Source organism: Pan paniscus, chromosome 3 (assembly GCF_029289425.2).
Source record: "Pan paniscus chromosome 3, NHGRI_mPanPan1-v2.0_pri, whole genome shotgun sequence".
NCBI classification, from domain to species: domain Eukaryota; kingdom Metazoa; phylum Chordata; class Mammalia; order Primates; family Hominidae; genus Pan; species Pan paniscus.
The window spans coordinates 81730107-81874285 of record NC_073252.2 but is presented as its reverse complement, the minus strand read 5'-3'; the positions used below and the strand labels follow the sequence as shown (position 1 = coordinate 81874285).

The following is a 144179-nucleotide window of genomic DNA, read 5'->3' as shown; positions in this document are numbered from 1 at the left end:
TAACTGTCTACAATAGAGAACTAAACAAAACTAATCTGCTATTTTAACATCAATAGCCTTTTTTAGAACAACCTGGCAGTTAGTCAGAAAACAATTTTTTCACAAATCATTAACAGCAAAATTCACATCTTATTGTGTGTTTAGAGAATAATATCACAAAACATTGTAGGAAATCTTAAAAAGAGACTCCATCAAAATTCAGTGTTACTCGATCCCACCGCAAAAATGCATATGTGAGGAATTTCTGATTGTAAAATAAATAATTTTTCTGCTTTGTGAAAAAGAAGAGGAAAATGAAAGTTGCCCTGCTAGAATCTAAATGTCTACTATCTTGTGATAGCTTTAATTCTGGTATGTATAAGCATGCCTGGTACTTAGTAAGTATTAAATTATTATTTGTTAAGTTAATGAACAGATATCAAACACAGAGATATTCACCCTCCTTCACTGGTGAATTTTCTTTGCATAATTAAGAGCTCATCCTTTCCTAAGGATCCAATGTCATTACTTTATCAATAAGAAAATAATCATAATACTTGATGGTCTGTGTTTCTTATGCCTGTGCTAAGTTTCCCAATTCCTGAAGCCTGACAGATGCAGATCCTTTCTGTCTGCAGGTCAATAAAAATGATCCTGTTGGCATATTAAATGCCTTTTGATGCAATGAATGGAGTCAGTATTTAGGATTTTTGTTTGTTTTAAACCTATTATCTGAGATGGATAAATGGAGGCCCCAGGCCTGAATTGAGCTTCTCTCTATTTCCTCTTGTCTACCAAGTGTGCAAAGACAGTGTGATAAGATTTCTGCTATACCATTTTGAATATGTCCTCATTTTTTCCTGAAGTTGTTGAAAGCTGCAACAACTTGTTAATCCCTCATCAGCCTCTTCTCCATGGTTGGGAGGACCTTACTATGACCTTAGTGGGACTCAGTCTCACCATTCCTCTATTTGTAGTTAACGACTTCTATGGCGGTTGCACTTTGCAGATCAATGGCTTTAGGCATTTATTTCGTGGCTGTAAATCAGATCAAAGCTCCTTTATTTCACATCTGTGAATGCAGTGTTCTGGATCCTTGACCAGCTGGTTCCTCAAACTATGATTGCATCAATTTCCAGTTAACAATCTCATTATCTCCTTTTACTCTTTCTATGCAATTATTGAAAACCTTTAAAAATGCTTTTGAAATTTCTTCATTGCATATATCTGACTTAGTAATTAAATTTGTTCACTTGTTGTATGGTAAATTTAATATGCACTCACTAATAATTATGTAATATTGATGAAAATAAATATATTGCAATCAATTTTTATATTGAAATACTGAGCCTTGGGATCACTGGAAACTGTTGTGGACATATCTTAATTCTCTCCTAAAGGACAGTAGCACCACCTAGTACTAAGGATAGCTGTGAGAATAAAACTTGGCACATGCTAATGTGAAGCTGATTGACTGTGCAGAGTCCACAGTGAACTTACTTCACATTGCCAACTTGTCTGAGTCCAGTGAGACGTAATACCCATGCACAATAAGCTACATGAAGTGGATTTATTATTTGCAGATATGCAGCAAGAAACAACAGATACCTAGGGTTTATTGTGATTCTGTTCCCCAACCCTCAGGAAAGCAGCCCAGGGTGGATGGAATTTCATCTGTGTGTCTCCCACTTGCACTGAAGCTCAGGGACAGCAAAAAGCAGCCCACTCTGAGTTCTATAGCCCTAGACAATATGGGTTTTCTGGGTTAAAGTATTGAAGGACATTGTGTTTTTAGGGGGAAAAGGAACAGAGTCAGGCTGTTAAGGTCAATTTCTCCTTATCTCAGGATGGAGCATTTCCAAAACATTCTAATGATCAGCAAGGAAGGGAAGGGAACTGGGTGGGTCCAAGGCCACCTGGAGAAATGTCCTGCAGTTAAGTGCTCAATATATGTTATATATAATTATGGTCAATATAATTATTAACACATACTAAGGTACATGTGATATAGAAAGGAAAATACTGAGCTTTACAATAAAATACAAGGTCAAAAAGTTTAATGTGATAAAAACTATATTCATTAGAGATTACATTATTAGTAAGAGTGTAGAAGAATGGAGCCTCCTGTAGGTTTTCCTTGAAGCTGGGCAATCTAACTGTTCACTCTACCTGTGAAAGCAATAATCAGGGCTTTGGGGTTAACATTTCAGAACAGTCTCCTTCTGGCGTCTTCTGTAGTAGACATGACCACTGCTTACAAAACCTAAAACCTGTCACATTATACTACAGAGAAAAGTAAATGGCACATGGTTTTCCCTGTTGATTTTTTAATATATCTGCTCTTTTATACAAAAGTAAGGTCAGGATTTTCATTAATTAGGGTTTATTTTCCTTTTATTTTCTTTTCAATTGGAAATCTCTAGTATCTTTTAAACCAACATTAGTTACAGATCCTTAGTCCCATGTACAAAAAATTCCGGTTGGAAGGCTTATTTTATGCATTCACTTGTTTATTTAATGTGCATTGTAAATCATCCTGCTACTATATTTTCTAAGAAATCATATTGTTTGATGTTTACATACTAGTTGATATCTCAAGGTTGCAAATCATTTTTCAGACAACTCATAGGAAGTCGAAGATTCCCTTTGAAATAATAAACCAAATATTTATGAATAATGGCATTAAAAAAACACAGTTGACTTTTTTGAATTCAATTATTGAGAGAATTAAAATAAAATAAAATTTCAACAAATCAAAATCAAGTTTCACATTACCTAAGCCAGATCTATATATCAAATTTGAGTTCACAGTGAATTGAGAAGAGATTGTTTTGTTCATATTCCCAACATCTGATGAAAGATTCTTGCTTTCTTACAGTCAACTAAAATATGTCAGACATCTGAAATCCTAAAAATTGATAGTATATGGCATCCAAGATCAAGAGGGAATGATCAGAATTGTAACGTAAATATATGTGTGTGTGTGTGTGTGTGTTGGTTCGAAGTCTTTGCTATTGTGAACAGTGCTGCAATAAACATACGTGTGCATGTGTCTTTATAGTAGAATGATTTATAATCCTTTGGGTCTATACCCAGTAATGGGATTGCTAGGTCAAATGGTATTTATGGTTTTAGATCCTTGAGGAATTGTCACACTGTCTTCCACAATGGTTAAACTAATTTACACTCCCACCAAAAGTGTAAAAGCATTTCTAGTTCTCCACATCCTTCCCAGCACCTGTTTTATTCATGACTTTTTAATGATCACCATTCTAACTGGCGTGAGATGGTATCTCATTGTGGTTTTTATTTGCATTTCTCTAATAACCAGTGATGATGAGCTTTTATTCATCTGTTTGTTGGCTGCATAAATGTCTTCTTTTGTGAAGTGTCTGTTCATATCCTTTGGCCACTTTTTGAAGGGGTTGTTTGTTTTTTTCTTGTAAACTTGTTTAAGTTATTTGTAGATTCTGGATATTAGCCCTTTGTCAGATGGATAGACTGCAAAAATTTTCTCCCATTCTGTAGGTTGCCTGTTGACTCTGATGATCATTTCTTTTGCTGTGCAGAAGCTCTTTAGTTTAATTAGATACCATTTGTCAATTTTGGCTTTTGTTGCCATTGTTTTTGGTGTTTTAGTCATGAAGTCTTTGCCCATGACTATATCCTGAATGGAAATGGCAAGGTTTTCTTCTAGGATTTTTATAGTTTTAGGTCTTATGTTTAAGTCTTTAATCCATCCTGAGTTAATTTTTGCATAAGGTGTAAGGAAAGGGTCCATTTTCAGTTTTCTGCATATGGCTAGCCAGTTTTCCCAACACCATTTTTTAAGTAGGGAATCCTTTCCGCATTGCTTATTTTTGTCAGGTTTGTCAAAGATCAGATGGTTGTAGATGTGTGGTGTCATTTCTGAGGCCTCTGTTCTGTTCCGTTGGTCAATATACCTGTTTTAGTGTCAGTACATGCTGTTTTGGTTACTGTAGGCTTGTAGTGTAGTTTGAAGCCAGGTAGCGTGATGCCTCCAGCTTTGTTCTTTTTGCTTAAGATTGTCTTGGCTATATGGGCTCTTTTTTGGTTCCATATGAAATTTAAAGTAGTTTTTTTCTAATTCTGTGAAGAAAGTCAATGGTAGCTTGATCAGGATAACATTGAATCTTTAAATTACTTTGGGCAGTATGGCTATTTTCACGATACTGATTCTTCCTATCCATGAGCATGCAATGTTTTTCCATTTGTTTGTGTCCTCTCTTATTTCCTTGAGCAGTGGTTTGTAGTTCTCCTTGAATAAGTCCTTCATATCTCTCGTAAGATGTATTCCTAGGTATTTTATTCTCTTTGTAGGAATTGTGAATGGGAGTTCACTCAGGATTTAGTCTTCTGTTTGTCTATTATTGGTGTATAGGAATGCTTGTGATTTTTGCACACCTATTTTTTTATCCTAAGACTTTACTGAAGTTGCTTATCAGCTTAAGGAGATTTTGGGCTGAGATGATGGGAGTCTCTAAATATACAATCATGTCGTCTGAAAACAGAGACAGTTTTACTTCCTCTCTTCTTATTTTGAATACCCTTTATTTCTTTCTCTTGACTTATTACCCTGGCCAGAACTTTCAAAACTATGTTGAATTGGAGTGGTGAGAGGGGGCATCCTTGTCTTGTGCTGACTTTCAAAAAGAATGCTTTCAGTTTTTGCCCATTCAATATGATATTGGCTGTGGGTTTGTCATAAATAGCTCTTATTATCTTGAGATACATTCCATCAATACCTAGTTTATTGAGAGTTTTTAGCATGACGGGGTGTTGAATTTTACTGAAGGCCTTTTCTGCATCTATTGAGATAATCATGTTGTTTTTGTCATTGGTTCTGTTTATGTGAGGGATTATATCTATTTATTTGTATTATGCTGAACCAGCCTTGCATCCCAGGGATGAAGCTAACTTGATCATGTTGGATAAGCTTTTTGATGTGCTGCTGGATTCAGTTCACCAGTATTTTTTTTAGGGTTTTCAAATCGATGTTCATCAGGGATATTGGCCTGAAATTTTCTTTTTTTGTTGTGTCTCTGCCAGGTTTTGGTATCAGGATGATGCTGGCCTCTTAAAATGAGTTAGGGAGGAGTCCCTCTTGTTCAATTGTTTGGAATAGTTTCAGAAGGAATGGTACCAACTGCTCTTTGTACCTCTGGTGTAATTTGCCTGTGAATCTGTCTGGTCCTGGGCTTTATTTTGTTGGTAGGCTATTAATTACTGCCTCAATTTCAAAACTTTTTATTGGTCTATTCAGGGATTTGACCTCTTCCTGGTTTAGTCTTAAGAGGGTATATGTGTTTAGGAATTCATAAATTTCTTCTAGATTTTTTAGTTTATTTGGGTAGAAGTGTTTATAGTATTCTCTGATGGCACTTTGTATTTCTGTGGGATCGTTGGTGATATCCCCTTTATCATTTTTTATTGTGTCTATTTTATTCTTCTCTCTTTTCATCTGTATTAGTCTGGCTAGCGAGCTATCTATTTTGTTAATCTTTTCAAAAAACCAGCTCCTGGATTCATTGATTTTTTGAAGGATTTTTCGTGTCTCTATCTCCTTCAGTTCTGCTCTGATCTTAGTTATTTCTTGAATTCTGCTAGCTTTTGAATTTGTTTGCTCTTGCTTCTCTTTTAATTGTGATGTTAGGGTGTTGATTTTCAATCTTTCCTGCTTTCTTCTGTGGGGATTTAGTGCTATAAATTTCTCTCTAAACATTGCTTTAACTGTGTCACAGAGATTCTGGTACATTGTGTCTTTGTTTTCAGCAGTTTCATAGAACTTATTTATCTCTGCCTTAATTTCGTTATTTACCTAGCAGTCATTCAGGAGCAGGTTGTTCAGTTTCCATGTAGTTGTGTGGTTTTGAGTGAGTTTCTTAATCCTGAATTCTAATTTGATTGCACTGTGGTCTAAGAGACTGTTATGATTTCCATTCTTTTGCATTTGCTGGGGAGTGTTTTGTCCACTTATGTGGTCAGTTTAGAATAAATGCGATGTGGTGCTGAGAAGAATGTATATTCTGTTTATTTGGGGTGGAGAGTTCTGTAGATGTCTATTAGGTTCACTTGGTCCAGAGCTGAGTTAAAGAAGTCCTGAATATCCTTGTTAATTTTCTGTCCCGTTGATCTGTCTAATATTGACAGGTCTCTAAGGACTTGCTTTATGAATCTGGGTGCTCTTGTATTGGGTGCATTTATATTTAAGATAGTTAGCTCTTCTTATTGCATTGATCACTTTACCATTATGTAATGCCCTTCTTTGTCTTTTTTGATCTTTGTTCGTTTAAAGTCTGTTTTATCAGAGACTAGGATTGCAACCCCTGATTTTTTTTTTTTTTTTTTGCTTTCCATTTGCTTGGTACCATCCCTTTATTCTGAGCCTATGTGTGTCTTCGCATGTGAGATGGGTCTTGTGACTATAGCACACTAATGGGTCTTAACTTTTTATCCAATTTGCCAGTCTATATCTTTTAATTGGGGCATTTAGCCCATTTACGTTTAAGGTTAATATTGTTATGTGTGAATTTGATCCTGTCATTATGATGCTGGCTGGTTATTTTGCCCATTAGTTTAGGCAGTTTCTTCATAATGTCAATGGTCTTTACAATTTGGTATGTTTTTGCAGTGGCTAGTATGGGTTTTTCCTTTCCCTATTTAGTGCTTCCTTCAGGAGCTCTTGTAAGGCAGGCCTGGTGGTGACAAAATCTCTCAGCATTTGCTTGCCTGTAAAGGACTTTGTTTCTCCTTCACTTATAAAGCTTTGTTTAGCTGGATTAGAAATTTTGGGTTGAAAATTCTTTTCTTTAAGAATGTTGAATAGTGGCCCCCTCTCTCTTCTGGCTTGTAGGGTTCCTGAAGAGATATCTGCTGTTAGTCTGATGCGCTTCCCTTTGTGGGTAACCTGACCTTTCTCTCTGGCTGCCCTTAACATTTTTTCCTTCATTTCAGCCTTAGTGAATCTGATGATTATGTGTCTTGGGGTTGCTATTCTCATGGACTTCTTTGTGGTGTTCTCTGTTTTTCTTGAATTTGAATGTTGGCCTGTCTTGCTAGGTTGGGGAAATGCTCCTGGATAATATCCTGAAGCGTATTTTCCAATTTGGTTCTATTCTCTCCGTCACTTTCAGGTACAATCAAACATAGGTTTGGTCTTTTCACATAGTCCCATATTTCTTGGAGGCTTTGTTTGTATCTTTTCATTCCTTTTTCTCTAATCTTGTCTTCACACTTTATTTCATTAAGTTGATCTTCAATCTCTGATATCCTTTATTCAACTTAATCATTCGGCTATTGATACTTGTGTATGCTTCGGGAAGTTCTCATGCTATGTTTTTCAGCTCCATCAGGTCATTTATGATCTTCTCTAAACTGGTTTTTCTAGTTAGCAATTTGTCTAACCTTTTTTCAAGGTTCTTAGCTTCCTTGCATTGGGTTAGAGCATGCTCCTTTAGCTTGGAGGAGTTTGTTATCACCCACCTTCTGAAGCCTACTTCTGTCAATTTGTCAAACTCATTCTCTGTCCAGTTTTGTTCCCTTGATGGTGAGGAGTTGTGTTCCTTTGGAGAGAAGAGGTGTTCTGGTTTTTGGAATTTTCTTTTTATGCTGGTATTTCCTCATCTTCCTGGATTTATCTGCCTTTGGTCTTTGATGTTGGTGACCTTCGGATGGGTTTTTTGTGTGGACATCCTTTTTGTTGATGATGATGCTACTCCTTTCTGTTTGTTAGTTTTCCTTCTAACAGTCAGGCCCCCCTGCTGAAGGTCTGCTGGAGTTTGCTGGAGGTCCACTCCAGACCCTGTTTGTTTGGGTTTCACCAGCAGAGGCTGCAGAACAGCTAAGATTGCTGCTGGTTTCTTCCTCTGGAAGGTTCATCCCAGAGGCACATCCGCCAGATGCCAGCCGGAGTTCTCCTGTATGATGTGTCTGTATGAAGTGTCTCCCAGTCAGGAAGCACAGGGGTCAGGGACCCACTTGAGGAGACAGTCTGTCCCATTTCAGAGCTCCAGCACTGTGCTGGGAGATCTGCTGCTCTCTTCAGAGCTAGCAGGCAGGAACATTTAAGTCTGCTGAAGCTTCACCCACAGCCGCCCCTTCCCCCAGGTTGTCTGTCCCAGGGAGATGGGAGTTTTATTTATAAGCCCCTGGCTGGGGCTGCTGCCTTTCTTTCAGAGATGCCCTTCCCAGAGAGGAGGAATCTAGAGAGGCAGTCTGGCTACAGTGGCTTTGCTGAGCTGCGATGGGCTCTGCCCAGTTCAAACTTCCCTGTGGCCTTGTTTATACTGTGAGGGGAAAATCGCCTACTCAAACCTCAGTAATCGTGGACCCCCCTCCCCCCACCAAGCTCAAGCATCCCATGTCGACTTCAAACTGCTGTGCTTGCCATGAGAATTTCAAGCCAGTGGATCCTAGCTTGCTGCGCTCCATGGGGGTGGGATCTGCTGAGCTAGACCACTTGGCTCCCTGGTTTCATCCCTCTTTCCAGGGGAGTGAATGGTTGTTTATCACTGGCATTCCAGGTGCCAGGCTTAGCTCAGTGTCTACCCAAATGGCTGCCCAGTTTTGTGCTTGATACCCAGGGCCTGGTGGTGCAGGCACCTGAGGGAATCTCCTGGTCTACAGATTGCAAAAACTATGGGAAAAGCATAGTATCTGGGGTGGAGTGCACCACTCCTCGTGGCACAGTCCTTCAGGGCTTCCCTTGGCTAGGGGGAGGCAGTTTCCTGATTCCTTGTGCTTCCCAGGTCGATGTGATTCCTCATCCTGCTTTGCCTCGCCCTCCACGGGCTGCACCCACTATCTAACAAGTCCCAGTGACATGAGCCGGGTACCTCAGTTGGAAATGCAGAAATCACCTGCCTTCTGCATTGATCTCACTGGGAGCTGCAGACCAGAGCTGTTCCTATTCAGCCATCTTGCCAGCCATCTGCATTCCGCCCTGTTTATATTTATTGGTGTTACGATTATATAGATATAGAGATGATATGGATAGATATAGAGATATATATGAATCATAAACTTCAAAGGTCCTTTAAGAATTGAATAATCCAACAACCTCATTTTACTACTAAAGCCACTCTGCTGGAAGTCTATGGTATTCTTTAAATCCTGTCCTTGAACTAGAACTAAAAATGCATGAAAGAAGTGTTATGTACCAATACTCACGATATTGAGTGAGGTTCCTTCCAGGACTTCTGTCCCCCATTACCGTGGAGGGACATCTTTTTTGCCAACATTCTGAAGCTCATATATGGAAATTCAATATTTTCATGTTTAAAATTTTCTAATTTACGTATTAGTGTTTTCCTAAATTTTAGAATATACTCTGCACCTATCTTCATAGAATTTTAGCCTATATGGTTTAATATGAAATTGTTAATGAAAATTCAGAAAATCATAAGTTTTTGCAAATATTATAGATGACACTAATCTCTATATTCCTACAATAATTTATTCTTCTTCCTCTTGTGGCTGCTGTAACATTTCATTACATGCCCAATTTCCTTTTATACTATAAGCAATCTTGATGACCAGGCCCATGTATCTGGTATTCTAAACATCTAACATATATTGTATATAGCAAATAGTAAGGGCTGAGTATTTTCAGAGTGAATACGCACTTTGAAAACAAAAACTGAAAATGCAGTGCCATCTGTATTAAATAAATGCAGTACCAGATATAATACAAAGGTACATATATTTGAGAATTGTGTTAAGTTTTTGTGCTTATTGAGTGCTGAGAGAAATTTGAGATAATGGTTTATGCAGCTTTTAATGTGGTTCAAATGTATTTATTTAAAACCAGGAGACAAACAAAACCGTAAAACAGATTAAATCACTTAAATTGTGTATCTTCTCATTTATTAAAAATATTATATAGTTTTAAGAAACATTGGCTTGGACTTACCTTTCCTATTTCACAAAATAAATAATATGTCTATCTAAAATATACAAAGGGTTTCTGTGAATTTTAATTTGTATAACACAATAGTGAGCATGGCCTTTAACAATAATTATATTATGGCCATGCACTGCATAAGGACATTTTCGCCAAGGACGACTACTTGTCCATGTTCTCATAAGATTATATTGAAGCTATATAGTGGAGTAGCCTATATCATTGAGGTTTGTGTAAGTACACTCTACAATGTTCACACAAGGATGAAATTGCATAATGATGCATTTCTCAGAAGGTGTTCCCTTGGTTAAGTGACATATGACTACTAACTTTAATTTCTACCTCTGAAACAACTCTTGATTGATGTAAGCATGAAGCAATTTTTTCAGCAGCAGAGGTGTATGTATGGTGAATGCAGCTCTAGGCATATAGTAATGCTTGTCACACTGTAAGTCCAAGTCTTCATATACTGAAATCATTGCTGTTACATAATGAAAGACAAATGCTTCAGGACTAAGGAGGAAACAATTTATTTGACCCTACGTTTGGTTTTAAAATGAGAGGCTCTATTGAAATGATTACTAAACCAGACACTAGGATTGCCTAATGTATATGAGACCATCATGTACATGCTATAAGCTCAAGACAGTGAAGAGCATCATTAACATATCTTGACTCAAATCTCCTTTGGATCATTCCAGAAAAACTCATCCTTGGATGCCTTTTCATTCAAGGCAGCATGAAAATTTGTGTACAGTTTGCATGTATGAAAAGTGTATGTTCCCTTTAGCTTTGCCCCTTCTGCTTAAGGGCCACATTGACAAATGTGAAAACATATCTCTACAGAAATAAGCTAGAAGAGCATTTCTCAGAATGTATTCTGTGTCATACCAGTTTGATTGGACTTCCTCTTTGCAAAAGGAGAAAAGTATTCTGTGTTAAAAATAGTTTGGGAAAATTGGTTAGACACGTTCCTTTATTGTCAGACTTTTTAGCTTTCAAATGCTGTTGTGCATTTTATCTGCCTCCAGATGGGAGAAAGAGGATGCAGTATTTTCTAATGACTACAAAATCTGTTGTTCAAAATGTTATGAAAATAAAGTTATTAAAAATACTTAGAAAAATTTCATTTTTTTCAATGGAAGTGAAAGCAATAATCTATTAATTGAGAAAACTGAGATGAGTTCAAAAGTTAAAGTCTTTACAGAAAAAAAATTTCAAATGAGAAAAATAATTTTAGGCTGATATATTTAATGCCAGTTCAATACAATACGTTATTTTTCTGTATTCTGTATTTATCTTTTCTCCCAAAATTGGAACCCCGACTCCCAATATCACTGTATTTACTCATTTGCTCAGTCTTACAATACACACACACAGTATAATTTCTACTTCTGCACCGTGAAAGGATATGGAAACAAAGAAACTCCAGTGACAATAAGCACACCTTGCCACTATAACTTGGTTTCTAAATGCTGTTCCCCATTAAAAGTAAAACCTAAGTATTTGGATAAATGATGTATTCCAGGACAAGTATAAAATAATTCTGGAATATCTTATTGTGCCAGAAACTATTACAATCAATCAAAAAGGAAGATTAAAGTTCAAATACACAAGAACAAGTTTGACAAATCTCCCACTGAGAAAACCTGGGAAGGTAAGTCTTCATAATAAATAAAGTTATGAATTATAACACACGAAACATAAACACATTTATATTTCACTTGTTGTGATGGCTAACTTTATTGGTAAACTTTACTGGCCACAGGGTGCCCAGACATTTATTTGGTCAAACCCTATTTATTATTATTATTTTTTTATTATACTCTAAGTTCTGGGGTACATGAAAACAACGTTCAGATTTGTTACATAGGTATACATGTCGGTTTGCTGCACCCATTGACTCGTCATTTACATTAGGTATTTCTTCTAATGCTATCCCTCCCCCAGTCTTCCATCCCCCAACAGGCCCCGGTGTGTGGTGTTCCCCTCCCTGTGTCCATGGGTTTTCATTGTTCAACTCCCACTTATGAGTGAGAACATGCGATTTTCTGTCCTATTTTTGTATGTGTGTGAGAACGTTTCTGGACGAGATGAACATTTAAATCAGTATACTAAATAAAGTAGCTTGTCCTCCGTAATATGAGCGGATTTCATGCAATCAATTGCAAACCCCAAGAGGACAAAAAGGTTGCCCCCTCCCCCAAGGAGTAAGAGGGAACTCCTGCCTGACTGCTTGAGCTGAATTTTTATTTATTTATTCATTTTTTTCCTGTCTTCAGCCTCAAACTGAAACATCAGTTCTTGAGTCTTGAGCCTGCCAGCTTTCAGACTGGAACACACTGCATTGGCTTTTCTGTTTCTCAGGCCTTAGAATTCTGGAAAATACACGTTAGTAGTAAAAACCAAGCATACAAATTCAGAAATAAAGAAAAGCTTTTCCATACAGTAGAATATCAATTAATAAATGTAAAAATTACAATTTCTACAATTGTAGAAAAATTACCATTCTACATATTTCATAATAAGAATAAATTCAGGCAAGAATGATCTTTTATAGAGCATTTTTTCTACATTACTTATAACTTAATTCTTTGTAAGTAAAATTATGAACGATAATTTATTATGCAGCCCACTCAAATATAAAATAATATGTTTTTGTAGAAAAGTTTTATTACAGTCTGGATGCAATGCTGGTGGTTTTATTCCCCCTCTCCAAATATTCTAAATGTAAGAATGTGACTTCAAATTTCTAGTAACATTTTGCCCAGTTATTTAAATTGTGTAGCTTATTCTCCACTGCTATCTCTAATCTTTGGAGTCATTAACTATTGTCTTAATGAAATCTGAGTGCCATATGTTCTATTCCAATTTTCTTTTTTTTGGTATCATTTTAGCAAACTGCAGAGAATATCCAAGTATAAAATTGACTATTTTGCCTATACCCCATGTTTTTTTCTTTGTTATAGTTGTTTAGTTTAAACATTTTATTGTTAATGATCTGATGAACCATACTTTTATATTCATTTTAATTATTTAAAAACAGTTGGCGATATTTGATAAGTTGTTGAAAAGCAATTAGGAAACCTATAAGAAGTAATAGGAATCTTATAAGAAAAGTTTCTAATAGCAGTTTTATGAATTCATTGATTTTTTCCACATTGACTATGTCTCTATAAGATTGACTAGAAGGATAATGTAACTTTTACATTCTAAGATATTTTATAAAATTTAGCTGACTGTGTCCTCATAACCCCTAATAACATTGTAAGTTTCAACAATTAAGGGCCCTTTTTTCATTTTTTTGTATCTCTTTTTTCTCTTAGCCTCTATGAAGGTAGTGTAAGACCACTAGATAATTTTGACTTGAGACTTAAAACTAAACATTAGTTATAGAAATATAAATTTATTTGGTAATTTTTGGAATATGATATATACAGAATGATATGATTTGAAACTTAATTGAGTCAGTTTCCTGTCATAATGAACATGTGTCTTATCACTACTTAAAAACCTAATTTAAGATAACTTTTGATGCTGCTGACATCAGGTGACAAGTTCAAAAAACTAAAGAAAGAAACTGGACTACTTTCAGAATAGATGAATCTGATCACATGTTTTATTAAAATGGTTAGCTAATCCCTTGATTTACCAAATTCCTTTGCTTCTCTGAAATAGGAAAGTCAGATATCAAGCCATTTGAAAATGAATTCTCTAGAACCAGAACATATGTTATTAAAAACATCTACCTAGACAACTTCATTTTCTCATAAATAATAAGGTATAATTGTCCGAACTCATTATTGCTTTAAAGAAACCCTACATGGAAGAAGAATAGAAGAAACTGATTAGTAAAGAAAGTATAAACATTTTCTGGTATCAGACTGTGTATATTTGAAGACAACGGGATAGAAATATAGTCTTTCTTTAAAAATAGTGTAAATAATTCTGTTCCTCATGATTTAATAATCATAACAAATGTTGTATGAGTTTATGTCCTTGTAATATGAATATTTCCATCTAACAAAAGAGATGGAAGAAAATTATGCCAGTTAGCTTGATAAGATATTGCAAGAACAAATTTGCTTTATTCTAAAAAGGCCCAAAGAAGTCTTTTACAAGGAAGAAATATAAATGATAATATCAAACCTCACTAAGGTGGAATTAGAATATGTTATCTGAATTGCTGAAAAATCAGAATCACTGGAAAATCACTTAAAGATAATCAGCTGTTGACCAGGTGCTGTTGCTCTTGCCTGTAATCCCAGCACTTTGGGAGGCTGAGGTGGGAGGATCACTTGAGGTCAGAAGTTCGAGTCCAGGCTAGCCAACGTGGTGAAATCCTATCTGTACTAAAAATGTCAAAAATTATCTGGACAAGGTGGCACATGACTGTAAGTGGCACATGCCTCTCAAGGCTGAGGCACGAGAATCACTTCAACCCAAGAGGCAGAGGTTGCGGTGAGCCAAAATCACGCCACCGCACTTCAGCCTGGGTGACAGAGAAAGACCCTGTCTCAAAAAAAAAAAAAAAAAAAAAAAAAAAAAAAAGATCAAGATAAAGATAATCAGCTGTTATTACAAAACATAAAGTATGAAGTAATTTTAAATAGTGCTGCCATATAGGTATATGTTAGCATGTCCAAATAAACATCTGGCCTACTTAATTGACTAAATAACAATTATGATTAAATTAGGCAAATCAAGTTCCTGAAAAAGGTAAATAATTAAATTTCCTTAAATTTAATTTTGCATATGGAATGGCTAACCTAGAATTTGACACAGAAAAGAAACAAAATGAACATTTTCTATAAATGTAAGTGTCTGAATGAATAAGAGTATTTGAGGAGCTTGTTCCTCTTGAATGCAGTATTTCACAAATCAGTTTTTATCCTTATGATAATTTTAGTTTTATATAAAGGTAAACTTTTGTTTCATATATTGACTTGGTAAGAAAATTACTGAGAAGTTTATCTTAGTGAAAATAAAAACTGGAAAAACGTACATTCAAAATAATTTAACACCACTCCTTATATTTTACACTATAGCTTTACATATTAAAATTTTATATAAAAACATTTGCAGTAACACTGTAACAGAAAATGTAGAAAAAGAATCTGTGGCCACTCATTTGGTTCATTCAAAATTGTCACCAAAAACCCCAGAGAAAATCTATGAAGGTAGCAACTATCAACTGGAGTGGAAAGGGAGGAAAGAGGTTGCTATTTTATTCAGGAGACTTTATTTGTAAGAGTTCCTTGATAAAGTGATATTTGAACAGAGACCTGAAGACATTGGGGAGGCTAGTCATAAAGATATCATAAGGAAGCATTTTTAAGGCAGAGAGAACAGCAAGTACTAAGCCTGGCCTGGAGTGGTGTGGCGCATTTGAGCAAATTGCAAGGAAGCTAGTGGCACCAGAGTAAGATGAGTAAGGAGAAAAGTGAAAATAGATTAAGTCTAGAGGGTAGTAAGAGTTTATTTCAAGTAAATTTGCAGGCCATTTTAAGCATTTTGGATTTGTACCTAAAAGGGATAGGAAGCCAATATAGTAGTCCCCTCCTATCCACAGAGGACACATTCCAAGATCCCCAGTCAACGCCTGAAACCACAGGTAGTAATGAACTTTTATTTATGTATATACTCTACATATTTTTTTTCTTCTACACAGTTTTATGGATAGATTCGTTTTTACCATATATCTTAGCACCCACAGCATGCAATTTTTTTTCTTTTCTTATTGAGATCTTTCCTCTTTTTACTTACAGGAAGTGCTTTGGCATATCCAAATTACCAGCATCACTAATGTTGTGCTTTGGGGCCATTATTGAGTAAAACAGTAAATTAAAGATTATTTGAACACAGTACTGCTATACCGTGAGAGTGGCTCTGGCAGCTCATATGGTTACTAAGTGACCAACAGATGGGTAGCATATACAATGTGGATACTTGGGACAAAGGGTTGATTCCTGTCCTGGGTGGAACGGACTGGGATGGTACAACATTTCATCATACTACTCAGAAAGGCACATGATTTAAAGTTTAGGAGTGATTTATTTCTGAAATATTCCATTTAATACTTTGAGACCATGGTTGACAGTGGGTAACTGAAACAACTGAGGGCAAAACCTTGAATAAGGGGAGTGGGGACGCTACTGTAAAATGTTTCAAGGAGACGATTAAAATTAGCTGATTTGCATGCGTTTCAAAAGGCCACTCTTGTGGTAGTATGGAGAATAGAGGAGGCAAATTAAAGTATATCAATCCAGATGTGTTGCCATCAAGTTTGGATGTGCTAAAAAGTTGCCATAATCTTCATATTTTTAGGTAGAGTCAACAAGATTTGCTGAATTATTGAATGAGAAGTTTGAATTAAAAGTAGGAGTCGGGGACAACTCCAGGTTGTGTAACATGAGCAACTAAATTGAAGGATGAAGTTATTTTTCATTAAGATGAGGAAGACTAAAGGAGGCGCATGTCTGAGGAGATGGAAATCTAGAGTTTGAGGAAGGCTTATGATGCCTATTACACAACTAAGTAAGTATGTTAAGTTGGCAGCTGGATGTAGAGCTCACGGAAAATATATGAATTTGGGAGTCTTTACCATTTAGATACCATTTACTAGATAAAACTACCAAGAAAGAGAGTGAATTATAGAGAAACAAGTCCAAGGACTGAGATCTAAGTATAAATTCCTATACTCTAAAAATGTAATACAGGATTAAATTCCTTCATCAGATCTATCAAGTCCCATATTTGCAATGCTTGAAAGTAAAACTATATTTTTGAAAGGTGAGTAAAAGAATAGTTGCTTGCTTGTATTTCCTATGAACTGCTATTCATTTTATTTTTTAGAATTAGACAGAAATGGAATACATTTTGGCTCCACAGAAAAAGAATAGCATGTATGAGGAGTCTGGATACTGCTTAAAAAGCTATACGCTATTTCTCAGGCCTGGCCATACACAATTACAAAGACTACCCGGCAGGACTCACAGGGGAAAGCTGTCCACCCCACGCCAGACTTGGGGCACAGCCAGTGCCTTGCAGCCTCTGAGGGAAGGGGAGTTGATGTCAAGGACTCAGTCCCCTTTGGCTGGTCATACTCTTTCTCATATTTGTGGTCCTAGTCTCAGAGCCTTTAATCTCAGGCTTCCCTATCTGAGGCCTTCTCAGAGGTCTTCTTCAAGTGCCTCTGCATAGGCCTCATTTTGGGGAGGAGGGGGAACACAAATGAAGGCACATTTTCTCACCCTTATTCAGACCCTGGACTTGTCCATTCCTATCCCTCAACTCCCATACTTCTTCCTCAGCCCCAGAGTCCATACAACTTTTAGAGCTTTGTATTCTTGGCTCCCTCAAAAGCCAGATGACCCCCACATCTTGGCTGATTCCCTAGTGTGCCATTTCATGGTGGTGGGTAGGAAATGGAATGAGCAGGGAGGGAGAGTTGATGTGTTTTTCTTGTTTAAGATGCTTGCATATACCATTGCAATAAGTGATTAAAGGCTTAACTCTCATTTTTGGCTTGTTGCTTTAATTAGCTACTCCAACACCTGGCAGCTCAGCTGTTTCTCCCGGCTAAGCTCCTGATAGTGTAAATTATCATTTTACATATTTTATCAGAACAAATTCAATATTTTTCTTTTTTACCAACCCTGTGTAACTTTAATTTATATTGCGGTCTTGTCCTGCATTTGATCTGGATTATGAATTTCTTAACATTTTTCTAGCTCAGGTAGTTATTCTAAAAATTCTATAAGCACTTCTTGTAGACAAGTGCTCTTCTGCCCATTTGTTAATGCAGTCATATTCCCACTAACGCTGTGGTCAGTAAATTAATGAAATAATAAATAATCAAATCTTATTTTATTTATTATTTTTTCTACTGTTAATTCTTCTGGCAAGATTACTAAATAGTTATAGCCCAAATGAATGAATGATAAGCCTCAAACTAGGTGCTGTTGTTTGAATGTGTCGCCAAAAAGGCATGTGTTGGAGACTGAATTCCCAAACTCATGTTGAATTTTAATTGCTATTTTAACAGTGTTAAGAGGTGGGACATTTAAGAGGTGATTAGGCCATGAGGGATCTGTCCTCATGAATGCTCTTATTGCATAATGCTCTTATTGCAGTGATAGATTCCTTATAAAAGGTGAAGTTTGAAGTTTGGTCCCCTTTTCTTTCTCTCTCTCTCCCCTCTCTTTGTTTTTATGGGTGATACAGGAAGAAGGACCTTGCCAGATGCTGCCCACTCAGTCTTGAACTTCAGAGTCTCCAGAACTGTGAGCCAATAAATTTCTAGTCATTATAATTACCCAGCCTGGGTATTTATCCCAGTGGTATTTTGTTACAGCAGCATGAAACAAACTAAGACACCTAGTGTTTGTGTTATGCCATTCTTGCATTGCTATAAAGAACTATCCAAGAGTGCACCATTCATAAAGAAAAGAGGTTTAATTGCTGCATAGTTTGGAAGGCTGTATAGGAAACATAATGCCAGCATCTGCTTGACTTCTGGGGCACCCTCAGGAATCTTACAAGCATGGTGGAAGGTGAAGCAGGAGCAAGCATGTCACATGACAAAAGCAAGAACAAGAGCAGGGGAAGGTGCCACACTTTACAACAACTAGATTTTGTGATAATTCACTCACTATTGCAAGGGCAGAATCAAGGGGATATTGCTAAACCATTCATGAGAAATCCACCCCCATGATCCAATCACCACCCACCAGGCCCCACCTCTAATACCTGAGATTACAATTCAGCATGAAAATTGGGCAGGGACAAGTATCCAAACTATATCAGTGTTATAACTACAAATTACTCAAATATAACAGCAATTAATCTTTTTTTTCAAACATTTTTACTGCTTCTTCAGTACTAAAATTGGTAAACAAAAGTTAATCTACATTAAAATCTATCTATTAATATATAGTATGTTCTAAGCTTTTCTTAAGACAAAATACTGAAATTTACTCAAGGACAATTTTGATTTGAATCTAAATACATAGAAAAATATTATTTATACACTGTTACTACAAATAAAGTGTGTCTATTAAGATTAGCTTTTATATAGCAGCTTATATTGCATAAGAATTTTAAGATTATTCAAATATTATTCTGTTATTTATTATTATTATTGTTTTGGACAGAATCTTATTCTGGTATCCAGGCTGGAATGCACTGGCAAGATCCCAGCTCACTGCAACCTCTGCTTCGTGGATTCAAGTGATTCTCTTGCCTCAGCCTCCTAAGTAGCTGGGATTACAGGTACATGCCACCATGTCTGGCTAATTTTTGTGTTTTTAGCAGAGACAGGGTTTTACCATGTTGGCCACACTGGTTTTGAACTCCTGACCTCAGGTGATCCACCCATCTCGGACTCCCATCAAATATTATTCTTAATTATATTTTTAATATTATCATTAGGAGTCAAAGGACCAAAATATCTTAAACATAACAATTAAAGTTCACTGAAATTTATGTAAAGGAAATTAAATGGGAATAGTTTTCAAAATCTGGTTCTATTTTCTACTCTGCAACTTGCAAGCTGGTTATTTTTATTAATGTCACTAAACCACTGAGTCCCAAATCCTTCATCTCTAAAGTTAACTTAATTGCCACATTATTAGGGGAATCAATTAGCATGTATAGTTTTAAATGACTTACATATGGTGCTGTGTGACTAAATCTTGCAATATTAGTTTTACTACAGTGTTACATTTGTTAAGTTATTGGTGGAATATATTGGGTTTACCGTGTGCCTAGAGGCAGACTATGGTTAGGGAAGTTTGACGCCTCTCCTCCCATCTTTCAGTGTTTTCAGTGTCTTTGCCCCTTTATTTCCTGGCTATCTACAAGACTCATTGGCCTCAGATATTTCTTTATTCAAAGGTCTTTTTTTTCTTGTGGACCCAGGCACTTCTCTTATACCAGAAATCTTCTCTCTCTCTTCACATACTACAGGGCTAGATATCTGAGCTGGCCAAAGGGAGAGTTCACTAATCAAACAGGAATGGTGTGGCAGAGTGAACTCTGGAATTAGATTTTAAAAGGTCAAATCTTTGGCCCTACTTTACTATTTCTTTGAATTTCAAACAATAATTAGTTCTTATTTCATTACCTGTGCAATGGGGCTAGTGATACCTTTGGCCTATCTCTTAACATTGTGAAGATTATAATAAAATAAGATCCCTAATATACCTGGTAAACGGTAAGACACACACAAAGTAAGTAGTTATTGTTCAGATGAACTTATTTATTTTAGCAGAAGGAAGGCATGAAGCTGCCCTAGAAAGCTCCCATCATTATAAAGAGGTATATGAGTGCTTAACAGAGGCCTTCCAAAGACAAGATCTCTCATCTGTTACTAAATCTAAGGAATAACATAGAAAACAGCCTGCTGAAAAAGATAAATTTAGTTGGAGAAAGGATATATTCATAGCATTTATTGAAAAACTTGATATAGTCTGGGTTCGGTGTCTCATGCCTGTAATCCCAGCATGTTTGGAAGTCCAGGTGGGGGAATATTTTTGCATGTAAAAGATAATCTTGAAAATCTTAAACCCAGGAGTTTGAGACTAACCTGGACAACACAGTGACACTTCACCACTTAAAAAATAGAGAGAGAGAGAGAGAGAGAGAGAGAGAGAGAGAGAGAAACTGGTTATCTCCAACTTTTATTTTAAAAGCTATGCAAAGTATCGATGGCAATAGTGGTCATTAATTTAGTTTACAACATATTTCCAGTTCTTGAGAGTTCATTTTTCCACAGCTGGTATAGTGACAAGCAACATTTGACTGGTTGCTACTCTGCCAGCGTATCCTAAATAGCGACAATGAACAGGGTTCATAGGCAATGGAAGTGAGAAATAAACAGCTCTTCCCCAAATTTTGGGGTTGTTTGTTGGCACTGCATAGCCTGGTCTATCCTTAATAGCACAATGTCATTTTACAAATGAAAATAATGAGTATCAGATCAAGTATATTACTCATTAAAGTCTATGCAGCTTTTATGTAATAGATGTTGGCTGCAAACCTAGATACATTTAATTCTAAAGACTAATCTTTATTTGCTGTGATGCTAGTCTCACAGTGTGATTGAAGCTTGGAGGCCAACCTCAATTGATCTCTGATGGCTGATTTGATGCCCCTCCTCAGAAGAGATCTTAGAGAGAATGCTGGACAAGGGTAAGAACATTTCCGAGAAAAGCCTTAGGAGGGACAAGCTAGGATAAGAAAAAGGAAAAACAGACTTGAAGATAAAGTAGCTATTTATTCTGTGAAATGAAACTAATAAACAGTAGCCAGTTGACTTCCATTTTTGTAAGATCCAAATTCATTAATTTATGCAGTAGTAAGGACTACCATGTTCCAGAAACTCTTCTGTGGAAAACAATGGTAAGTAACTTACATAATGACAGGTAACTCACACGAATGAACAAAAGTTCTTGCCCTTGGGAAACCTGTTTTGATAGGATTCAGAATTGATTCAATGTATATGGGAATGCCTTATATATTTTAAAATAGAATTATTGCATAGCATAGGTAATACTTTAAAGATAAAGGGATTGTTTTCCATGAAATATTTCTAAGAAAAGATGTTCATAACACGAATATTTGGGGAACAAAGAAAACAATAAGAAAACACATTAGATAACACTAATTGAATGTGTACCATAAATTCTTAAAGTCTTGCTATGAGATAAGTACTAGTATTTGACAGATTTCTAGCTGGAAAATGTATTTTAACAGGAAAAAAAAACCACTCTGTATGGTAACATTTTAAGGCAGAAACTTGGGGGGGTGCCTCTGTCCAAGGTGCTGAAATGTATTTGGTTTTGACTAATTTGAACAATTCATATCATTAATTTTTCTCACTATGCAATTTAAATATTTTCTGTGATGCATTATTTAGGAGAGTAAGACTTTATGAATGATTTTTCTGATGATAGCATTGTTTATCAAGAGCATTTAATGAATGATATGCCACAATAGGTTTTTTCTTGCTGTGAATGTCTAGAAACACCATTTATTATAAAATGAATAATGTTTTTACCTTTTAGCCCCCCATAGTTTACACCTGAATATATTAAGTAATATTTAAAATGCAAAAGTTTTATTTTTAAGATATTTACTAACAATTGTTTCATGTGATGTATATTTCTGTTGTAGAATCTTATTTAATATGATTACTACTTTGGCAGGTGCTTCTTCAGCTCTGATTCCTCTTCCGCATTTTCTATTGCATTTGGGAAACCTCTATATAGATATATCAGGACTCCAAAAATTAAAATAAACTCAACAAATCTCATCATGTTATCTCCAAAATTTGCCCCCGTTGGTCTCAAACTCCTGGGTTTAAGATTTGCAAGATCATCTCTTACATGCAAAAACAGTCTCTCACTTCAACCTCAAAAACTGCTGGGATTACAGGCATAGGCCACTGAACCCATCTTATGTCACAGGTTTTCAATAAATGGTAACTATATCCTTTCTCCAACTAAAGTTATCTTCTTCCGCAGCCTGTTTTCTATGCTGTAAACATTTTCCAGGTAAATCAAAGACCAGACAGAATAATAAAAGAAGGAGGAATTGGTTTCAGCCATGAGCAATTAAGGGCTTAATCTTGCCATAATCTTCTGATAAGTGTATAGGATACCTCCCATAATTTTCCACTTGAGGGATACCACAGAAAGAACCATTGATTCATCACTTCCCTTTCCTCATTGATTGAGAGTTTACTCAGACATTTTTAACTACCACCACTTCCAGGTAGCAACTTTATGCATGATAATCAGGCTGCCATCTGACTGTTTCTCTCACCATTATACCAGAGCAGAAAGCAAATGATGGAAGTTACAGAATTGAGTTTAGGAACTGTCATCTTGAAGGGATTCCAAATCTGCACATAAGTATTTCTTGACTCTAGGACTAGACTGAGTGGCCTCAAGTATATGAAGTTAGCCTCAAGAGACATTGACCCACCAGATAAACTGTTAAAGAAGCAGAATATTTAAAGTTCCAGACTTGGAAAGAACTGGGAACATTTAAAGGAGTTAAAGAAAGCCAGTGGACCTGGAGACCAGCAGAGGGAGAGAAAGGTGGAATATCAGGAGAAACGTAAAGGATAATTATGTGACATAGTTTTGTATTCTGTTATCAATCAAACCAGATTTAAGTCTTTGAAATGTGCTACACAGGGGATGGGTTTTTTCCTGAACCATGATCTTGTATTTTCAGTACCCATTGCCGAATGTATAATTTTCTGTGTGTTTCCCAATTTAGAGTCTTGAAAGTGAGGATTAGACTGCCAAGATTATTTTTTACATCCAAAAATATCATTTTGGATTATAGGATATTCAGAAGAATAGCTGGCCTTCGATCAGGAAGTCATTTCTGATTTGCAATCAGCTGTATTTAAAGAATTTCAAGGGACAGCAGGTGCCATGATTGACATCTCTAATGTACATGGTGTAGGCAGTTTCTGAATTATATTAACCCAGTAGATAATAGGGAAATATGTTCTAAGAGATTCTTATTCAGTCTGCTTTGAAATGCAGAGAAGCATTTGCTTTTACTGATAAACTATCAGTGGCATCTACATGATCTATAGACAAAAAAGCGACTTGAGTGTTCTATCATTGAATGTGAGGAAACAGAAAAAAACCAAAGCACTGGAAGTTAAAAACTAAGTAATAAGATATATTATTTGCTAAATCTTTAGTTCAGAAATCGTGCTGAATTTTATATGTGAAAGCCATACTAATGTACAACTCACATCTCCTGCCATGGAAAGCATAGTTGACCTGTAACCCACACTGCTTCCCCTCTGAATCTACTACAGTGCTTGTACTGAGGATACTTTTCTTTCAAGTTGTACCCAGTCAGTGAATGAGCATGATGAGCATCACAATTCTGAGACACTTCTAGGAGACCCAGTATTTCTCTCACAGGTGAATTGGCTTGAGGACTCCTAATTGGCCTGACCAAACGTTTCTTGGAGCTGTGCTGCAGTCACAGAATCCTCCTACCCAATTCTTTCTTCATTTCCATCACAGGTGTTAGACATGCATCACAGTCTGAGGCTCTTCCTGTCTTCTCTGGCTGTTTCTTTCATCCTTCTCTGGCATTCCTCCTAATGAATCTCTCACATATCTCTTTGCATGTTGGATTCATCTTCTTGAAGAAACCAACTATCACAAGATACATATTTCCCTGTACTTCACTGCTACATATGCACCAAGAAAGGAAGTAATTCTTTTATAGGATGAGCTTCTAGTATTTACTTCAAAGAGGACACATAAGAAGGATAAATAAAACATATATATTGTTTGGAACCCAGTAATATAAATAAAAAATATATTGATTCTCTGGTGAGATGAGATCATCTAGCTATTCTCAATAACATCAACTGTATTTTAAATGCTTTGGTAGTTCTTAGTTTTGAAAGTTGAATCTTAAGAGTACAAGTGTTTCTACTCTTATTCTTAGGGCTGGAAGATGTCACACTGTGTCTGAAAAAAGTTACTGAAAAAGTAATGAATAGCAGATGGTATTGGAAGGACTTTTGATTCAGATTTTCAAAACGAGATTCAAAATACTTGGACTGTATCCAAATGTGAGGGAACTGGGAAATGAGAACTGTAATCATAGATTTAATGTGATTGAATAGAGTAGATGGAAGGTGTTCTGTTTGGCTCTAACTAAACATTTTTTCGTGGTTTTTATAAAAATACTAAGTGTAATATATATAAAATGAATACTATTAGAAGCACAGTTCAGAGTTTCATAAACCAAAGAAACAAAACAAAAAGCATTTTATAACTTGAAACTAGTTAAGCTACCCTTGTGTAAATGTCCATTGAAATTCAATGTTGAACATTCAGTGTAGATGTTTTATAGGTATTTGTAAGCACTGAAAGTTAGAAGTATAATAGAATAATCCAGGGAGGCAAAGGAAAGAAGCCAAGTCCAAAGTTTTCACATGTTTCTTTGATTTTGGTGGCTTCTGACCACTAAAATCACTGTCAAAGAAATCATCATTAGATTTCAATGAATTTGAATAGGAACAAAAACAGTAACCAGAATCCTCAGGTACTTTGTGATTATCACAAACATGTTAATTATTTCAATTGTTCAATTTATTAGAAAATTTGAAGCTTGTTAAAATTGCTCTTGATTTTTATGACTGTTTAAAGCATTAGTTCATTAATAGCTGTTCTCATTAATGCTGAAGGAAATTTGGCTTCAATATATTACTTTGTTAATGTATTTTGAGATAATAGGATGTTTATGGTATTTCACTAATTTGGAAATAAAATATTATTCTAAAACAATTTCACTTAGAAAACTCTTCCATTATTTTTATTACATCTCAAGTACACAGCCACAGTTCCTAATGTTTCTGTAAATTGCTTCTTGTTGTTTTTGTTTTGTTTTGTTTTTATGGAAGTAACCACACATTTCTCTTATTGTTCTCCATATCAAAGCATAAAAGAAGGATGTTTACACACATGCAATAACTCACACATGTGCATACATACACACTATTTAATTTGAGGTGAATATAAAATTAAATAATATGTGATTTGGAGCAAAGACCATGGATATTGGTTTTGCCACCAGCCTCATCTAAATTCAAATCTCACTCTACCATTTACCAGCAATATGACCTGAAACACACAACTCTAGTATTAAGACCTTCAGTAGTACTGGAATTAAATGAAATTGTGTATCGAGCATTGCCATTATTTAATCCCCTGTTGACAACAAATTTTCTCTTTGACCTGGTTATATTTCTTACCTTCGCCCTCATCTCCAGCCAGGAATTTTTCAAATAATAGAATTCAGTAAAAACAGTTCAAATGCTTTTCCAGCTGGCTGTGAAAAACGTATACTGCATGAAGCTTTCCTGTGGGAAAGAAAATTAGAGAGAAAGATGTATACACTTAGATATTCAACTTGGAATTAAGTTTTATAAATTGCAAAAAATAATATTTATTGAAAACCTTTAGTATATGTTTCCTCAATATATTACTTGATTTAAAATGTCTTCAATAATGGTAAATTTGCCAGAAAGAAATAATTAATAAATTGCTCTTTTTGAACTCTTTTCCATGAAATGTTAGAAATATATTCGTATATGAGCACATTTATTACCATAATATTTTTTCTAAGTCTTGAACTAACAATATTATTTTAAATTGCCACTGTACAAGATGTCATACTAAATATTCAACCTGCAGAAATTAATATCTAGCATCAGGAAAATGCTCTCTGTAGCTACATCTTCGTGATCTCTGTGAGGAATTGCTGATCACACTCTTGGACTGCCATTTCAGAAGATCATGGTAATATGTACCCCGTAATATTCTCTGTCAGCCATGGAAGTATGTTTGCTGAATTTTATTTGTTTGCTGAATTTCATTATTCTTTCTGTAAGAATGTATTGCTTCTACACAGTAATGCAGCAGAGTTACAGTTTTCTTAGTTCTATTTATTTTCATAATTTAAAATAAATTTTCTGTGAAAGACGAATAGTTTTAAACTATATTTCAGTTGTGTCCATTGAAATATTGAAATTATTCACTGTTCTATTTCTCCAGCTTCAGTGCCTTTTTCCGTTAATTCATATTGCTCTTGTTTTGTAGCTGATACTTTCATGTCAATCTCAGATATTCCACACTGCCTCATTACCGTTGTGTAATTATACAAATTGTGTACATTGTGTAATTGTACAAAGTATTCTCAGATGCTTCAAGTAGTTCTCTATCTGATGTTTTATCTTCCGTACATTTCCAACTTCGGTTACATGAATGTTGTTCTTTATTTTCACTTCATTTGCCAGTGTTTTTTGTTTTTGTTTTCTACTTTAATTTTAATATTGCTTATCTGTGAGCAGAGAGAAAAAAACAAAGTGTTTCTCCTACTCTCTAATATAGTCCTTCAGCACTACATTTCTGACACCAGATGCGCGGCAGTAGCTGGGTGTCTCTAATTTGATTCAATTCGAACACTAACTGCCTATAGATAGGGTAAGATCCCACAATTGAAGGGCTCAGTCCCACAAGACTGCCCCCAATGTCTGACACCAGTCACAAGAAGTAGTAGGTTGTCACCTATACTTCTGACCTACGAGCCATAATCTGAGATCCCATTACCCCTTTCTTGGATTTGATTAATTTGCTAGAGTGGCTCACAGAACTCAGTAACGTTTACTTACATTTACTGATTTATTAATAAAAGATACAGATGAACAATCAAATGAAGAGGTACATAGGGCAAGATCTGGTAATATCTGGAGTGCAGGAGTTTCTGTCCCTGTGGAGTTGGCAAACAACACCCTCTTAGCCCTTGCCGTGTTCACTAATCTGGAAGCTCCTGAACCTCACAGTCGGATGGATTCAGGGAGCTGATGAATGATGGATTATTAACTGAATTTCTAGTCCTTCTTCCATCTCTGGAAAATGAGGTTAGGGCTGAAAGCTCTAAGTTTATAATCATGGCTTGGTCTTTCTAGTGATGAGCACTCACCCAGGAGCACACCAAGAGTTAACCCATTAGACGAAAAGATCTCCTATCACTGAGGAAATTCCAAGTGATTTAAGAGCTTTGTATCAGATTTTTCTATCACTCAGGAAATTATAAAGGTCTTAGGAGCTCTGTGTCAAGAACCAGTTCAGATATCAAATATTAGAACAAAAGATTCTCCTGGGACCCCTAACTTTCAAGAAATCCAAGGGTCATAGAAGCTCTGTGCTAAGGATTCTGGGCAGAGATCCAATATTCATATTTATTATTTCTTACCTGTATTTATCAAATCGATTCATATTTTCTTTATCAATTTATAATGTTCTGTCTTCATCTGTATTATTTTTCTATTTTCCATTGTTTCTTTTGTTTGTTTTATTATTTTATTGAATTATTATTCAATTTATGTTCTTTCTAGTTGATAATGATAGCATTAAATTAAATACAGCTTTCATTCCATTACTTTTAAAAATAATTTTTCTAATATTTATTACATATATATGTGTGTGTGTGTATGTGTGTTTATATGTAATATTTAACCACTATAATTATGACTTTTAGTTTTCTCTGGAACCATTATTTCAATGATATTTTTACATAATAATTATTAATTACTTTTTATGTGGTAGCTATTTTGACCCCTGGTTTTATTTATGAAGTCAATATGGAGGACAGAAATGTATATACATATATATATATATATATATATGAGAAATATATAAATGTGCATTTATTTATAAAAGTTACTGCCTATAATAAGTGCTCTAATGTGAATAAATGGGGCTCAATGTGGGGGGATTCCCACATTTATAGGGTACACAAAGGATGTTTCCTTTGGAGTACAATCAATTAGGCTTAGATTGAAAAGATAAGAAGGGGCCTAGAAATCATAGGGGAAAGAACAGTCTAGGCTGAAATAACAGGTTCTTAGCTGTGAACCCCTTAGGGTCTTTAAAATGGCACTAGAGAAACTTGCAGATGTTGGCAAGGCCAGATATTGCAGAGCTTTCTAGGAAATAAGTACCTAATGTAATTTATATTAAAAGCAAAAACAGAAAATGGCTCAAGCTGCTGTGTGGAAAATTGATTGCAGTGAACAAGAGTGGAAGTGGAAAAACCAGGATATTGAGCCAATTTAGTAGTTCAGGAGAAATCATGAAAATGGTATTCCTTAGTTTGGAGCAGTACAGCTAGAGAAAAATGAATTATGGAGGTACAAACAACAGAAATACAGTATAAGTGTATGTGTTTTCCCAGAATCGTGAAATAAATTTTCATGTCAATGCCATTAGTTAGGATAAATGCCACTAGTTAGAAATGCATATTCTTTGCAGTTTGCTACCATATCTACCAGTCTACCAGTTTCAGCTAGGCTGCTTCAGAAATTATATATTTAGGTAATCTATTTGGCTTAGAAGACATTTAAGGAGATGAATATACATATTCATGCATTCATGAAGCTCACATTCATTCAGCATAATTGGAGGGATAATATGTATAAGTATATAGGTTACAGCATTCCTATTACTAAGGAATCCTGGCTCCATCACTCAGAGTTTCTTAACTTCTAAAGAAAAGAAGTTGTAGCAGTTACTATTACTGTTCAACAAAGTACACCATAACTTACTGCATGAAGCAATCACATTAACAGACTCAGTTTTTGTAGATCAAGAATTTAGATATAGCACAGTGGGGAAGGTGGGATGGTTTATCCTGATTATACCATGCCTGGGGCATCAGCAGGGAAGATTAGAAATCTAGAGGTGATTCAGTACCTGAGGGCAGGAGTTTTCTGGGGCCATCTTTACTCAAATGTGGAGTAGTTGATTCTGGTTGTCAATTGAAATCTTTGCTGGCCTAATGGCTAGAAAGCCTATGCATTACCTCTCTCATGTGATCTCTGAGTATGGACTATTTTGGGCTCCCTCACAGTACACTGGGTTGGTTGCTGGACCAGGTACCTCAAGAGAATCAAACAAATGTGTTATCTTTTATGATCTAACACTGCAATACTCTTAACATTACTTCTACCAGAGTGGCAAGTCTACCAGGATTATAAAGAAATAACATAGGTCTGACCTCTTAATGGAAGTTAGGTCAAAGTTGCATCGTAAGAACACATGCGTTGGGGAATATTGTTGGAACCATTTCTGGAAAATACAACTTATCATGCATGTAGTTTTAGTAAATAATGGAACTCTGGAAGTATGATAGACTATACCTACCTTTCAAAAAGGTAGAAACGTCTTTACTTCATCGAATATATCATTTTAGTTTGAATGTTACTTTAATTTTCATCTTGACAGTTTAAGGAATGCAGGTCATGGTTGAAAACTACATCATTTAAAGACCATTAAGAAATATACATTTTCCAGAATAGTAGAAAAAGCATTTCAGTTTCTTATTAGTTTTCCTATGATGAATCACAAAATGAATCAGCTTTACACTAGGAAGTCAGCATGGCTCAATAAACCAATCAATGAACTAAGGCTTGAGCATATGGTAAATATACCCTACTCTCCCCAAGATATTTTAAGCCTTATCAAAACAGTCCAAGCCAGATGCACATCTAATTTTTTTTTATTGCAACTGTAAAATCCATACCAGAAATGATTTTTAACCCTATGGAAGTTCTTAAAATATATTCACATCCATATTTGAATGTCTGCTTTCCTAACTTTTCAGCTTATCAATTAGAATATATTGGAACTAGCTCAAGAAAAACTGAGAAAACCTGTAGTACAACTGGCTTTTCAGGGTATTTACTGTCAAAGGTTAAGAGAATGATAAAAGTGTTGAATTATGACCCACATGTATATTGATACCAGGACATTCTTCTAACCTACACTCAGTGTAATAGAATATGGAAGAGAAAGATTATAAGAAGCACATTAAACTAGCCATGCCTGTCATTTAATAATACTTTGCTGCAGCAAGTCACCTCACTAAGTACTTATCTCCATTTACTTCCTTTAATGTTCGCAGTAGGCCTATACAGTATCTTAAATGAACAGTTTTTGTGTGTTTTTTTGTTCTATCCATCAAGACAATAAATTCTGGGATACACAGCCTGAAGCACATATGGAAATTTAGAAGTGGATAAATAACCTTTCCATATATTCACTTTTGCATCTCCAAGATTTGTTTCTGAATAACAGAGAAGAAGGGGAAGACCAAACCTGAAATTCTAAGGACTGATGTTACAAATTAGCCTAGTATATTCCTTAAGAAGAAAGAAAAAAAAGAAAGGTTAACAGAAAGACCACTCAGACACTTTCTAATATCTTGTTAATTAGACCTGGGTCACATGATCACCTTTAGACTGTATAAAAATGTTTGGTACAACAAATACTTTTTCTTCCTTTGCCTCTACAGTAGAGAAACGCTAGGGATTCTGTATATGTTAGCACCTAGCAGTGTCGGCTGCACACCCTCTATGATCAGGGCTGTTATTCTTATCCACATTTTACAGCTGAGAGGAGTGTGGCTTGGAGACCTTAAGTAGGTTTCCCAGAGTTATATTGTCACTTATTAATGGAGCTGGGCTAGAAACTGGGCTTGTGAATTTAGAGTCACATTTTCAGTGGGTACACCGCATTGCTTCTTATTACTGTCGTGGATCCAAAAGTCATTATTACAAGAAAAGTGTTGAAAAGGGCATTTCGTGCAAATGGATACCAAAAGGGAACAGGAGTAGGTATCCTTATTTCAGACAAAACAAACTTTAAGGCAACAACAGTTAAAAGAGACAAAGAGGGACATTATATAATGGTAAAATGTCTTGGCCAACAGGAAAATATCACAATTCTAAACATATATGCACCTAACACTGGCACTGCCAAATTTATAAAGCAATTACTAATAGACCTAAGAAATGAGATAGCAACACAATAATAGAGGGGGCCTTCAGTACTCCATTGGCAGCACAAGACAGGTCATCAAGACAGAAACTCAACGAAGAAACAATGGATTTATAGTATACCTTGGAACAAACAGATTTAACAGATATATACAGAACATTTCATCCAACAACCGCAGGGCACATATTCTATTCAACAGCGCATGGAACTTTCTCCAAGGTAGGCTATATGATAGGTCACAAAATGGGCCTCAAAAATTTTAAGAAAATTGAAATTATATCAAGTGCCTCTCAGACTACAGTGGAATAAAACTGGAAATCAACTCCAAAAGGAACCTTCAAAATCATGCAAAGACCTGGAAATTAAATAACTTGCTTCTGAATGGCATTGGGTGAAAAATGAAATTGAGATGGAAATTTAAAAGTTCTTCAAACTGAATGACAATAATGACACAACATACTAAAACTTCTGAGGCCAAGCACAGTGGCTCACACCTGTAATCCCAGCCCTTTGGAGGCTGAGGCAGGCGGATAACCTGAGGTCGAGAGTTTGAGGCCAGCCTGGCCAAAATGGTGAAACCCAGTCTCTACTAAAAATACAAAAAGTCATCTGGGCATGGTGGCAGACACCTGTAATCCCAGCTACTTGGGAGGCTGAGGCAGGAGAATCGTTTGAACCCGGGAGGTGGAAGTTGCAGTGAGCCAAGATCACACCACTGCACTCCAGCCTGGACACAACAGAGCAAGACTCCATCTCAAGAAAAAAAAAAATTCTGGGATAAAGCAAAGATAGTGTTAAGAGTTCTGGGATACAGCAAAGGTAGTGCTAAGAGGAAAGTCTTAGCTCTACACGCCTATATAACAAAGACTGAAAGAGCACAAACACATTCTAAGGTCACACCTCAAGGAACTAGAGGAACAAGAACAAACCAAACCCAAACAATGCAGAAGAAAGAAAATAATCAAGATCTGAGCAGAACTAAATGAAATTGAAACAAAAAAATTACAAAAGATAAATGAAACAAAAAGCTGGCTCTTTGAAAAGATAAATAAAATTGATAGACCATTAGCAAGATTACCCAAGAAAAGAGAGAAAATGCAAATAAACTCACTAAGAAATGAAACAGGAGGTATTACACTGACACCACTGAAATACAAAAGATCATTCAAGTTTGGTATGAACACCTTTATGCACATAAACTAGAAAACCTAGAAGAGATGGATAAATTCCTGGGAAAATACAACCCTCCTAGCTTAAATCAGGAAGAGTTAGATACCCTAAACAGACCAATAACAAGCAGCAATATTGAAATGGTAATTAAAAATTACCAACAAAAAAAAGCCCAGGACCAGACGGATTCACAGCAGAATTCTACCAGACTTTCAAAGAAGAATTGGTACCAATCCTTGTGACACTATTCTACAAGACAAAGAAAGAAGGAACCCTCCCTAATTTATTCTATGAAGCCAGCATCACTTTAATACCAAAACCAGGGAAGGACATAACAAAAAAAAAAAAAAAAAGAAAGAAAATTACAGACCGATATCCTTGATGAACATAGATGCTAACATCCTTAACAAAATACTAGTTAACCAACCAAATCCAACGACATGTCAAAAAGATAATCCACCATGATCAAGTGGGTTTCATACCAGGGATGCAGGGAGGGTTTAACACACACAAATTAATAAATGTGATACACCACATAAACAGAATTTAAAACAAAAATCACATGATCATCTCGACAGATTAAAAAATTAGAGAAAATCAAGCAACATTTATGATCAAAACTCTCAGCAAAATCAGCATACAAGGGACATGCCTTAATGTAATAAAACCATCTATGACAAAGCAACAGCCAACATAATACTGAATGGGGAAAAGTTGAAAGCATTCCCTCTGAAAACTGGAGCAAGACAAGGATGCCCATGCGCACCACTGCCCTTCAACATAGTATTGGAAGTCCTATTGAAAACCCTAAAGATTCCTCCAGAAAGCTTCTAGAACTGGTAAAAGAATTCAGCAAAATTTCCAGAGATTAATGTACACAAATCAGTAGCTCTCCTATACACCAACAGTGACCAAGTGGAGAATCAAATCAAGAACTCAACCCCTTTTATAATAGCTGCAAAAAAAAAAAATACTTAGGAATATACCTAACCAAGGAGTCAAAAGACCTCTACAAGAAAAACTACAAACACTGCTGAAAGACATCATAGATGACAGAAACAAATGGAAACACATCCCATGCTCATGGATGGGTAGAACTAATATTGTGAAAGTGATCATACTGCCAAAAGCAATCTACAAATTCAATGCAATCCCCATCAAAATACTACTAACAGTCTTCACAGAACAAACAATTCTAAAATTCATATGGAACCAAAAAAGAACCCACATATCTAAAGCAAGACTAAGCAAAGGAGGCATTACACTACCTGATTTCAAACTATACTATAAGGCCATAGTCACCAAAACAGCATGGTACTGGTATAAAATAGGCACATAGACCAATAGAACAGAATAGAGAACCTAGAAATAAGCCCAAATACTTAACAGCCAACTGATCTTCGACAAAGCAAGCAAGAACATAAAGTTCGGAAAGAAAAGGTGTTCCCTTTTCAACAAATGGTACTGGGATAATTGGCTAGCCACATGTAGGAGAATGAAACTGGATCCTCACCTCTCACCTTATACAAAAATTAACTCAAGATCAATGAAGGACTTAAATCTAAGACCTGAATCTATACAAATTCTAGAAGATAACATTGGAAAAACCCTTCTAGACACTGGCTTAGGCAAGGATTTCATGACCAAAAACACAAAAGCAAATGCAATAAAAACAAAGAAAAATAACTGGGAACTAATTACACTAAAGAACTTTTGCATGGTAAAAGGGACAGTCAGCAAAGTAAACAGACAATCCACGGAGTAGGTGAAAATCTTCACAATCTATACATCTGACAAAGGACTAATATCCAGAATTTACAATGAATTCAAACAAATCAGTAAGAAAAAAAGAAACAATTCCAAAAAAGTGGGCTAACGACATGAATATAGACAATTCTCAAAATAAGATAAACAAATGGCCAAAAAAATGAAAAAATATGCAACATCACTAATGATCAGGGAAATGCAAATCAAAACTACAATGCAATACCATTTGACTCCTACAAGAATGGCCATAATAAAAAAAATCATCAAACAGTAGATGTTGGCATGGATGTGGTGAACAGGGAACACTTCTACACTGCTGGTGGGAATGTAAACTAGTACAGCCACTATAGAAAACAGTGTGGAGATTCCTTGAATAACTAAAAGGAGAACTACCATTTGATCCAGCAATCCCATTACTGGTTATCTACCCAGAGGAAAAGAAGTAATTATTTGAAAATGATACTTGCACATGCACGTTTATAGCAGCACAATGCACAATTGCAAAATTGTGGAACCAACCCAAATGCCCATCAATCAGCAAGTGGTAAAAAGCCTGTGAGATTATATATATATATATATATATATATATAATGGACTACTACTCAGCCATAAAGAGGAATGAATTAACAGCATTTGCAGTGACTTGAATAAGACTGGAGACTATTATTCTATGTGAAGTATCTCAGGAATAGAAAACCAAACATCATATGTTCTCACTGATATGTGGGGGCTAAGCTATGAGGATGCAAAGGCATAAGAATGATACAATGGACTTTGGAGACTTGGGGGTAAGAGCAGGAGGCAGGCGAGGGATAAAAGACTACAAATATGGTGCAGTGTATACTGCTCGGATAATGGGTGCATCAAAATCTCACAACTCACCACTAAAGAACATACCCATGTAACCAAATACCACCTGTACCAAATAACTTATGGAAAAATAAATAAATAAATAAATAAATAAATTTGTAGACCCAGTTTAGTGATTGCCTGTTTGTCCCCAATTCATCTCTTCAATCTTGTGTCTGGACATTTAACATATGGCCTTGATTTTCCAGTTATATGGATTAAAGTAAACAATGTTGTTTCTCCAATTTTTCAGAACCTTAATTAAATATTCTGTTTTCAGTCTTATACTGGACATGTGTGTGCTGCTGACTCTGTACTCCAATGTTAGTGACCACAACAAAATACGTTCATAATAATGCTTTAGGGTTTAGTCTGGGTACGTGGGGCCTGGATTCATAGACAGGCAATCCGGTAGAGTGCTCATAAGAATAGGCTCAGTCTGGCATGCCTGGGTTTAAACCCAGTTGTATCACTGCAATCGCTATCTCTGTGTCCTTGGCAGGCATGCCAACCACTACATCGCTATCTCTGTGTCCTTGGGCAGGTGTAGTCAGCCACTCTGTGGCTCAGATTTCTCCTGTGAAAATAATAATAGTAGCTATTTCTTAGCGGTGTTGTAAGGATGAAACTGGTTATTATAAATATAGCTCTTAGGGCACTGCCACATATTTATTCAGCACTGGCTATGATTATGTTTTCTTATTGTCATATTAATTTTTATGTTCTCATTCTTTATTCCCAAAAGCCATTCCCTCACATAAGTCCTCATAGAAAAACGTGTCTAACATGACTCCTATTCCCATTTCAATTTCATGTATTACACTTATTTGTTAAAAGTGGTCAGATTAGATTTAAACTAAGATGTGCTTGTGTGGTAGGTAAAAGTTCAATTGCAGGGCCAATCGATATTATCAATACACTTTGGTACATGCCTAATTATATTTTTGTAAATAATTTTGTGCACATAGTAAAAATTCAATACATAATATTTTACTCTATAAAAATTAATGATTCTTCTCTCACTTTAGTGTCTGTGTGCACATGCCTCCGTAGGAAAAATTGAATAAATACGCACCAAAGTGAGAAATGAGTTGTATTAAATTTATACTGAAGTGTGTGGTCATCTTAGTAATTCTAGAACTTTCCATAAACTGTTTTATGAAATGCATCAACATTTCTATTTTAGTGTCAAGACACAAGAAAAAATTAAAAAGGATTCTACTGTATTTAGTCCTATGATAGATCATACGACTATTCATCAAAGTGAAAATACTGGTGCTAACAAAAGCCAGCCTTTCAAGAAATAATCTGCCTACAGTGTTCGATCCAGTATCTATACACATAAAACCAGCTGCAAGATAAGCAATACAATTTAAAACAGTTGTTACAATTTCAAGTGAAATTGTTTGCTTCCAATAAGACTTCCTTTTATATAGAGGGGAAACTCACAGTGTGGCAATAAATTCATATTCATTTAAATTAGTGCCTAAATATAATGTGGGTGGTCTCCCAAGCACTCCTTGGTGAAATATTGGCTAAGAGGTGTTCAGAAAGTCTGGGAGGGTGGGTAGTGATCATGGGTGATAGATACTGTCAAGAACTGAAGACAATAATGAACTCATATAGTTAGAGTTCTAGGGAGAATACATTTTTAAAGGAGTTTTTTGGATAAAATACTACAGAATGCCCAATTAGACATTCAAAAATAAGGAATACTGCCTTTGAGACTCTGAAGAAAGAGGATAAAGGAGCATTAAAATTAAAATGATCACTTTTTATACTCTAGAATATTATCTTGCTTCCTACCATACCATCACTTAAATGACTTACTCCTAATAATCTTTTACATCTCAGATTAGCTTCTGAACAGTTAAGCCTGGATTTTTTTCACCTATTTGGGCCTCAATTTAGTTCCTCTACATAGCTCATATCAGATTGTTCATAATTTTCCGGTTATTATTTGTTTTTTTCATTTGATTCTAAATTATTTAGCCAGTAACTATGCCATTTTTATTATTATACTCCTAGCAGGAAAGGAACAGCCAGGAAGACCACGACCTTGTGGTGGTCCAGGTTTTTTTTTTTCCCCCTCCTACAAATTGTCCAAGAAAGGTATGTAGCATAGACCAAAATATATATTTTTGGCTAACAGAACCTTTGGCAACACATGTAAATTTAAGAAATCTAGTAAATTAGATTTTGGCTCTTACAACAAACATATGTCTCAAAATTTACTACACCAATGTGCCAAAAATTTTATTTGCCAGTATCCGAAAATACAGAGCCAGAGGGAAAAAGAACAATCTTCTTAGATGCACTGGTCAAGCTTGCCAAGGCATCCTGGCTAAGCCATGGCTGTTGGACCCTGTAACATGAGGCTGAGAATTGAGATTTGCTAGGGGTGCCTCTAGCTCCTGTTTTTCATGTAGGAAGAAAGAATATATGTGACCATAAAGTGCACTAACTTTAATCTGTTCTGAATCCTAATAGTATCCTGACATACTCTAAGTATTTCCATTTTCCCTTCCAAATTTTCCCTCCACCCTTCTGCCCTCTGCACTGTGTCCCAGAAAAGAGATGTATGGCTTAGATCAATGCCCCCCTTGCCATCTGGCCTCTGCTTAGGGTGTTCCAGTTGGGAGGCCTAGCAGAAGAGCAGAGGGAGGAAGGGAAGTCATGCCACTGGAATATTTGTTCCACAGTTTCCCTCCAGCAGCGTTGTCACAGCTGCCTATATCCTTAACTGATGAAGGCCACACTTCATATCAGTTTCTTTGTTTGTTTGTTTGTTTGTTTTTTCCCCCTGAGACTTAACTCTCCCTGGCCCCGGCTACACGGCTAGAGTGTAGTGGTGCAGCGGCACGATCTAGGCTCACTGCAATCTCTGCCTCCTAGGCTCAAGCGATTCTCCTGAGTCAGCCTCCAGAGTAGCTGGGACCACAGGTGTGCACCACCACGCCCTCGGCTAATTTGTGTGCGTGTGTGTGTGTATTTTGTAGGAACGAATTTTCACCATGTTGGCCACACAGCGTTTTACAGCTTTTTACAACTACTCCCTCCCCTTGGTCCTTTATTTCCACCTCCTCCTTTTGTAATTTGTTTCAGGATTCTGGAAGAGCCTAGGGGGATATCCTAACTAACTCTTTCCCATACTTTTGTTAAGTGTCCTTTCATTAAACCCTCTGCAAATTACATGATTTGAACATCTGATTCTTCTTCTGAGATCATTACTAAAAAACACATAAAAAACATCTTGGGATGAAAACAAATTTTCATACCTTCCTTACTCATCCTTAAAGAGACAAAGTCAGGGAAGATGGGAGAGATTATGTATGTGGTATAAATCATTTGAATTCTTTTATAATATGCCTTAAAACCTGGGGTTTGCCTTGTAAACACAGAACATATAAGCAAAAGCCTTGAGCTTGCTATGCGTAGTATGGTATAGGTCAGACAAGCTCCCTGGCTGATTAGTTTCTTCTTTGTCAAGTGGAGGGCTTAATATTGGTCCCTCATATTCCACAGACTTTGATAGTGGCCAGCTGATATCACTAATATGAAAACGTGTGTACAGTAAAACAATATGCTAATATTAGTTATTAATGTTAATACAAACAGAGATCTTCAAAGTTTCAAATCTTTTTTATGATGATAGTAATTTTAAAAAATGATAGACTAGGTAATAGTTGAGATTTTAGCCAAAGTATGTGAAGGCAAAAAGTAAAGAGAATTAAATACTAAAAATCAAATTATCAGTATGAATGTAAGGAAATTTTAGTACTGACTTGAATCAATATTCAGATATTTTATTTAAGGTAAACATAGAGTATGCATGTCTAAACTTCCCTACTCTATGGTGTTAACTTGAAGAAGCTCTCCTATTTTATTCAGAGTATACAATTGTTTAACAAACTACTCTTTATGACTATTTTAAATATAAATTTTAATCATTGAAATGCACATACTGAAATGCAAAAGGAAAGACTATGAGTAATGTACAAAGTGAATTAAATATTTATTCTGATGAAATTATTAAATTATTCATAAAGGGCTGCTTGGGTTTTAGTGCTGCAAAAAAAAATTGTTAAAAGCAAGATTTCATATTGACACAAACAATCTTAATGGGAAAACATACCTTATGCTGCCTCAAGAGGAAAAACACTAAAATTGCTTTAATATTTGTATTTCTAACTTTTCTTTTACTTAAAGCATCTTGTGTCAATTTTAGTGGTGACAACAACCTTCTCTCTGGATTAACCTACTTTATCTACTTCAAATAATATTGAAATAATTATGAAGAAGCATGTATTTTCATTAATGAAACAGATTTATAATAATTTTTTACAGATCTTAAAAAAGAGGGTATAGTTTTAATTAATGTCTCTTTGAGAGAATTTAAGAGGATGAAGTATAGTGGAGAGCAATTAATTGCATTACTTCACATCTTCAACGAAGATCTTTTCCTTTTAAAGTTAAAAATTAAAAGAATTAAAAATGCACTTTAAATATCTGATGCTTTCTAATTAGTAGTAAAATTTTTCTAAAACAATAGTTGGCAAACTTTTTTCTGTAAAGTGACAATGAGTAAACATTTAGGCTTTATGGGCCATTTAATTTCTTTTGAAACTACTCAGCTCTGTTGCAATAGTGAAAAAGCAGCCATAGACAATAGCGAATGAACAAGGTGATTGTATCCTATTAGTCACTGCTATGGCCATAGTTTGCCAATATCTTTCTTAAAAAGTGAGTTCTCTATATTTTGAGTGAATATCAGAAGTAATTTTTAAGAACATACCTAGTATATGTTTAAAATGTTCCAGCTGAAATGAAATCCACTTTAGAAATAAAGGATGAAAAGAGCATGCTATTATGCTGTTACTAAATAATATAGTGTTTTCATGCTTTAGGCAAATGGAGTGGGCTGTTTTTCAGGTCTTTGCTTCTCTTTTGTGAAGGAAAGATGTTCTAGTGTTGGAATAAGTGCAGTCACTCTACCATCAGAGTCCTTCCATGTAAATGAAAGAGAAGGTCTTTACAGATACAGGTACCTAAATTTAATTTTAGGTTACAGGTATATGAACTTGGAGAATGTGTCTATTATACTGAGCTTTGGTCTTTTCACCTGTTAAATAGTGTTCTCTGCTTTGAAAACTGTTATTAATATATAATGCATTTGTAGTTCTAGACACATAGCAGGTACTCCAGAAACAGCAGTCATCCCCTGCCTTCTTCAGCTTTATGAAAATAGCATATCTGTTATTTGGACCTGAGAGAAGAATCACAAAGTTTTAAAAAATATTGTACTGTGGCAACAGGGAAGAGAGAACTAGGAGAATGAAGCAGATAATACCTTATATCTTGATATTCTGACTTTTAATTTTCCTTCAGTAACTGTTCCTTCAAGTGGAATAGAGTTTTTCATAACATGGGATAGTTGGAATGGTCTAGATATTCATCCTAATATATATTGCTCTCACCGGCACACCTACTGAAGAATACCTGGCCGTTCAAATCAGGGTAAAATCACAAATAGTTAGAATAATCCAGACATTCATAGAGCAGTGAAAATCATGCATAAGCTTCAATTATCTTTACCTAAGCTTTTCAAATTAAACTCATTTTCAAAAGTCTCAGTCAAGAAGAAACTTTTTAAGGCTCTTAATTGAAAAACTAATGTGAAATTACTAGGATCAGAAGTGAACTTCAATACTGAAGCTATGATCACATACTCTGAAACAGTGAAGGGATATATCTGTATGAAAACTATCAAGAAAGACACAATTTAAGAGAATGTGACTATTTATAACAAGTTACTGGTATTTTTTTTGTTCTAAGGATCATGAGAGTAAAGAACCCTGAAAAATTGAGACACCTTTGCCACAAAATTACAAACGTTCCTCAAAACAATGAGGCAGTAGCAGAATAACAGAAGCCATTATAATCACAAGCCATAAAACTTTATTATACAAAGTGACTACATGCACTTAATAGATGCAAATAATTGTTATTACAGTGAAGGATTGAAAACCAAACTATTTCCATTTAGGTAAATCATGTCTCGAAAGTCTACTAATTAGCCCTTTTTGCTTAGCTGCATTTCAGTTATCACAGCCTTTACTATTCACACACTCAAGGGGTCCAGGTATGTTTCATTGTCCAACAATAGCAATTCTTTTATTTATTCTGACATAAATATTTCAGAAATTGTTTGAGGAACAGAAATCAACTTTCTGGATTTGTCTACACACAGTAGACTATTTCTACCCGCAATTCTCTTATTCTCTTTGTCCAAATATATATATAATTTTATACATATATATATGTATGTATGTCTCAGTTAGAAAACTGGAAATGGTTATTTGAATAGAAAACGCTTTTAATGAGGAACATTTTTCAAAAAATAAGAATCTAGACAGATCACTTTAGGATTTACATTTCAGATTATGTTTTTCTTCATCTTTTATGTGTGAAAAAGATAAATCAACAGGAAAAATAAGCCTTTGTATTACATTCAGAATTTCCTTATGGTGTCTTTGTACCCATCTACATGCAAACAAGTATCTACTACAGGATCCCTTCCACCCAACACACCATGACTCTCAGTTATGTTGTCTGTTAGTCAAAGCTTAATGTCTGCCACTTTTCTTTCTATTTGGGGCTATAATCCCCCATCTCCGCTGAAGACTTGTGTCACAAGAGTACGGATTTCATCCTCATATTAGCCACTATAAGCCTATACTCCTAACTGGCTTGTTATATTCCAAACCATCACACACAAATAAGATGAAACTTCTGCAGAAATTTTAATAATGTGTCTTTTGTACTCAAGTATCTCTGTGAACTTTTTATGACTTCGTAATTTCCCCTAGCCTCCTGAAGTCCACATTCGTACTTCTCAGTTTATTGTTCTAACCTAACCTTTCATTGTCTCTATATGAATCTTAACTTCCAATTAATATGGAATTTTCATTTGTGCCCAGGCTTCTGTTTCTTTTTTCAAGCTGCTTACCCAGTTGGAAATTGTGACCTCTCTCCCTCTCACCTGTTGAATCCCCAACTCACATCTCTAAACACATATCCTCCACAAAACCTTCCCAAAGTTATCCTCCCTTCCTTAAATTGTATAACTAATCCTCTCATCTTTCTGACTACATTATATGTTCCTTGAAAGTCATCTTTATATTCCCTTTTGTATTTAGAACAGTACTTTGTACACAGAAAGTGCTGCATATATATTTGAATGAGGTTACCTCACTTCCGAAATGCAAACACAAAAAGTCAGAGCTGACCTTACATTAACTAGAGCAATGTGGTCAATAGTATTTGAAAACTCCATTTGGAAAGTCCTTGATAAAGATTTGGTAATGGTTTTTGTAACTGTATAGAAGCCTGGCAAGACCTCCCTAGTGGTAAAAAGCAATAAAGAATGACCAACAAAAATGGAAATACCAAGTATGTCTTGCCATCATATGGTATAGCACTGAGAAGCTGAATAAATTTGATGATGTGAAGAAAACTTGGTAGGTCAGAAATAAATGTTTCTAGTGAGACAAGCAGTAAAGGCTTAAGAGTCTACTGGGTACCTTCAATGCCAATTCTAAAACCAACGAAATAATTTCAAATGTAGTATTTTTTTACAGGAAATTTTGTAAGAGTAAAAATAGGCACTGGTATAGAACTTTGAAAATATTATGTATGTATTTATTCATTTGTTATACATTTACTTAAATACTGGTTATTTCAATCTACTAAAATCATCTTATTTAAAGCTCCTCTCTTGTAAAATCAAAGTGTTTTGTGTATTTTTCACAAATTTTGACCTGGAATATAATTTCACATTTGTAACTACGGGGCCCTTGGTGTGAGAGAACTGTAGCCTATTCTTTTTTATGCTGAATTGGCATGAATGCAGATTTCAATTTTATTCTTGTTCTTGAGACAAAAACATTATCTATTTTATGATGATATACTAATGCCAGAATATGGAAACACAAATGAAAAAATCCTTATGATTGCCTTCGTATTTATACACATTTACTGTGCTTAATTTAAAGTTGATCAATTTTAAAAACTTATTAAAGAAATCTGTCTTTAACTTAAAATAAAATGCCTCCAATGAGTTATCTAATTCCCACTTATATCAAGACTTCAGACTTACTGGGAAATTTTTCCCTGTCCCTGCTAAATTCTCAAGTATTCTATGTATTTTTTACTTTTTTATAGAACTTACTTGGGTTTACAAAAATTAATTTAAGTGAGCCTAATTTTGTCCATGGAATTCAAAGATAAATAAAATATTACCCTGTCATTGTAAATCCAAAATCACATTTTCCCCTCTCAGAATTTCTAGATCCTGGTCACATATTTAGAGGATAGGTCTACATAAACAAACATTTTTACAAATGATCCTATTCCTTGTGCTCCAGGTATCCTTCCCAATTCTTTATATCTAATTTTGGGGTCTATGTTAGCATTAAAAACATTGAAAGCATCCAGGAAAATCAAGTTCCAATAAATTCAATAAATTATTATATAACTCCCCAGAGAAAGGAAGATTTTTTAAAAAAATTATTTCTCAAGGTGGTGAAACTTATACTTGGAAGAGAGGAACAGGAAATGAACTGAATCAGCTTTGAAAAAAAGCTGTATTTGATTTCTTGAGAAAGAAGTCTAAATGTAGTTTTACCTTTTTATTCTTATTTTTAGAAATAATAAGATTTGTACACCATTCTTTCTGATCACACATTTAAATAAAACTGATCAAAGTACCACTTGCTTTGAAAACAAAGTGCTTGCTTGATGGTATATACAAGGAAAGGCATCTTTCATATATTTACAAATTTTATTTCCACTTGTAAATATTGTCAACATTTAAAACCAAGTTAATGAAACACCAGTGAGAAAATCAAAGCTATTTTTTTTCTTTTACATAGAACGTGGTTCAGAAGGAAAAGCTATTTATATCAAGCACTTTTAAGTATTTTAAAATACAGTCATGCTCAGATACACTTGAAAGAGTCCCAAAATCAAAACTGTCTCATGATAGTAAGCTATAGCTTCAAACATGAAAATAGCCATACAATATTTTAGTAAAGCATTTTATTCTTTATGACTACTTTATTTTTTATTTATCCTTAAATGAATGCTCACTTTCAAAACATCCATCAGTACTCAATGTTATTAAAATGAATGTATGAATAATCTGTAAATGAATATATAGATGGCCAAAGTTTAGTTTGGCTGTTCATTCAAGAAAAGCAGTGTCGGTGGATATTGGGCATTACCATTTGATTCATGCTTATTTTTTTCCAGAAGTTTATGAGCAAGTGAAAAAAAAATAGAGTTAGCTGGGAACACACAGTAAACTATAAATAAATTAATTAAAAATTTAAAAAACTAGATATTTCCAATACATGTGTATAATCATGCCAGACATTCACTAACCATGTGCGGAATTATAACATTAAAAACTAGAGTAACAATTGCAGAGGTGACAGGTTTCCTCTCAAACCTTAAGTAAGATAGGCTGTGATCATAAAACTCTTCATCATGGTCATTGGTCTTGGCAACAGAAACAATCTTTAAAGGTTATTTCCAAGCTAAACCTGGTGGTTCTCCAGAAATTTATGTGATGAATCTTATAAACAATTGATATGTCAAGCTACTTACAGGATTATAATGATTGAAGCCTAAATTTAACTGTATTCTTAACAAAAGAGACATTTTTAAAACTATTAACTGATAGATTTTACATCCAGTGAGATGCTAAGAATTTAGAGAGCACTCACATTCATGTTCATTAAAGATGCCTCTAACAAAACTCCCTCTTTAACATGATTTTGAGGCTGCCCCCAGTTTCTAGAAGAAAAAGAATATTATAATAATGTATAATGTAATTGCAAAACTGACAGGGTCCAAAACTTTGGAGCTGGAAGAGGCAATATGTAACGCAGGCCTAAAACTGTTTTCTGCATATTACTAGTCTAAAAACAATGCTAATAGCACATATTTAAGATTTTGTCCTCAATATGACCTGCAACTCAGTTTGCCAGGTAATAACTTTTTAACCACATGAGTAAATACAAGCAATGTTCCTCAATATTTTTATTTTAGGGACTGCAACACTTTCATAAAACATAAAGAAAAAAATAATCATTTCTCTCTGCATTTAATTTGCATTAATATGCATTTGCAGATTTTAATATTTCAGTGTTAACCTCATCATACATTATAAATGCTATGAAGCAGAGAATAAAATGGTTAGATTTTACCTGATTTTTTCATCTTGCATTCTTAAAAATGACTGGTGGCTTCATTCCAAGTTTGCAAATCACCAAAGTAAATGCAACTGGCGTTCTGTTTAATATTGTGTCAGAAAATGGACTGGATTAAAAGACAGGTAAAAATTGACCTTTTCATAAGTCTTCAGTAACTGATAGTTTAAAAATAAATCAATTTCTTCTTGGGAATACAATATCTTGGAAGAAAATCCAAGAAAACTATGGCTTTATGTTATCAGCTAACTGTATTTCAAGCAGGGCAATCAAATGAAAAGCAAGAAAAAACAAATTAACAGTCTTTTTTCTGGCACAAAAGTTGCTACATAAATATTAGTAATTAGTCTTACATTACAAAACAATTATAGATTATATTTAAACAAAATATGTATTAAAATTATTCCATCTTTAAAACATGAATCATAGAACTTAAAAATTCAAAATTATAATAACATATAAGTAAATTAAAGAAAATTTAAGTAAAAATATGTGAGTATTTTAACCTACTGGATTTTGCAACTAATCAGTTTCACGTAAATTAGCCTGAAAGCTGCTACTTTATTTACTTCTGAAGGCCTTAAAATAGTTACAATACTATTCACATTTTAACCACTGGTTTCTCTGCATTTTAAATTTAAACTTCAAGTTACTGAAGTACAAAAGATTCTATTGAATTTAGTCAGACTTCTTTTGATTTTTGCTTATGAAGTAGATTTTATAAGTAAAGATAGCCAACCCAATAAACCAAGTTGAACAGGGCAAAAGCGGTTGGGAAAAATATTCTAGAATAAGAGTCAATTTTGGCAATGCGTATGTGTATCCTTCCTTCCCTCCAAGATCCTGTTCTGCAGTCTTCAAAGCAACAGAAGAAGCTGGCACAATCTTTGCCCTCCAAACACTGATACCCATAATCATCTTCTTGCGGCACAGAAATATTATTCATTGGAATCAGAGTGGATCCAGGATGGAGACCAGGAGTCATCTGAGCACAATAATAAATGAATTTTTGACATCAAAAAAGTGGCATAAGGAAAGATCAATTTGCTCCTTTAACGCAAACTCTAGGAGACTGACAGGTAATGAAAATAATCTTGATTTCAAAAAATCCAGTATTTTCAATTATAACATGTTTTATATTATAATTTGCTTTGTAATAGAACATTTGTTACATTCTATTAAGCAGAAATGAAATACCCCTGAAAAATAAAATATATTTTTATACATTTAGAAAGTTGACCCACCAAAATATCATTTACCATGGATCTAATTCTAAAATAAAATGAACCGTATATTCTATTTTATATTAAAACATTAACAGTGCTATACACATCTTTTTTTGCTATTATATATTATTTATCGACTTTAATAAAAATGAGAATAAATAGCAAAGAAGACATTTTGATAATGCAAAAGGTTTGTGAAGATATGAATTGACAAAAAAAGTTATGGGGTTTGTGATGGGTAAGCACAAGGCACCATATTTGGGAAAGAGGGTGTGTAGGAATTAAAAGCTCAGACTTGGGAACAATTGGTGTTCAAATTCTGCTCATTCTACCAATGTAGCTGTCTTCATAGCTGGAATTATATTTGCACCTAATTTCTGTGATAGCTATGATAAGTAAATTTCAATGGCTTATGTAAAATGATCAATGCTCCATCATGCTCAGTAATAATAGCTACTATTATTAACAGCTTTATTTGGAACATGTTAAATTAAGTTTTTATAATACTTGATTTTGAATAATACTTAAATAATTAAAAAGTGAAAGTATTATTCTTTGGCTTCTATGTTTTCTTCTGTACAAAAATGGCAATAAAAACATTGTAGGTTTGCTTGATTATTAAATGGGATGATGGATATAAAACACTAAGCAAAATACTTGAAACATAGCAAGTAATCACCTGCCAGTAGATAACATCATTATTGTTGTAATTGTTACTGTTTATTCCTGATGAGGCCTATATCACAATTGATTATAAAATTCATGCTAAGATAAACATACAAACAATAATAATAGCAACAACAACAACGTCCTAGACCACATAAAAATGTTACTGGAAAAAAGTTAATGACTCCTTTAATAAGCTGGCAAGTAAAATATGAGTATTTCAACTTTAGCAATTCTTCGTTTTTCAGAATTCAACATATTTTGAGGGTTATCTTAAGATGTGAATCTTACAACTTATTGTATTCAGCAATTTCACTCTCTAAACACTAAATATAGCGCCAATTTTATAAAAATTGTTTTAACCAGCTCTTACATCTTTTCCCATGCAAATGTTTGTTAAATGTTTTCATCCTAAATTTTGAAATAGGTCAACAAAATTAAATATTTTATGAAAAACATTTTTACAAATGTATACAAAAGTTTAAAATTTCTTACAATTTGAACTATATTCATGTCCATTTTAGTTATAAAAAGAAACATAGATTCCAAGTCACCAAATATTAAAAATCCAGTAGATGCAAAAGGAAGCAAATATTCACATTTAGTGATATTTTTAAAAGATTAAAGCATCATGCAGGTCACAATATTCATATTAGAGACAAATGTGCACCTTGAGGATAAGGAGAAATGCCCCAAACACAAATAAGTTCATGATTAAACTTGCTTAGCTATATCACAAAAAGCAGAGGCAGTATCTTATTAAATGCTAATGACAGATCTTTTGAGGATGGAACTTGGGGATAGTTGATTACATTCCTAAATTTTAATGGAGCACTAAAATCATGTAAAAAAAAGGAGAGAGACAAATTGGTACCTATTTCCTTGTCACTTGATACTTGAATAGCATATGCTCTTATGCTAATCAGAATGAAAATTAATTTTAAAAAATTATTAGGAGGCAATTTTAAGATTATGTGGTAGAAAACACATTCCATATATGAAACGGCTTTATCATAAATGGAAATATGGTGTGTTTTTCAGAGGATATTAGTTGTTCATGAGAGAAATGATTAAATTTTTTAGTGCACTAAAATGAAGAAAAACTGCAAGGGGTTTATTTAAAAAATGAACTCTCCGGTGAGAGTATCATGGAGAGTTCTATGGGAAATACATTTTAAATTGGCAGTTGTCTAGATTTTTGCTCCCTCCACCCCTATCCCCTCAAAACTCAAGTTCATGAATTGAAAGAAACTACACATCAGTGAACAATGAAAGTAAACAGAAATGGACATATAAATGCTGAGAAAAATAGCCAAAAATCTAACACAATATCAATAAAATAAAATATTGATGAAACACAGATTTCTGACCTTTAAACCACTGAGAAATTAATCAGAAAAATGTATACATTCCAAGTCTTATTTATCTGAAGTGCAGCTATGCTACCCATCTTTTAATTTCTCAAGTATAGACCCTGCCTTCCCCAAAAAAGCAAACATTAAAAAACAAATCAGTTAAAGCAATTTAAAAAGTAGCAACATAATTGAATAGAATACTCTACCTTAAATAAAATCGTTTTTAAAATACACTTTTAAAAAATTTCAAAAATTACTAAGAATATAGCTGAGCTCACTATTTTGAGAAATTCATCAAATTTTCACTATTAAGGATATATCTCTGTCTAGTTATATACTAATAAAATATATTTTAAGCACCAAAATATACTAATATCAAATAAATAGGAAGTGATAAATAAATCAGTATTTACATATAGTTATTACTTATACCATCTGCTAATTATTATACCATCTGCTAAAATTATTAAATATTAGTAATATGAATGGTAAATATTATTTGATGATTATATTATTATGAAATACTGACTATATAATATTATTAATTTCCCATTTAAAATATTGCATGAGAAAATGCCAAACTAAGCACCGTTTACCACTCCTTCACAAAATCCTGTTTAAGTTGGGATGTTCAAAAATTGTAGATTATACCATCAACATTAAAAAATCAACAGGAGAAGGCTGGGCACGTTGGCTCACACCTGTAATCCCAGCATTTTGGGAGGCCAAGGTGGGCAGATTTCTTGAGCCCAGGAGTTTGAGATCAGCCTGGGCAACATGGCAAAACCCTGTATCTACAAAAAGAGGAAACAAAAGAAATTTAGCTGGGTGTAGTTGCATGTGTTTGCAATCCCAGCTATTTGGGAGGCTGAGGTGGGAGGACGGCTTGATCTCAGGAGGTTGAGGCTGCAGTGAGCTGTGATTGCACTACTGCATTCCAGCCTGGGTGATGGACTTAAACTTTGTCTTAAAAAACAGAAAAAAAATTCCAGGAGGTGAATCTTGGTGACGAGGAGCTGCCAATCTGCATTTAGAATTTCTGATCAATTTCTGAAGTACAAAAAACAGATGGAAATAGGCCAATGGATAAAGCAGACCAAAAGAAGACACATCTCAGAAAGGCTCAGTAAATGGAAACATGACTGTGGAATCTACTCTTCCACTCAATATAAGGAAGGAAGAATGGAAGTAATGAATAGGATGGAAAACATGGTGTTAGCTAAATGTCCACCTCCAGATCAGCTGCACTCCTTTGAACTATGGTTCACCTACTGTGCATGTAGAGAGTAAAGATGACGACGGTTGGCATTCACTCATCTCTAAACTCTATAACTTCTAAAAAATGAGAAGAAACTTTCACTATCCTAGGAGAAAGGTTAGGGCTCTTGATGTTGGAACTGGAATGTCCTAGTATTGTGCCATCATCCTATCATTTAGAATGTATATGTGTATATTTGGAAGGAATCAGATGTCATGACACACAAACACACGTATGAAAGTAAAATCCGATGGTTGCAAACTTGACAGTTACATACGAAACTTACCGGGCCTATTTGGGGAACAATCATGAAGAAGTTTTGAGGTAAGTGAACAATACAAAGGAGAAAAGTGAAAATGAACAGCTGGAATTACTGATTCTAATATTTTAGGAAATATGAGAACATAAATCTAGTTAGTCCACTCAGAAATACTTCAGGAAGTAATACATCCACTTAAGGAAAAATGAACAAAGAACAGTTAGAAAATAAGACCTCTCTGAAATTCATAAAGTTATTGTAAATTTTTAATAAGCTAAAAGTTTTAAAATGAAATCTCGAAAAAACTGCTCATAGTATGGAAAAATGGCTTAAAATATGATTAAAAAGAAAATCTGGAATATATGCTGAACCTAGGAAGTCAAAAATCTAACTATCAGTAGTTTCCAAGGAGAAAATAGAAATAAATTGGAACGAAGAGTTGACAACATTCTCAAAAATAAAACATAAGAATATTAAGTAATGAGGAAATGAAAGAGGTCAAAACACAGAAAATATACGAATCCTTAAGAATTTTTTTACACTGTGAAAAACATGATGATGGAAAGTTTCTTAAGAAAAGAAAAAAGTTTTATCTGCAAAGAATGATAATAAAATTGGCACTAGAATTAATCACAATAATGAATTCAGAAGTAGAGATTTAAATATATTATTTAAAGTTTTAAAATTAACCAAGTGCCTGACTAATTTTTTGTATTTTTGTAGAGATGGGTTTCATCATGTTGGCCAGGATGGACTCAATCTCCTGACCCCGTGATCTGCCCACCTTGGCCTCCCAAAGTGCTGGGATTACAGGAGTCAGCCAACACACCAGGTCAATAACTATTAATAGTAAGTTACAATACTGAGAAAGAGAATAAGAAAGACAGAACAGAAGAGCTATTTTTTCTTTTGTACCAAAGAGTTATAGATACCTTGAAATTTGGTACAGTAAGAATCAGAAATACAATGAAAATAATCACTACAAGAATGTAAAATCAGAAATGGTTACAATGTAGTTGATTCTGAGATTTTGGACAAAATGTTCTAGGTAGAGAATTTTCTTTACTTGTACATTTATGAATTGTTCTATTTGTTTATTAGTTTCAACCATGCTCCACTATTACTGTTAAAATTAATTTTTTTAAATGGGAATTTTACTAAATGATTAATCTGGTCACTTTCTGCTGTGATAGTCTATGATGTTTTAAATAGAAATATAAATATTAAGCAGTGTTCTTTGGAAGCCAAGGTAGAAAAAAGAGCTGTTGGTGGTGGTATCTATACACTTCAGCGAAGCATCATATGGCCATTGTCACAACTGGTACTAAATGGTTACTCTATTGAAAACATTCCACCATGCACCGACTCTTTACAATTGTTTAAGTAACCTTCTTGCTGTATTTCACATTTCACCAATATCACATAATCCTTCCTGGGAGCTTTGCCAAATACTATTATAAGAAAGAATCTATAAGTTGTGAAACTGTGGATTGATACAGCTTTTCATTATTTTAGTACACTGAGAGGTAGACAAATGTTTATTCAATAGGCATGCACTGACTGAAATGAAAATCTCTTTGCTGAAAAGGAGCTGTGGGTGAGGACTGTGTGGTGGGGCGGTGCCAGGGGGGACCCAAAAACTTGCTATGCATTATTTTCATCCTAATATCTTGGTTTCAGCTTTTAGTATTATATTACTTCTGGAACAATTGCAATAGTCTCCAAATTTATCTCCCTGACTCTTTTGCCATCCAAGTATCTACTGTATACTATTTCTAATTATCTTCTGAAAACATACATAGAAATATACCATCCTGCTTAAAAACGTGTATAACTTGCCAGCGCTAACAAGACAAAATGTAAATTCTTAGCGTGACTTTAAAGATTTTGCACAACCTGGCCATAAACCACTCTTCTATCCTCAACATAGGTTATTTTCTTTCCTAAGAGAAAATGTTTCTTTTCTACTTTCAAGATAAACATTACCCAATAGCACTTTCTGTGATGACAATGTTCTACATCTACACTCTTCAATATGATAGCCATAAGTCACATGTGGCTATTGAGCACTTGAAATGCGACTAGCGCTACTAAGATACTGAATATTATATTTTGTTTAGTTTTAATTAATTTAACCCAACCTATCTATATGTGCTTAGTGGCTATTATATTGGACAGCACAGCTTGGGACGTATACTAGTCTACTTTTTGTTCTCACATGTAAGGCTCAGCCCAGCTGACGTAGTTCCCTCTATCTTAAATTTTCTTTCTAATTTGTTATCTTGAAAACTGCAACTTTTTCTTCAAAAAATTACTTCAGTGAAGCCACACTTTCTCTGGAATTTTCCTTGCCAAACTTCCATCAGTTTACATGTTTTATGAATGAATTATTTACACATGAAATGAAAGGAATCCTCTCCTCTCCACAAGGTTCTCTTCAACACTGTGTGTCTGTTCAGTGTTTCACAGGCCATATAATATGATGTCTGAAGACTGCCTGGGATGCTAGGCATAGGCCACATAGGTCTGGCTTTGTGATACCTGTCTGTTTCCACAAGAACAGTTCCTTTAAAAATACATTTTATGTTTTTATAAAAAATAAAAATATTGTTATTTAAAAATAATAAAATATCTTATGTATATTTGTTATAAAAATACCCTACTTCTGAAAAAGCATGAGAAATTATTCATCTAATTGTTAATTCCCTCACAGACTCCTTGTTTAATTTTGATCTTTATCTTGGACTATTATTTATATTGTATCTTATTATGTTTGTATTTGCGATGCATTTTTTCACAACTGGATGTAATCATCCCTGAAAGCAAAGAACACATTCTATCTCTTTTTTGTCTCCATAATGTCTCATCCATAGCTGGATAAATAAATTTCTATAATTTCACATCTTAATAAAATCAGGAAACTAAAAATAAGTAAGTTCAATCCTCAAATGGCTATAGCAGGCCCCTGAAGTAGGTACAACATGGTTTTCTGAGATTTCTGCTAGCCTATGGGCCAAATATTCAAGTTTCAACATAAACTACTCTTCAATTGGCAAAGGCTAGTTTATTACTAGTGCCTTTTGGTTTATTATTAGTGGCTTTATCTGTTGCATAAAATGTCTTGATTCCATAGTTCAACATATTTAACTTAACTTCTTAGACTTTCTTGAAAATAAATGTTGGCACAAATACACCTGAATTATATACTTGCCGATTAGTAACAATATATATTGGATGGGCATATGAAACAATCCAAAATGTCATTCACATGTACAATAAAATGGAAGAAAAATTTGGTCGTAATGGAATAGAGAAGGAAGGAAGGAAGGAAGGAAGGAAGGAAGGAAGGAAGGAAGGAAGGAAGGAAGGTTCTTCCAAGGTAGAAAAAAGAGCTGTTGCTGGTGGTATCTATATACTTCAGGGAAGCATCATATGGCCATTGTCACAAGTGGTACTAAATGGTTACTCTATCTATTGAAAATATCCCACCATGCACCGACTCTTTACAATTGTTTAAGTAACCTTCTTACTGGAAAGAAGGAAGGAAGGAAGGAAGGAAGGAAGGAAGGAAGGAAGGAAGGAAGGAAGGAAGGAAGGAGAAGGGAAGGAAAGGGAAGGGAAGGAAAGGAAAGGGAGGAAAGGAAGGAAGGAAAGAAGGAAGGAAGGAAGGAAAGGGAAGGGAGAAAGGAAAAGCAAGGAAGGAAAAATAGAAAGCGAGCATAAAAGACAAATGAAAGAAAGAGAATGAGAGAAAGAGTGAGAGAGAGCAAGCAAGCTGGCCCATTTCATGTGGAGAGTAAGTCAAAAAGGGTGTTTATCAATTTATATTTTTAGGTGGTTCTTTGAAGCTAAAAATCTATTTTGTTCAAGTATTATCTCTTCCAAAAAAGATCTGAACATTCTGAGATTCTCAGTTAAGCAGTCAACAAGATGTCAGGAAAAGGATTTTAATTTTGCTTAATGACAGAACTGTTGACCTTTTAGCAACTCTCTAGCCAAAGTATTGCATCCTAGCCTGACTATAGCCCTAAACATTGTTTTTAAAGGGAAAATGCTGGATTTTAAACTACTCTGAATTTTAATAAAGAAATGGGGAGATTGAAGGAAAGACAAAGAGGAAAGGAGAGAGAAAGGCGGAAGGAGGGGGTGAAGTCACAAACATTTAATACAGGCTTAATGGCAAGATGCTACAACATCTGGCAACCAAAGAAAAATGTGGATTCCAGAAAGCCCTTAAATAGAGGATTTGAGGCAACAACAAACAGAGTTGCCTATTCCTCATAAAAGTACATTCTGATTTACCTGATTAGCAAGACCATATGGCTGTACACTGAACCATGCAAGGAGTCAGATTTGATTACTGATCCTGGTTTTTCACTCAAAATATCATTTAGAACTGAAAGAGCTCATAAAGCACATAAATGAACAAAGAAAAGAGACTATCAAACTTCATTATGAATGGCAGTAAAGAAAATATTTTTGGTACTCAAGTAGTCAATTATAATATGTCAATTTAACTGTTGCTATTTGCCATTTAGTACTTCAATACTATCATTTAATTTTTGTTCTTTACCTTTCCATAATTAGTAGTTTGCAACCTAGGCTTGATGCTAAATTTGAAAGACTTAACATATGGATTAAAAATAGTAACTATTCTAGAACAATGCCTAGATTATGGAAGTCCTTAATAAATAGTTGATGAATGATTGAATAACATGATAAGTTTAAAGTCTACACTAGAGCAATCCAGCTCTCTTGAGTAAGTGTGCCATTGGAACTGTGGCTGAGTGTACATGATCTGCAGTCAAACTGATTAGCTACCGTCCTAGAGTAGCCATGTTTTGGTTGTGTCCTTCGATAATATAATAGTGGTATCTAAATTATTTATTCTTAGAATGAAATTAGAGAATGGATGTGAGATTGTACACTGCCTGGCCTCTATATTACTTATTTTTATTCTAAACATCTCCACTCAAAATTTCCAGAAATAAAACTTTCAAGGCAATAATCCAACATAGATACAGATGAGTAAACAATAAAATGGAAAATCCAGAGAAGACGCATGGCTTTGATGAAAGGAAAATTGTAGAAAGCATTCATTTTTCTTTATCTAAAAATGTAACAATGGATATTATAGTTGACTTCTGATTTGTCCATTCAGGAGACAAAATATATCCTATAGATAAGCAAAAATGACGTGAAGTTGACGGAGTCACTGGCTAATTCTACAATGCAAGTTATCAAATTTGTACTGCTAGCAATGTGCTCTGCTTTCTTGGAATATTGTGGGTATCTGAAAGCAAAATACACCAGGTTTTTCTCTTGGAATATAACATGAAAAGTAAAGCATAACTTAAAAGTATAGCAGAGTTTTATAAAGAAACCAATGAAAAAAGATTAGGGAAAAATGCATTGACTCCTAGAACTTAAAAAGTTAGATAATATGGAAAACTCATTATATATACATTAAGGTAGGCTTACAAGCTTGCCACTAATGCCTGGCTATTTGATACATTTCTCATTTATTTGAGTATTTTGAAACAAATCTTTGAAAGCATTTACTAAATTAAATGTTTTCTTGTTAATTTTAGAAAAATAAATGTCTATTTTTTAAGCCCTGTGAGAACAGGATATTTAAAGGAAGGGTCACACGCTTGAGCTCTGGCACCAAAAAGGATCCAGGTCTGAGTCTTGGATCTTTCGCTTACTGAGGCTGTTCTTGTGTAAATCATTGAACCTCTACTTAGAGAGTTGCTCTAAGCATACATGAAATCATGCATGTAAAATGCTCTGCAGAGTGTCTGGAACATTCAACATGTGTTAGATATTACTTTCAGGTTGCTATAATTGATAATATAAAACATAATCATAGTCAATAACCCCATACATGAGTATATTAGATTCAGGAGAATCCATTTTAATATATTAGACTTGATGTGATGTAAGTTAAGGTAATTATATGATTGAGATGGGAGAGTAAAATAGTACAAATACACAAAAACAAAAAAAGAACGTTGTGGTCATGACTTTTAAACACAGTTGGACACTACCATTAAAGAGGAATCTTCATCACTAAAAGTAAGGTAATTTTGTTAGAAATGCAAATCCTAACACAAAAAAATCGAATCAAAGGTAAATCACAAATAATGTTTGAGGTACAAAGAATCTACCACTGTGGGAAAATTCAGGCCATAATAAACCACTCTTTACACAGGGGATCCAATGGGAGATATTTGAAAAACAGAAATACACTTTTCTTGGTGAGCAATGTTAGGTACTCCAGTTTCATCTTAACTTTATTTGTCTTTGGTTATGGGTCTCAAGCGTCCCTGTTTCTGTAAACAAACACATAAATATTCAAAAGAGTATCTCTAAGTAAGTTGAGGTTTATAAAATAGAAATTTTTCTTTTTAACATACCGAGGCTTTATTTTTTAGCTTTCTGTCTTTAGTAGCAGTCTTTCCTTTTTGGTTGCTGGTAAAATAATGCAAGGTTCCATATTCCATCAAGGCTGCAAAAACAAAAATGAAACAAACAGAAACAAAGAGATCCATCGCAGTCACATAAGAAACCTTAGGTAAAGACTTCCTGGCAATTGTACTCAGGGTTGTCATTGTCAGAACTGTAGTGATACCTATGGAGAGAGGAAACAAAACAGGAAATGAAAATTAATAGACCACATTTATTCTTCCACCTGATTTGGCAATATTGTGAGTGAAATTAAACAATAGAAACAAAAATATGATTACTAGTAATTTATATTAATAATTATTGGTAGTCATAGCAACATTGTGTCCAATGTGCTCTTTGTGTTTCTGTGAGTTCTAATCATTTAAATTACTGCGGAGTGCAAGTTGACTCCCGATATCCATTCTTCCCTTCCTCCATTGTAACAGAATATCAAATATTTAGCTGGCATGTGATTGCCCAGAACAACTTTATTTGCCATCTCTCTGCAGCTGAGTGTGGCCACAGGCTGAGATCTAGCCAAAGGGAACCAAGTCAAGAATGTAGGCAACACGCAATATCCTAAAGACAGCATTAAAGAGACAAGGAATGCCCTTCTTTCCTTCTCATTGCCATCTGCTGGAATACAATGGCCAGACCAATAGCACTATCTTAAAACATTAGATAATATTGGAAATTAAATTTACTCACAATACAGGAGAAAGCCAGAAGGAGCCTGAATCTCTCATACTGTAATGCATTGTATCGCCTTGAAATAAAAAAAAAAAAAGAAATACCTACCCCTAGACTTCACATAAGCAACAGATATTCTTCTATCTAATTGAAGTGACAGTGACTTGACATTTCCCACCATACATATACAGTCAAAATTAATCCAAACTAACATAGCTTTTTGTTATATAACAACCTGAGTTAAACCCATTTTTTAATCTCAATGTTTAAGTGAGGAATACTGGCACAGTTATATCAAGGGAATAGTGCTTTGAAAGCACAGAGTAAAATCCTTTTATTTTTGAGAAGTCAGCATGTATACCTGGGATGTCCCCAAGGGTCCCAATCCTGTATGTGTATCCTTGAAGGGATTTGTTTCTCATCAGTCTTCGTGTGGTTCTTATCACTATTAATCTTAGGTCTCCTAAATTACAGATGCACATGCTAATATTTCTTTTAACCTAAACTTTCATAATTCTCATTCGTTTTCCCAGTAAATATGCCCCCATGAGCGGAATTGTTTACTCTCTTAAAAGTACTAAATATAATGCTAAATGCTTCTTAATTTGACCAATATTTATAGAGTGACAACATTTATGATGAAAAGTAAATCAAAAACAGCTGCAGCAACAGTCTCTTTGGTATAGTGAAGGCAATAACCACCTCTTCCCCTCATGTCTCCATTGAAACATACCCTAAAAATTCTACTCACAAACCTGTCATTTCACTTTTATCATTTCTTAGGATTGGAGAAAATATTAAAGGTGAAACAGTTGTGATGAATTTGGAATTATGATACAAATTTAGGTTTAATCTCTGACTCTTCTATTAGCTCTGTGATCTTAACAAAGTTTTTCAACTCCTTTGTGCCTCTCGTTTAAAAAAAACAAACACAGTAATATCTTGCTTCGTAATTGTAGTAAATATACACAAAAGGTACTTAATTTAATTATTTGTCTTTTTTTTTAATTTCCAAATATACAAGGCCATTGTCAGTTATATTATTTTTATTAATTTTTAATTTACTTCCTTTTTTGTTAGAAAATATACTCTGAAAATTTTAGTGTTTTGTATTTCAGTAATATCGTGTTTAATGATCTATATGCACTTGAAAATATTGTGTGCTCTGAAGTTAGGTGTAGTGTCCTATAAATATCAATCAGGTAAAGTAGTTGACGATAATTTCTTTTCAAAGTTTCTGTATCCTAATTAACTTTTTCTTGTAGTTCTAACAATGAATGAGAAAACAGTATGGTTGCAGATTTGTTTATTTCTCCCACTATTCCTTACATCTTTTACTTCAATTATTTTGAAACTAAATGTACATTTTTAAAGGCTTTGTTATGGTAAAGGCTAAAAAAATGATATATACAAGTCTCCCTTTGCCTCATCTCCCACACAAGCTTATTAAATCACCTTGTTCCCATCATCAGCCCAGGTAGGTTTCCAAAGTGTTTCTTGGCTCCACAATTATGTCCTCTATCTGAAAAATCTTAAATCCAATGTGTGGTTTCATTTTATTATCCACGACTGCAATAAATTTTACTTTATTAAGTTTCTGTTACGTTCTTTTTTAATAAGGCAAAAAAACTAAGCAGAACTTTGCTTTCAGACATTTATTTAATTTAGTAATTATTATCACTGTCATTACCTTGAGAAGAACATAGTGGATTTTCTATTAAAATATTTCTGAGTCCATAATAATAAAAAAACACTTAGGATATTAACAGGATATTGAGAAAACATTTTGGATATCATTGCTATATTCTCCATGGCTTCCTCTACTCAAGATCCTACAATAGTCTCCCATCACATTTGAAATAAAATTCAAAGTCCTTAAAATGGCCCACACAAATTTACATGATCTAACTATTGGCCCCTTCTCCAAATTTATTTTCTGTGACTATTCATTCAGCTCCAACCACATTTTTCATTTTTCTGAACCCCAAAGCATGGCATAGCAGGAAGATCTGGCTTCAAAAACCATATGGTTCCCCCTGCCTGGAATATCTTTCTGCCCAATATCCACCAGGTTAGCACCACACTTCACTGGGTCACTGCTCAAATGCCACATCATCAGAGGTATCTATTGAGACTCCACAATATAAAATAGCAAATATCATACCACTCACACCCTGTCATTTTCTAAACATTGATTTTGCTATCTCTTCACAGCCTTCATGACTCACTAAAATTTTATTGTATGCCTTTTACATTTGTACATTACCTGTTTTCTCTACTAAAATGTAAACACCATAAACACGAAGTTTTAAAGTTTTATTCACTGTTAACACTACAGCACCAAAAACACTGCTTGTTTAACAGAAAGCATTGGATACATTGTAGAAAAATGCAAGGTTGAGTTCACTGAGTTCAGGAAATTGTCTTGCAGTGATATGTGTGTGCATGTATATTTAAAGCAATTGTAATTCTCTATCTTAGGGTCCACAATTACAAGAGATATTTGTCAAGTTACATCTGGCTGTGCTTACCTTTATGATTGATATGCTAATATTGAATAAAAATAAGTTTATGCAAAAACGACTTCACAGTTGGCTTTTCTCTTCATGACACTCTAGCATAGAACTTTATACAAACCCAGTGGTATAAATAATCCATTCAAATTCTTTTGGAAACTTCCAAACAGTTATGCATAGTGGTTATACTAATTTACATTCCCAGAAAAATATGGAAATAGAAACAAAAATACTATGGTTAAGTTATAGTAGCATACAAAGAACCTCAAATAATTTATACAACTTATAACACAAAATAATTTTAAACAATGAAAGGAAACAAAATTAAGATATGAATGGATTTTGTCCACTAGCTATGTCAATACCCCTGTTTTGATGGCCAAGAGAACTTCAAGTATAGACCCATGTGCCTCATGCATTGTTGTTGTCACTTTTATGTGACCTGCATTTTACTGTACTTATTAGATGGAATCATTTATAAGCTATCATAGAAATCACATATAAACTTCTTTGTGGTTAAAAATAGAAACTGTCTCACCTTTCTTTACATATTTTTAAGACACAATTATGAGCAGTGTGATTCATGTGTCTTTCACTGATTTGGGGGGGTGAATCAATTGATTAACAAGTTTTATTCCTATATCAATACCTGATTGCAGGTTATCATTTTCTTTTAAATAACTATACTGTAATTAGTCACTTATTTTGTTATATGATTTGATTATTGCAATAGATTGCTACAGAAAAATAGTAAAAGTCTATTTTGTCAAGTATGAATCACAATTACCCTGTTAATCAATGTTATTCTACAGGCAACTACAGGCAACTCTCAAGTATTCACAAAATAAATACACATTTTATATATGACAGAAGCCACAGAAGCCAGGGAGTGTCTTGTTCCTTTCAGCTACTTGCCCTTTGGAAAAATTGACTTCATTAGCAATGTTATAAAAGCAGGTTATTTTAAAGCCATCTGCACACCTCAGTAAATAAACAGTGGTTATTAGTGACTCAGCTATAACATAAAATAAAATCTTGATGAAACGTGATAGAAAAACTCAACCAAAATAAGATTTAGGAATTATGTATGATTTTCATGTATTAATTCTTGTTATGGATCTATGCTTCCCTTGGTCTTCATTAGCAGAAAAAAGAAGGAATTTTCTGAAATTTCAAGTTCTTTACAATTCCATTTTCTACTTTTCTTTTTTTACATATCTCTTTCAACATGGTATTGTCCCTTAGTTCCTGTCAATTTTTTTCCTGACTGTAGTCTAGAAGAATATATCTAATAAATGTGACTATGAACTTTTATCACATCAAAATGATTTTTTAAAGTTCTATGGCATTATAGCATAATATTACATGTCATACCCAACGATGTTCTTGCAGGCACTGCATCTTTATTGATCCAAAAAGACACCCAAGAAAGAACAACTGTCAGAATGCATGGAATGTAGGTCTGAATAGTGAAATATCCCATTCTTCTGCTCAGGTCAAAAAAAATTGTCATGATAACATAATCCCCTGTAAGAAAAAAAAGTTTTATTTTGGCTATATAATATAAATCACAATCCATATATTTAAAATAAAAATGTCATTTAATGCTAGCATCATTCACTATTTGAGTATTCTTTTTACCAGAGATCGTGTGAGTGATTTCAGTTGAGTTCCGTAACCCTACAAATGCAAACTGATATAATCTCCAGTATTTAGGATCAGCCACTTCTACGGAGGGCTTTTTCCACTTATACTCAATTTCATTTTTAGGGTATCCATCTATAGAGAAAAAATACATAGATTAGCAAGATCCAAATTTGATACCATTGCAATGCCAACATTATCCAAAGGTAGATTCTTGGAACTTTTTCCTCTTTTTTTATTATAAGATATGCCAAACACAGAATATTTGAATATAATAAATATTAATAAGCAGAGTTTAATGACTAATCATACATGGATCAAATAATGATAACCCATGATTAAATTACTTAATTTTAAGTAATTACTTAAATTAAGAAATAGAAACTTGCTAACACACAGAAAACCCAATATGTCCACCCCAATATAGTACTCCCTCCCCAATCTAGAGGTAATAACTATCCTAATTTCTGCGATGATCTTTTCTTTTTAATATAGATTTTTCATATGCATCTCTGAAAAGTATAGCATAGTTTGGGTTCCTTTGAATTTTATTTGATCATTCCCATACTTAAGGCATTCTTTGGCATATTATTTTTTCCTTCTTTTTCCTCATGCTACCTTGTCTAAGAATGTATTTTTTAATATATTGTGATAGTCATCAAAGTTGTACGTAGCTAAATTTCTTCCATTGTAAAAACACACCGAAATTTATCTATTATACTGTTTTAGACATTTGTGGTATTTTCTGTTGGCTATAACCAACATTGCTCTAGTAACATTATTATACATGCCTCCCGAAATGTGGCATGCAATATGCAAGCATTACTTTAGGATATAGTATGGAGTAGCTGGGTCATGGGTTACACCTAATATCAACTTTATGAGGTAGTGCCAATCTTTTTTTCCATAGAGAGTATACTAACATATTCTCCTTTTTTTTTAGACGGAGTCTCACTCTGTTGTCCAGGCTGGAGTGCAGTGGCACAATCTTGGCTCACTGCTAATGTCTGCCACCCAGGTTCAAGCAATTCTCATGCCTCAGCCTCCCAAGTAGCTGAGACCTATACAGGTGCTTGCCAACACGAATGGCTACCCTTTTTTTTTTAATTTTCTTTTTATTTTTATCTTTATTAGAGACAGGGTTTTGCCATGTTGGCCAGGCTATTCTAGAACCCCTGACCTCAGGTGATCTGCTCCCCTCGGCCTCCCAAAGTGCTGAGATTACAGGCATGAGCCACCACGCCTAGCCACTAGCATATTCTCTTATCAGCCAGAGTGTGAAAGTTAACATGAATGCATATTCTCATTAATCTTGATAAATGCAGTCTTCTTCATTTTTACTCGTCCATGAAGTGTATTTTATTTCACGTTCTCCTGATTAATAACAAAACCTAGCCTTTAAAAAGTATGTTTATTAGAATTTTGGATTGCTTCTTTGAGGAACTGCTTGTTCAATTGCCCATTATTTATTTTTTACTTTCTCTTATTTTTTCCTCTCTTTTTATATTAATGTTTTATGTATTCTAGATACTAGTCCTTTGTTAAGGAAAATGTTTTTGTCTACTTTGTAGCTGTCTAGAACGGAGGTATATCCTTTCATCTTTCTAAAAAATATTTCTGTTTCTGGCTTGTATCAGGAATATCTTTGAGGACTTTTTGAACGAACCAAGTGAAAGAAATTTGGGCTAAAAATCTATTTGAGGTAGACTTGTAATTAGATTCTCTCAAGAAGAATCATTTCACCCTGTATGCTGATTTCAGGGGCAACCTCCCTTTTAGCTTTCGGTGGTTGTATGTGTGTGTGTGTGTGTGTGTGTGTGTGTGTGTGTGTGTGTGTTTAGGAGGTAATTCTTCACGTGATCTCAACTGGTCAGGCTTTTGTATGCCAACTTTATGTGGAGATTATGTTCTATTACACTACCATCTTACAATACCATCAAAGCAAAGCTTGAAGGAAATTACCACGTTTTGTCAATGTCCTCAGGTCAAAATCGGCTGCAACTTTACCTTTCTGGTTTACAGTTTTCATGTAGATGTTTGCAGCTAAAAATTCTTTCTACGTATGGTCACATACATGTTTTAGAATATTTTAATGGTATAAATTTTTTGTTTTCAACCGAAAGATTGGTAGCACATTACATAAACAGAATTCACTAATTAACTTGAAATTTCAAAAATAGTATATCCATGTATTTTGCACTAGGATCTCTATTAGTCATGCAATGAAATAGTTATCATCTCTGCTGATCTATTTAATAACCTATTTTATCTTTCCTTTTCTCTATCTTCTTTCACTTGCTCTCTAGGGTTGTAGCCATTTTGATTTCTATAGTTTCTGTCTTTACTTTTAAAAAGTTTTAGAGTCAATAGAGGATAGACATAGTATACAGTAATGTGGGCACAAATAAACATGATTGGCTAAATAGCCACTCTGAATCTCATGATATTAATTTTTAAAATTGGGACTGTAATGAAATCTTCCACACATATTTGTTGTGAAATATTAGATGCAGATGGCTGAATTCTCTACTGGACCCATGTAGAGTGCCTGAAAAAAATTAGCTATGATTATTATATGTTTGTTATTGACACCCAATTAAACTCACAAAGATAAATGATTAATTACCATTAACAACAATCAAAACCAGAGAGCTATCACACCAAAATTTAAGAATGGCTTCTAGAATGAAGTAAAACTGCTACATCAATTATTGCATATGAACTTTTCCTTGAGTTCCTTGAATTCTATCAATCAAGTATTTGTTGCTATTTGGCTGTCTTATCCACTTCAAAGTTACTGTTTAAAAATCAAAGCAGTGAGATAGATCATTAATATAAAAGAATGCTTTAATGAGACAAAATCATTAAGAAAATTCAAGAATATCATTAATAAAAGGCAAAAAAAATGTGGAAATTTAGTAAGTGAAGAAGTAGGGTTATGCTTATGAATAAAATGTCATATTACACTCTACCACATTCTAGAATGTGATCTGTGAAAACAATAAATTTCAAAAGAAAGAAAATAGCATTAGAGAATTTGTGGGTAAAGGCAACCACATTTTTATAAGCCATTTTACATATTTTTAAGATAATTGTATGTATCTAGAAAAATACTTTTATAAAAATACATGTGAGGATACGTATGTTAGTAAATATAAAATAAAATTAATATAGCTCTGGAAAGGTTATAATTATTTCCTATAAAGAATATACCAGGTTTTTTTTTAGGATAAATAAAAGTATTTTAATATAACTGATATTATACAGTAGGAAAGTAAACCACCACTACACAGCTACAGGAATGAAGAGTTCAAAATACAACATTGAGCAATATAGAAATAGCATAAGTTACCACTTACGTTTTTTTTTTTGGTTTTGTTTTCTTTTGTTTTTACGTGGAACAAATTTGTTTATTTTATTTATTTTTATTATTATTATACTTTAAGTTTTAGGGTACATGTGCACAATGTGCAGGTTAGTTACATATGTATACATGTGCCATGCTGGTGTGCTGCACCCATTAACTCATCATTTAGCATTAGGTATATCTCCTAATGCTATCCCTCCCCCCTCCCCCCACCCCACAACAGTCCCCAGAGTGTGATGTTCCCCTTCCTGTGTCCATGTGTTCTCATTGTTCAACTCCCATCTATGAGTGAGAACATGCGGTGTTTGGTTTTTTGTCCTTGTGATAGTTTACTGAGAATGATGATTTCCAATTTCATCCATGTCCCTACAAAGGACATGAACTCAACATTTTTATGGCTGCATAGTATTCCATGGTGTATATGTGCCACATTTTCTTAATCCAGTCTATCATTGTTGGACATTTGGGTTGGTTCCAAGTCTTTGCTATTGTGAATAGTGCCACAATAAACATACGTGTGCATGTGTCTTTATAGCAGCATGATCTATAGTCCTTTGGGTATATACCCAGTAATGGGATGGCTGGGTCAAATGGTATTTCTAGTTCTAGATCCCTGAGGAATCGCCACACTGATTTCCACAATGGTTGAACTAGTTTACAGTCCCACCAACAGTGTAAAAGTGTTCCTATTTCTCCACATCCTCTCCAGCACCTGTTGTTTCCTGACTTTTTAATGATCGCCATTCTAACTGGTGTGAGATGGTATCTCATTGTGCTTTTGATTTGCATTTCTCCAATGGCCAGTGATGGTGAGCATTTTTTCATGTGTCTTTTGGCTGCATAAATGTCTTCTTTTGAGAAGTGGAAATGAAGGGTATTCAATTAGGAAAAGAGGGAGTCAAATTGTCCCTGTTTGCAGACGACATCATTGTATATCTAGAAAACCCCATTGTCTCAGCCCAAAATCTCCTTAACCTGATAAGCAACTTCAGCAAAGTCTCAGGATACAAAATCAATGTACAAAAATCACAAGCATTCTTATACACCAATAACAGACAAACAGAGAGCCAAATCATGAGTGAACTCCCATTCACAATTGCTTCAAAGAGAACAAAATACCTAGGAATCCAACTTACAAGGGACGTAAAGGACCTCTTCAAGGAGAACTACAAACCACTGCTCAATGAAATAAAAGAGGATACAAACAAATGGAAGAACATTCCATGCTCATGGGTAGGAAGAATCAATATCGTGAAAATGGCCATCCTGCCCAAGGTAATTTATAGATTCAATGCCATCCCCATCAAGCTACCAATTACTTTCTTCACAGAATTGGAAAAAACTACTTTAAAGTTCATATGGAACCAAAAAAAAGCCCGCATTGCCAAGTCAATCCTAAGCCAAAAGAACAAAGCTGGAGGCATCACGCTACCTGACTTCAAACTATACTACAAGGCTACAGTAACCAAAACAGCATGGTACTGGTACCAAAACAGAGATATAGATCAACGGAACAGAACAGAGCCCTCAGAAATAATGCTGCATATCTACAACTATCTGATCTTTGACAAAGCTGAGAAAAACAAGCAATGGGGAAAATCCTTTCCCCTATTTAATAAATCCCTATTTAATAAATGGTGCTGGGAAAACTGGGTAGCCATATGCAGAAAGGTGAAACTGGATCCCTTCCTTATACCTTATACAAAAATTAATTCAAGATGGATTAAAGACTTAAACCTAAAACCATAAAAATCCTAGAAGAAAACCTAGGCATTACCATTCAGGATATAGGCATGGGCAAGGACTTCATGTCTAAAACACCAAAAGCAATGGCAACAAAAGCCAAAATTGAGAAATGGGATCTAATTAAACTAAAGAGCTTCTGCACAGCAAAAGAAACTACCATCGGAGTGAACAGGCAACCTACAAAATGGGAGAAAATTTTTGCAACCTACTCATCTGACAAAGGGCTAATATCCAGAATCTACAATGAACTCAAACAAATTTACAAGAAAAAACAAACAAACCCACCAAAAAGTGGGCAAAGGATAAGAATATACCCGGTTTTTATACTGTAATTATTCACCTCTAACCACTTCTCTATGAATCAATCTTTTTTAATTAAATCAACTTATTTCTACCTTGGTTTTTCTACCTTATTAAAGTAGTCTCAAATATTTGCTATTCATATGGTAAATACTATTTGCCTAACCAATTTTTGAAACACATTTCAAAATCTAATGTAATAAAGTTAAATCTTGCCTCCAGGAAGATGAATATAATTTGAATCACCTTTTCTTGGTGACTGTGTAAAAACATTTGAATACAAACCTATTTTCAATACTCCTTTATTTAATAAAAATAAGCAAATAGCATTGGAATAAAATTAAAAGTTATAAAGAATGTTTTAATAAAATATACGCATTCATAACACATTTATTGTAAACTTTTAGTTTAAAAGCAAGAAGCAAATATATTATTTGTAATTATTTTATCTAAAAGAATTGAACATAACTTACACTTTTGAAAATCCTATTTTATTTTCTTTCTTTTCATTTTTAAATAAACAGCTTCCAAGGTTAAAATTCTATGAAATTATCAAGTGTTTTGTTACTTACAGCTTGAAAATTCCAGTGGACAGGAATGTTCATCCATGGGAAAGTTATGAAGCTGAAGATAACATTCTGCATTAATTGTCAATCTATTTAGATGGAAAGAAAAGTATTAAATAAAGATAAATAATTTGAAGCATTAAAAATCTCCTGTCTCATTTTAAAACAAGATTTTGTCGTATGATAATAGATTGTGACCTATTAGAATACAATAATGATTCTAAAGTCTCAAAGTCTTAAATAGCAATAATATTATAACATTTATATATGACAGAATTCTAACAATTTCCTCTTCAGTCAACTAGGTTACCTCTGTATACATTTCAATATGATCTCTGTGTTTACACATAATAATTCATACTTCAATATGTCAGCAAACACACATGTGCAAACATAGCAGATTAACAGATTATAAATGGTTAAGTATCTAATTTTTTCTCTTGATTTATTATGAATATCTTTCCATGAAGGATGGTTCTTAATAAGCAGATATGTTTAAGTCAATGAGTTAAATAAACTTGAACCTTATACATCAACCTTCATTTAATCCTTTCTTAGGGATGTTTTACTACACCATTGAAAATTAGAGTATTATAAAATTTTATAGCAGGGTGGGTTTCTAGAGGAAATCTTACTCAATTGTTTGCACTGCAGGTTAAGAAAACCATAATCTTTATGCTGCAACCTGTTCTGCTTCAAAGGAAGAAAATCAAAGAATTTTTTCTCTTTGCTTTTACTCCTTTTCACATAATAATAACTGAGCTTAAAAAAGTATTGCCAAAGTATTTCACCATTTTATATTTTAGCATGTGAAAGAAGCTCCATATTTTTGGTTTTGCCACTTTGAGAAATAAAAAATTAGGAATTGATTAAATATTAGTATGGAAAATAAATGAGAGCAACTACAGATTTTTAAACCAATATTACCTTAGAGTATACAGAACTCGTCCATCATTCCAAATTCGAAGCAGACGATTAGGAGTTGTTATCCAGTGAGCATCAGATTTTCTTGAGTTTCTGAAGAAAGTGTCAGGAATCCAAATTTTTCCAACCATATTACTGTTAAGCATAAGCACTTTCATGGTACTATTGAATTTTAAACGACTGTCAAACCAGGTTTGGGCAAAAATTATATCTATTGTATATTCCTAAAATACAAAATATAAGAAGAAGAGTAACAACATATTAGTAAAGCTACTATTTTAGTTGTTTTTCTCGAAAGTTTGAATTTTTGTATTGTAAAGTTTCTGCAAGTAACAGTTAAACTCAGTCTTTTCGGAGGAAAAAAGTGCCATTATTTTAAACTTTTTTTTTGAGACGGAGTCTCGCTCTGTCTCCCAGGCCGGAGTGCAGTGACGCAATCTCGGCTCACCGCAAGCTCCGCCTCCCGGGTTCACGCCATTCTCCTGCCTCAGCCTCCGGAGGAGCTGGGACAACAGGCACCCGCCACCACGCCCGGCTAATTTTTTGTATTTTTAGTAGAGAGGGGGTTTCACCGTGTTAGCCAGAATGGTCTCGATCTCCTGACCTCGTGATCTGCCCGGCTCAGCCTCCCAAAGTGCTGGGATTACAGGCGTCAGCCACCGCACACGGCCTAAACTTTCTTTCTGTTTGCATGAGTCATGTAAAATGAAATCCAAGATTTCAAGTAGTTATTGTTGCCCAGTTGGCTTTATTATTTTATATTTTGTGTGTGTGAATTTTACTCAAGATTTTGTAGTATGTAGGATGTACTCATTAAACTTAAAAGCAAATTATCTTAATGTCAACAATTATATTAATTTATACATACAGTTTAAGTCACATAAACAAAAAAGAAACTAGACGCAAAAAACAACAAAATTTTTAAAGAGCCCTTACATTGTTTTTTGTCTAAAAAGTTAATTCCAATTATTTATATCTACTGTTTTTAAATGTTTTAAAGCAACCACAAACTAACTTACTGAGCAATTATAAAATGCCAAACATATGTTAAGAGCTTTGCATGTTCATGTCACTAAATCCTTATTGCAACTCTGTGAAATATTTACTACTATAATCATTATTTTTCAGTAACATCTATTAATAGAAATATAAAATAATTCTTCTCACATCACAGAACTAATAAGCAGTTGATATGGAAACTGAGCCACTGCAGGCTAAATCCCAAGTCCACATCCATAACAAATGCATATAATGGTGGTTATAGTGAAGTCTGATGGGTTCCAAGGTTAGAGCAAAGCCTTTGTCCATAGTAACTGTAATTAGGAAATTCCACAATTAACAGAGAACCTTCAAGAGTAGATGATTAGATATTATCTACCTTTGTGTCCTGACAAAATGTCTGCCATATTACAGGCATTTAACATATATAAAATGAACAAGAATGCAGCAGTAATCAATGCCACAGAGGAAAGGAAATAAATATACATATATATTATATATATGTACTATATATATTTATGTGTGCATGTATATATGTGTGTGTATATATGTGTGTGTATGTATGTTTGCATGTGTATGTATATACTTTTGATATTTAAAAGAATAAGTAAATTGAAAAATAGGTATTATATAAGTTACTTCTGGTGGGAGAGATTGATTACTTGCACTTGATGTCGTATTAGCAATTGGCCAATTTTCCTGAAGGAAAATATTTAATGTAAGAAACGGAAGTACAATTGGGGAAGTGGCCAATAAATGAAAAATGGAAAAAAAAATTACAAGTGGTTCATAAGTAAACAAACTAGATTCAACTTATTTATAGGGAAGTTGGATCAAATCCTAGGTTCCAGGCATACTACTTATAATTACAATTTGCTTAACTGGAATATAAAAATAAATTGAGAAGCTACCTCATTTTATCTATTTTTGATGAACAGTGTTACAATTCTGGAAAAGCATATACATAATAATTATTTAAAATCCAATAGGTACCAGAAACTATGTAATTGAGTATGAGATGTATGTTTTATAAAGGGCTTAAAATATATACACTTATAATTCTGAATAATTTATTCATATAATGAAGTAATGTGTAATCATTCAATAGTCTACCTATATATTTAACATCTATATTATGTCAGTCATTGTTTTGAATGGATTTAAAATATGACGTTTTTGTGCACAAAAATGCTTGCATCATGACCCTCTCTTTACATAATTTTGATTGCTGTGCTAGGGTGACTTAGGGAGATAATTAAAATTTTATTTTTTGCAACTTGATATGGGATGGCACAGATCAAACTGTGCTGTGGAATATGGACTGAAAGTACTTTTGCAACCATGTAAGCCTTATAAATCTGATAGCCACACCCTTGCTTATATACTGTGTTTAAAGCACAGGCTGAGTCATAAGGCAAACCACATCCCATAACACATAGTAATTCATATTTACGCTGTAGATGTTTAATCATCTTATTGAGTAATATTAATGGAGTAACACATAAATTGTGCATGCATTTAGGAGGTCCAAGAGACCCTTATACACAACATCACTGGTGTACCTATTCTTTGAACCTTGTGAAAAATTCTTGGACAACTTCACTGAAGTTATCATTAATCCCCACTCTGCCTGCCTGTGTCTCAGGCCAGATGTTTTGTCTTTGGAATCAATTATAATTTAGCCAAGCAGCCTCTTCACCTGACACAAATGACTAACCATTCAGTCTAACCATGTAACCTACGCTAATGACATGATGTCTAATTTTAATGGCAAATACAAATAGACAGAAGGCTCAAACTCTACTATGGTAAACTAAATGCCCTGGAAAGAGCATTTAGTCAACTTTATTTGCCAGAATTGTGTTGTACTTTTGCATAGGATCAAACAGCAGAAACTACTTAAGATACCAGTAAGGATTGCGGCTAGGCAAATACTCAACACTGGTTGGTAGAGGGAATGTAATGCTACTTGGCAGTTATACTTAGCTGCAGTATTCCTAATTCACAGGGCATTAAATGTGGCACTTGAGAACCAATTTGTCTAAGGCTGGGATTTCCAAAGCAGCTGTCAATACTGCTTAGCAGCTGCAGGACCTTCTTTAAAATCCCTGATTCTGGAAGTGTTAATCACTGTTGGAAGACTTATGATTTCCAAAGGATCAGAAATGGAAAAAGTTTTCTACCCACAGTTGTCCCCTCAATCTAATATCAAGAAGAGAAAGACTCAGAGCATATGTCTTGATAATCCATCCATCCCAAGCCCTTTGCAGAAGCTAATACTTATAAGCCCTTTTAAATTGCTAATTTTTAATAAATGCCTCACTGAAATAAGAAGACCCTTAAAATCTATGCCATGTTACACGTAATAAAAAAAATCCAGTTTTGTATTAGTGTAATTTCCAGCAAACGACCAAACTGCTCTTGTACTTCATGTTCCTGTTCACAGGTTATAATGATCTACACAAGAAATAAGCAAAATAAAAACATAAAATGGAACTTCTGTTTACTCAGAACGAAAATACAATAGTTTCTAAGATAAACATTTTGAGATAAGGAACAGTGCATTTAAAATTTGACATCCAATGTACTTTACAAAATGTGCTGTATCTCCTTGCAAGTTAGCTGACAAAACAGCATTAGTGAATAAATGTGAAGTGAGCCATTTTGATTCCTAACTTAATAAAATCAAATAATAATTGATAAGTGTGTAGTGCAGTCTCATTACTACATTGTCAGTTTGCAATTAAGCACTGTATCTCACATTTCAAATTACCAGTTAATTCAATATTACTGTCTTTCTAGTAATGGGAGAAACTTCACAAAAAATTGAAGACCTGCCAAAGCAATTAACCTAGGTGCATAATTTCATCATAAAATTTGATTGATCCTGATTTATTATTCCTATGTTGGCATTAATCTCTTCCAAAACTGTCTAGTCACATGGCCAGAAGAGAACGGTGGACCTAATAATTTTTAGCAGTAATGGAGCTATAGATATGTAGAGAAAAAGTACAAGTACAGCTAATCCATAGGACAATTAAATACCTTTAGTGGTAAAATTTTATAGGTATCAGCTCCAGTTTGCTTAATTATTGTAAAAGCACCAGCTTCTGAATTCTAGCAGGAAGAGGTAAATACAAAACTTGGTGTTATTCTATGTTTGAAATAGAAAAAGAAATAGGGAACAAAGAGGTTATGCCAATTGCTTAAATCATTGAAGTCATCAGCAATACAGGAGAGAGATTCAAAAAGTAGACACATATTCTGGATTCAGCTACTAACCCTTTGTGCTCTCTTTTTATATCTATGAATGTAGATTGCCAAAGGCACATAGCATCGTGTGCATTCATCAATTAAATTTTTAGCAGATATTTTTCAGTGTTCTTGTTAGTTTTATAATGTACTTGGTTTACAAAGATGAAAATGGAACCTTCTTGGTATGAACATATACATCATAAAATTGGAAATTAATAAAATGTAGAAGGGGTATAAAGAGAAATAGAAATAGTAGAGATTATTTTTAGTTAGGGGAACTTAAGAAAGACTTCACGACAGATGTTGCATTTAACCTGAAACCTGTAAGATTTGGAAATATTTCGATTTATGCACCAATTAGTAAATGGTGGAGGGAAGGGAGAGGACAAAGAGGCAGTAAAGGGCAGGGCGGAATGGAAAATAAAGAATGCAAGCCATATATAATGAAAAAGTAGACATCTTCTGTATGTCAGGGAATGTACATTCCTCAAATACACAGGGTATCCTACATCTAGAAGAGCTTTTTAGCAACTATTATCTAAAATTACCAATTTCCAATGATTGACCCTGCAGTCTAGAAACAGCTCTGAACACTGCACTGAGAATAATGAACTGAAAATCCTAGTACTTCATGTGTTAATTTTATGCATCATGCTCAATCAACATTTCCTACTGGAAATATATATTTCCAGAATATATATTATATAATATTCTGTATAAAAATCAAAAGAGTAAAATATCAAACATTATATTCACAGAACATTTAAACTATATAAAATAGACGATGAAATAATGCAATCTGTAGGGTTTTATAAACCCTATGAATGAACTCCCAGTTCTTAAGAAGTTACAATAAAATAGGACAAGGTCAGCTTCCAGACCTTGGAAGATATATATAGTACCTGAGTACCTGAATTCTGGGTTTGGAGCAAGCTATTCTTGTGAGCTTGTATTAGTAAAGGTACTCCACAGAAACACAGCCAACGGGATAAATAGGTGGGCATATAGATGCTGACTGATAGGTAGAGGGATAGATAGATGAAAGAGAGAAAGGGAAAAGAGAGTTGAATCATGTGATATTGTAGGGGCTGGAAAGTGCAAAATGTGCAGGGAAGACTGGTAGTTAGGGAGCCAGGGAAGAGTTTATGATTCAGTCTTGAAGCCAAAGGCAGTCTGCAGCCTGGGTCTCTTCTTCCTAGAGGAACCTCAGTCAATCTTTAAAGTGCTCATCTGACTGGTTGAGGCCCAACTACATTATAGAGGGTAAACTGTTTACTCAAAAACTACTGATTTCAATGTGAATCACATCTAAATAATACCTTCACAGCAATATCTGGACTGGAATTTAGCCAAATACAGTCATGCACTGCCTAATGACATTTTCAGTCAATGATGTACAACGTTGGTACCATAAAATTACAATGCAGCTGAAAAATTCCCATCACCTAGTGATGTTGTGGCCATCCTAACATCCTAGCACAACAGATTACTTACATCTTTCTGGTGATGCTGATATAAACAAACCTATTATGCTGCCAGTTGTTTAAAAGTATAATACACACAATTATGCACAGTGCATAGTATTTGGTAATGGTAATGGTAATAAATAACTAACTTAATACTGGTTTACATATTTACCATACAATAATTTCTATCATTATTTCAGATTATCCTCTTTCTACTTTATACACACACAGACACAACAAATATATATGTTAACTGTATTATATATATACATAACACATATATATGTTAACTGTAAAATGACAGAAAGTATAGCATAATAAATACATAAACGAAAATACACACACATGTTATATATAATATATAAATATAATGTAATGTGTATGATGTATTTATGTATTTGTATACAATATGTGTATGTACCATTATATACGTTAACTGTAAAACATCCTCAGGCAAGTCCTTCAGTAGGTATTCCAGACGACGTATTGTTATCAGATCAGATGACAGCTTTATGCATGTTATTTCCCCTGAAGACCTTCTAGTGGGACAAGATGTGGAGGTGGAGGACAGTAATGATGATGATTCTGACCATGTAGACTAATGTGTAGGATTTTTAGTTTTTAACAAAATGTTGAAAAAGCTAAAAAAAAAAATGAAAAAAGCAAAAGCTTACAAAATAATGACACAAAGAAAATACTTTGTACAGTTGTAAAATGTTTTTAAGCTGTTATGAAAATGTCAAACTTATAATAAATTTATAAAATAAAAAATTCAGTAAGTTGATAATAATTTGTTATTGAAGAAAGAAATTAAAAAATTAATTTAGTGTATTCTAAGTGCACAGTGCTTATAAGGTCTAAAGTAGTGCAAAGTAATGTCCAGGCCTTCACATTCACTCACCACTCACTCACTGACTCACCCAGAGCAACTTCCCTGTCTGCAAGCCTTCAGTAATAAGCCTCTTATGCAGGTATACCATTTTTATCTTTTATACCATATTTTTACTGTATTTTTCTATGTTTAGGTATGTTTAGATATGCAAATGCTTATTGTGTTACAATTACCTGTGACATTCAGTTTAATAATATTCTTTACAGGTTTGTATCCTAGAAGCATTGGGCTATATGATACAGCCACAGTATATAGTAGACTATACCATGTAGGTTTGTGTAAATACATTCTGTGATGTTTCCACAATGGTGAAATTGACTAAAGATATATTTCTTATAATGTGTCTCTGTCATTAAGTGATACATAACTGTATTTGGGCACCATAGCCTGGCTAAGTTGACATGTAAAATTAACCATCACAGAGCTATTAACAGTAGGAATAGACACCCATGGATTGAGAATGCTTTTACAAAAATTATCCATGTGTTTCTTTTCCAGACAAGGGACAATTTATACTGTGGCAAGAAGGAACATATTCCTCCATCTCATGTTCTCTATGAAAATCTGTATTCTTGTCATTTTTGTCCCATCTGTTGGTCTCTCTGAAGTTTGCTTCATATTTCTCAATTGAGTGGATGTAATATATTAAAAATCCATTACCTATAGGTTATTGTCTCTGTTTATTTCTCTGCACTTTGAACTTGATCTGAATGACCATGAAATCTGAAAAGAAGTGATCTACACTGAAAACATAAGAGTATTGAGTGATGTTTCAAGAAAATAAGGGCAGAAAAACCATTGTGATGCTAGCTTCGCATGTGCGATGAATTTTTTAATTAAGTGAGATATAATAGAAGTGTGTTTACCTGTTTTTTAAACCTATTTTAAACTTACTTTGCCTCTGCTGAGATTCAATATTGATTTAAAACGGAGCAGTTCTTAGTAAAAATACTAATATTTGACAGATTTTAGATATATTTATGATAATATAATTTTTATTTAAAATCTAGCAATCTGGCAAAAGAGTAAAGAATTTCATGAAGTTAGTTTGTCAAGAGTTGTCATATGCCATAAAATAATTTAAAAAATAATTATCCAAAAACATGCCTACTATTTTTGATAAATTAGAAATGTTTTCATAAACCTTTATTAAATTTAAATAAATATATATTTGATAGCCTTTCATTTAAGCAGAGAAAGCTAATGTAATTCCCTTCACAATATTTTCATTTGCTTTCCAGATTCCATCAAATTGTTTTTGCCCAGTGACTATTCTATATTGCCAAGCTCTATCTTCTCATTTTTTCCTGCTTTTCCCTCATTTTAATTGAGATACAAGGAAGCCTTTCTAAGATCATACAACGTGTAAGAGATTCTGATCATGTACTCCACAATTTTAAACTCTTTACCGTAACTCAGGTCATCCATATGAGGCAAAAATTTTTAAACCAGAGAAATGAAATTTATATTTTGACAATTAGTAGTTTTGGTCACTTATTTCATACTTACCTTTCTTTTATCTTGTTTTTTACTTTCATGGCATTTGTATCTATGTTATCACTGTGGGTTATTTGGATGAATACATGATTGAATAAGTCTAACCTGCATGGAGCACGCTTCCTAAGTATGAAACATAGTATGGTAACAAATATACAAAAGATCCCCTTTATTCATGGGGATACATTCCAAGATCCCCATTGAATGCCTGCAATCTTGAATAGTTGGGAACCCTATATATACCATGTTTTTCCTATACATAAGTACCTATGATAATGTTCAACTGATAAATTATGCACGATAAGAGACTGACAACAATGAATGATACAATATAATTTTAATAACAAAATACTATACTGAAAGTTCTATGAATGTGATCTCTACCTTCTTTTCAAAATATCTTACTGTACTGTGCTCACCTATTTTTGGATCGTTGTTGACCATGGGTAACTGAAACCACAGAAAGCAAAACCACAGATAAGGAGGAACTATTGTATAAACACACTCAAACTATACTTCCCCATTACAGTTTATTACCAATTAACAGCATGGTAAGAAGTTCTCTGTGACAAATGATTGATATTCAGATGAAGGTTCTGCTTCCTAGAAAAGCTTCATCGCCAATAGGCAAACTTGCTTTCTATCCACATGTGCAACATTTGTTATAGATTGGTTCAGTGCTAAACAGCTAGATTAATTGCTGTATGATCTGAATGGGAAAAGTGTTTCTACATCTGTGACTGCCCTGTACTAAAAATATTTTCTTGATGTCTGAATTAGTCTGTCTATCTGAGCAAGAGAGAACACTATATTTGGAAATGATATATTTAGAAATAGTCCACGTGACTCATGTTTTAAATTATTTATATTATTACCAGTTTATAAAATGCTTACTGTTGTCCACAGTCCAGCTGCAGAAAATGAAAAACTTTCCAACATTGTATCCTGCTAATGGGGCATTATTTGCACTGCTGTCGGAAGCACTTGCTGCTTCTGTTTACCTGAGGAGTTTGAATCCTATTGCACATGTCACAAAGCTAGGTACCCCTACCAGGAAATCCAAGGCTTATCATACAGTTTTAACAATTTCAGTTATGGTAATTTGTTACAATTTTTATTATAACAAAATGTCAAAAGTCAAGATATTTAAATAAGTTTTCTCTGCTTCACATTTTAATTAAACTGAAGAGCAGCTGGTGTTAGTTCAAATTCATTGCCAATCTAAGACAAACCTTTACTACATTGTTTTAAGCCTTTGCTAGATATAAAAATAACACATTGAATAAGGGATAAGGTATTGTATTTTAATTATGTACATAATTTTAAATACTTTCCAGATAATCAATAGAACAAATACTGAATATATCCAAAGTATGCATTACAGTAAGAGTAATGTGTAGTACAAAGAACACTGATTGGATGGAATGGGAAAATTTTGTCATAATTCTGATTCTGAGACTTACTAGAGTAGGGTGCTGACCAAGTCACTTATACACTCTTATTGGCGAAATGTGGGCAAAAGGCAAGATCATAATTATTATCTTTCCCAGCTCTAAGACTCTATGATCATGAAAACATTATAAAATATTAGAAATTAATATATATATATTTTAAAAAGTCCTACCTATAAGGAGGGATAAAGCCTAAGATGAACATGGTTTCTTTCAATGACTCTTCCTCATACAAATACTTTCAGTCTGTAAGTACCATTGTTTACTTTCCTTTAATCCTACCTAATCCCTACTAAATTTATGAAAATGGCCTAGACTAGTAATCTCCAAACCTGGTTGACTAGAATTCTCTGATAAGCACTTTCAAAATTCTTTTTGTTAATTTTTAATTTTTTTACTTTGAACATTTTATTTTAAAATTTTACTTAGAATTTTATTTTAAAAAATTAGAGGCAAGAGCTCACTGTATTGCCCGGGCTGGTTTTGAACTCCTGAGCTCAGGTGATCCTCCCGCCTCGGCCTCCTGAAGTGCTAGGAATACAGGCGTGAGCCACTGTGCCCAGCCAGCATTTTCAAAATTCTAATTCCAGGACTCCATCTGAGATTACTGTATCAGAATCCCCTGGCCTGAGAACTTGGTTTTTTCTTTTTCACAAAATTGCCTTTTTCCTGTCTATCATTTGGGGTTATGAAGGTTTGAAAAACTATGGCTTTATATTTCATTTCTTTACCAGGGTGTAAATATCTACAAAAAATTTAAAAAATCAAATAAAAGAAGAAAGAAAGAAAGGTCCTTGCTATATAAAGAAAATTATGTCTAATTGCAGAATTCCAGGACATTTAAGTGCATTTTGGAGTTTATATAATATATTTTGCAGCAACATGGATGGAACTAGAGGCCATTGAGTGAAACAACTCAGATAAAGAAAGATAAATACAAATATTTCCATTTATAAGTGGGAACGTAAAACTCTGTACACATGGATGTAGTGTGTGGAATGAGAGACAATGGAGATTCAGGAGGGTGGAGTGGCAGAGTGGTGAAGAAGATAATAAATTCCTTAATGGGTAAATGTACATTATTGTGATGATGGCTACCCTAAAAGCCTGACTTCACCACAGCACAACCTATCCATGTGACAAAATTATACTTGTACCCCATACAATCATATCAATTAAAAAATCTACAGATGAGAAAAATTGTCTAGGACTCTTCAATCTGAATCATGGAGGCTACCATTTTTCTAAACAGTAGCTCTTTATACTAAAATCTATATGAAAATATGTGTGTTTGTGAGTGTATGCATATGTACATTTAAGGAAATTTTGGTTTTTAACATTCAACTAACATATGTATCTCTACACAGTTTTAGAATGTAATCTCCTAACATGACAAAATATGAACTACCTAAATTTATCTTAGGTCATGTTTATATATATATATATATATATATATATATATATATATATATGCTAAATTACTTTTTCTTAGATATGTATGGTTGGATGTGTGTTTTTATTATTAGCAAAGTCACTCTTTTCTGATAAATAAATGTGTAAATAAAGGTGTAAAAAATTAGGAATCATAAGAGTATGTTTGAATCAGCTATAACATCTGAGATTTGGAATAGTGACTTGGAGCAGCCAGTTAAAGCAAGGCCAAAAACCAAGTTTTAAGTACATTTATGATAGTCATGAGCTGAAGCAAACTAGACATTCATTCTGTCAGAACATTGCCCACAAACCTGCCCTGAGGCCAGAATTACCAAGCAGTACATTCTACAACATTCTATGATTACTAACCCATAAAAAACTAAAAAAATTGTAACCAATTCAAGACTGTTTGCCTTGAGGTATCTATCTTGAAGTTTCAAAAAATTCAAAAAATTTTTGAATTTGTTTTCTAGGCATTCAAAATATTCACTTTCAATATTTGACCAAAATCTGAGAGGTCTAGGGTGTGTATATATATAGCCTGAAGAAATAATAATGGTGGCTAAAATATTTAATAATAATATTACTCTTTATTACAGCAAATTGGAACTATTCCACATGTAAAATAATTCATTACTAAATAATATGCAACATTTAACGGATTTTTAAAAGTAATGACATAGTATATCATTACTTTTAAAAAATCCATTAAATGTTGCATATTATTTACAATGAGAACACATGGACACAGGAAGGGGAACATCACACTCTGGGGACTGTTGTGGGGTAGGGGGAGGGGGAAGGGATAGCATTAGGAGATATACCTAATGCTAAATGACAAGTTAATGGGTGCAGCACACCAACATGGCACATGTATACATATGTAACAAATCTGCACGTTGTGCACATGTACCCTAAAACTTAAAGTATAATAATAGTAATAAAATATTTTTAAAAAGTAATGACATAGTATAACACATAGAAAAACATAATACTATAAAACAGTGAGGTTAATAAAGCATTGGGTAAAACTATGTACATAAAGTTATGATCATAACAATGGTGACCACTAGATATAATATTTCAGGATATTTTAAATTTTTTCTTTTATCTAAATTAAATTTCTAATTTTCTTGGTTGAGTATGTATTTCTTTTATAATAAAAAACTATTTTTATGAAGAACATCTTTAGAAGAAAATAGCATTAGGATCACCATTTACAATTTAAAATAGGTATAACTTCACACACAGAATTTTTCTTGCCTTTTCCCTTCTCTCTCAGTCTAATTTGCATTTTTAGTCATCTTCCCTGCTAGGTTTTATGTCTTCTGAAGAAAGGATGACATATCTTTTCTGATATCTTTTTTTTAACAATGAACCAATTGTCACTATAATAAATGGTAAATAAATATATGACAGACAAATAAAACAATGAAATATATATACATATAAAATGTGTATTTGAATTAAGAAATAAAATTATTTTGATAATTTTTAGAGATTCTAAGGTTAATCTAATTTCCTAATACTAGGAAATTTCACTTCATATTTATAGAGTCAATGAATACACTGGATAAAAGAAACAGCGATGAAAATGACTTTTATTTATTTCTAATCTTTAATTTTTTCTCTATAAATGTTGAATCAAAAGTAACTAAATTTTTTATTATTTTAAAATAAGATCTGTTAAAAATATTTTTTATGTAGTGACAAAAAGTTAATATATGCAGAAGAAAAGAAATTAAAACTATAGTTTCAAGCTTTAAAATACTGCAAACACCAAGAAAATAAACTTATAATAGATTTTAAAAATACAAATGTGTTTCCTAAAGTACTGCAATTAATCACATCTAAGAAGACTAATACCTTTTTCTTCCCCACCATTAGCATATGCAGGTCAGTTATCTAAATAGCAAACAAAATCTTATTTCCAAGCATTTGCCATTTCAAAATTCTTCAAGCTAATGTACTTGGCAAGAATTGACTCTTTCCAGTTAATATAGTAAAATGAATAAAAAGGGTTTCTTTGATGTGTAGAAACTATAGCTAAAGGTTTTATCTCCTAAAACTAGAAGCCCAGAAACATACAAGGGAGAGAGGGACAGAGAAAGGGAGGGTGGCAGGGAGAAAAAGAGAGGGTGAGAAAGAGATCAGCCTATGGAATGCTAGAACCAATTGCATGAACCACCCTAGAAACATGTGTTTCTTGAAATGGAATAAATTATATGGAAAGAATATCTCTATGAGCACCAGTTTTCTCCATATGTTTAGAATGCTTAAATACAAGTTATATGTCTTGAGAGTTTATTATCAAAATGAGTTTGAAAAGTTAAAGAGGCTTACTTAAAAGTCAGTTCTCACCATTTCAAACTGCCTCTTAAAGCTATTTGACCATAGATTTTGGTCAAATATTGAAAGTCAATATTTTGAATTTTTATAAAACAAATTTAAAATTTTTTTGAATTTTTTGACACTTCAAGATAGTTACCTCAAGGTAGACAGTCTTGAATTGGTTACAATTTTTTCTAGTTTCTTATGGGTTAGTAATCATAGCCTATCTACATTAAGGTTGGATACTTGGCCATTTCACTTAAATAAAGGAAAAACAATATTATTGAGAAAAATCCCTCATTTACATTCTATAATAAATAATGTTTGTGACTTCTGTAGCTCCACATACATTTTTGTTTAAAAAGTTTTTTTTTTTTCCTTTTGTAGAAAGCAATTCGATTTTCGTTTTCTGTTAAAAAAGATTCTGAAAATGGGCATTCCTGTTACATATTTCTGCACAGGCCAGAATGAAAGCATTCTGTCATTTGCTAAGTTAGTCTGATCCTCTTTGCCTACTGCTCACCCCCTTGTAGTCCTCTCCAGCACGCACTTATTTTGAAGTATAGCCCAGGTGACTTCCCAGCTCCTTTTTAAATTGTCGTCTTCGTAACTGGTGCCCTTGTTCCTCAGCCCTGTCTCCGTTACTAAGAGGAATCAGAATTTCTAGCACGAAGATTCTACCCAGTTTCAATTTCCAGCAGGAAGATTCTATCCAGTTTCAGAAGTATATTCTAGGACTGTGTGATATATCACTTTTGTGATTGGAAAATATTTAAATTAAGTTCTGCAGATGCGAACTGGGATCTAAGTAGTTTTTATTAGTTGTTCCTTGTCCCTTACTTTCAAAGTTTCTATATTAGTCATCTCTTAATATTGGATTATATAAGGGTATACCAGTTCCTACAATTAAATTCATGTCCAAATTATACCTGGAATTTTTAGTGGTAGCTACTTTTGTACTTACTAATCTTATGCTGTAGCCTCCTGTTAGATACCCGTAATATCATCTTGAATTTCCTGGAGCTCTTACCAATTTTGACTTGGCTTTAAAGAATTGCTATGGCCCTTGAGTGTTGTACTTGCTAGTCAGAGGGTACACAACACCGTGAGATATTTACTCAGAAGAGTAAAGATACATAATATCCCCCAAATCTGAAAAGTTACGAGGTTATAACCATTTTGTCTCATAAACTCTAGTAACATGTTCTTTGAAGTCAAGAACATGTTACTAGAGTTTATGAGACAAAATGGTTATAACCAAATTGAAGTCATTCTGATTGCATATTTTTGTTCTGCTTATATTGAAGATAGTTATAATCAAACCATATATAAAATTGAACAGCTTCTTTCCAAGTTACTCTATTTTTCCCCAGTCTTCATTAGTGCATCTGTTACTCATTTTGACTGTAAAAAGAAAAGCATATTCCATTGTAGAATAATGTCGTTTTAGGCATTATTCAGAAATCTATGGAAATGCATTTTATGTATCCAAGTTTAAAAAGAAACACCCATTTTGCAGCAAAACAAATTTTGGCTAACTTAAAAAAAACTAATATATTAATTTTGTTTCTTTTTTTTTCTTTTCAATATCATTTATTATTACATTTTTATAAGATTAAACTTTATTCCATTGGAGAGGCAGAGGACACAATTCATCTACCATCTTAAACAACAGTATTAACTTTTAATCAACAGTCACACTTCAGTAGCCTATGCTAAAAGAGATTAAAAATTATGATTTTCATCCTCAGTGAAATTGTTATCCTTCAAATAACTGTTCTCCCATTCAGTTGCCAAATTATACTAGTTAAATGACGGTCCCAATTATAATAGCAATAATAATGTGCTAGATACTGTTCAGAGTACTTTATAGTAATGTTTGTTTATAACAACATATAAAGTAGGTACAGTCATTATTGCCACTTTATGGTGTAGAAACATAGGTAAAGAGATATTAAGAAACACATTCAAGGTCACAGAGCTAGGAAGGTTAAAACTCTAATTCAAACTTTGTCTCCAAAGTTTCTAGTTGTATTATATCATTGTGCTACCTTTTGAGATTCCCAAAATCTGGAATGAAGAATTGATGAGAATGGATAAGTCAGAGACAGTAATAAATTTTGCTTGCCCCCAATTGGAATAGAGAACTTATAGACCACAAATCACACTGCATTTGGAAGAGGATCTCACTCAGAATACATGTATTGGTTTCCTAAGGTTGCAGCAAGAAGTTACCATAAACTTGGTAGACTAAAACAACAGAAATTTTTCTCTTGTAATTCCTGAGGCCAGAAGTTCAAAATCATAATGTTAGCAGGGTTACCTTTTAAAGCCACAAGGGGAGATTGCTTTGGGGACTCCTCCAGTTCCTGGTATTTTCAGGTATTCCTTGGGTGTGGCAGCAATTTTGTTTCTTACTGGTCACTTAAATTATATGAGTACTTAAGGGGGTGGCGCCCTCTTGCTTAAATATGCTCAAATCTGCTTCCTTGATTACACTCACATTCAAAGCAATTTTGCTCATTTTATGAAAAGTGAATTCTAATTTCCCTGTATTGTTTAGTTAAAATAGTCTTCTACTTAACCTATTTCTTATTCATCCCTAGTATTACATTGCTTTTCTTTTTAATAAACATTATCAAGTGTTCCATGGGGTTCTTTTATTTGTTTATTTTCAACTGTTTTAGTATCACTAGTTTCAACAGCAATTTTATTTAATTAGGTTTTTTTAAACAATCACTGTTGAAGGTTACAAGTGTGTAATTTGCTCCACTGGGGAAACTAAATCTTTAATACCATTAATCTTTTATATAGGAAGATCATTGTAAAAGTCTGTGATAGCCATTCTTGTCAAAGTGTTTCTAGAATACCAATACATCCTTGAATCTTGTTTCTCTTTACTTTAATGACCATATTTTTATTTATTGTATTCATGCAAATTGAAAACATAAACCCCAAACGAAAAATATACAATTCATGAAAATGCCAACATTCCCATATGCTCAAACAGGCTTCTTTTCTCTAGGCATTGGTTACTTAGAAACTAAACATTACAATACTCCACTAAAGAAGAAATATAACATTTTAGCAATGTACTACTTTATGAAATCTGATATTTGCATATTGTTAAAAATGCACCTATTACACGTGTATATTAGAAGTTTTCTGTTTGCAAAAATCAGCTTATTGTATAGTAATTTGTTTGAGTAGAACTAATACTGAAAAGATTTGTTGAAACTTTCTCTTCCCTTGGTTTCCAAGTCATTGTTTTGTCACTTTCTTGCCAACCTTGATGTTTCATTTACTATCTCAGCTTCATCTTTCAGATCCTTAAATACATGTGTTCCCTAAGGTCTGCTATTCATTTCTTTGTTCTTCTCTCTTCACTTTAAGGCTGTTTTCCCCCATCTCACAGAGGTTTAGCAAATTCCTGACAAAGATTTGGCCCCAGCCTCAACTTTTCCCTGAATCTTAACCCCTAATTTAAGACTAACTTCTAGGTCAGTCTATTGGAACATTCCTTCATCCTCTCAAATTCAATTTATCCACAGCCAGTTCATATTTTCTTGCACTAATGTGACAAAGATGTCACTTATGGCATGGCTAGAATGCTGTCACTACAGTAATCAGTGCAGACAGCTGTAAAAGTTAATGAGAGTCATGTGAAGATTACATCGAGTAGGAGAAAAACTGAGTGTGACTGTCACACCAAAGGAGTAAGCAGACATAGGCAACTGTTAGGCATATTATAAAGTTTCACCAGCTATAAAGTGGTAAAGCCTGTAATAAAGGGATGATTTGACTGTTATAATATTGAATAAATAAAATGAAGAGGAAAATCAGCAAGATATTTGAGAATTATCTTTGGATGTCTTATGGGCTGAACTGTTACCCCCTAAATTCATATGTTGAAGACTTAATCCCGAGAACTTCAGAATGTGACTATATATAAAGGCGGAGCCTTTAAAGTCAAGATGCGGCTTTTAGGGTGGGCCCTAATGCAATATGACTTGTGATAAGAAGAGAAAAGTTGGATACAAAAAGAGATATCAGGGATGCACAGGCACAGAGAAAAGACCATGTAAGGACACAGTGAGAAAGCAGCTGTCTGCAAGCCAATGACATAGACCGAAAAAGAAACCAAACCAGCCAAGGCTTTGATCTTGGACTTCTGGCCTCTATAACTGCAAGAAATAGATTGTTGTTGCTTAAACCACCAGTCTGTGCTACTTCGTTGTGGCAACCCTAGTGAACAAATACCAAAGGCAAAAGCGAAGGAGAGGAGTAGAAGACGTTATTGAATGCATTCCATGGGATCTAGTAGTTTGAACTCACAGAAATGGGATTATTAGCGTTTGGAACTGAACATTATGAAGTCTTTTTTTAAATAATGCTGGTTGCTCATATTGGCATTGTTAATTTTGCTCTTCATTAGTAATAAAACACTATTTATTCTATGTATAAAACATAAAAAATGAATATCACACTTTCTCAGTTTTTATTCTAAATGGTCTTGTCTTGATATTTTCTCAAATTATCTCTCCCTCCCTTATTTCTCTTCTGCTCTCCTCTACCTTCTCTACTCCCATACTCTTATCTCATCTTCTTCTAAGCCATGTTTCTCAAAATAGTAGTTTATAAAATTAAATCTACATTCCCACTCACTCCCTAGCACCCAGAAACCAGCACATGACTACATCACTATCCCTGCAGGAACCATATTTATTCTCAGGGATCCATGGCAAAAAGTTTGGACATGAGATCAATTTTGAAGATGAAGGAGGGATATGCAATCCAGCTGTTATCCCTTTCCTGCCTTCACCATTCCAACTGAATTTCTCCTAACAAAGATAATCAACACCACCTACTTGTCAATGCCAGTTATCACTATCTAATCCATTTTATTGTATTCTCATGTGCATTTGTAACTCATTATCATTCCCTCCTTCTTTATCCTCTTTACTTTCTCAGATTTTATAATATCATCTTCTCTTGGTTTTGCTCCTACCCTTCTGACTTTTCTGAATATGTCCCCTTTCTGTGCTTCTCTTTCTTGCAACTATATTTTACATACATTCATCTCATTACACCATCTGGTCCTCAGATCTGTGATCTTCTTAATCTGAATCTTCTCTTAGATCATCTCACACATTCTTAATGTCTTGAGCTTTATTATATACTGCTTGTCTCCTTTCTCTTTCTCATCTACATCTATATTTTGTCCTAACTTCTTCCCTGATAGCAAATCTATAAGGCAAAATGCTGCTGGACCATTCCTCCTGAATGCACCATGAGCATTTGGGGTACATAGGCCTGCACTGTATTCCTACATCTGATAATGACTCTACCATCTTCAAAGTCTCTTCATTTCAATACCTTGGAGTCAGGTTACACATAATTAATAAGTCACCAAATTCTCAAAAAATTACCTATTTTGAAAAAAATGTATTATTTTCATCTCCAGCTTGATTGCAACTGCAGTAGGTAAGCCCTTGAAGATCTATTGTCCAGACTAACACAATAACCTGTAATGGATCTCTGTAACCCTAACTTGGACTCTTACCTCCATCTTCTATACTGCTATAAGAGAGATGTATTTAAAAATGTACATCTGCATTTGACACTCCCCTGGTAAAATGTTTCCTGTCATTTATCTTCTCCCAAGGGATACAATTTATAGATAATACAATTTACAAGCATCCTATTATGATGGCTTACAAGACTGTCCTTGATAAGACCCTTAAATATCCCTTTTGCCTCAATTCCTTACTTTACACTTTATATTCCAGTAACATCAAATTGCGGGAAGTCCCCCTGATCTTATCAGGCTGTTTCATTCCTCTGTGACTTTGTGCATGCTGCTTTCTCTGCCAGTAAGTCTTTTTTTTTCTCTGATTGACTACTTTCCCCTCAGACTTCCTGATTTCTTTTCTTTCCAGATTTCTTCAGGGACCTCTTCTTGGTGGATCAGATGATAATTTGTTATGCCGTTGCATAGTTCTACCAAACACAGCACATTGGAATAACAAGATACAGATTCTTAGATACAGGTATAGTTTAGCTCCAGTTGCCAATACCTGGCACAAAGTAATTGTACATGTTGATCTGAATTCATTCAGAATTAACTATAAAAAATTACTCACATGCGAATTCTATTTTGGAGGTATACACGAGAGATCTCTGTGGCAGTTATTATTTTTAATATTTCTTACTTACCATATTAATTGGATCAACTGGTCCAATGCTGTTTACATAAACATCAGTTTCAATTACTGTGGGCCTCACTGCAAAATATCAACAAAAAGAAAGGTCAAAGATATGATTAGACATTGTTTTAAATAAATCTTAGTTTTAAAGAAATCTTAATAACTACTTATATATTAACACTTCAATCATAAAACATCTTTTATTATGAAATGCAGAAATGTAGCCTTTATAAAAAACAATCTTTTTGGTTTGCAAATCAGTCACAGATAATTATATAGAGATAAAGCACATGAGATAATGCAGAAAAATGACCTTGTAGACTGAAAGTTTCTGTTATTGTGGCATGTTTTTAGTCATACATGCTCAGTTATCCTTTTCAAACTTCATCTGTTTTTCCTATATGACCGAGTACTTATCACTCATAATCGCAATGCTATGATTGACCAGGCAAGATGTATTTATTCTTTTAATACACACACAAGTCTGGCAGGCTGAATATCTATTCAGTCTCAGTCTCCTGGTCTTGGCATTTTTCAATCTGACAGAGCCCTCAAGCTACCAAACTTCAGTGAAAAACTTGAAGCATTTTGTAAAACAATGTCTATCAAATTTTAGAACAATATTTTACCCCTTGCAATTAAAAATACACTTAATAAAACACACAACACTTACATAGTTTGTTTTTCCTCAAGCAAAAATTTTATTATATTGCATACATATTTAATAACACGGATTTAATTTTAGTACACAAAACTATGTTTCTAGACCTACACAATACTTGAAAATGCAATTCCATTTGCTAGCCATCAATTAGATATCTTAAATAAAAGTAGGTCATATGATTTATAGAAGGTTTTACAATTTAACATAGGCTGATGACTTCTGAGATGAGTTGCTTTAACTGTTTCTCCTTTGTTTCTGACTAGCTAAGAATTGTAGCCAATAAATATAAAATTAAGCCAGTTATAGTTAGATTTACAGAATGATTTTCATGAAAGTCAATTAACAACGAGACAATAGATTTATTAGTTCCATCTGTAAGTACATTTATTACCAATTATAAGTAGTTATAACTGGTATAAACAATATACCATTCTTATATAATAAGAGATTTTTTTTTCAGTTTAACTGATAAATCAGCAAACGCCGAGTGCCTACTTTTATTTCACATATTCAAAGCTGAACGTTGTCTACATTGAGAGGGAACTTGTTCCTGGGACAATTTTCTTTAGAGGATAAATGTTTTCTACATTTACAATGTCAGAGTTTATAGATATGAGTTAACTGTCTTGGTTTCCTGACATCAACATTTCTTAGCCAATTATAAGATAAACATATACATTAGAAAAATAACTCTGGCATTTTAGCATGAGTTACACAGAAGCAGAGATACTGAAGTGTTTTATGATGAGCTTAGAGCAATTGCACCCAGAATGAGACAAAAGAATAATCATATCAGTAAGTCCAATATTGCTACTAATATAGAAGATACTTAGTTAACAATTGTTAAATATGTATGTGAAAGCTATGACGAATCTTTTTGAGTTATTCTGTTCACCATTTTGTAAACTTGAGATGCTATTTGATCTGATCCTTGAATCTGCAGCAGCAACCCACAAAGATGAATAAACCAGGAAGTAGACTAAAATATTTCATATTAATTTTGAAACCACGGCTGGTGATATGCTTTAAAATATAATTAAGAAAAAAAAACAGAAATCTGTAATTGCTTCTTAATAATGACTCATTGTTGCTTTGATTCATACTATGAACAACACTAATGAGTAATATTACTTAAAATACAGGCTTTTGGAAATTGACTAAGTACTCTTTCTTAGCACTATGATTTTCTCAATCCAAAGTTTATTCAATTGCAAGATATGAGTGATGTTCAAAAACTAAGACATTATATTTTAATTTAAAACTAGAAAAATAAAACTAACAGAAAATTGTCATTCCAGACTCTAAATAACATCTTGAAAGTAAGCACAGACTATGTTTAATTCATCAATACACATGGAGATCAAAGATCTCTTTTTTGCAATAGCATAACAATGCATGAGAAAACCATGTACTGCCATGGCAAATCACATATGTATATATAAATGTGAAGGCAGGTAGAGATGATACTGGATTATTTTTGCAAGGTTTCTTTCTGTGCTGTTATTCTAAGTACTTTGCTTTAAGTTGCTCAACAGGATATAAGTAGATATTCTCCCAGTGGGAGTCAGTATATAGAAAGAATAGAGGTTCAGGGCAATTTAAAGAACATCCAGAAAACAGAAATAGGAAGAAAAGTTTAAAATTTTAAAAAGAAAAAAGCTGTGTGATCAATAAAGTTTCCACATTCAGATTCCAAGTAGCAAAGGCAATAGTTAGGACAGCCAATTGTAGAGGTGGGTAATTGGTATATCAGTGAGAAAATATAAACTACGATAGATTTTTAAAATCTTTTCTTTATAATTGATTTTAACCATGCTTTCTTGGACACACTATTCTAATTTCACTAAGATATCTTTAGCAGATTATGTAGCTTTTTGGTCACTTTTGTATATTAAAATTAATTTAGGTCAATTAAAAACTCTAATCCTGGAGAGTTTTATAGACTTTTCTTATTGTCACAGAATAGGCCTTTAAAAAGAGAAATAGTCCCACTTATTCAGATATTGCAGTTATCACACATAATTTTTTTTTCTTTATGTTATATAAATTTTACTTCAAATTTAAATATTTCATTTCACCAAGTATATTATTGTTTGTAAATGATATAGGTACAATTCCAAGAAAGCAAGCAACCACCTAGTGGGAATACTCTTACACAACTGATTGCTTTTGGACTCTCTTCTGGTCCTTGCCCATATACAGGTTTATTTTTATCAACCTACTCAAATTTCTATGAATATTTTCTTTTATTGTGAAAGCAAGTTTTTTTTTTTTTTTAGAAAGCAAAGGAATAAAAGAATGGCTACTCCATAGGCAGAGCAGCCTCTATGATGATTTTCTGAAAGTTTATTCAGGGAGTCAACTGTTTTTACCTGCAAATAATTGCTTCTCATAAATGTACCAACGGTTTCATTCAACCGATACATTCATGAGAGATACGAGTGTATATTTTTTTTTCTTGTAATATCCCTGTCTGGTTTAGTTATCAGGATTTTGCTGGTTTAGTAAAATGAGTTGAGTATCCTTTCTCTATTTTTTTAAAGAATTTGTGTAAGACTTATAGTAGTTCTTTCTTCTATATGTGGTGAAATTCACTAGTAAAGCAACAAAAATGTAATATTATTTCTGAACTCAATCATCCTTCTGTGAATACGTTATTGAGACAATTGGGAAGTGGGGCCAAGTATTCACTGGTAGTAATATATCAATATTATCTTCCTGGTTTTCATTATTGTGTCTTGCTTATATAAGGTTGAAATAATATAAGTATATTCTCTGACCACAACAAAGTTAAAATAGAAGTCATTAATAAAAAAGATATCTTTAAAAATCTCTAAATATTTTGAAATTAAATAACATTTAAAAAATAATCCATGAATCAGGAAAAAGTCAGGAGGAGGTACATTTTTCAAAAGTAAATAAAAATGAAAATAATTTTACAGGTTATAAAATTGAGAAAAATAAAATATCGATCTAGTTAACAGAAAGCCTATAGTTATTAAATGGTAGAGCTTATAAACATGTCCCAAGAAGGAAAACTCCAGGTCCATATCACATATAGACTTTGAAATAATTATGATTAACATGTTCCAGTTTCCCTAGACTATACAGCAGAAGTCTTTGACCCAAAGATAGATGCCAAGCTCGAGTTTAGATACTTCTGGTGAGACCTTAATTAACAAGGAAATGTCAAACACCACTTGACAATCAACCTTCCCAGGTTACATTTAGATATATGTGGATGAAAACGTACATAGGGATAAGTAGATTCTTAAGGCTGAGCTGTCTAATACTGTAGCCAGTAGAAACATATGGCTGTTTAAATTTAAATAGAAATTAATTGCATTTAAATGAAATAAAAATATTTCTTAACCACACTAATCACATTTCAAGTACAGAACAGCCACTTGTGGCCAGTGCTTCCAAAAATGGTCAATACAGAACAACATTTCTATCATTTCAGTAAGTTTTAATGAACAGTGTTCACCAGTGGTTCTCAATGAGAACACCATGTCGCCTGTAAATTATTTTGAAAATTTCTGGGCAGCTGTTTGTGTTCATCACAAAAATTCAGATTGTTAGTAGTAGTGTTTAGTGGATGAAGTGCTTGAACTTCATAAAACAGTCATATGTAATGAAAAATTGTCCCACATTTAACAAGATTTTGAATATCCTGTCTAGCATTCATATAGGTAAAACAGTATGCCTTATAGTCTGAACCTAGAAAATAAGTTTTTTTTACACATAAACACAAAGTAGTTCTGTGTTTGCCAGGAATTCCTGAAAAATAAAACACAGGAAGATGGTATTTATTTTGTTCTGAATTTTACAAAATGTTGTACACCATTTTAGATAGCCATATCACCAATTACAATGTTGCTCATAGTACTGGAGTCACTGATAAGACACATTTATATCTCTTGACTTATGCAGGCTTTCCAATATGCAGTCATTCTGTGTATAAATGCAAGCATCTGGAAGCTTCATAATTTCTTTCAGTGTAGTTAAACCTGAGCATTCGCATATAGAATGCCAAATATTTCATTATAATTACTTTTCGCACCTTACAATATAGGCATGGTATAGTGTATATCCCACTATAAAATACACACACACACACACACACCATATATCTATATTTAAATGGCGTGTGTGTGTGTGTGTGTGTGTGTGTGTATTCCCAAGAATGTCTTCTCAGGAAAATTGAAGGCTGGTTTCTCATTCTCTACTTAAATATATGTTTAGGCAGCAGACTTGGCAACCTGCTCTTGCTCCCATACCTGATCAGGGAAAAGGAAAAATAGAAGTGATAGGACTTAAAGAAGAAAAAGCAGAGGAAGAGCTGCACACCTACTCTTTAGCACTTTTAGGATATTTTATTTTCTTGCGGGTATAAAGCACGCCAAAAGAAAATAACTTGGTTAGCAGCGTCTCACAGGTTTTTTGACCTCAAGAGAGTTGTGCATCAGCAGCACATATCTTCAGACTAGATTGCTGATGAAAGGAGTTAAGACAGGTGGAAGATACAGAAGAGCATCCAGATTTCCCAAGCCAGGGAATTGAGCCATATAAAATGCCTATGAAAAACAACAAAAAATTATTTATACCTCCTAACCATAAAAGTCATTATTTATACGTCAAGCCTTTAACTTACACCTAAGGCCAGTTGATGTTACCCCAAAAAGAAGTAACAAGTAACAAGACTAAGGTTGCAACTATGCCCAGTTAAAACGTAGACCAGTCTTCTTTATATCTCCCCCATGTCCCCATCACTAGAAATATAGAAGAGATAAAGAGATGGAATAAAACAACAAGCCACACTACTCCCTTTCTTACCATCCTCCGACCCCCACAGTGTCACCCTAGTGGTGCTTGTCTTACCTGTGTGTCAAGAGAGGATGTCTTTTAATCTGGATATTAAATTTTTATATTAGGTTGAACTATTTAAATAACTGAAACTGTTTGGAAAGTCATAGAATCTACTTGTAAAGTTGTTAAGAAGCAGGAAAATAGGCTAGGCATGGTGGCTTATGCCAGTAATCCCAGCACTTTGGGAGGCTGGGGCAGGCAGATCGCTTGAGCTCAGGAGTTTGAGATCAGCCTGGGCAACATGGTGAAACCCTGTCTCTACAAAAAATACAGCAATTAGCTGTGCGGGGTGTGGCTCGCTTGTAGTACCAATTACTCAGCAGGCTGAGGTGGAGGGATCAGCTAAGCCCCAGGAGGTTGAAGCTGCAGTGAGCTGTGATCACACAACTGCACTCCAGCCTGGATGACAGCATGAGACCATGCCTCAAAAAAATAAAAACATAGGAAAATAATATTTATCATAAAGCAATGGAAGCTTAACTGGATGAACAAAACCTTTCTATGTTAATTCTCCATTAAGTTCAGAAGACCTCAATAAGTTGGTTTTGTAAGTTTTCATAGCATTACCAAAGACAAAGGGTACTAAAACATATTTTGGACAGAAAGTGATACATACAAAAATTACTTCAACAATTAAGTCACCTATGATGTAGTCAGATGCACAGAAAAAAATGCTACTATGCATGATACAGTTATCAAGGTATCCAGGACATATTTAACCTAATGTATTAAACACAGTGATGCTATCACAATTGTATATAAAATTTGAGCATTCATAGCTTGATCTGAAATAAATGTACTTAAAATGCAAAACTCATGGAGTAGGGCAACTATCAAAATACCTACACATGGACTAAAAAAGACTATATACAATGGATTCTATTCTACAAATACTTAGTAAATATTAAGAGAACCTAGTTTATATTTTAAGCATTGATTTAGCAATTAGGAATACAGTGATTTATAGTTTTAGGGAACTATATATAGTTCTCTATATATAGAGAAACAGACACAAAATAATAATAGTAAAGTATAAGGAGTAAAACAGAAATACAGACTTCTGATGCTTCCTTTGTGGTTTAATTGATATCAAAATATCCAACCCAATTAAGAAAACTGTAAATTTTTTTTAAATAAACACACACAGATGGTGAAGAAAGCAGAGCAAATAAGATAGCCAGAATTTGATGTAACAATTCCCTGAAAATAATGAAAATGACGTGAGTTCTACATTATTCTTTGGCCACTTTTTCCCCTTGGTATATTTGCTGTTTGACAGCACAGCAATAGTGACTGAACAGAACAGATCATCTTAGAGCTTTTAGATCTTTTATTTGGCTGGAGAGACAAAACTTTGAATTAAGGGCTATCAGGACAGCTAGGACTTCCCTGGAATACACACACACACACACACACACACACACACACACACACACGGAATTTAATCGGACATTCTACATGGGATTTCCCCTCAAGGCATTTGCTGTTTCCTAAATTGAACATATGTGATGTTGACAAACCAAATGTAAGCAGCTCCTAAGCATCTAAAACAACAGGAAGAGAGTCGAGCTATTTTAGGGATGTCTGGCTAACCAAGGAGAGAGGATCCTGATATAAACCTCAGGCTGTCAGTCCAGACATCTCAAATGGTTGTGTCTTAGGCAAAATAAAAGTTTTACCAAGGAAATTACGCTAGTTCTGACCAAATGACAGTGATTTTCTTTACTCAACCTGACTATCGAAACAAAATTAAGTCCTCTCTGGAATAAAATAATATCATGTAGAATCTCCATTATTTTTCACATACCCTACTCGCATTCAACACAAAATTAAGACACATTCCATGAAATACAACCACATAACCTTAAACAGAGAGAAACAATGGAAAAGAAAATTTTAAAAAGTTACTCAAGTTATCAAGACATCGTAATGATCAAAGATTTTAAAATAACTTCTGTTAATAAATATAAGAAAATAGAAGAAAAGATTGCAAATATTATAGTATACCTGAAATTGATTTAAAAATCAGGTGTAAATACTACCAGTGAGAAACATTGAACGGGAAATTAGGTCGGTAATAAAGAGCAGATTGAAACACAAATAGAGAGAAAATTATAGAAGAGCGTATGAGATGTAATGACATAGCAGGGGTCAAACATACCCGCAAGTGGAGTTGCAGAGAAATTGAGACAGAAGAAAAATGTCTGATGAAATACAGGCCGAGAATTTCAAAAGCAGCTATGTTTCAACCCACAGATTCAAGAAGCTCTGTAAACTCCTCAATATAAATATGAAAACAAAACAAATCTAGGCACACTAAAATAAAATGGTAGAAAATCAAAGACTAAGAAAATGTTAAAATTGTCCAGAGATAAAATACATTTTATCTTCAAAATAGCAAGATTAATGTTGAAATGTGACTTTTCAACAGAAATAGTAAAAGTCAGGAGAAAATTGAGTGATATTTATGAAGTTTGGAAAGGAAATAACAGGGTTTCCATATCGATTGGAAATATTCAAAATGAAGGCAACACAAAATAATTTTCATATAAAACTGAAATACTCCATTTTGAGAGACTTGCACCAAAAGAAATACTGCAGAGAATATATTTCTAAATGGAAATAGGGTATTTAAGAAAGGAATTAACACCAGAAATGATAATTTATTGGTATAAGTTAATTGCTTTTAAACACCTTAAAACAATAATAATCAAGTATTTTGGTATTTCAGATAAATATAGAATAAAACATATGGGCATAATAGCAAAATGACACTGTAGTTTATGGAAAAAGGTTTGAAATTTCTTTGAATTATGATAAAGTTACTGATTTATGATTAAATCTAATAAAGTGCATATTTTACTGACTAAAATTTATAAATGAATATGTGTACAATGCAATGATAGAAGGATAAAATAAAACTGCAAATATTTAATGAATTCAAAAAAGGAAAGAATAGAGAAAAATATAAGCAATAGAGAACAAATTAAATAGCTTAACAAAACAGAAAACAATAGAAAGGTAGTAGATTTAACACAAAATATTCAATAATTACCTTAAACATATCTGCATTAACCACTCCATTTAAAAGAAAATAATTGCCAGACTTGATAATTAGGAAATAGGAACAATATACATATTTCCTAAAAGAAATTACTTAATGAAGGACACAAAAATACTGAAAACTAAAGTATGAAAAAAAGATATTAAAAAATCAAATTGGCCAGGAGCGGTGGCTCACACCTGTAATCCCAGCCCTTTAGAAGGCCGAGGTGGGTGGGTCACCTGAGGTCAGGAGTTTGAGACCAGCCTGACCAACATGGAGAAACTCCGTCTCTACTAAAAATACAAAATTAGCCGGACATGGTGGCGCATGCCTATAATCCCAGCTACTCAGGAGGCTGAGACAGGAGAATTGCTTGAACCCAGAAGGAGGAGGTTGCATTGAGCCAAGATCGCACCATTGTACTCCAGCCTGGGCAACAACAGCGAAACTCCATCTTAAAAAAAAAAAAAAAGTCAAATCATAACTCAAAGAAAACACATATAGATATATAATACCAATCAAATTAAATGTTATAGCAAAATGTATTCTACAGACCAGAAAGATTGTTTCCTAATGATAAAACTACTATTCAACAGAAGGTGTAACCATCGCAAAGAAAATTTGGTATATGTCACATGTTCTCACTCATTTGTAGGGGTTGAAAATCAAAACAATTGAACTCATAGAGTTAGAATAGAATGATGGTTACCAGAGGGTAGTGAGGTAGGGGAGTGGGGATGGTTAATGTGTATGAAAATATAGTCAGATACAATAAATAATATCTATTATTTGATAGCATAGCAGGGTGACTACAGTCAATAATAATATATCATACATTTAAAAATAACCAAAAGAGTATAACTGGAATGTTCGTACCAAAAAGAAATGATAAATACTCGAGGTGACTACCCCATTTATCCTGATGTGATTATTACACATTCTATGTGTATATAAAAATACCTCATGTACCCCATAAATATATACATCCACTATGTATCCATAAAAATAAAAGTAAAACTTTTTTTAAAAAAGGAGACAAAACAATCCAAAATTTGTGTGTACCTAAAACGGTTTCAATATGTATAAAGCAAAATCTTACTGGACTAAAAATTTTTAAAGGCTAAGTCAATCATTGTAGTCAGAGATTTTTAACACACCTCTCTCAGTAGATGTATAGGATTATACATCTATACATTTGAGCAACAAGAATTATAAATCTGACTTAAGTTTATGTTTTCAGACCCAGATTAAATTAATGTAGATACCAATAACAAAAATATACCTAGAACACAGGCTAATTTTTGAAATTAAACAATATTCACTAACTACTGCATGTGACAAAGAAGAAATTACAAAGAAATAAATCGTAAAAGTCTAAAGCAGTACATGAGAAAATTTACATAAATTCCCTGTGTCTTCATCTCCCAATATTTCCTTCAAAAATGTATATAAAAAAAGAGAAAAGTAGAAGTAAACAAAAATTAAGTTCTCAGTATAACTTAAAGACAAAAAATGCCCACACTTCAAAATGACTGTAAATGTCAAACAAGCAAACAAATAAAACCCCAAATACCAAATCTGGAAAGAAATCTTTCAAACATTGTCTCATCTCTACTCTAAGGCAACAGTTTATGGTGGGCACAGCAGCCTGAAATAGGCTCTGTAGAAGACAGAAGGGAGTCAGTGATGGGCCTAAGGTCGATCCCAGAGTTCACTGAAGAAAGTAAATGTACTGTTAATATGAAAGTATTTAAACATGTATTTGGAGACCAGCACAAGAACTAAGAGGAAAAGGATCTACAAGTATGTGTGATGTCAAAGAGTGATGTTCAAAATAGGTTGTTTCTGGGCCAAGAAAAATGTCAAAAACAAAAGCAGAAGTGAGCTTAGGAAATAGTATAGTGACAAGGAAAAGTCAAGGGGAGTACCTCATGCTTCTACAAGGAAAAGAAGAATCAATGAATTGGAAGTAACAGAATTTCTCCCCGACCACAAAATAAATACACCCCAACACCACAATCAAATCCAAAGTATCTGAACTTTGCTATCGTGACATTAAAATACATCAATAAGCTAAGATCTTGTAGAACACCCAGAAACCACAAAATTAAAAGGACAAAATAATTATTGCAGAATTAAGATATGAAGATCCAATACAAATCAATTGTGGAAAATTCCCACACAAAATAATAAGCAGAAGAAACTGTAAGAAAATACTCCCCACAGTGAAGTATATTCAAACAAAAATTTAGGAATAAGAAAAAATCACCTTGAATAAAATAATTCAGAAACTAAGCAAGATAAATACATTTCTCACGCACACACAAATACACAAAAAGTAAGAAATAAATAAAAAATTGGTTGAACTTTAAAAAATAGAAGAAAAAGACAAAATTTGATGGTCACCAATGAATCAACTAAAAACAGTTTAATAATAGGCAGGAAAATAATGAAGAGAATACAAATGAGATGAAGAGAAGTCAGAAAGTCAGAGAGAATATTGTGCAAATACAAGGCAGGCAAAGTGTGACTAACATACCTATAGTGGGAATTCATGAAGAAGAAAACCAAAACAATGTAACAGAACAAATATGCAACTTTATGTTCCTAAATAAATAAATACAGAAGTAAATACATTTTCCCAAGGTTGAAAAGAAAACCTGAAATTATATTTTGAAAAAATGTATCAATGTCTAGAAAAACGGCTACCCAAATTGAACAGCTCTGAAACATATACTAAGTAAAGACTTCAGTTGAAACCTTTCTTAAAAAATCCTAAAGGCTTCCAGGAGGAAAAAAAAAGACTAAGTAAATTACAAGGACTGAATAATAGACTGGCATTAGACTTTTCAAAAATAACACACAAAGCAAGTTACCAGCGCAATTAGGCTATTAAAGTGAAAAGTCAGTGAAAGAAAACATAAATTGAGGATTTTCTATGTAGCCACTATGTCCTTCAAGTTTCAAATCAATAGAAAAAATAATTTTACATGCAACAACTTTCTGAAAAATCTACTCAATAAAGAGATGACTAAAATAACTTTAGCAAAATATACCAATGATGAGAATTTTTTAAATTAGTATTTAAGTTTTATTTTAGGTTTGGGGTTACAAATGAAGGTTTGTTACATAAGTGAATTCATTTCACAGGGGTTTTCCTGTAAAGATTATTTTCTCACCCAGGTATAAAGCCCATTACCCAATAGTTATCTTTTTTGCTCCTCTCCTCCTTCCCACCCCCCACCCAGTGTCTGTTATTCCTTTCTTGGTGTTCATGAATTCTCATCATTTAGCTCCCGCTTATAAGTGAGAATGGGTGGTATTTGGTTTTGTGTTCTTGTGTTAGTTTCCTAAAGAGTGTAGCCTCCAGCATATATTGAAAGAGCCTAAAGACTAAAGCAAAGATTGGGAAAATGGTGTTAAACAAATTTACAAATATTACATGTTGTGACAAAGCAGAAAATATATAATTAAAAATAATAAAGCAAAGGAGAAGGAAAAAAGAAAATAGAAAAATATCATTAATTGTTGTATGGACAGTATGTGGGAGTTAAATAATATCAATAACAACTGAGAATCCCGAGTAAAGGGCTAATAAATGAAAGACTAAGGCTATTAAGATAAAAGTACGAAGGTAAAACTAGAACAAAAACAGGAAGCTTCCAAAATACTAAAATAAAACAAATATTAATTAAATGCAAGAAATTCACTGCCCATATAGATACATAGCAAATACTACTAATATATGATGCTAGGGTTGAGCACAAAATTCTCCCTTTTATTTCTTTTCCCTATCACTCCTCAGTTTCTTAAACACACTTCTGTCTAGCTTTCTGATATTTTTCTCTACCCAGAAAGAAACCTGTTTTGAAGACTGTGTTTTCACATCACACATACTTGTAGATGTGTAGGGAAAGAAAGAACCCTAGCAAAATAAGAAGAGAAGTTAACCAAAAAAAGTGTCCTTAAAAAAAAATTTAAGCAAGCATCATACCTACTAGTGAAATAGGGATTACCTTTCCAGATATCAGGAACAATTTGAGATTATTCAACGTTATACTCTAATCTTACCCAGTGCAATATGGCATGAAAAATTATAATTTTGGAAATGAGAATATAAAATATTCATTATTTATAAAAATTGTCATTATTCTGTATCTTATCTTTCAAATATTAGCTCTTTTATGAAATATTTCTCAGTCTTAGGCAGTTTTATCAAAACTCTGTCAGATATTGTTGTAGCAGTTGGAAAATAATTACATTAATTTTTTTCTTTTTTCTTATTTCAGACTGTGAACTCCTCAAAACATTAGTGACCATTCTAACCAATAATCTTCAAATTCAGCAGATCCTCTGACATACATCAGACACTCAAGGAATAAGAAATAATGATTAAAATAGTACCAGTAATGATATGTTTAATGGTCATCAAAATCCCAGAATGGTAACTCAAACTTACCTCCTATATCTGGACGAAGTTTATTGTCATAGCCTTGAAGCAATGAATTCAGAATTTGTGTGATATCTCCTTCATGAATTTTTGGGGCCAAGACCCAGGTTTTGTTCACCGTTAAATCCTCATCATCTTCATCGTCTGCCTTATCAACACTAAATAATTCAAAGAAAAAAATGGATGGTGGAAGGTTCAATCAAATCATGTATAAAAGTATAGTTTAAGTATGTTACAATTGAGTAAGAAAGTAATAATGGCAGACAAAAAGGTATTACACTAACATTACATTTAGTAAGACCAATACATTTGTCATACAAAGTGCCCTGATATAATACGCAAAAAATGAGAATTCTGTGCAAGAAATACACAATATTAAAATAATAAAGTAAATTTTGACCACTCCCACAACTGTCGTTAACATTCATAAAAATTATTCCACCGAAATATGACTGGTGTCCCCTAAATTTGTATAACATAAAATCTGTGCACCCATATGTGGTGACCTTAAACCATCACAACCAAAAATTAAAATTAAAAGGTAAAGAATTACAGGAAAAGATGTAATAATTCGTCTGGTAAAATGTACAAAAAATGGATGTGTAGAAAAGAAGAATTAAGAAAAATTGAGTAAAGAAAGGTTTGAATAAAAAGGAAAACATGTTTGTTGTACATACTGTTGCTCACTTCTTTTAAGTCGGAAGAACCCAGCCATCTTTTTCCAAGAACTTTGTCAAAGATTTTATAATCATCAAATTATCAACAGGTGACTGATCTTGCACATATATTTGGGAGGAGGCATAACTATCACATTTTACTAGAAGTGATATTGGGGAGATCAAATAACTCTCTTCCTTTATTTTATAACTGAGAAAACCAAGGACCACAGAAAAATAGCCAAAACACAAATCTATTTATTAGCAAAACTGAGACTCAAACATTGCCTCTCCAACTATTGCTTTCTGATACACCTGTGTGCTTAAAAGTGAAAAGATTCAGCTGACTTCTGAATTGTGATAGAAACATCCAGTAATAAAGATATTCATCAACAATTCATCAAAGGTAATAAATTACTCTTCTCTTTATTGCCCATAAGTAACGCCATCTTCTTTTGAGTAAGGTCATTCTAGACTTAACAACACACCCATTTTAGGAAATCCCTCATGCTCCAGTGAAAAGGGGTCCAAAAAACTAAACACTAACATTGGTAAAATCAAGTAAATCTGTAATTTTCCAGATTATTCACATATATTTCAAAGATGTGTTTCCCTCAAACAGTAAATACTTAATGCTTTCTACAGTATCTATTCAGACCTCTTTTGCTTTGAATCTAAACACCTTAGCAAATGCAGCCCCAACTCCTTTTATCCGTAACCTCTCAAGCTGATTTGAATTGCTAAGAAATACATCAAGCATGAGAATACAAGAGAACATGCCAGTCCGAGATGTTTATGTTGGACTACCCTGGTCTTGAGAGAAGTATTACTACTTTTGATTGCCACCTCTTTAGTATTTTTTTAGTGCTTGCCTTCTCATTTTGTGAAAGAAAGTGGAGTGGCCAAACAAATCCTGAATTTTCAGTTCCATTTCCCAAACATCAGCTATAAAAACCTGGATATCACATCTGCTTTGTAGGCTATCTGTACAATGGTTGGGGGGTTGGGGCACTTCATTGTATCATCAGATTCACATTGCCCTCTATTTTGTGTCTCGTGAAAATATTTTTGTTAAGATGCTTATGAAGATGCTTGTGAAGTAAAAATCCTTATATTGTCATAAAAAATTTTTATGAGATTTTAACATCATAAATTAAAATTTTACTTTCAAAGAATTTACTATATTATTTCATCTTTATAATAATTATATTAATAGTTATCTTCCACGGATTAATAACAGTGTATTATTAACAATGTTTCTCCTCTTCTTGTGAAATAATTATGCTTCTCACCCCACTAACTTTTAACTTGTCTGTAATTTGCAATACTCCTTCCAGCAGGAGGATTATACATCCCTGTCCTGTTGAACTCAGGTCTGACCCTGTGATTGACTTGGGCTAATGGTATATAACTGACATGCATCACTACCAAGCAGTGGGTTTAGTGTCAGTGAAGTTTATTACATCTCTCTTGTCCTTCTGCCAGGTGATACTCAGCCATACTCACAGGCTACTCCATTACTTCGCTCTCAGAGTGAAGGTGACTTGGACAGAGCCACAGCTGAACTACAATGGACATGTAATCTGAGTGAGACATAAATATTTAGGGTTGGAAGCCACTGGGATTTGGAAGTAGTTTGTTACCACAGCATAACCTAATGTGTCTTGGCAGATTGCCTCGGGATGGTCAATTTTATTTGTAACACTTTGAGAATACAAATTGAGAGATGTTAAGTAACATACGCCTCAGTGCTACTATTCCAAATCTCACCAGTTTCTCCCACCACCAACACCTTAGTTAAACAATCTTAGCAAAATCTCTGCCGAAACAATTCTGGCCCCCTCAAGTTAAGTATATCACTGAAGTACATAGAATGTGCTTTTTATGCAACCTCAAGAAAGATTTCTAGTAGTCAGAGGCCAGTTCTCAGACCCTAAAACCCATGGTCCTTCTACTATTATTATATTCCCTTACTTTGCAAATGAAGAAAAACTCTGTGAGAATTGGATTAACTTGACCAATGTAACACTGTTACTCTGGTAGAACTGGGGCTCTGATACCCGCAGTATGCAATGAGCACACTATAACATTGTTTCAATTTGAGATACATTTATATATGAGTAAAAATACTTTGAGCCTGTACTTCTAAGGATGCATTATTTTAAAGTATACAAAGTTTCACTTATAACCCTATGCAGATTCCTGGAGAACATATTAGTTAACATATTTTTACTTACGTACATCATTACAGTAATTATTTTGCTCTACTTATCTTGTGTACAGTATAGAAATTTTGTTATATGATTTCCTTCAAATAATTTCCTATTATTTTCTCCAAGTAAATAAGTACATATAAGCTGAGGAATTAGAAATACTGAGTTGTCACATGTTCTCACTTATAAGTTGGAGCTAAATGATGAGAACACATCGGAAAATGGAGGGGAGAAACACACACTGTGGCATATCAGAGTGGGGAGGGTGGGAGGAGGGAAAGGATCAGGAAAAATAACTAATGGAGACTAGGCTTAATACCTGGGAGATGAAATAAGCTGTAAAACAAGCCACCATGACACAAGTTTACTTAACAAACCTTTACATGTACCCCTGAACTTAAAATAAAAGTAAAAAAAAATACTGAAGTATTAAGAATCCCTGCTGGTGTGTGCTTCTGGAATGTTTTATTTCCTAATTAGACTTGTTGAGATATTGGCAACAACTTAAATTTTAGGTTTTCATTCACCTCTAAATTTCAGTTTTATAGAATGAAGTATCTGGTGGGTATGGCAAGCCACTGCACATATAAACAGTTTATCTTTCCTTGAATAATGATTGCAATCAAATGGAAGATTTTAGAAAAAAAAAAAAAGCTTTTTCTGTTTTTTTTTTTATGGTGGCAATATTTTGATAATCTAAAATCCACATGGTGATACTAATTTATATTGCCCTTTTCTCAGGTAGTAGGGAGGTAATATGAAAATTGACCTCAAAAATACTATAAAGTTATCTTTCCTCAGTTTCGGCAATAACATAAAAGAAATTTCATTATAGGTAATTTATCTACACCTTTTCTCTAAGCTATCTAAGTTATGCTCAGAATGTTCATTAATTACTTTGAATATTACATTGGTGTTATCTTGGTGATTAAAAAGTACTTCATAATTTTAAAAACATAGCACTTATAGTGTGTTTCATGTCCTGATGTTTTTTGGAAGCTGGGAGATTTTTGTAGCAGTTACATGTTTTGGATAAATATTTATTTGGAAGAAACAGGTATGATTTTTTAAAAATAATACTCTGAGAATTTATTAAAAATTAATATACCTACCTTAAAAATGAGAAAATAAAAGATTATAGAATTCCAGGACACACAGCTATTAAACAATAGACCCAGAATTTAAAATAATGTTGATTTAATTTGAAGACATATTTTCTGCTTCCTTAAAGTTTTCCTGGCACAATGTATACCTTTATTGAATAATCTATGGTGGTTCGGTTTTGAATTTCCTAATTCACAAGACCACAACAAAACCTATGGTACATAATTAGCAGACACATTTGGATTGTATGTGGCTAGGGTAGTCTCAGCCCTTGACTCCAGAGAAGGTGGAATCATAAACTCAAGGAGTCGCACACTATATGACAAAAAAAGCACTGTGATCTCAATCTCTGACCCAGTGTTTTTGTCCATCTATAGAGATAATACCGTGTACTAAAAATGTGCTAAGTGCTAGGAATACAAAGACAAATGAAATTATAATCTTGATCTAGATGGTCTCATTTTCTAATAAAGGAGAAAACATTTTCAATCCAATGACACAGAAAAGCATCAGACATTAAGATGCTTATCATGGTATTACGTATGATTATATAACTTTTTTAACAAGAAGAGTATGTTTAAATAATGATTTATTAACAAAAAGTACACGTCTATTGCTTGTTAAGAGTCTGTAAAAACATCAAATTATTTTCATAATTTAATATTACATGAAAAATAACAGAAAACAGTTTGCTTTAATTGTCATCTATGTATAAAGTAGCATAAAAGACTTGATGGAAAAACAGAATAATGTATACACTCAACATTCTATACTAGTGAGACAATAGAAAATTTATTTTTGCATGCTAATAGTATCCTGAAATCTTCATGTACACATTGTATAATGTAAATAAATGAAAAGGAGTGAATTCGACGTGAATGCCTACCTAAGAATGAACTTCTTCTTATATACCAGATAACGCTCTGAAATAAATTTCTAATTATAAAATGAATAACTAAATAGAGTATTTTAGAGAGAGGTAGAATATCATACTCTCTTAAGAAAATTATTGTGGCATCCCTGAAAATTTGCCACTTGGTTCTCCTGCTGTGAAAACATAGCTGCCTGCCAGTACTAAGGATGAGCCCTGAGTCTGCACCAGATCCAAGCTGTCTCAGGCTGCTTTCTGTCAATAACTGAACATAGTAGGAATATTAATTCAGATCCATTCCTGTCAGACTAGGAGCCCCTCTGAAGGGCAATTTGTGTTGGAGGATTCCTACCTCCCTGGCCAAAACTTTCTTAGAAGGGTATTGCACTCAGATTCTTTTGATCCAAACTACTTCTTTTCCCCTCTACTTTCATACGTTTCAAACATCTTTGTTACCTGAAGCCTCTCTTGCAACTCCCTCCTCCTCTCATTTATGTTTCCCAAGCATTTCTCTCTTACAAGTCTAAGGCCATCTTGACATCTGTTTCTCAAAGACTTCTTCTCACATTCAATTGCAACCTGTACTTATTTACTAAAGAAAATCTTTGAGCCATTTAGTATATGATTATTATTTCTTTTTGTCTTACTAAACTCAACTATTTTAATGTATCATACAAATTTCTTTGATGACAGGAAATTACTGTATGTGGGAAAAAAAACCTTTAATAACTATATTACTCTTCTACATAACAAACAAGAGTTTCAAAATAATAACAAAGGGTTAATTTAAGTAAAGACAAGGCATGCTTTGCCATAAAATTATGAAGAAAATCCATCCTTATTACTAGAGAAAAAAATATATGCCTATAGCAAGTCAGTCAATTAATATTAACTATTTTTCATGCATAAATTAAACATTCATTGAGGTTTGCCAAGGAAAATCTTGGTTTACACCTGTTGCCCCAAAATGATTTTTAATAGCAGCTTCTCATCACAAAATGGCCTACTTTGGATGATTAATGATCTAGTCACCCTGTATTTAGTTCATATAAAGGTTATTGCAAATTTCCTGGTTCTGACACGGGAGGGAGCTTCTTCCATTAATCTGTTAAGAAACCAGAGATGAAACTCAAAGTAGCTTAATAAGGTGCCTGAGGAATGTGAGTAAACCCTGAAGGAATAGTGATAGACTATTTTCCCCACAGTGTGAAAAAAACATAATTGCAAGTGAAATTGATTGATGAGGCCATTTACATACTTCATTGGAAAAAATGATAATTGCTACTTGTACTGAGTATATGTACAGAAAAAATTCACTGGATAGTAAATATAATAAATATTTGTCACTGGTACTTCCTCATAAAAACTTCTGGGTTAGTTAATTGGTCATTATTTCCGCACAGGGAAAAGTTCCACCATGTTTATTAAAATAAATATAAAATTTGGTTATTCATATTGTTACCATTTGAGGTTATCATAGCCCTATTTTTTAAAAGTGGGGCTAACAATATTTTAATAGCAAATTAATCAGAGAATTAATATAAAATCCAGATAATAGGTAGATATACTCAATCAAGAAATCCAAATTTTTCCCTGTTATAATTAAAAAATAAATAAATATGTTCAGAAATCATGACTACCACTATTATTCCTGTCATTTGAATGCCATTGACTAGAGTTAATTTTGAGTGTCATTTTGCTACTCCTATTATTTCATACTAATAAACACAATTGACTGGGTGGTTTTGCTATCCCTATTAGTGCTCATTTAGGTAGCTGAGAAAAAGCATAAGTGGTTAGAATGAAACAAAAAGTATAGGTACCTTCTCAAAACTGATATTTTATATATTTTTATATAGCAATCAGGAGCCAAATTCAAGTTATGATTAGCTACATGTAATCTCTACCAAAGTTCTATATACGTTACACTAAGCATTTCTAGGAACATAGAGTGTTTGAAGTAAGAGCACTTTTAGATATCTTCATGTCCTACTCCTTATATTAAAAAATAAGGAAACTGGAGTTCTAAACACATAAATGACTTCATTAAGGCCTCCCAGCTACTTAGTGCCAAAAATTTCATATAATTATTATATTCACATGTGAAATGATTATGATGATTCAAATGTATCAATGATCATACCACATTATATTTCAGTTACTTAGAGAAATGACTCCTACTCAAAACATACATAGAGGTTGTAGTAAAAGGAAGTTATGAAGTATTTTAGAAACTCTTAAAAAGTAGATAATGATGTAATCATCAACTGTCTATGAAACCAATACACAGTTTAAGAAACAAAACGCTCTACATTCTTCTCCATCCTCAGATATTATAAATGTTAAGATGAATTTATTGCCGTGTTGTTGTAAATGTAATAACTAATGTGTTACATTAACTAATCTTAGTTAGTTATTACATTTTAGCATATACCTATGTATCCTTGAATAACACAACGTTACATATAGCCATAATACATTATTAAGTGTAGTCACGTAATCCCTTTTTCCAATCTATTGGATATGAAATAGTATCTAATTTTCATTGCATTACATTCCTGTAATTATTATAAAATAAAACACCTATTTATATGTATTGGTTATTTTGCCTTATGTAAACTACATTCTAGTTGGGATTTTAACACTCTTTAAACAATTATAACAATTATTTTATTAAACTTCATTTGACAAATGTCTATTAGGTGCTTATTGTGTGCTGAGCATCCAGCATTTCTGGATGCTGGGGATGCAAAGATGACTAAAGCAGCCCCCAGAAGAAAGCTCATGGAAAATAGAAGCCTTAAGTATTAGTATTAATCTTTTAATGGTAATGTGGGATTTGTACAAATCCTTACAAATCTTTGAGCCACAGTTTCCTCATCAAACTTTTAAGGTTTATATTTCTGTAAACCCTTAGGTAATGAATACATATTAAACATTACTGGATTTATAAAAGGTAATTCAGAACTTCCTCTTGAAAACGGTAAAGTGGGCACGCTATCCTTCCTTTTTCAGAAATCAACCAAAAGTAGCAAGGAGATAGAAAACCAGATTCCCAAACTCCATTTTTTATAAGCAAGGAGACTTCGGAAATCCAAAGCACAAACAAAGAGAAGGAAGCTGGCAGAATGATACTTGCTAATTAAGGCCTGGGCAAATTATTGATACAAGATCAACAAACAGATGCACCATTGGCAGAGGTGGGTGGTCTCTAAAACTGACTTGCGAAAGAAAATTAAAGTGAAAAAGAAAAAAAGAAAACGAAAAAACCAAACTGGCTTACAAAAGAAAATGAAGCAAACGTCAGTTTGCTGAGGCTGATGGAAGAATGATACAGATAAATATAAACACTACTGTTTTTTTGTAATGTGGTAGAAGACAGTCCCAGCACTTTGAATAGCCCTATAACTTCATATCTTGGCTGCCTGTACATTTAGGAGATTTGGAGAAAATTTGGAAATTATTTTAAATTACTAGTACATGCAAAACAAAGGGGATGTTTTAAAAGGACAATTATTTACTTGAGGGAAAAATTTTTAAGTTCAGAAAAATTGTTATTACACTACATAACATGATTCACCTGTAACTGTATTTATACCGCCATAATTAATTTGAATGTCCAATATGGGTTGGATCAACATCACACTATCTCCAGACACATAATCCTCCAATTTTCTAAAATTACTTACCTGTATAGATAAATAGGTAAGCAGTTAGATAGATAGATAGATGGATGGATGGATAGATAGATGATAGATAGATAGATAGATAGATAGATAGATAGATAGATAGATAGATAAATAGGTGATAGATATTCTCTACAAGTTAGTCGGTGTATGCACTTTCCTTTGTATTGATTGTTTTTTATCATCAAAAAGCAAAACAAGTGAAGGAGTCCTATTTCAACCAATTAGATGGCTAGAATTATTTTCTTCTCCAGGTTCCAGTAGCTCTTTACTCTCCTTCCTTAAATATCTAGTTTTATAGGCACATTTGAGTATGACCACCTACTGAACTACACTGTGACCTGGTATGAAAGCAATCAACAGGCAGGCTGCTTAAGCAGGTCTGTTTATACTCCCAGGTCCTTTCTCAGGCCAAGTTGTTTAGAATAGGGTAGACACCTGAGCCCCAAAAGGTTAGCCAGACTTTCATTCCTGACAGTGGAGAATTTTAATCAATAAATGCAGCAATAGCTAATTTGTAGTGCAGCCCGTTGGCATAGCTAGAGAAAGAGAAGGAATTTCTGTCACCAAGACTGCCCCATCCCCAGCTTTCCTGATGTTTGGTTGATCAGTCCTTCACTGGGTCCCAGGGGATACCCCATAATTAGTCATTTATGTATTTACATTGGTTTGCTTGGTTTGTCTAAGTGCAATTTTGTAATTTAAAATGAAAAGAATCTTATACAACAAAAGACTTTGACAAAGAGTTAGAAAAGCAAAGACATTTTGCCATTGTTTTATTTTGCATTGGTAGGAAATGAGCAGATTTACTTCCTCAAAACATAATACAGCAAGAGCACTGTTAATAACTCAAATGTACATAAACGCTCATAGCTTGAACACAATGAATGCTTGGTTCTACTCTGCTCAACTGAATTAAGCTCAGGATGGATAATATGTTAAATTCAATAATTAGGTACATGAACTCCTCTCACCTAACACCTCCTTTCCTTGTGACATATCCTGACTTTAGAAACAGTTCATTTTCAGTCATTTTTTTGGTATATGAAATAAAACATGTGGAGGTTACTGTAAATTTTTTTTTCGCTGGGTCATTAAGCTTGATATGAAAAAGAATCATGAGTGAGGAAGAATCTGGCATGCATGGTCACCTAATTCATCTTTCCAGCTCCAAACGCAACTACATTTACTCATTTTTTTAATTAAAAAAATTGTGGGTACAAAGTAGGTGTATATATTTAAGGGGAATGTGAGATGTTTAGATACAGGCATGCGATGTGAAATAAGCACAGCATGGAGAATGGTGTATTCATCCCCTGAAGCATTTATCCTTTGAGTTACAAATAATCCAATTATATTCTTCAAGTTATTTTAAAATATACAATTAAGTTATGTTGACTACAGTTACCCTATTGTGCTATGAAGTAGTAGGTTTTATTCATTCATTATATTTTTTGTACCCATTATGTGGTTTTACAATTGTCTATTGATCTTTTCTCTACTCTTGAATATTATTTTCTTTTCATTTGTCATTAACTAGAAACTCATTATAGTTTGCCATTTATCAGCAAAAGTTTTATGAAATCATATAAATTGAATAATATATATGTTCCTAAGGTAATACCTTATAATAATGTACACAATGCTTTATTTTTAACATGATTATACATCTTACTATTTAATATTTTAATGCAGTCATTCTAAATTCTACACACACAAATGTACATGTACACCATCCTCATTGTTACTCAGTTCCTTCCTTTCTTGTTTCCTTTCCTTCTCTTCTTCTTCCTCCCTGTCACCATTCCTCCCACCTCATTTCCCACCCTCCTTCTTTTTCTTATTGCTTCCTATCTCCCTCTCTTTTTTTCTCATATGTGAATTATGATGGTGATACTAAATTATATAATTTTGAATCATTAAATAGAAATGATGATTCTCTTGACATTGCCTTTGGAGATATCAGAAATCTTATCTTATTTTAATTTATTTTCTTCAAATATTCTGTTAACTTGTTGTTACTCTACAAAAATCTCATGTTCTACAAACTTTCCAACTGAACAATACTTCTACTCAAAGCTTTGACATTTAAAATACATTATACATATGATTATTTTTAAAATTAGACTATTATCAGAATACTATTCTACAAGTGGTGACATAACGACTATAAAAAGAAGGATCAATAATAGAATAAGTATTTACTTACGTATTTGGTAAAATGTTTATGTATATGTGATAGACAAAAATCTATGCTAGAGGACATATGACAAAAAAGGGAAGGTAAATCAATAGATTTCCTAGCACATTCTGCACATTTTAAATATTTGTCAGAAGGAACATTAGAAATACAGAAAAATTATTATATTAGTAAATTGGAAATACTTGGGAAATATTCTGTATAAATGATGGTAATAAGTATGGAATGAAAAAATTCTAAGAAACATATAGTATTGGGGAATTTTTAGCTAGAAGGGAACATGAATTGATACTCTTTTCATGCACATTTCTTAAGCCAGGAAACAAGCATTATGGCCTGTCAGGGTCAAGCCAAATATGAAAAAATTCTGCTTAGTAAATTTTTGGCACATACATTCAGTTTATATGTCACTAAATCTCCGTGTGAGAAGTGGTGTTTTGCACAGCCACTTGAACTAGAAATTGATTTTGTTCAATTCACATTTGCTTTGCTTAATAGAGTCCACTCATTCATCAGTCAAGTAGGAGCAAAATGTTGACTTTCTGTTCTCAAGAATCTTAAAATTTGTTCAAAACTAAAGAAATTCACTCACTCACAATGATCTAATGACAGAAGTTTTGTGCTAGGATTCTGAACATATTAATCCTTACCACTATCCATGAGTGTGGAGTCCTTTACCACTATCCTTACCACTCTCCATGAGTGTGGGATTCTTGTTTTGTTTATGGATGCATCTCTAGTGACTAGAGAAGTGATGGGCACTAAGTTAGCACTCAATTATTATTTGTTGTATGAATGAAAACATGAATGTGGATTTTATAAGGTAGGCATTTTACCCTAATTTTATAAGTGAAGATCACTCAGTTTCTGAGAAATTTAAATAACTTGCCAAAGTTCTTACTATTAGTAAGTGGCAAAGGAAGAATTTATCACAGGTAAAATTCATCAGGAAGACTCAAATTATTTTAAAAAGTCTCCTTTGGGTTTCTTTAATTCTGCCCTTGCATTGATAACATAGTCTATTATCAATACAACACCCATAGTGATGTTTTTAATATACAGATCTTGTCATATCATATCTATGCTCAAAACCCTGGATCTTAGTTGGAGGGTTTTCCATATCTCTTAGGATAAACAGTGTCTCCTCAAGTTTTTAGAATACTTTCAGTAGAATTGGTACCAGGTTTTCTTTGTATGCCTAGTAGAATTTGGCTGTGAATCCATCTGGCCCAGGGCTTTTTTTTGGTTAGTATTTTTTTTTAATACTGATTCAATTTTGAAACTCAGTGATGGTCTGTTCAGGATTTTAATTTCTTACTGATTCAATCTTGGAAGATTGTGTGTTTCCAGGAATTTATGCATTTGCTCCAGATTTTCTAGTTTGTGTGCATAAAGGTGTCCATAATAGTATCAGAGGATCTTTTATATCTCTGTGGGATTAGTTGTAATGTCACCATTGCCATTTCTGATTGTGCTTATTTGGATCTTCTCTCTCTTTTTCTTTGTTAATCTAGCTTTCAGTCCATCAATCTTGTTTATCATTTTAGAAAAGGTTTCACTGATTCTTTGTACAAATTTTTGTGTCTCCATTACATTCAGTTCTGTTCTGATATTAGTTACTTCTTTTCTTCTGCTAGTTTTGTGGTTAGTTTGTTCTTATTTTTCTAGTTTCCCCAGGTGCGATGTTACATAATTAAATTGAGATTATTTTAACCTTTTCAGGCCCACAGTTAGCATATAAACTTTCCTCTTAACACTGCTTTTGCAGCATAACAGAGGCTTTAGTATATTGTGTCTCTGTCTTCATTTATTTCAAATAATTTTTTGATTTATCCCTTACTTTCATTGTTTACCCAAAAGGCATTCTGGGGCAAGTTGTTTAATTTCCATATAATTGTATGGTTTCAGGAGATCTTCTTGGTATTGATATCTGTTTTTATTCCACTGTGGTCCAAGACTATAGGTGGTATGATTTTGACCTTTTTGAATTTGTTGAGATGTGCTTTATGGCTGAGCATGTGGTTGATCTTGGAGTAGGTTCCATGTGCAGATGAGAAAAATGTATATTCTCTGGTTGATGGGAAGAGTGTTCTACAGATATCTGCTAGTTCCAATTGGTCAAGTGTCAAATTTAATTACAGAATTTCTTTTTTACTTTACTTTTCTCCTTCAATCTTGCTAATGCTTTCAGTGGGATGTTGAAATCTTCAACTATGATTGGGTGACTGTCTAAATGTTTTTGTAGTTCTAGATGTATATCTTTAAATGTAGGTGCTCCAATGTTGGGTGCACATAAATTTAAGATAACTGAGTCTTCTTGTTGAATTGCACCCTTTATAATTATGCAATGCCCTCCTTTGTCCATTTTTACTGTTGATGGTTTAATGTCATTTTATCTGATATAACATAGTGAACCTGCTCTTTTTGCTTTCTGTTTGCCCAGTAAAACTTTCTCTAAACTTTTTTTTGAGCTGATGGGCATTACTACCTCTGAGACAGGTGTCTTGAAGACAGCAGATGGATGGGCCTTGTTAATCTATCCAACCTGCCACTCTGTGCCTTTTAAGTCCTCTCTAACTAATTTTAAAAAGCCAGCACCACCCTAATACCAAAACCCACCAAAGACAATGAAAAAAGAAAACTACAGGCAAATATCCTTGATGAATATAGATGCAAAAACCCTCAAAATAAATACGGCAAACTGAACCCAACAGTACATCAAAAAGTTAATTCATCACAATCAAGTAGGTTCTATTCCTGGGATATAAGGTTGGTTCACCATATGCAAATGAATAAATGTGATTCATCATATGAGCATAATTTAAAAAAACACGTAATCATCTCCATAGACGTGGAAAAAGCTTTAGATATAATCCAACATCCTTTCATGATAAAAACCCTCAAGAAACTAAGACTTGAAGGAACATACCTCAAAATAATAAGAGTCATCTATGACAAATCACAGCCAACATCAAACTAAATGGTCAAAAGGTGGAAGCACCACCCTTGATAACTGAAACAGGACAAGGATGGCCACTCCTACCACTCCTATTCAACGTAAGACTAGAAATGCTAGCCAGAGCAATAAGGCAAGAGAAAGAAATAAAAGGCATCGAACAGAAAAAGAAGAAATCAAACTATCTTTTTTTAGAGAGTGTGTGATTCTATACCAGGAAAATCCCAAAGAACTCCACCAAAAGGCTCCTGGAACTGATAAACCACTTCATTGTAATTCAGGACACAAAATCAATGTTTAAAACTCAGTAGAATTTCTATACGAAAATAATGTTCAAGCTAGGAGTCAAATCAAGAATGTAATCCCATTTACAAAAGCCACAAAAATAATACCTAGGAAAACATGTAACCAAGGAGCTGAAAGATCTCTACAAGCAGAACTACAAAATACTGCTAAAACAATTCAAAGGTGACTCAAAGAAATGCAAAACATTTCAAGTTCATGGATTGGAATAAACAATATTATTAAAAAGGCCATATTGGACAAAGCAATTTACACATTCAATGCTATTCCTGTTAAGCTAACAAAATAGTTTTCCATAGAACTAGGAAAAACTATTCTAAAATTCATATGGAACAAAAAAAGAGCCCAATAGCCAAAGCAACTCCAAGAAAAAAGAACAAAGCCAGAATCATCACATTATCTTATTTTAAACTATATGAAAAGGCTGCAGTAACCAAAACAGCATGGTACTGGTACAAAAACAGACACATAGGCAAATGGAACAGAAGAGAGCCCAGAAATAAAACTGCACACCTACAGACATCTGATCTTCAACAAATTTGGCAAAAATAAGCAATGAGAAAAGGACTCTCTATTCAATAAATGGTGCTGGAATAGTTGGCTAGCCATACGAAGAAGACTGAAATGGGACCCTTAACTTGCACCACATACAAAAATTGACTCATGATAGATTAAAGGTTTAAATGTAAAACTTCACACTGTAATAATCCTAGAAGAAAACCTAGGAAACACCATTCTGAATGTCAGCTTTAGGAAAGCAATTATAGCTCAGTCCTCAAAAGAAATTGCAACAAAAACAAAAATGGACATGTGAGACCTTATTAAACTAAAGAGCTTCCGCAGAGCAAAAACAACTGTCAAAGAGTAAACAGATAACTTACATAATGAGAGAAAATATTTGCAAACTGTGCATCTGACAAAGATCTAATATCTAGAATCCACAGGGAACTTAAACAATTGAAAATCCAACAAAATAAAACCCCATTAAAAGTAGGAAAATACATGAGCAGACATTTTTCAAAAGAAGACATAGAGGTGGCCAACAAACATAGGGAACATATTCCACACCTCTAAACGTCAGAGAAATGCAAATCAAAACCACAACAAGGTATCCTACACCAATCAGAATGACTATTATTGAAAAGCCAAAAAGCAACAGATATAGACTAGGCTGTGGAGAAAAGGAAATGCTTATACACTGTTGATGAGAATGCAAATTAGTTCTGCCAAAGTGGAAAGCAGTTTTGAGATTTCTCAAAGAACTTAAAACAGAACTATCATTCAACCCAGCAATCCCATTACTGGGTATATATCCAAAAGAAAACAAATCATTCTACCAAAAAGACACATGCACTCACATGTTCCATGCAGCACTGTTCACAATAGCAAAGTGATAGAATCAACTGATAGGTGCCCATTAGTGGTGGACTGGATAAAGAAAATGCGGTACATAAACACTACATAGCCATAAAAAAGCCATTAAAAAACAACAAAATTGTGTTTTTTGCAGAACAGAAAAGTAAATACCCCATGTTCTCATTTGTAAGTGTGAGCCTAACATTGGGTGCTCATGTACATAAAAGACAATGGGGACTATTAGAGAGGGCAAGGAGGTATGAGGTAAGGGTTGAAAAACTAACCATTGGGTACTATGATTCGTATATCGCTGATGGGATTATTCCTACTTCAAAGCTAAGCATCCTGGAATATACACAGGTAAAAAATCTGCACATGCATCCCTTGAATTTAAAATAAAAGTTGAAAAAAAACTAGCTACACGGCTACAAGTAACTACAAGGCCCCCACATTATGGTCTTCCACTTCAAATTCTTATCTCCCCAACCCTCACTTGGCATGACTGAAAGCTTCACTCACTTATAGTATTTGTTCAAATATTATTTAATCATTGAAGCCTGTCTGATCACTATTTGCTCTTCTATCCAAATTCCACACCTCCTTGCCCAGCTTATTTGTTTCTCTATGTATTAGTCCATTTTTATACTGCTATAAAGAACTGCCCAAGACTGAGTAATTTATAAAGAAAAGAGGTTTAATTGACTCACAGTTCAGTATAACTGTTAAGGCTTCAGTAAACTTACAATCATGGTGAAGGCAAAGGGGAAGCAAGGTACCTTCCTCACAAGGCAACAAGAAGGAAAGGTGCTGAGAGAAGGGGGAAGAGCCCCTTATAAAACCATCAAATCTCCTGAGAACTCACTATCACGAGAACAGCATAGGGGTAACTGCCCCCATGATTCAATTACATTCACCTGGTCTCTCTCGACACTTGGGGATTATGGGGATTACAATTCAAGATGAGATTTGGCGGGGGGGGACATGAAGCCTAACCGTATCACCATAGCTCTAATTTAATTATAAAATCCTATACATAAATGATAAAGGATGGAATAGTATTAACCCATTAAATTATATTTGCCCATTTGGACAAAAAGATAATTTTATAAGTTCCAATTTAATATATTTATGCTTATTGTTTACTGTGTATTTCTCCCTCCTGAGTGCCAACTCCAAAATGGTAGAAGGTGTTTTATCTCTAGTTCATGGACATATCACAGGTTTCTAGAACAGCGTCTGTCACACACAGGTTTTCAATAAATATTCTTTAGTAAATAAATGTATGTTGTCTCCACAGGCCCTATCTGTGATCTGTTGTTCATGACAAGTTAGGTAGTATTTATTTACAACCATCAAACACATTTTCATAAACACAGTATTTCAGGGAAAAGTTCCAGAAAAGAAACGTCTAGGTTCTAATCTTTCTGAGTAGAAGATACAATATACTCTATGTCAAGAACTGTAAGAACTAGCTTTTCAAAGGGTAGGAAAAATCACTGATTTTAGACCTAAAATCAAAAAGTAAATAAATTTTCTCTCTTTTTTGCCTTCATGTTTGAGCTACTAAACCCTTTTGTAGAAAAGTTCCTTTCTAGGGTTGTAGCTCTGAATAATTTTTCACTGTACAAAAGCTGTAGAAAAGCAAAATAAGTAAAAGAGTGATAAATAACAGCATTATAGATTTAAACTTTCAGAATTTTATTATATGTGCAGCTGAAGCAAGCACAAAACCTCCAGAGTTTTAAAGAGGAGAATTGATAATCCACTCAATTCTATGATTATTTTATGAGCACAAAGGAAAATACAGTGGAACCTATCACTTAACATACATAGAGAGATGCTTTGAAAACTTGAAATGGCAGAAGAGAACCAAGCCTAGAATATTAGGTAACTGTGTCCTGTATGCTTCCAATCTGTCCTGTGGTTAACTCTACCATGTAGTTAATCATATTGTATCTTAATTAATTACTTATTTATTTATGACCCTCTCTAAGCTTTAAGCAATTTGAAGGTATTTAGGTATTTAAATACCTTAGAGCCAAAGGTATGTAATGTGATACCTCCAGCACCTACTCCCAAATCTGATACATAGTTTGTGCCAAATTTAATAAAAATCAATGAATAAGTAAGTGAACAGAAAAAAAATTTTAGATCCTATTGTGCTATTTTCAGATAAAATTACCATGAATCAAGAACATAACTAAAACTATAACTGTGGTCCTTAATTTAAAAATTATGGTAGATAACCTAACATAAAGCTAATTTAAAAAACATACTAACTTTCTAATACCAATACAAATTCATCAAAAATAAAAACAGAAGAAAAAAACTTACTCATTTGACAATGACAACACAGCATATGAAATGATTAAGCACAACTATAACAGGGAAGGTAAATGTCTTACGTGAAGAAAACTAAAAACTTTATTGAGGAACATAAGGACAGAAAAAATAAAGACAAAGTAAATATTTTGCCTATAAAATATTGTTAATGTATGATTCCTAAATTTTTGATGCATTTAATACAGGTTTAATCAGAATCTCATCTTTTGTATGTAACAGGTTAAAACCATTAAAATTAAGTAGCACAATCAACATGAGAGTTTATAAGATACTATTTAAAAAGGGAATTCTTAGATGGACTTTTTCTGGCAAGAATAAAAAGAAAACAAAATAAAGTTTCTGTAATTAAAACCTTATTGTGGCAATAAATAGTGAAAACAAAATTAAGCTTTCAAAATAAGATCCCAAATATATAGATGTATCCCAAAAATACAATATATGATAAAAGTGAATTATCAGTTTAGAAATACAAGAATTATTCAGTAAGTTGTGTTGAAATGCGAATTAGCTCTTTTAGAAGAAAACAAAATTAGATTCCCACCTTACACAGTAAATTGATATATATACCATGGCATTAGGGAAAATCATTTTTTTCTTATGTTTCAACAACAGCAACAATTGAAAATATTTTCAAAAAGCAAGTAAAGAAAAATAAAGTTGAGTAAAAACTCAAACTGTAAAGTAAAATTAATTTTCTGTCTACAGACCAGAGCATGAATAAGATTATACATCAATGGTTTTATAATTTGAGATGTGAAAAATTGATTTAGGAGAAAGAAGTAAAATGTGGCTTCATTTATAGTCTATTTTATATGGTTTCCTTGGTAGGGCTGAAGATACAGATCTCTTCAAAATTACATCTAAAATAGGAAACAAATAGCAATTTAAATTGCTTTTAGCACTGTGTATCTCTGTTACTTTCAAAAATGAGTCTGGACAATTGCCAATCATATCAGAGCATAGTTTATTTATTTAGATTCAATATAAGATTAAACATAAGATAGCTAATGAAGAAGAGTAATATCAGAATACATTTAAAAAATTAATTGGTACAGTGGCATGTTTTTAGAGGATAAAAAAAGACAATTATAAAACAGATTTTTTTCTTAATGCCTTTGGCTATAGATTTGAAATTTTTGTAGCTTTTTGATTGATTTTTAATAAAAGAATAAATACTACAAATAAAACAGTATAGCTTGCCAACTTTTAGATTTTTGTCTTTGTTGTTTATTTGTTATGTTTAGCAGGCCAACTTTGTTCCTCAAAGCAGAGTTTAGAAAACTACGAACCACCCATCCAATGAAATCTTCAGAAGGCTGATAAATGCCCAGAAATTGTAAATGTTATTTTGTGACCATTTCTACGTGAGTGCTTTTTGGAGTAAGAGAAAGAAAATGTAATTTTTATTATAGTCTATTTAAAAAATGAACACTGAATAGACAATATATTGAAATTATCATTGATTTCTCCATTTTTAAGTTCATTTTCATAGTGCCTGACAGAACATAAGTTAGACTTAGAAAAATAATACAAATCGTGGTGACATTCACACTCTCTGAGACTTTGGGATATCTATGCTTCAGATACATTCTTCAAGGCTGCTAAAAATATTGCAACATGGAGGCATTATATTGAGCTTATTAAATTATAAAACATATTAAAAGACCTTAAAAGTGGAAGAAAGAAATTGGAATTCATACCTCTGAAGGCAGAAACATATATATTTTTCTAAGCCTTGGGATCTGAAATGAGTGTCAAATATTTTAATTGACAAAAGATTGTCTTAGACTATTCACTTCAAAAACTAAGAGAATACAAATAAGTGAATAGAAAAAGCAAAACAGTCCAGTCTACTCTAGTAATGACAATCTGATGATTTTGGAAATGAATTGTTACTAAGAAATTCCAGAGACAAATATACATTCATAAGCCACCTGCAGAGGGTAACAAATTAGTTTATAAAATACAGGCATCTGAATTAATACTTAAGTTCAATCCAGCCAACAGGGCTACTCAGTGCTAGTAAATATGGCTCTTTTCTGGAACAGGCATTCTTTACTCAACGCACTCTATTACACGTGCTGGAAAATTATTATTATAATTATACCCATCTAGGATGATCAAGAGGTGAATGATATCCCTGTACTTAAGCATACTGTACCTAATGTACAGCCATTAGTGATTGTTCTAGAAATCTACCTAAAGATTAACCTAGTGGCTAGAACCCTTGATTCTAGCAGTCTTAAAGCCATCTAGAGAAACAAATCACATCTTGACATGACTATTAAAATATATATTAAACTCACTATTTTATAATCATAAACTTTCTGATCCTATATTCTAGCTATAGGTTGGAGAGCAGGGTCTATATTAAGTTTACTTCTGTATCTCTATTGCATAGCACAATCTCTATTACTTTTTAGTCACTTAATATTTGTCTAACAAATAAGGAGAAATGTCAAATCTCAGAATACATTGTTTCTGGGAGGAAAAGATTTCTACATTTCAGGATTTCAAAATTAAACTAAATTATATAGCCTTCAATAGGATGTTTCTATTTTAATGCCACATCTTACACAACCAGAGTAAAGGTTCACCTAAAAGATGTAGGAAATCTATATACAAAAAATTCTACCAAACTGTGAGACTCTACCTTTGGCACAAGATGGTAATGTTATCTCTGTCTCTCTCTCTCTCTCTCTGTCTCTCTCTTTCTGTCTGTCTCTCTTTGTCTCTCTCTCTCTCTCTATATATACACACATATGTATACATATATACATATGTATATGTATATACATATATAGCTGTATATATATACACATGTATATAGCTGTATATATATACATGTATATACATATACATATATACGCATGTATATACATGTACATATATACATACATGTATATACATGTACATATATACATACATGTATATACATGTACATATATACATACATGTACATACATGTATACACATATATACATACATGTATATACATACATGTATATACATATATACATACATGTATATACATACATGTATATACATATATACATACATGTATATACATACATGTATATACATATATACATACATGTATATACATACATGTATATACATATATACATACATGTATATACATACATGTATATACATATATACATATATGCACATATACATACATGTATATACATGTATATACATATGTATACACATGTGTATATATACATATATACACATGTGTATACATATGGGTGTATATAGATACATATATACGTGTGTATATATATATATATACAGCTACAGTATAATATGCCTTACCCTTATCCTCAACCCCCTAACAGAACATATAGCCTACCCTTTCCTCAGATGTAAGGATCTATATTACATATAGATCTATCTATCCATCTACCTACCTATCTAGATGTATATATATCCTTCACTCATACTGACCTGAACTTATGCCTATGACAGCTGAGAACATACAATATTTTCCCAGAGTTGCAACTGATGGCAACTTCTTTATTGCTCCCACTGTACCTCCTCTAGAATTCTGAGTAGCAATTACAGCATTTTATTGTGTTTACTTGTTTATGTTAATATGCTATCTTGACACAAACTACTAGAGTTTATGTTCATTGAGCAGGAATTCTGATTTCTGTATCCTGTTCATCTAGCATATAATATATGTCCTATTTATGCTAGTTGAACACTATAGGGCAATGACTTTGTCTTATTTACCATTATTACCATTATATCTAGTTTCCAGAACCCTGCTTAACACACAATGGGCACTGAGTAAATATTGGTGGAATGAACGGTAGTGCTCAATGAGTATTTACTGAATGAATTAATAGCTAAGGCTATTTCTTGAAACATGGGACTTCAGCTGGCTAAATTATTTTAGTACTGATAGACTTAATGAAATGTTTGAAAATAAAAAAAAAAACTATAAATTTAATCTACCTCCTACAGAGCCTGAGAACGCACTAACAAGTTTCTGCTTAAACATGTCTAGTGATAAGCTATCCATTACCATGTTAGATAACTTTTGTATTTGGAGAAAATCTGCCTTCATTTAATTTCTACTACTTGGTTATGGTTTGTCTACTACATCTATACATAATAAATTCAAACATGATTATATATAGCATCCTTTAAAATAAGGTAACCATTCAATTCCTCAGTAAACTTATGTAAATTAAAAAAATTTGCTTTTAAGTTATAGTTGTGTGTGTGTGTGTGTGTGTGTGTGTGTGTTTGTCTGCATCAAGTACTTCAGTGTGTCAAAATTTTCTTTAAAATAATCTGGCACTACCCACAATACTCCAGAAAGTGTGTGATAGGTACAAAGTAGATTTTTCTGCTTAATGTGATTTTATCAATGAACTCACAATTTACTGTAGTATCTCTCTTCTCTTCTCCTCTTTTTTTCTCCATTTCTTTTAAAAAATTTATCAACAGTAATGTTCATTGTTTTGACTTATATTGCATTCATAATCTGAGAGATGTGGTAGTTAAAAATGGAGGCAGGGGTATAGAACACAGGGATTTAAGTTTTGGTTTCAGCACCTATCAGCAAGATGACCTTTAATAAGTTCACAAAAATGTTTTTTCCCCTGTTTTTCCATCTGTAAAATTGAGAGAATAACAATATCAAGGCTATATTCTTCTTCTTCTTCTCATTAGGTAATTTGGCTAAGTATAATCTTCTAGGAGGAATACTTGACTTCAGATTTGAAGACATTTTCCCCATAGTCTTCTGGTATTGCTGATGAGAAATCTCTTGGCTCTTTAGTTCTTTTTCCTTGATTATGATCCATTCTTTCAGTATATCTTCAAAAATTTAGGCTCCTCTGTTTATCTTTAGAGTTCTAGAGGTGTATTTTTAATTTTGATTAAAATATATTTTTTATTTAATTAGTGTCATAAATCTAGGTCTTAGCCATGAATAAGTATAAGCTGCATTTAAAAGACATTTAAAAGACTTAAAAGACATTTAAGAACACACAAGGATCCATATATTTCACTCTATTGCACTTAAAACCACTTTAGCGAGGCTATATCATACTAGAATAACTATAATTCCACAGAATATCTGTTATGACTTTCTTTTCATATAAAATTTTAAGTGCTAGTTTCTTTGCACAGATTTTCTTTCTTGGAAATTTCATTTCTGGAAATGCATACGACAACTCCACACTAATGAAGATTTTCTGCCTCAAGGAGTTGTCTGAAATCACTCCAGTGAGAAATGGTGGAGCTGAAACTGGAATTTAGATCTGTTGGTAAAGGCCAGGATTCTCACTTGAAAGCCTGCCCATATGTGAATTACTCTCTTGAAGCTCATTCTTCCTTTTCTTTCATGGCAGTCATTTATCATATTTTGGTAATCATTTTCTCAGTATCTCCAGAGTCATTTTTCATTTTTTTTTACTCTTTCTTTTCACCCCTCCTTTGGGCCTCCACCTTCATCCTTATATTCTTACATTCAATTAATCTATTTAATATTTGAATGAAATATCAAACATTTCCTCTTGTTCCTTAGCCATAAGTGTTCTTCATAGTATAGAATGGAAGAAAGATACTGATTGTTTGGATAAACTAAAAGACTCTGTACACAGGGGTTTTATCAATTACGACGTTTGCATTTTAGCTTCAAAAATCATTTTCCTCTCAGTCTTTTGCATATTTAACTATCATGGAATATCTTTACTTAGTCATTTGCTTTTCATGTTTGAATGGTTATCACCAACATTTTATTACAAATTTAAGCCAAAAATCTAGACACTTAAAAAATTATTCATTCATTACTACCCACACAAAACATACTACTGAAATTGCTTGAAAATAATATATTTTAAAAAGCAAGTTTATTCGAATATTTTCAACCGGGCAACTGAATGCCACATAGTATGATTATTGACTCATGGAAATTGTTCTGAAAAAAGAAAATTGTGATTTTTTTCCTGGAGCTCTTTCAATATATAACTCTTAGTCAAGGCTTATTGTAGGTTACTTTTGGTAACAGCTAAAATATCTTTTTAAATTCTTTTTAAAAACCTGATTATAACTAGATTTTTTTCATCATTACAAAGAAGTTAAATCAAGCTGAAGAGATTCTAAAGAACTTGTCAAGATGCCAAAGAGTCTCCTAGAGAATGATACACAGGAACCATGACTACAGTTTTAGTTACAATGATAGGATAGGTTTTCATAGTTCAGCAATAAAAAATAAAATAGTGTTTCTCCTCTATACTGTTGATGGAAATTAATGAGGAAACTAAGCATTACAACTGATTAAATACGAAAAAAAATGCTTCCAATTTGGGAAGTCCCCAAAATAGATGACTTTCAAGATATATTTTGGAAAGCATATAAAACACTAAAATGCTTACAAATGAACTATTTATGGTTAGTTTTGGAAGGGAAAACTAACCAAAAGAAAGGGAAAGGGAGAGAGAAATACGATCGTACATGATTTATACATGTTAGCATCTGTTACCTCCAACTAAATATTAAAAAGGTTAAAAAGTTCACCCAACTGTAGCTACTTTATTTTACTTATTTTAAAAGAATGTTCATTGCAACATTATTTTTTAAATTTATTTTTTAGCAAAAGCATGCTTTATTTCCTTTTAATTGCTATATTTCCCAACTTGGTCTCATAGAACCCAATGGAGAAAGAAACATGTTCTAATAACATTCTCATGGTTTGCCTACAAAAGTGTTTCTGTGTCAAACTTTTTCCATTCAATGAAGAAAACAGTATATGATGCATCTTAAAGAAAGCATGCTTACATTTGCCTTTTATTGCTAGCTTTCTATCTCATTCTTAAAAATTATGTTTTTAGGGGGTACTTTGAAATGTATAACATGAACTGTCATAACTGAGGCCATAAGGGCTAATTAGAACAACAGCTTATAAATATATCTTTTAATGTATATTTATTCACTGGACAAAATAATCCAGGTTATCTACATTACTATGATAATAGAAATTATGTGTTAACTGTACAATACCTTCCTCACTTACACATATGGTTAAAAAGTCCATAGTATTCACACTTAGAATTTCCCTCTTGAAAAGTACTTAGATAAAACAGTGAAGCAACCATTGACTTATTTCATGTTTCAGTTGAAATCATAGATGTATTGAATGTGAAACTCTTAAGAAATCATATGTGGTCTAGTATCCTTCATTTCATAGATGAAACTGTGTTCAGAGAGGTTAAAGGCCCTTGACACATGAGATCATGTCTCCAGGCTGCTAAACCTGTACTCTGTCCCTTCAGCACACATCTCTTTAATTCTGGGAGCTTGATGTAATTGGCTCTGGAGCCAATTACAATGATTGCAAATATTCCCTAAAACAGAACATGTTTATTTAAAATAAAACATCTCTTGGGATAGATAATATGCTCTTTACTAAGCAGCTTGCCTATTTGTTTGAAAGGAAAACTCGTATAAAATGATAAAAGGTTGTTATTTCAGAAAACTACTGTAAATCTGTTTTTACTTTTGTAATATTATGATGTATGTGTATACCTAAATATCTTTTATAAAATGCTATAATATATTCAAAGAATAAGCCATTATGACACAACATATACAAGAAATAATTCATCCAGTATTATGTTTATGTTCGTGTGAAACATTTAAGAATCTAAGGGAACAGGGTTAAAAAAAAAGAGAGAGAAAACTTCAGTCCTACAAAAGCACTAACTGTCAAAAAATTCTAACAGGTCTAATATTACTTAGCATACTTTAATCCAATCTCTATTTTCTAAGAGAAAATATACTTGTTCTATATGCTGGTGTGGCAAAAAAATTCACTCTAGCTTTACACTTACGTTTATAATAATAATTCATTTTAGCAGTGATACAAATAGTTATAAAGGCATGTTTCTATCTTCATAATGATTGTACTCTACTTTTGAATTCTATACAGTTACTTTTTAAATAATGTAATGATAAAAGTACATTTATTTGAAACAAGTTGCATGGTATGAGTACCATGTCCCAGACCTTTATAAGTGTCTATGTCTTAATCAACGTATTTTAGCTCAAGTCACCCACTACTCCTACATATAATCGAAGAATGATACCTGAGCATTTTATATGTCTACCAGAATGACTTAAACATTTTACTGAAAGGTATTCCAGTCCAGTTTTGTTTCTGTTAAATTTGAAATTTGTGATCAGTGACACTTTTCTCTCTCTCTCTCTCTGTCCCATACACACAAACACACACACACACACACACACACACACACACACACACACACACACAGAGCCAAGACATTCATGTGGCCACACATTTTTAATTACTGATGGACAGCCAATTTTAAAAAAAAACACTCAAAGCTGCTTCAAATTAAATATACACGGTTAGTTTTTACTTGGATACTATACATTTTTAATGCTGATAGATTTGTTTTTAGCCAGATTTACAATATTTCTTGATGTAAAACACTGGTTTGTTCCAGAAAGTTACCAAAAACGAGGAAAGGGGAAAAGCAACAGCAGTAGGTAGAAAAACATCATACATATCATGCTGTGTAACAACAAGTTTCTGAAATAACTTTGTTTTTAAAATGCAGAATCATCCAGAAAGTTCATCGGTGGCATTCATTCAGTAAATTTACTGGCAAAGTCATTTCTACTCCCCCTCACTCCCTCCCAGTAACTCAACCTTCATTAATTCACTAGTTCACTAGTTTATACTCTGCTTGAAGTCAAAAACAACTGAACCAATCTCATGCTTCAGAAATATGTTACTTTCCTTCTATCTGAGAATGAATAGATCTAATCAGAAAATAAAACGATAGTAAATACCACATATGTGTTAGGAAATGCAAATTAATTACTTAAAGTGGAATAATTTTTAAAAGAAAGGGGAATAAGGGGAAAGGGTTAGATAGCAAAGAATAGTTTTAAGCCCCTGAATTTACTCACCAGTTTCCCAAATGCAGGGTCAGTAACAAGAAGACCAACCTCACCCCTCTACTTTGACTCCGCAGAAGAAAAGGGGAGAAGAGAAAAGCTTTCAAAGGACCCATCGGAATCGCTTTTTTACGTGTGCTGCACTAGCTCAATTCTCCCAGCCAGGACTTTTCCTCCCACCTCAGCAGCAGCTGGCTGAGTACAGAAGGGAGAGTGTGGAAAGGCAGTGCACCTCCCAACCAGGTAGGATGCGACTCCCAGCAGAATTGAGCCAGGGAGCCAATCAGGCCGAGAGGATGGTGGCATAAATTATCTTTAAAAGAGTTGAGCCAATCAGTAGTCCAAGGAGGCGGGGTTCTCCTACTAGAAATTGAGCCCAGTAGGGAAAAGGGCTCCCTTTTTCTAAAAGAAAAACAAACCTCTTCTCCCTCGCAGCGGCGGAGAAACGTTTGAGTGGCCTTGAACAGAATCCCTCCCTAGGGAGAGGCTGCCTTTCTCCTTCCCTTCTGCTCTTCCTCTTGTCTGACTCTATTTCGGGGCGACTGCCTCTTTCCTCTCCCGCGTTCGGATTCCAAATCTGTCTTCCAAGAGAGACCCGTGGGAAGCAGGCAGTGCCTAATTGGTTTTCCCCAGGTTCGTGAGGATTCTGTTAATTTGTGTTAATCATTTTGTTAATTTTGTGGGTGGGGCGGTGTCTCCTTTCTCTTTGCAGATCCAGCACCTGGCAGGATGCCCCGCACAAATGAGCACTCAGGAGATGTTGAATATATAATTGAATGAATGAATGAATGAATGAGCAGGCTCCATGCATTCCTGGTCACCACGTTTGCTCCCCCCAACCCCCTTCCACCGCCTTAATAGTGAGAGAGGATATGCAGTCTTCTTCTCCCGCCGGGCACCGAAAGATGACACTAATGAATAATGCCAGGCAAGAACTATCTCATCTTACAAACACAAAAACAGAAGTCTGATTTTATAAATGTTGTCTTAGCCATAGGAGCTGTAGACCTATTAGATGGGCAATCCTAGTTCTCTTCCCCACTCCCCATCTGCTTTTGCATCTGTTAAGCCTCAGTGTTTGGTACCTAACTTCAGAGGCTCTGCTTTGAGTTCCTAGCAGAGCCCGACAGTTGCCGTGGTAACCAGAAAGCCTCTGGCAGCTGGAACAACTGTACAGGCGAAGACGCTGGAGGTGGTGGAAGCAGGCGCTTTCTCTGCCCAGCCATATTCTGTCTTAAAACGCCTTCCCAAGAGCCTGCTTCCCACGGAAGCCTCCTGGGGTTGGAGTTTTTAGCTGTTAATCCACCCCACAACTACCTGGAATTGGCCAGATTCTGGTTTGAACTGCAATTTACTACTCAGTTACCTGAGCATATTTGTCTGCCTCAAACGGTTCAAGCCAGAAGTAACAGGGTTTGCGCACGGCCATAAGGTAACTGTTGCTGCACTACCTTCTGAAATCACTTAAAGAAACTGAATAGGGGTAATGAGGTTACTGATTCTTGTTCTATCCCGAAATAACAAATGGTGCAGTGCTAGGCGTTTCTCCCCCTCTTTGATTGATTCTCCACCCTTTTAGTCTCCTCTGGAAATGCGCATTGACCCTCCTTGTTTTTCTTCTCCCACTACACATTAATTAGGCAGTATTTTTCTCTTCCACAAAGCATGTTAGTCAAGGTAGCCCATATCAAATAGTTTATAAAACAATAAAATTTAATTATAATAGATTTTAGGGTGAATAAATTTACGTAAAATGTGATGTCAATATAAATTTGAGGTTTTTTTTTTTCTTTTACTGCTTCAATTAAGAATGTGCTTTGGATAGCTATTTAACTGTTTCATTGAATGCACACACTAACTCACTGATCTGATTAGCCAGAGAACTAGGAATTAATTCATTAGAAGTATGTTGTGAATAAAAATACTTGTCTGATTACCCTTTGCATTTTGCTAACATTGGATAAGGTTTGTAAACACTGATGGGAATATGATACTTTATAATATTGCATGCAACAGTAGCTGATAGTCCTTCTGTCAATAATTTTTAACAAGGTTTTACTCTTTAATTTTACATATGTAACTGAAAGACACTGAGAACAGTTAAAAGAAATTAATGAGGAAAGGTGAAGGATATCTCCTTGGGTAGTAAGAATTTGCCTGTTTATTCTTGTAAACGATTTTTAAAAGCTGGAGAGAATTTCCCGTATTCTCCAAAATCCAGGTTTTTGCAAGTTTTATGCTGAAATATTTTCCAACTTGTTTCATTCATTTCTTTCAAGTACTTTTATTTAACTATATCTATGTTTCCTCCTTTGATATATATTTTCTATTTTTATAATATGTGTTTTATGGGAAACTGATCCTATTCTGCTATAGTTAATTATAATTTCCTATGGACTATTATATGTAAAGGGGATCTGAATCCTGCAGAACCTGGAAAAAAGAAATGATGGTGTTAGGTATCACCCATGTGTTGACCCTGAGAGACTGCCTCATTTGATTTGATAAACCGGTTGTATTCATAGTGGGGAGGAATGTGGGGAAAGTTACATACTATCGGTTCTGAATAAAGCAAATAAGGTACATCATACTCATCAAACAAAGTAGTGTCTTAGAGGGGCACACTCACTGACTCGGAGAAATAAGATCAGGTGTCTTACAGAATTCTAGGTTAGAATACTAGAAGTTGCTATAGGTAAGGAAGTGAAGAAAGCTTTCTGTCTTCCATTATGATAGTCGTTTTCAAGTGGAGGCAACTTTACCCCGTGGGACTTCTGTCAATGTCTAGAAATATTTTCAGTTATCACAATCTGGGGGTAAAGGCAGCTACTAGTATTGAATGGATAGAGGCTACTGTTGCTGCTACATGTACTAAAATGCAAAAGAAGGCCCTCCCACAGCAAAGAATTGCAGAGCTCAAAGTGGCAATAGTACCAAGGCTGAGAAGCCCTGACTTATGAGTGAAGAGAATAGTAACCAGAGTCTACTGAAACTGATGATTTCCTTATATTGTCATCGAAGCCACCATTTCCCTCCTCCTTCTTTTGAACCACTGTCATTATCCACTAGGCTTATATACAGTTATAATGACTATCGACACAGTGCACAACAATTTTTTCCCCCAAAATTTGTTCAGGGATCATCTTAAAATAAAATGTTTGGGGTATCTCTTTAAAATGCAGATTCATGGGCTTCGCCATTAAATATAATTTTTAGCAAGAAATTCTGGAGATATTTTATGCATCCAAGTTTGAGGACAAAGGTTCTACCATCATCTCACAAAATAACCAGCGAGACAGAGACCTGATCATATATGTGCAACCATGACCTTAGTAAAGCAGGGGCTCAGCATGATTCCTCTATCCATTGTTAATTAATTCATTCAAAACTATTTATTAAGAAACTGTGATGTCAGGAACTAGGCCAGGAATTAGAAATACAATGGTGAACAAGTCTTACTACCTTGGTTTCTTAGTCTATAAAAAAAGAGGATAATAATTCTGCTTAGTTTATAGAGTTTTTTTAAGGATTAAATGAATTAATACACGGAGATCACTTGAAACAGTGTCTGGATAATTAAAATTACTCAAAATTTTAATACTGTTATCTCATCGATGGTAGGTTTCAAATCTAATTATTCATTCCAGTCTCTAGTACAGCACCTGGTACAGAAGAGTTAATTTGTAAAATGTGCAGTCTATTAGGAAGAAAGGAGATAATTAGGAGACACTGTTGTGCTCACCCTACCTTCAACATTGTCTTGATATTTGCTTTCTCCAGATCAAGGGGACATTTTGAGTTGTATTCTACCTCTCCTGATACACTTTTCTTCTGATGACCGAAACTCTATACTTCAGCCAATGCATCAATTTCAGGTTCCTAAACTTATCCCTCTAAATCATGCATTTTTGTCTTGTCACAGGCTATTCCCTAGGAGACCCTTCCCTCTTCATCATCTACTTAATCCCTTTTCATTGTTTCTGAATAATTTTATGGGTCATTTTTATCAAAGAAGCCTTTATTGTTCATTGCATCCTAGTCTGTGTAACAGAGATGTCCTATATATAACAATGGTTAATAATTTTGAGCATTAGCTATGTGTTCCCAGGCATTGCTCTTAGCAGTTCTAGGTTATGCGTGCACACTGTTATCTGTCCTCCTAAAGCAAATGCTTTATTTCTGTATCATGGAATACATTACATTTTTGGGAATTGTCTGTATTTCTACTTAAACTTTCAGTTCTGTTTTAAAATTTTACATAGTAAGGATTGATACTTCTTATCAGATCTGGTATTATGTCATGTGTTTAATAGTATACGTGCATATTTGATTAGTACATCTCTCTCCATAGAATGTAGCTCTGAGAAGGTAGGGCCTTAATTTGTTTTCCTCACCTCTGCATCCCTTTCATATAAAGCAATGGCTGGAGGGTAATAGGCAGTCAATAAATACTTGTAGAATGAATATGGATTCAATACATAATTTACTAAATAAGCAGATGAATAACTTTAACCTTTTGATATATATATATTGGAGCTATGAAGGGATCTCTGTTCCTTAGTAGTGTTCTCTAGTGTTCAGATCCAAGTAGACAAATTCCAGATTTTGATGCTTGACTTATTCCTTCCCATGAGACCATAAGGAATAATTATTTTTCTGATTCACTGCTTGTCAAGACCAAAATCAACAAACCCTGCCATTTCAGTTTATATAATCAGATTATTTTTTATAATGAAACAGAGGTGATGACCAGCACAAAGATATTTTAAAAGACTGAAGGCATGCACTCTTTCTTTGCCAACCTGTTCAATCTCCTTAATCCTGTACCTGGCCTCCAGAGTGCTGCTGAGACAGAGTGCAGAAGTTAGTCCTTGATGTCAGGAATGGATCTCTGGCTTCTAACTTATGTTGTTTTAGCTTTTTTGTTTCTGTATTATAATTTCTGAATCTGAACTTTCGTCACGGATTAATATCTCTACTCTTTCTTATATCTTCCGTGTTTTCTTTTTACTTCATTTGCCCACAAACATGTAACTGCTCTCATGTCTAATAGTAGAGTACACATATACACCGTGTTTTCCTTTCCCCCCCTCAGCCATCCATGCCTTTTTATAGCCATCCTTCTCTTTTCACCAGCCATTCACTCACTAAACTCTCTGGTCTAGCTTTTGTCCCTGTGACACTAATGCCTGCATGTTGCTAATCCAGTAGAAGTTTCCAGTGCTCACCTGTGTGATCTCTCATCTACATTTGATCATTCCCTCTTTCTCAAAACATTCCTGGATGTTATATTTTTTTCCCATGCACCTTTCGCTAATTCTTTCTAGGCTTCTTAACATGCTTTTTCTACCTTACCTTAATACTTTGGAGTTCCTCAAATATTAGTTTGACTTCTTTTCTTTTTGCACCACGCTGTCATCATTGGCAATCTCATCTATTATCAAATATTTATATATTATTGTAAGAACTTAAAAATATCTCCTTAAATCATATTGCACGTCAAAGATGTTTTATTGGGCTTCAGACACATAAATCTAAAAAACACCAGCTAGCTAGTCCAACTAGAAACCTTACAGTTTTTTTTTCCCTTGACATATATGTCATCTAATCTATCACTAGCTCTTTTTAATATTCCCAAAACTTATCTTCAAACTATCCAGTGTAAATAGACTGTGGCAGCCATAGGTTCATACGTAAGGTGGCCTTGGTTCAAAACCAAGATCTTCTATTTACTTATTTTTTCAATGCCTTAGTTCTCATGTGGTTACTGTAAAAATTATATTAGTTATATAAAATACTTAAAAAAGGGCCTAGCACATACTAAGTGCTCAGTTAATCTTAACAAGCATTACTACTGCTATTATCAATATTTAACTTCTGCTCAGTTAATCTTAACAAGCATTACTATTGCTATTATCAATATTCAACTTCCTTCTAGCTCTACTGCCAATTAATCTAAGTGGCCATCAAACCACTACAGTCACCTTCCATTTCTAATCTTGTCTACCTTTTACTTATTCTTTATATAACTACTAGATAGCCCTTATAAAAGGTGAAAAACTAAAATTCTGTCCATTTTAAAGCATTCAATGACTTCCTATTCTAGTTAGAACAAAATGCAATACGATTATCATGCCCTGTGAGACGCTGAAGCTTCTGGCCCCTATGTCTCTCTCCTGCTCCATCTTTCCAGCTCTCTCCTCTTCTCAATGTGTTCCAGCCAGAATGACTTCCCTTGAGGCTCTTCATTGCCATGCCTCATTTTCACCCAATGGTTTTGTAGGTGATTTTTCTATATCCTAATTACTTCACCTCACCTTTCACCCTTCCTCAGCTATTGTCCTATTTTCACTCTCAGCTTAACTAGCCCATCCTTAAAGAAACCTCAGTTCTCCAGTTTAAATTAACTCCACCATTATAGCATCTAATAGCACTCAGCACTTTTCCTTCCTGACATTTGATGTATTTTATAATTAATTGATTCATTTAATTTGAGATAGTCACTGAGCACCTGGGTTTCAAGCACTCTTCTGTGTACTAAGGATGCCATAAATGCAAAAAGCAGACAGATTTTTATGCTCTCATAAAGAGCATTCTGTTGCATTCTGTTGAACTTTCTATAATATAAATTATAGTTTTATTCTTAAAAATATTTTCACAACCAGTCTAATTTTTATCTCTTTTCCAGACTGTAACTCATTGATGACCAGTGATTATTGTTTCTTTCTTTATTTACACTACCCCTAGTCTAGAATAGTGTCCATCATAGCCATTTATTGAAGAATAAATGAAGAAAGGGATGAGGTGCAACATTTCTACATTACTGTCTCTATAATTTGGGTATTATACTTCATTTCTGTACACTTAAGCTTCTTTCCTATAAAAATCTAGGATATTAATATGAAATTTGCAGAATTGAGGTAATACTATTATATAATTTAAATAAATTGTCTACCAAATAACTGTCCCCAATAAATGGTAGGGATGTGGATTCAGGAGTGTAAACCCATGTAAGCATCATGAATCATGCAATTATGCCATCTTTGCAAAAAGAAGAAATGCAGAGTCAAGTAACATAAATTTACATCCTGCTTACACTAATTATTTTTGTGATCTTTGACAAATCATATCTCTCTGAACTTTAAATTTCTCAATTACAAAATGAAGTTAATTATTATTTTTATCATTACGGGTGAGTATGAACATCAAATAAAATAATTTTAATGCAACTCTTTGCAAACTATTGTGATGCAGAAGTATAGTTTTTAATATTATTGCTATTACTTTTTGATAATCAGTACAAAATGACAGAAATCAGAGAAGACATAATAAAGAAAAACAAAATATCAAGAGTTAACATAGTCCTTGCGGTTTGCTACATATTGTATATCTTAATTGATTTGGATAACTTCACTTATTTAAATCCTACAACAATCCTATCAGGCAGTCACCAGTAGTTTTCTTTTATTTTATGGATGAGGAAACTGAAGAGAACAGGTTTAGTAATTTTCCCAGGTCACAAAGCAACTATATAATGAAGCTGAAATTTGAACCTAGAGAGTCAGGTTTTAGAACCCAGGTTTCAAACTGCTATGTGATAGTGTACTGAACAGCAGATTAGTCATGATATCTGCTTTAAAATAAATTGTTCATATTTCTGCCCAAGCCACCTTTTCCCTCTCAGATAAACCAACGTGGCTATTTCAGTGACTACATACCAGGGTATCATTGTTGTGAAAACCTTACATATTTCACTTTAAAGGGCCATGCCATAAAAATGTCAAAACTATGAAGAGTTTTTAAAGAATGATCTTCATGCAGCCATGTTTCCAGAGAATATAATCCTGTTTAAGATATGAGACACTTACAGGAAAGAGATCCAGTACTGGGAGATTTATTGTAGCCTGACATTTAATGAAAACCCTAAAGGTTTTGATGGAGCTTTATTATATCAATTACTCACTTACCTCATATGTAGCCTAATATATTTTATTTTAAAAAAGCCTTGCTTGCAGAACTGGCATTGAAGTAATAGCCCCCAGGGCATCTTTGAATGGGTCCCATCCACTACCTAACTCCCTACTCACCCAATTTATAGCCTGTGATGTGTGGCTTTGGCTAACAGCTAAAGAATAATATAATTTCCTATGGTTGTAAGCGTCCAGAGAGAAAGAGAATCTTCTTCTACTCGCATATTTTCCCCCTCATTTATCTCACTGTAGCTTCCGGTCCACTAAAATACTAAGCAACTGCATATAAATACTGGGAAATTATTTAGAGCCCCATGAGGAGGTACCATGCACACCAACAGAATTGCCAGTGTTTATTGATAGAAATCTGTGGAGCCCATATGGGAATGAGTTCTAAGTCAGTTGGATCATATTGAAAAGACTATAATGCTTACTTGGCAAAATGTGTTAAAATGATTGGTACACTAAGCAAAGATTCTGAATTCAATATATTAAATCAAGAAGCTAAAGAGTGTTTCTGACACTTTGCTTCACTAGTTGACTAAACCTTTACTCAAAGGTAATCTATAATAGCGAAGTTGAAATGTCCTTAGATCTGCAAAGCAGTTATCCAAAGTTTTAGGAAAAAATGGTGGTTAGAGTGGATTGGTCCTGTAAGACCTGCTAGCCAGTCCCACTAATGCATTTATGAGGCAAACTCCAGAAGATTTAAAGAGCTCTATAGTGGTTATTACGTGCAGGCCAGGGATGATAGTAGGAAATAGTATGATCAAACTGGATTCCTGAAATTCAATGGGAACAATGGGATCTTGGGAATTCTCTGTATTCAGTGGGCATGATAAGATCCCAGAATGGCAGGGGCCAACTGGCAACAATAATAAGAGATAAAATGAGCATCATCTTAAGAGTTAATGTGAGCACCAGATTTAATATTACAGTATTGGACAGAAGAACCCTAGCAGCCAACAGTGAAGTTTGACATGAAAATATCCTTGGCGCTAGATCTATAGATCAAATGTTTGTATCCCTCCAAAATTCATATGTGCAAATCCTAACCCCCAATGTGATGGTAAAAGAAGGTGGGGGGATTTGGAAGGTAATATATCATAAAATAGATCATAAAAATAGATCCCCTGTGAATAGAATTAGTGTTCTTACAAGAAGAAACATGAAAGAGATTTTTCTCTTGGTGACGTGAGAATACAACTAGAAGACCACCATCTGCAAACCAGGAAGAGTGCCCTCACCAGACACCAGATCTGTTGACCCCTTTATTCTTGGACTTCCCAGACTTTAGAACTGTGAGAAATAAATTTTTGTTTAAGCTACTCAGTCTACATTATTCTATCATAGCAGTATGTAACTGACTAAAGAGGGTTAGCTAATTTATTATGTTGTCCTCAGAACTGAAGTAGATGATTGTTCTACAGAGTCTTATTGATGTGTATAGGCAGAAAGGCAATAGATCTGATAATGAGAGATGCGATTTCAAGTACCACCGTGATGTCCAAACCTCCTATCCAATTTTAGTCATGGACCAATTTATGGACCCAGAGTATCTTAATAAAGGAGAGTGTGGGTTCCTTTAAGTAATGATGTGGCTATACAAACAAAAAAATTGTACTGAAAATCTACATCGTAGTCTTCCTCCAAGAAATCCTGCCACTATTTATTAGAGTGACTATTTTAGAAGGGGAATAACCAGTCTTTTAGGGACTATAATGCCCAGGCTCAAGCTGACAGAAATTTCTGGGTACTCAAAATGCCACTGTGGTCTAGTTGTCATAGTAAGGGCCTATGAATATCAGGTGATAACTGTGATTATGGTTAGGTCCACAGTCAGCCTATGTCTCTCTGCACATATCCTGCAGCTTTATCCTAATTAAAAAATGTGCAGTGGTAAGAAACACAGAAACTGGCAGAAAACAAAAGGTTTTTTGACTTGTGGAGACAAAACCAAGTGAAAGCCATAATAATTACTGTCACCTACCAACATAAGAAAAACATAAGACCACATGTTTGCCTCATCTAGGACTTAAAAGGTGAAGCAGTGGTATTTCTTATCAAATGTACATTCAGTTTGCTTATTTGCTTTGTATAGAAGGCAGATGGATAAAAGAAAATGATGATAGATTAATAAAAAATGTAACTAGGTAATGATTTCACTTGTAGCTGCTATCCTAGATGTGGTTTTATTGCTGCAGTTAATTAACAATTCCCTGACACCTGGTATGTAGCAAACATTTAGTGGCAAAACCCATTTAGAAAAAATCTACTTTCAGGTGAGAGAGTTAACAATACACTGTCAACTGATTTGCCTCAGTGTTAAATCAAACATCCAACCCCATGACATAATCTAGTCTAAAGGTACGTTGATTGGCTGTCTGTTTTATAAGACATCATGCTGTTCCATCACAGGGATGACACCATGCTGATTGGATCTGGTGAACATGAAGAATGAAATACTCTAGAAATTTTACAAGACATACACATACAAAGTAGAAAGAGAATCTCATAACAAATCAGAGGCCTGGTACCTCATGGTATTTCTAAGGTTTCAATTGTCTGCACATGTCTAGATATCCCTGTGAAGGTGAAAGGCAATTTGCTGCATTAGGCTCTTCCTATCATTACAGAAGAAGCTTGTCTCTTTCAATTTTGGAAGCAGTATATACTTTATCTAGGTTTATTACTCCAACCTATTTACCAAGTACCCTTAAACTCTGTTTTTCATTAGACTTTTACTATTTTTATTAGGACTCAGAAAAAGAGAAAGCTTGCAATAAGTTTAGACTACTTCACAAGCTTCTCTCTCACTTGGGCCACAGGATACTGAAGATTCAATTATGTTTGACATGATTGTAGCAGATAGGGTTACTGTATGGCGCTTTGGGGAAGATTCCTATTGATAAATCACAAAATAGACTTTTAAGATTTCAGAGGAAAGCTATAAGCTAAGCTATTATTTTAAGATTATTATCCCCTTTTAAAGAAATAATTTCTGCCTTGCTACTGGTACCTAGTAGAGATTGAACACTTACTACAAGCCACAAAGTTGCCATATAACATGAGCTAATATTGTCTGACCAACAAATAATAAAATAAAAAATTGACAGAAGCCACTCATAAAGTGCATGTGATACATATGATATCAGGCTTGAGTGGTGCCTGAAGATGTAGAAAAGCCATATGAGCAAGTCAGCCAGATATCCATGGACCTTACTCTAGCTTCATTTCCCCATCTATTAACCTTCACCCTTAAGCCTAACTAAGAGTTTCCTAATACTATGTAATTGAAGAATGAAAAAAATCATTCTTTGTTTACAAATGATTCTGCAGGATTGACTTGAACCACCCAAAAAGAAAACCACAGTTGTGCAATTCTACTTCAGGGTATCTCTGAATAAAATGGTAAGGAAAAAAATCTTCAGTAAATTCAAAGAGTATACCTGTTGGCAGATTTTTCTTCCTGAAATGAGAACTAGCCAGAGATAGGATCTACATTAATCCTAGACTATGGCCAAGGGTCAGATACTTGGAAGGGACACAGTTTAAAGTTGGTGAAAAGTAGGACTAAGGGAGAGGAATTTGGATAGATCTCTATAAATGGTCAGGGAATCAAGATTTTTTTTGTTCCATCTGTGAATCCTCACTAGATTGGCCTCAGGAGAGAAAGATACTCATAATCAGGTGAACAAGATCATCTGTTGTGTGGATATCAGTCACTCGCTTTCACCAGCCACCTCTGTCCATATGGAATGTGCTCTTAAAGTAAACAAGGCAGCAGGGATGAAGGTTATACATACATTCAACAACATGGAATTTTACTCACCAGGTGTTGTCTGACTTGATGACTGTCCCGTCTATCTATAGCAGAACATTATATTTAGCCCAATAATGATTATATCCTCTAAGACCATTAGTCAGTCACTTGGTAGGAGAAAAGACTCCCTATTCAATAAATGGTACTAGGACCACCAGCTAGCCATATGTAGAAGATTGAAACTGGACCCCATCCTTTCACCATATGCAAAATCAATTAAAGCTGGATTAAATATTTAAATATAAAACCTAAACTATGAAACCTCTAAAAGAATACCTGGAAATACAGTTCAGCACAGAGGCCCTTGCAAAGATTTCATGATGAAGACACTAAAAGCAATTGCAACAAAAACAAAAATTGACAAGTGGAACCTAATTAAACTAAAGAGCTTCTACACAGCAGAAGAAACTATCAACAGAGTAAATAGAAAACCTACAGAATGAGAAAGAAGATTTGCAAATTATGAATAGGATAAAGGTCTATAAGGAACTGAAACAAATTAACAAGCACAAAACGAACAACCTAATTTAAAAATTGGTAAAATAGATGAACAGATGCTTCTCAAAAAAAGACATATATGTGGCCAACAAGCATATGAAAAAAAGTTCCATATCACTCATCATCAGAGAAATATAAATCAAAACCTATATGAAATACCATCTCACACCAGTCAGAATGGCTATCATTAAAAAGTTTCAAAATAACAGACGTTGGTGAGGTTGTAGAGAAAAGGGAACACTTATACACTGTTTGTGATAGTGTAAATTAGTTTTAGCCACTGCAGAAAGAAGTATGGAGATTTCTCAAAGAACTTAAAACAGAACTGCTTATGTGACCCAGAAATCTCATTACTGGGTATATACCCAAAGGAATGTAAATTGTTCTACCATAAAGACACAAGTATATGTATGTTCATTGCACCACTATTCACAATAGCAAATACACTGAAACAACCTAAATGTTCCTCAAAGGTGGACTAGTTAATGGAAATCTGGTATATATACACAATAAAATTCCATGCAGCCATAAAAAAGAACAAAAGCATGTCCTCTGAAGCAACATGGATAGAGCTGGAGCTCATTATCTTCAACAAACTAACACAGGAACAGAAGACCAAATACCACATGTTCTCACTTATAAGTGGGAGCTAAACACTGAGTACACATGAACAAAAAGAAGGGAACAATAGACACCAAGGTCTACTTAAGGTTGGAGGGTGGGAGGAGGGTTAGGATTAAAAAACCAACATCTGTTTTTCTATACTTCTACTACACCGTATATGTGGTCTATTTATAGCAATTTGTATCTTTCATTACGGTGATTTTTTTTTAAAATAAATAGAAGACTCTGTGTCAGGAACTCTCTTCTCTCTCTCTTTTTTTAAAATTACGTATTTATTTATTTGAGATGGAGTCTCGCTCTGTCACCAGGCTGGAGTCCAGTGGCCCGATCTTGGCTCACTGCAACCTCTGACCTCCTGGGTTCAAGCGATTCTCCTGCCTCAGCCTCCAAGTAGCTGGGACTACAGGCAAGCACCACCATGCCCAGTTAATTTTTGTATTTTTAGGAGAGATGTGGTTTCACATGTTGGCCAGGATGGTCTCAATCTCCTGACCTCGTGATCCACCTGCCTCGGCCTCCCAAATTGCTGGGATTACAGGCGTGAGCCACCATGCCCAGCCAGGAACTCTCTTTTTTAATTTTGTGTCCCTAGTACCTAGCAACAGTAGGCACATTCTTGTGTATGAAAAAGAGTTAATTTGTTGTCAATTATCTATTTATCTCTATTTACCCATTTGATACATCTTTGATGTTTCCTATAAATCTCACATTGAACTGTAATCCCCAATGCTAGAGGGGGGGTCTGGTGGGAGGTGTTTGTGTCACAGGGGCAAATCCCTCATGGGTTGGTGCTGTCCTCATGATAGTGAGTGAGTTGTCACGAGATCTGGTTGTTTAAAAGTGTGTGGCGCCTCCCCCACCCCTCTCTTGCTCCAGCTCTCATGTGATACACTGGTTCCCCCTTTGCCTTCCACCATGATTGTAAGAAGCCCAAGGCCTCATCAGAAGCCGAGCAGATGCTGGCACCATACAGCCTGAAGGACTATGAGCCAATTAAAATTATTTTCTTTATAAATTACCCAGTGTCAATTATTTATTTACAGCAACACAAGAATGGCCTAACATACCATCTACTACTTAACTATCATCTGCAAAATAACAAAATTTAAGTCATGAAAACATAGTAAAAATTAAAGATGTGTCAATTGATTTGGATGCAAATGGTGAAATATATAAGGGTTAATATGAGAAGGAATTACTCATTAGCAATTGAGATATTTCAAGGGTTTGCTGCAATTGAGTTGTTCATAATTATGATATATTGCAGTATTGTTGGACAAAATCAGACTTGAAAGTTAATTAGGGAAATTGTGTCATATCTCGTGGGTAAAAGAGAGGAATACATTTGTCTGGATATCCAGAGTAGTGACAAGAACAAGAGTATGCCAATTAATCTCTGAAATATTATGAGGCACATAAGGAATACAGAAACAAATGGGAGAAAAATTCATACTAAAATGTTTTGCAAGTAGAGTAGTTGGAGAGGAGTAAGCCTCTATGGATTTATATGACATATATGCATAATATTGTAAGCATTTCTCCAAAATCAAATACTTGATTAATACTACAGATTTTTAGAGTCAGTTTCAGTGGTGTTTCTTCCATCATATGCATTATGATAGTTCTGTGTTATTCTCTGAAAACTGAATTTTATTTTAGCAATACACTATTAATTATTTGAAGTCAGTAGTTCATTTAGTAAGAGCCCCTTAATTACTGCTAAAAGTGCCTATGAATTATTCTGCCCAAAACAAATTACTGAAATGGTTATAAAGACATGAAAATATCTGTCATAGTCTTTAAGAATAAACTTATAATCAGTAATTTTTTATTAAAAATAAGGTTAAATTAAATAACATGTTAGATAATTTAATACGTTTATAAACATTGAAAAGTAGACACAAGAATTGTTTACTCTTGAACCAAAACTTGGCTGTTCCAAACTTGGCTGTTTAACAGAAAGACCTAGTGGAGCCTGTAAAAATAAAATGCCTGCAATTGGTACAATCTGATTTAGAGTTTCAATAGGTGAAATCTTGAAATATATATGTTAAAGAAGTTTCTCAAGAGATTGTTATGTAAATATAGACCTGCATTTGAAACTGCTGATACCAAATACAGTGGCAAGATGTACTCACTATATAATTTTTCAGTGAATATATAAATGAATTAATTATTTTTTAATTTATCATTTTCTAAGAATGTTAAAATATTTCCTAGAATTTAAGTATTTATAGGTCCATATAATCATTCATACATGGGTGAGCTACCTCTTAGAGCTGATGACTCTTAATGAAATGATGGATGAGATTCATAGTCTTTGAACTCGTCTTTATAGAAATATTATGCATTATTTTTTCTGAGATTAGATTCCATCTCATCATTGATGCAGCAAATATTTGACTACATATAAAGGGTTCCTTCAAAGGTTAAAAACTAATGCCGTAAGTATTTATATAGCCATTAATTTGCCAGTATACTGATCGTTATTCTAGACACACAACCAACATCATTTAAATTTTATGTACCCTTAGAATTTAAAAAAAAAATACAGTATGAGTAAGAAACAAGGTCAAATACTGCCATTTTCACATGTTACTTTACATATGTAATAGCCTTAGATGTCTGGTTTTTAATTTTTTTAATAGTGGAATTCGCGACAGAGATGGCTACCTTGAGATAATTTTATCAACCATCTGTGTGGCTCAATGGAGCACATTGCTAGAATTTACTTCTGACAAGTATGCAGGAGGGCCGTAGTTTTTATGTCCTTGTAGTTCACATTACTTCACCCTGTTAGGTAGCAATACCTTGTGTGAGATTCAAAGTTGGTAAATCAACCACGCAAGGAGAGTATAGATTAAATTGAACAATGTCGCCCTAAAGGGAGATTAAAAGGCATCTTCTTCAAGACAGTGAAAAACATGAGGCTGGGAGATAAAGTTTACTTATATGGGAAATTGATGAAATTGTTCTGAAAAATCATAATGTAATTAAAATGCAATTGGAATGGCTATAAAAACTATTTAGGTATGTAAAATAATGGTTATTTAGGTACAATTTACAAATGGTAAAATTCATCCTTTTGCGTGTATGATTCCATTGGCTTTGACCGTTTGTAACCACTGTCACTATGAAGATATAGAACACTCCCCACAAATTTCATTATGCATCTTTATAGTCAGTTCATTCCAATAGCCAGTGCCTAGAAATTACTAACCTGAATTCTGTTACTATGTTTTTGCCTTCTCCAGAATATAATATAAATGGAATCATAAAGTCTATAGTCTTATATGTCTGTTCCTTAATTTAACATAATAAATTTGAGATTCTGCCTTATTAAATATTATCAATATTTTGTTCCCTTTATTGCTGAACAGTATTGCATTGTACAGATGGGCCAAGGTATATTTATTCATTAAATAGTTAATGGATATTTGGATATTTACCTTGTTTCCAGTTACTGCTATAAACATATCCATTCTCTTGGGTAGATGTCTGGAAGAACAATTTCTGGGTTCATATTACATTATGTACGTATATACATTTCATATATTATAAGCAAAGTATTAAACTGCTCTCCAAACGGTTGTACCATTTTGCATTCCTAGCAGCAATGTACGAGAGCGGTTCCTCATCTTCATCATCACCACTTGATACTGCAGTTTTTAAAAACCATTCTTATATATGTGTAATAAAATCTCATTTTGGTTTTTATTTAAATTTCCCTGATAAATAATGCTGCTC

At 33.8% G+C, this 144179-nt stretch overlaps 1 protein-coding gene across 1 annotated transcript; it reads right to left on the bottom strand.

Annotated features, from left to right (window-relative positions):
• Window positions 1–41017: 41017 nt before the first annotated feature.
• GABRG1 (gamma-aminobutyric acid type A receptor subunit gamma1) lies at window positions 41018–127804 on the bottom strand. The gene is made up of 9 exons (XM_003816031.4): window positions 127530–127804; window positions 100893–101041; window positions 87865–87932; window positions 68327–68547; window positions 67406–67488; window positions 61418–61555; window positions 61151–61303; window positions 56540–56754; window positions 41018–46341 (listed from the first exon to the last, which is right to left on the bottom strand). Exons 1-9 carry the CDS (start codon window positions 127631–127633, stop codon window positions 46075–46077), a joined length of 1398 nt encoding a protein of 465 aa, XP_003816079.1. The 5' UTR covers window positions 127634–127804; the 3' UTR covers window positions 41018–46074.
• Between the last annotated feature and the right edge of the window lie 16375 nt (window positions 127805–144179).

Excerpts from the sequence above, each read along its gene's own strand:
- GABRG1 (XM_003816031.4), bottom strand. The coding sequence starts at position 127,633 with ATGGGTCCTTTGAAAGCTTTTCTCTTCTCCCCTTTTCTTCTGCGGAGT. Across the intron at positions 101,042-127,529 it reads ACCCTGCATTTGGGAAACTG|TGTTGATAAGGCAGACGATG; the intron begins GTGAGTAAATTC and ends TGAATTATTTAG. Across the intron at positions 56,755-61,150 it reads GCCTGCAAGAACATCGTTGG|GTATCACTACAGTTCTGACA; the intron begins GTATGACATGTA and ends CTCTCTCCATAG.